At 37.9% G+C, this 134,809-nt stretch overlaps 1 protein-coding gene across 5 annotated transcripts; it reads left to right on the plus strand.

The window, feature by feature from the left end:
- The first annotated feature begins 446 nt into the window (after nucleotides 1–446).
- On the plus strand, nucleotides 447–104,938 carry FAT1 (FAT atypical cadherin 1). 5 transcript variants are annotated; one of them, XM_088163473.1, is made up of 30 exons: nucleotides 447–894; nucleotides 8,701–11,989; nucleotides 37,231–37,545; nucleotides 54,841–54,902; nucleotides 57,709–58,038; nucleotides 58,548–58,758; nucleotides 60,766–60,834; nucleotides 62,802–62,941; nucleotides 70,413–70,688; nucleotides 70,863–71,073; nucleotides 73,507–77,574; nucleotides 78,185–78,381; nucleotides 79,714–79,867; nucleotides 81,281–81,514; nucleotides 82,773–83,162; nucleotides 84,389–84,603; nucleotides 85,005–85,142; nucleotides 85,444–85,587; nucleotides 87,835–88,032; nucleotides 92,040–92,841; nucleotides 93,769–93,900; nucleotides 94,009–94,172; nucleotides 94,718–95,180; nucleotides 95,733–95,886; nucleotides 96,118–96,228; nucleotides 96,424–97,055; nucleotides 97,304–97,441; nucleotides 99,495–99,554; nucleotides 102,288–102,323; nucleotides 103,219–104,938. In XM_088163473.1, exons 1-30 carry the CDS (start codon nucleotides 865–867, stop codon nucleotides 103,842–103,844), a joined length of 13,989 nt encoding a protein of 4,662 aa, XP_088019599.1. In that variant the 5' UTR covers nucleotides 447–864; the 3' UTR covers nucleotides 103,845–104,938. The 5 variants fall into 5 exon arrangements, with proteins under 5 accessions (XP_088019599.1, XP_088019600.1, XP_014728993.2 ...); XM_088163474.1 differs by lacking the exon at nucleotides 447–894 and adding an exon at nucleotides 2,663–2,782; XM_014873504.2 differs by lacking the exons at nucleotides 447–894; nucleotides 60,766–60,834 and adding an exon at nucleotides 3,265–3,332.
- The last annotated feature ends 29,871 nt before the right edge of the window (nucleotides 104,939–134,809 follow it).

Below are 134,809 nucleotides of genomic sequence, written 5' to 3' on the forward strand. Positions count from 1 at the left end.
GCTGTGCCCCGCCGAGAAGGAGCCGCGGGCGCTGCGGCGGAGGCAGCGCCGTCCCGCCGAGTCCAGCGGCGTTGCGGCGGCGGAGCCAGCCGGGCCCCAAGCTCCGAGCGGCGGCGGCCGCGGAGAGTTGCGGCGGCGGGAGGGAGGCCGGGGCGGCGGGGCCGTGCCGGGCACGGCGCCTCACCTGCGGGAGAGAAGGAGCGGGGGACGGAAGGAGGTTTGCCGAGGCCCCGGTGCCGTGCCGGAGCGCAAGGCTGCGCGCTGCTCCCTCCCGCCGCCGCGCTCGACTGCAGCGGCGAGGGCAGGGAGGGGGTGGTGCTGCCGTGAGCAGGGTCCGAGGGGGACGGACAGAGTGCGAAAGAAGACGGAGGGAGAGGGAGGGAAGAAGGGAGGGAGGGAGGCGGAGGAAGGAGAGAGGGAGGGAAGGAGTCGGCGATCCGGCGCAGCGTCCCCACTCTCACTCTCTCCGCTGCTGTAACTCTTCAACTCTGCCCGTTCTTTGCCTGGACATGTCTTAAGAAAGTTGGATCTCTCTCTCCTTCTCGCCTTTCTTCTTCTTCTTCTTTTTTTCTTCTTTTTTCTTTTTTTTTTCTACTTCTTCTCCCACTCCCCGTCTATTTTTCTTTCCCCCCTGGCTCAAGTTTCAAGCAGCGGATGGGTCGGAGCCGACATGCCGCGCTGTGGCGGTGGGGCCGGGCGCCGCGCTGGCTGCGCGCCGGGGCCGCGCTGAGCGCCAGGGCCACCGCGGGGTTCACGCTCTAGAGGCGTGTGGGCACCGGAGCATTGCTCGCGCTTTCTCCAGAGGACAAAAAAGAAAGCGGGGGGAGGAAGCGTGCGGAGATGAACTGAGCTGGAGCGGACTTTATGAGAAGAGTGCCGAGTCCAGCTGGTCTGGTGAGTTCTTTGTTTAATGAGTTTATTATCAGCAGGGTGCTGAGAGGGATGATTCCCTCGAGAGTTACAGTGTTCTAATTTGTTGCGTTCCTGAAAACAGTAGGGTCTTCGATTTAACCCGTGTTTTTTAAATGTGTAGAGTGTGTATGTTTATGTATATATCAATACATGTATATATACCCGCACAACGGCTCTATGCAAACCTATGTGTACCGGGAGCTGAAGGTACCCCAATCTTTACCGCACCCTTCACGGAGAGAGCGAGGCTCAAGTTTCCCGACCAGAAGCCCTGCACCCGGAGCCGGGCTGGTCGCCGCGGGGCTAGCGGCTGGGTTGCGCTCCCTTCGGAAGAGCCGGGGCCGGGAGCAGCGCCCGCCGCCCGTGCGCTGTGGCGCGGCGCCCCCTGCCCGCCCGCCGCGGAACTGCGGCGCCGCCGCTACCGCGGGGCAGCCGGTGCCCGGGCCGGGGGCTGCAGGGCCGGCCCCGCCGAGGGGGCGCGGGCGCTGCGGGGCGGAGCCGTCCGCCTGCGGGTTGGTGACCCTGAGAGCCAGCGCTTTCAGACGGGCTTGGTTCCTTTTGACCTGCAGCCCTCGGCGCGTGAGACTGTGGTTGAAGAGGGGCTCCCTCCGCCGCTGGCTGTATTTATTTATGTGGCTAATAAAAGATGTGGCGGGGCTAATGCGTAGTAAATGCGCCCCCGCTGGCGGCTCCTGCCTGCAACCCGGCTTGATCGTGAGTCCGCCGGGACAGGATTCCCCAGGCAAACGTTTAATCGTTATTAAATGTGATCACTTATTAATGAGCGGGGAATCCTTCGAGGACTGTTTCGGAGTATTAATCTTTAACGGAGGGCTTACAGACTGCCAGATACCCCTTCAGCATGAAGCCGGCGGGGCGCTTTTCCGTTTGAGGGTACGGAGAGGTAGCCCATACCCTCTCCGCGGGCCGCAGGGTGGTCGCCGCTGCGCTCCCCCGGCTCTGTACCCGGCTCCGCACTTGCTTTCACTGCCGCTGCTTTTCCCGACGCCGGAGCAGGGCGCCGTTCCTTGCAGCGGTGCCGGGGAACCGCGGGAGACGCCGGTCGCTTTTGGCTTCTGCTGAGACCTCCCTCCTCTGCCTGGCCGTTGAGCGGCGGCTCGCCCAGCCCAGCCCAGCCCAGCCCAGTCCAGCCGGGAAGGCGTGAGCCCAAGCCCGCCGGCGCGGTCCGGGGGCGGCAGCCCGGCCGCCTGTGGGAAGGGGAGCGGTGGCCGAGGCGCTGCGGTTGCCGCTGGGCGCTCCGGGGTACCACCGGTGCGGGCGGGCACCGCGGGACTTGTCCCGGCTACTCGCTGCCTTGGACGGCAGAGGACCGCGTGTTCCCGCGGGCTCTGACGGTCTCCCTTGCCACCCCCGTAAGGCAGCCCCGGCAGTAGCTTTCAGAAGTTTCTGAGTAGCCTTTCTAGGGGAGAACTTCGCCATACGCGAAGTCGCCTGCGTCCCTGGACCGGCACCCGATTCCCTGCCGCTCCCGTCGTGCAGGAGCGGGGCGAGCGCGGCGGAGGTGAGAGCTCCCCCCAGCCTCGGGCCACCGGGAGGAACAGCTTGTGGTTGTGATTCACCCTTCCCCCGCTGCTCTGTTCCGCCGTTCGTCCTTCCACGGCGGGGCCGGGCAGGGGTGCCGGGGCTGCCGCCGCTCCAGCCGAACGCCGCAGAAACGAGTTCCGGAGGGGCGGCCGTCCAGCGCCGCGGAGGAATCCGGCGGCGGGGGGCGCCGCGGCCCGCAGGGGGCGGAGAGGCACCGGCGAGGCGCGCTGGTGGCCGGGGAAGAAAGGGGGAGCGGCGCGGCGGGCACCGTGCGGGGCTGGCCCCGGCCCGCGCCCTCGCCCCGCAGGCAGCGAGCCGCAGAGAGGTGAGCGCTGGGCCAGCCCAAAGTTGGCAGAACTTTTGGCGGCGGGGGAGGACGGGCGGCGCGGACCCCTTGGGAAGTTGAGTCTCCGAGGCGAGGCCGGGACGGGGACGAGGCCACCCGGAGGCGCTGGGCGAGCGGCCGCCTCGTGCTGCGGGCCCCGGCGGGGCGGGCTGCGAGCGGCGCCGGCCCCCTGCCCCGCCGCCCCCCGCGCCGGGGTGGCCCCCGCGCGTCGCGGGCCCTGGCGCCCCGTTCCCCCCGAGGCTGGCGGCGGCCGGGCGGGCTGCAGCCGGGCCGCGCTCCCCGGAGAGCCGGCTGGACTCTAGCGGGCAGGTTCCGCCTAAGTTGGGCAGAGGAAAAGAGCTGGCGGTGCTGCTTTTCCCTGAGGCAAGGTGTCTGAGTGCGTCTGATGGGCCATTGCAAACTTCATTCCCGGGCGAGCCGGCAGGGGCGGTTCGCGGCGGGTGAGAAGTACCTTAGGATGAATTTCTTCCTTTGTTCGCACTTCCACACTGCCTCCCTCGTTGCGTTCCTCGCCGGATTGTTCCGAAAGGTAAAGGGCAGTGCCCTCCGGGACCCGACGTTTGGCCGCGGCTCCCCGGAAGAGCCCGGCTGGATTAATCAGTCGGCTTCTTCTGCTTCTTTTATTCTTCTTTGGGGTAGTTGAAGCAGAACAAAGTTATGTTTGAAAGATGCACTTTTTAATCTGGCTTGTCAGTAAGTGACGCCGTGTTTTACCGCTGATCGTATCCCTCTGTTGTAAACTTTTTTTTTTTTTCCGGAAAGACATTAATAAGTTAAAGGAATGCTGCCTTCTAGCAGCAGGTTTTCCTGCGGTTTAAATACTTGCATACAAGTAGTTTTTAGGGAGTGGCATCGGAAATACTACTTGTATTCTGTTACCTGCTGTCTCTCTGTAAAAGGAAAGAACGTTGTATAATAGATGTGGATTTCCCATTTGCTTTTCTAACCGTGTGGAAATAATTCAGCTGTTTAGTGAGTAAATACCTTCTTGCATGCTGTAAATTATTTTAAAAGTTTTTATTTCATTCACTGTGAAATCCTAAAATCTTTTTTAGGAGACTGAAAGGCAAGCTTTAGTAGTCACTCCAGGAGAAGGATAGTCTGTTTTTTTAAATGAAGCATGCTAGAGAACTTTGTATGGCTAAGTTAACTCTGCTATCAGTTCAAGTAAACAAGTGTAAAATGGCTTTAAACTCTCTAAGATTTCATGTTTGATTTTGGGTTTTTTTGTTTTTGTTTTTTTTTAAAGTTTAAAACTGAATTCAAAATCAGAAGTATATTTTTAGAATAGTAGAACTGTTTTTGTTATCACAAATTTTAGGGTGCCGTGGTAAATTTCAATCAAACTCTTTATGCACAGAGATTGGAGGTCTGCTCTTCCTTGCATAGCTGATGAGTTCATATTAGACGCACTAATAAGTAACTGCCTACAGATAAACAGTCAGAATTCTCCATGTGAATCTTTGTTTCATTCTGGCTTCAGAATCTTTGCCTGCTGTTGGAATATAGCTGCTGCATTTTCCTTTTAACAGCTAATACCTTGAAAGTATAAATCAAAGTATCTCATGAGATTAATTTATGATGTGGGGAATACAAACATGAAACTAACTGGACTTTAGTCACAAGTTGAAACTGTTATGTTAATCTCTGCGACAATGTACATTTTTTGAATAACTTACCAGCTTTACTAAAGTAACACTACCATACACTCTCAATCATGTGTTAATTTTCTCAACATCAAAACAGACACTTTCCATCTGAAAAGTAAAAGACACTGTTAATTTGTTTGATTGTAAAGTTAATCGTGTTGAAACAGCTCAACCCAGTATTTCTTTTTTTTCCATCAGACTACATAAATAATTGCTTTTAAGCAATTGAAGGGGTAGGTGTAACCACAATTAGTACAGCTTGCAAAGTCACACGATTTCTCATAGACTGCTACACTAGAAATCCTGTCATGACTGTTTAGTTTCACAGTGCATTTCTGTCAGACAGCATGAGTTAAGTGTGCTGATCAAAACTGACCTTTAAGGTAAATAGTTAATGTTTTACTTGGTAGGTAGGTTATTCTGGACTTAACTGGTAGAGCTTGCATGTAGAAAAAGAATAGCAATGAGACTAAGACTAACGAAAAGGAATTAAATCAGGCCATATACCCAAGCTAACTTGGGTATATGGCATGATTTAGTTCCTTTTTCTACCTGTGACTTCTGTTGGTGGAGGAGTAAATATCTCAGTGTGTGTTCCCCATAGATATATGGTAAGCTTGGTTCAATGTATCTATGATAAGCAAGATCAGTTTGGTTTGATCTTTTTTTTTTTTTTTCTTTTTTGCTTGCTTGGCGTTGAAATTGCTGTTTACTAAATTCTGTATTTCATGCTTAAAACTTTCAAATCTCGAACTATAAACTTTGAAATCTACATAGTGTAAACTTCCTGCTCGGAGAAACAGTCTTTTGTGTGACTGCTATCTTATCCAGTCATCTTAATTTGTATGTTAGCAATCTGAGCTCTGCTAGCTCCAAAATTATACTTAGATCTTAAGTATATATCTTGCGTTAATATATTTTTTTAATATTATGTTCATGTTTTGATGTGTTAATAGTTTTGGTAATGTTGTAACTAAGTAGTAAAACTGTGTTACATATCCCAGTGCCAAATTTGCATATAAATAAAAATGACCTGGATATACATATAAATAAAAATTGTCTTAATGATACTTTTCAGATAGGAAATCAAAGTTTGTTTGAAAGTAGCTTTTCAGAATAATATGGTGTGCACTTCTTAGGCATCCAGGGCTATGATGTTCTGTTAAGCAAATGATTGCCTTATGTATTGAACAGGGATACAGAAAATCCTAACTGGTCATATTCCAAAGATAATAAAAATTTAGGAGTTCAAAGTGTAGCCTTTGGCTAAAATGTTTCTGAAATTTTGGCACACTGTAATGAGCCATCTGAGTTTATATCTAACACATTATCACTTTATCTTAATGCTTTCATACTTTCTCTTAGTTGTTAATGGTCTTTATAACTGGAATTGCTTAATACTTCAGATATTTTCCAAGAATATACTGTGTTGATTTCTGGATAATCCCAGTCAACGTTTTTTAGTTTTTAGTAGCTATGTAAATTATGACAAGATGAAAATGGTGTAATGTAAAAGAAATTCCTAACTTGTTTTTATCTGACATGGTTAACTGTTCAGTTGAGAGATACTTTTACGTTCTTGATTGTGACTCAGCAAGTCATAGGGGTTACTGCTCAGGAGTGGATTCTCTTACTGGTGGTGGTTTTATTGTTTGTATTGGGCTGCCTGTTGCTGGCTCTGAGCAGACTTGAAGTTGTTACAGAAGAGCAGCAAAAAGTGCTCAAAGTATTATGGCACAGAAAAATACTTGCAGTAATAGTAAAAGCTACACATTATTAAGTTTTGGATATTAATGAGAAGTTTGGATATCCTAATGCAGTTTAATGTATCTTAGTGTGGTACCTGTCCCATCAAATGTGCCTGAGATGTGAGAAGCAAATTATAAAAGATACAAACAGATACGGTGTTTTACATTATAAATCCACCAATTCAAATAGCCAGTTGCCAAACATTAAGCATAGGCAGTGAGTTAGCACGTTCTACAGCATCAGAAGTAAAGCTGAGTTTTGGACTTAAGTATAAATTAAAAATAATAATAATTAAAAATTGTAGTGTAACTGAGGGAGAAAAGAGGGAAGTATCTGATCAGTTCAACATAAAATTTGAGCATTGAGTAATAAGTCATTGGTAATAGATAGCTTCCAAAATTCCAGCAAGATGGAGGAAAAGCTGGGTTTGTTGTTATCTTAAAAATGATGTTTTAAGCAATCTTCTTAATATTGCCTTTTAGGCCAGTCTGGTGGCATCTTAAAATTTTCGGAGTTTTGGAGTTAGTGATATCAGTTATTTATTGCAAATATTTGGTTGCGTGTAAGAGTTAGTTTTGTTTGTTTGTTTCTTTGGTTTTAAGCAAGTATTTGTTAACTTGGCAGTATGCTGGGACATAAAGCCCTGGAGACCCAAGTGTGTCTGTATTCCCAGGACATATCATAGCCTGGGAAAGAAAGTAGATAGGGGAGGAATAATATTGCTAAGCCATTGAAATGGTGACTGTTCCAACCTCACTTCTTTGCCCTCCCAACCTTTTTTCATTCAATGTTAAGACCTTGTTCCAGCTAGTTACTTACTTGAAAGAGCTTTAATGCTTTTTATTATTTGCTTATTCACTTTTTGTTTGCTATGTTTATAGTTTTAATTGTGCAACTTAAGTGCTAGGTTTGGAAGACAGACATACTTTTTTTATCTCTTTCCAAAAGAATATTCCTTTTCATTATTCCTCTGCAATACTTCCTATAGTTTGTGTGAATCTGAGTCTTAAGTTCCTGTCAAAATCATTGACTTAGTAATATCTGTGACTGAATTCCTTCTGAGGTTTTGAAGTGAATTGTTGACACAAGTAGATTAATTTGCTCTGATGTTTGCTAGTGGGGAGAGTCAGTCCATGGAATGTCAGCCAGTGTGATCTTTCATGTATCTACCTGAGCAGGTAGGAGGTAGGGAAGAGAGAAATTACTGTGTGAGAAAATGCGAATGGAGGAAGGAGACAACATGTTATCACATTTTATTTTAGCAGTGATGAGCAGAACTAGCATGAAAATAAGCACTTAGGAGCGATTGACATCCAAAGAATAGCGTAAGGGCAAACTAGGGCTAAAATGTGGGGAGAAAAAGTCAGGAATAGTAAAAGAATGACACAGTGAATAATTAGTTTGATTTGTATAGCAGATTGGCCAGGGAAGAGAACTCAGAAGGAGAGGCAAGGAGAAAATTTGAGGATAAATAGGCAAAGGAGAAAGAAATGAATGTGTACTGCTTAATCAAAGTAATCAAGACAATGCTAGATTGCCTTCTACTTGTTGGAACAAAGTTTTGCCCCCAAGATCTTGTTGAAAGCTTGGGCTTGTTGAGGGAGCCTTCTGAAGCTTTGATTTGTTATACTGTGAGACTTGAAGTCAAAACGGTTGCTGTAAATCCAGATCAAGAAGGTGGTCTCAGATGTCTTGTTCATGAGGTTTCTGCCTTTCTTCCTACTGCAGTCTTGCCTAGATTTAGGTAGCAAAAATGTTATACTGACTTCAAATGGCAAATCCAGTGAAGTGTGTTTCTATGACTGTCTTGCTGCTCCAAACTCTTTCTCTGTCATTTCAGGAGTGTGTTGGAGTTAGTATTAATAATTAATAAGGAGTAAGTATTCTTTATGAGCTTTACACCTTAGTGGTGCTTGGTACTTGTATTTTTTTTATAATAAGGACTACTCTTAGAAGGGTAATCAGAGCTGGAGGGAATACAATACAGAATTATTCTCTGTTTATAATATTTATAATTCTTGGAACAGGTGCAGTTTACTTCCACATAATTGGACATCAGCCATTTTGCAATATAAATGAAATGAGGGAGGAGAATTTTCTGCTAGACATCATTGTCATGTATGAATTAGAGAACTGGAGTGAATGTTCGCTACTCCAGATTAGTTCAGACCTAGTTTGTTTGCTCATAGCAGACAGCATTGACCTATTTCTTCTAGCATGTTGCTTCATGGGAATGTTCATTTGAACTGAACTCTGTGTTCCTCTTGTGTTGTTTTAGTATTTCCTAGACTTTTGATGTAATGGATTCTTGGCTTTTTTTTGGAGTTTTTAATTTATCTGTACTGCAAATAATTTTGACACTTTCTGGAAGAAAAGGATATAATCTAAATGTGTAACTTACAGTTTTCTTTCAAGTATGAATTCTGAACTAAGCATCAATGTTTATTTGATAAACGTTTGAACAATCATAAGTCTTACTGCATCTCTTTCTTGTTTCAGGGTTTCTTTATAATTGCTGCCATGGGAAGATACTTGACTATGCTGTTGCTGCTGATGCTGCTGGTGCAGCATTTTGGAAACTGTGAAGGAAATCAAAGGCCACATCATGCTCCACCAATGCAATTTACACAAGTACAGTATAATGCCACTGTGTATGAGAATTCTGCAGCCAAGACTTATGTCGGGCATCCAGTGAAAATGGGCATTTACCTTACAGATCCATTGTGGGACTTAAGATACAAAATTATTTCTGGTGACAGTGAGAACTTGTTCAAAGCTGAAGAGTATGTTCTTGGAAACTTTTGCTTTTTGAGAATACGGACCAAGGGAGGAAACACAGCTATCCTTAACAGAGAGGTGAAAGACCATTATATGCTGACTGTTAAAGCAGTTGAAAAAAATACAAATGCAGAAACGCGCACGAAGGTCAGGATACAGGTACTGGATACAAATGACTTGAGGCCTCTGTTTTCTCCAACATCTTACAGTGTTTCTTTGCCTGAAAACACAGCAATAAGGACCAGCATCGCAAGAGTCAGTGCAACAGATGCAGATATAGGAACAAATGGAGAGTTCTACTATAGCTTTAAAGAAAGAACAGATGTGTTTGCTATACATCCAACTAGTGGAGTGGTAGTTCTAACTGGTAGACTTGACTACTCGGACACTAAGCTTTATGAGATGGAAATTCTTGCAGTGGACCGTGGGCTGAAGCTATATGGCAGCAGTGGCATAAGCAGTATGGCAAAACTAACTGTTCATGTAGAGCAAGCAAATGAACATGCCCCTGTTATTACAGCTGTTCCATTGACTCCATCAGAATCAGACACAGATCCAACGTATGCAATTGTAACCGTGGAGGACAATGACCAGGGTTCAAATGGGGAAATAGCATCATTAAATATTGTTGCAGGAGATGCGCTTCAGCAGTTCAAAACAGTGAGGTCTGTTCCAGGCGGCAAAGAATACAGAATAAAAGCCCTGGGTCCCGTTGACTGGGAGAGTCACCCTTTTGGATACAACCTTACCCTTCAGGCTAAAGATAAGGGGAATCCCCCACAGTTTTCTTCTGTGAAAGTTGTTCATGTGACATCACCACAATTTAAGTCTGGTCCTGTCAGATTTGAAAAAGAGATATATAGAGCTGAAATAAGTGAATTTGCTCCTCCAAACACACCTGTGATAATGGTGAAAGCTGTGCCTAGTTACCCACATTTAAAATATGTATTTAAAAACACACCAGGAAAAGTAAAATTTAATTTAAACACTCACACTGGTCTCATTACCACGTTAGAACCCATAAAAGCACAATACGCATCACATTTTGAACTTGAAGTTGTGACAAGTGACAGAAGAGCCTCTGCAAAAGTATTAATTAAGGTACTAGGCATGAATAGCAATCCTCCCGAATTTACTCAGACATCCTATAAAGCCTCCTTCGATGAAAATGTGCCAATAGGTACAAGTGTCATGAGAGTAACTGCAAAAGACCCTGATGAAGGGGAAAATGGTTATGTGACCTATAGCATTGCAAACCTAAATCCCTTGCCATTTGTCATTAACCATTTCAGTGGGATTATTAGTACCTCAGAAGACTTGGATTATGAATTGATGCCAAGGGTTTACAATTTAAGGATTCGAGCCTCTGATTGGGGTGTGCCATATCGTCGAGAAGTTGAAGTTCCTGTTACTATTATTTTAAATAACTTGAATGACAATATACCTCTGTTTGAGAAAATAAATTGTGAGGGAGTAATCCCCAGGGATCTTGGTGTGGGAGAACAAATAACAACTGTATCTGCTATTGATGCTGATGAACTCCAGTTGGTGAGATACCAAATTGAATCTGGAAATGAACTGGATTTATTTAGCCTAAACCCAAATTCTGGAGTACTTTCTCTCAAACAGTCACTAATGGATGGCCTGGGTGCTAAAATGTCTTTTTACAGTTTGAAAATTACAGCTACAGATGGAGAGAACTTTGCAAAACCATTGTATATCAACATAACTGTAGCTAGTAGTCGCAAACCAGTCAACTTGCAATGCGAAGAAACTGGTGTTGCCAAAATGCTTGCAGAAAAGCTCTTACAAGCAAATAAGTTGCACAGTCGTGGAGAAGTTGAGGATGTTTTCTTTGATACTCACTCTGTGAATCTGCATGCACCTCAGTTTAGAAGTACTCTCCCCAGTAGCATTGAGATAAAAGAAGACCAACCTGTGGGCTCCAGCATAATATCCATGAATGCTACTGATCTTGATACTGGCTTCAATGGGAAGCTAGTGTATGTTATTTCTGCAGGTAATGAAGACAGTAGTTTCATTGTTGATATGGAAAGAGGAGTGCTGAAAATTCTATCTCCCCTTGACCGAGAACTAAAAGATAAATATACCCTCAATATTACTGTCTATGATCTTGGAATACCACAGAAGTCTGCCTGGACCCTTTTAGATATAAAAATTTTGGATGCTAATGACAACCCACCAGAGTTCCTCCAAGACAGCTATTTTGTTGAAATAAGTGAAAACAAAGAGCCCAACAGTGAAATAATTCAAATTGGAGCTACTGATAAAGATTTGGGGCCTAATGGAGAAGTGAAATATTCTCTTCTTACAGATACAGACAAGTTTACTATTAACTCTGTGACAGGAGTTGTGAAAGTTGTAGGGGTCCTGGATCGGGAGGAACAGCACATTTATTTGTTGAAAATTGAGGCTAGGGACCAATCTACTGAAGAACCTCAATTATTTTCAACAGTTATTTTGAAAGTGTCTGTAGAAGATGTTAATGACAATCCTCCCAAATTTATTCCTTCAAATTACCATGTGAAAATTCGAGAAGATCTTCCTGAGGGAACTATTATTACCTGGCTAGAAGCCTATGACCCTGATTTAGGCCAGTCAAGTCAAGTAAGGTACAGTCTTTTGGACAGTGGGGACGGCACCTTTGACGTTGACAAAGTAAGTGGAGCAATACGCATTGTACAAAGACTGGATTATGAAAAGAAACAACTTTATAACTTGACCGTGCGGGCCAAGGACAAAGGAAAACCCATTTCACTGTCCTCTACGTGTTACGTTGAGGTTGAGATAGTTGATGTGAATGAAAACTTGCACCCCCCACGGTTCTCCATATTTGCAGACAAAGGCTTTATAAAGGAAGATGCTCCTGTTGGCTCCTCAGTAATGACAGTATCTGCTTATGATGAAGATGCAGGACGAGATGGGGAGATCAGATATTCCATCAGAGATGGATCGGGTATAGGAGTTTTTCGAATAGACGAAGAAAAAGGTAAGGTGGCTTTCTGTTATTTTTATATACTAAATAAAATCAAATGCCAGGGAAGAGAGAAGAGAAGCAGCATTGTCACAGTTGGTGTAGGTGTTCTGGAGTGACAAAAAAATGTCACCAACAATGTGTATAGTTGTGTCTGCTACTTAAGTGTAATAATTTTAATATATTCGATAAGTGATTTTTCTCTAATATTCCCACTTCCATCCAGTCTACCTAAAGCCATACTTAAGTTTAAAATGTATACAACCCAGAAAAAGTAAGAATGCTCTTGATGTAAAATGGAGGTCTGCCTCATTTGAGCACACATGCACTCTGTCTTGTGGACAGTGGGTCGGTCATACTTTTCAGTCTTAAATGACATTATCTTTCGCTCCTTTTACTGGAGGTATGCATGGGTGTGATATTGCCATATGTGCTGCTTTTGTTAGTTACTTTCAGAGTTTACAGGTGCCCATCTAGAATTCAGTAAGCAGTGCTTTCTTCATCAGAAGGGTTCTGCCAAAGAAAGCCTTGATGTAGCCTTAGAAAAACCTCGTGAATCAAGCAGACTGAACTGTTGACTTATTTCATAAATAATGCATACATTGATGAGCAGTGTGAGAATTTTTCCAGTGTCATGTGTTCAGAAGAAATATAGTTTTACTTTCAGTAAAATTCTAGTGCTGGCTTTTAACATTTTGGTTGGATGTCTATGTAGCTATCTATTCATTTATGTCTTTGATAACAAGAGAGCATTGATATTTTGCAATTATCTAAGCATCTTGAAATAAATTGAGGAGGAATCCGGTGCAAAATTTGTCTACAATTACATTTAGTTAAATGATGACATAGGTGATCAATGTCTTAAAGAAAAAAAGTTGTAACTGAGAATAAAAGGTGGGAATTATGTCTGATTCATCCAGTAGTCATTCTGTGTGGTCTCTGTGCTTCCCACAGTTGTGAATCTGGGTAATAGAGATTCATGAAGCCACTTTATTCTTTAGGGTTTGGGTGAACAAACTGTTTCTGATTATATTTTCTTCTCTAGAAAGTCAGTTATTAAAGTATGTGGTTTGTGGCTAAAGAACCATCTCTACAGCTCTACAATGTTTCCCTTAGCTTTACTTTTAACAAAGCACATAGTTAAGACAGTGAAACAGATTTTCTAAAAGTGAAGAATTGAATATTTTCTTTCCAAGACCTTGTAGTTTAACTTTTGGCCATCTGGTATGTGTGCAGAATATTAGTTTATTTATTGTTATGCATTTCTTTTGACATAATTATATTAAAGTTCACTGTGCGTTATGGTATTTTAGAAACATCTCTAGTTGTCCTATATAATGAGTTTGGGAGTTTATTATCTGAGTGATAGGTAGCAGTAAGTGAGAATAAACCTGTTTATGGATATATGAATTTTGTACTACCATGGCAGAATTAGTTGTCTGCATGTCTTGCCTCTCTACTCTTTTGGCACAAAGCTAGTTTACCTGACTAACGAATTGGTGTGAGTTTAAGTAAGTTGCTTTTTATCAGCTGGGTTTACAAACTTGGCGGAGCTTGGGGCAAAAGCCAGCTTCTATTTAGAAATGTTGTCCAGAACAGTGGCTCTGTATTTTCAAGGCAGGGGAGAGGCATTGTCTGTATTCATATCTGGTATCTAGTGTTTGCAGTTCTTCAGGGATGAAAGTAGAGTGATTTGGTGGGAATGAGGTGGTGGTAGAGAGGGGTTGCTAGTTTTTAATCTTTTTGAGCACATTCCATTTTGACACTAGCTGGTGTGGGGAAGAAAGTGTTTATTTCAGTTTCCTTGATATGTTTTTTCCATTAAGTGGTGATCTAAAGGAAAAGACATTGAGTGTGTACAAGCTTGACAATGTAGCTTAAATTTTGGCTTGGCACCTTATTTTGGTAAAAAGACATCAGAACTGTTCTTGAAGGCACTCTTTACACTGCAGTGTCTGAATATTTGTCATATTTTTCAAAATGGACTGGCCTTGAATAAGGAACAGACTGATTATCAAGCCAACAAAGGATATTGAAGAATTTGTGAAAGAAGGGATTTGTTAAGCAGCTTGCTGAAAGGTTCTTCTGACTTTACCCCTGAGCTACATATCCTTCTGTCTTTGAAGAGCATCATAATACACTGTCAGTTCAAAGATGGATAAATCAAATTTAAGAACTTATTTCAAATCAACACTTAACCATTCAGTAGCTCAAAGTGGCTCTTTTTGTCTGTTGCTTATAAGAAAGTAAGGACAACAATCATATTTGCAGGTAGACTAGATAATGATAGAGCCATTGAATAGCTAGTTCCGTGCATTGATTTTTGTTGACTTTCAGGTTGTCTTTCCCATGTTAAGTTTGTTTTAATTTTACAGTTCAAAAGGTAGGAAATGGTATTAGTGTTTGATATTTGTACCTGTAATTCTGGTATTTTCACAAGGGAATTTAGTATATATTTGCTGGGACGTCTTGAGTTCTGTTTCCAAGACTAACCTTTATTTTCAGTCAGCAGGTTTTTATAGGTTCTGTTTTCTGCAATTGTGCCCAAACCATTAGCAGTGAATCTCTTAACAGGAAGCACTAAACACCAATATTTCCAAACTCGGGAGCTGCTTTGATTACTTAGTTCCCTGACTGCTCTGGTGCTTTTCAAGTAGACACAGAAAAAAGATATGTTAGGAGTAAATTTGGTAGTCAGTCATATTTCAGCTTTCTTAGTATTCTCAAGCCTGAAAAGGCAATAACGGTCAGAAGAGGAGGAGAACAAGATGATAAAAGTCTAGGAAATTGCTATAGTTTCTGTAGCACCTATATCACTGTCTCTTTTTTGTAATGCAAGAAATAGGGCACACACACAGTTAATAGGTTCCAAAGTATTTTTGCTTTCCTAAGCTAAAAGGAAGTGTTTTTCACATAAAGTGTAATACAGTAATGAAACCCATTTCCTCAGGAAGTTATAGAGATTGAAAGTATGCCTAAAGAAAATAAACGATACTAATGAGATTATTTTGAGGTTCAGCCTCATTCTATCTTCAGCTCATAAACTGTTAACTGGAAGCTGAGTGGGTAAGGAAGAGAGATCAGAGGTCATTGCTCAATATATGATTCAGAAGTAAAACAGTGCACTGTGCCTGATATTGTACAGAAGTAGAAGTATAATAGAAGTATAAATTTCATAATAAATGAAGACTGTGATATTGTATGAGAGGAAAAATGTTAAAATGTCATCTTTGTGCTGTGAATTTATATAACAAAGCAATTTGTTTATCCTTTAGGTATGTGTTCAGGTGAACTTGGAATTTAAGATAGCTTTTTATTTGTGAACAGAACTGAAGGCTGTAAATTGAGATGATCAATTGGCTATATAAACTGCCTGCTAAAGCAGCAGTAAAATATTTTCTCAAAGAATTTGATAAGAAGTAGAGCACATCGTGTGTGTTAATAATAGGAGTCATTGTGTTGATGCAGATCTCAGTATGCCACAAGGAAAACCCATGCACCATCTAAATCCCATTAGCACAGAACAGTAAAAGTGAGATAAATCATGTCAATACCATGCTGCTACTTGATTGAGAAAAATTCTAAAGAGTTACAGAAGCAATTGCTGGAGCAGAACCTAAAGCAGCAGCTCTGTGGGACCAAGGCAATACTGAAACTTGTTTGTCCTAGTTTTTATTCCAGTGGCAAGAAGGAAAAAAGGTCTTCCTGTTTACTTTTTGGTTTTCAGATACAAGGATGGAGCATTTCCATTGAGTATTTGCACCCCTCAAAGGCTAACTGAAAGATGGAAGCTCTAGTTTGTAAAAACAGTGTTGGGAAGAGCTCGTAGTACTTCTACCAGTTGTATGGGCAGGTGAACAGTGTCACTCACTGTTAGATGGATGAGACACATGGGAGCACCATGTGGTGAGCAAGTGTCCACACTGATTTTCAGCTGTAAAATGAGACTAAGAAAAACTTGTAGTAGTTATCTGGCCTTCTCCAAATAATTTTTTACTAACTAGATTGCTCTTTTCCTTGAGTTATCAGGGATTCAAGCTTACTACTGAGAGCTGTTCTTACCACGTTTCAAGGTTGTTTTCTTATGGTTTTGCTTTTCTTTCTAGTGCTCAAAATTTTGATAGCTAGAGGAGCCAGCAGACTCTGGATATGTAGATGCCATGGGTCATTTAGTCTAAGAAAGGTCTCATTGAAATATTTAGGGAAAATGGAAGCCCATCCTGGAAACTGATGTTCGGAAGGGAAGGAAGGTTTAACTAAAGAATTCCATGGAGTCTGTTATAACTAACCAGTTGAGTGGTTGCATTTACAATCCTTATACATGCAGATGCTTGGTATTATTACATGTAGGCCCTGCACGATAAGATTTCAAGCTAGAGGGAGTTTTATAAACTGATTATCAGAAACTTAGCAATTAGTTCAGCTTGCAAGGCTACCAGCAGGTGTTTCCTAAACTTCTGCAATTGAGGATATTTCACAGTACGTCACCTAGTTCCAGAATGGGGTAAAGGATGATGTGACAGTCTGAATCTCATACATGATAACCTTATTACACACTGTAAACACAAGTAGTTATTTGTTACCAGGAATCTAACTGCTCTCTCATTAACCTGAATTTGAGTGATGAGGCCATGAGTGTTATAGAATAACAGTAATTCTGCTTTAATGATACGGACAAAGTTTAAGGTGATTAAATTATTTTGCTGACTTAAAAAGATGCATGACTGTGGTTTATTAAAACAAAGATCTGTCTAGCCTGAAATGCTGTCTCCACTAGCATAGGCAGGGCACAGAGATGATACTATCTTCTAATACTTTCCCAGTCTCTGGTTATTTTGTATTTGGGGAGTTTTCAAGTCACACAGTTTGTAACATTCACATGCTTATCTTTCTTGTGTAGTCTTCCCTTGGAACCATGTAACTTTCAAGTGTAACCTTGCTACTGTGATAAGGAAAAAGGAATTGTTTAAGTAAAGAATATTGAAGGGGCAAGTTAAAAAAACCCAGCAGGCACATATGGAAGATAATTAATTTTTTTGCACTATCTCTATATGCATAAAATAGTGTCAATGAAGCTTAATGGCTATAGCAGTTTAACAGTACACAAATTCAAATGCTTGGGAATGTTTTCTGTCTGTTGTAAAGATAGAGTCATAAAATACTTGGAGATAGGGTAGGCATTTTTAATCAAAACTGAGATTAGTATGATTTGGTTTTAAGTTAATTGTAGTGAAGCAACCTTACCTGTACAGGACTTTCTTCACACTCTTTCATTGAATGCTTCATCTTAAAGTTGTTCCTTCTTGTATAAGTCATGGATATAAACATCAGGATATGGAAAAGCTTAGTTTCTCTCAGTTTAAATTAAAAATAAAAGAAAAAAAAAAAAAAGGAAAAAAGATACCGAGAAGTTCTTAATAATTTCCATTCTTTTACTGTACAAATTCCGTGTTATGTGTTGGCTTAGTGTTTATTCTGAGTGTTTGAAGATCTGTCAGATTGTAGTCACTGAAAACTATGAACAGAAAAATATGTTGAGCAAATCTTTTTGTAAGAAAGCTATGAAACATTAAATTAAAAATTGTAAGTGATCAGGTGGTGTTGACATGAAGGAAATAATGTTCTAGGTGGGTTTAATATGATTGACTAATTCTTAGAGTATCTTCACATCATAGACTAAGTTGGTTTACAAACATTGTGACAATGGCATTTCCTGCTTGGCTTCTCTCCACAGACGCAGTCTCATTGGCACGTAGGTTTTGCAGATAAAATTCTTTATGTGTGTATTTTGGCCAGTTAAAAGTGAGAAGTAACTAGGAAGAAGACTCTCATAGAATGATGTCTTCTGATAGCATTTTATTCCTGCAAAGCACGGTAGTTCTTCCCACTGTGTTTGAAGAGAGAGAAGGGCTAAGAGATTCTGTATTTCTGCAAAATACTAAGTGGCTGCAGCTTTTTGCACAGTAAAGTTTTACCCTAGCTAGCTCAGGTACAGTCATGAGTGAAGCTCAGAGCAGACTAATCTTCCAGGTATCTAATTAGCTTTTCGGGCAATTTTTTTTCATCCTACACTGCATTCCGTATAGCTGCATTAAATTGTACTGAAGTTAATGATTTGCCCACGTAGCTATAGCAGTTAAATTTCTTCAGTAGCTGAGGCATACGTGTCCTAGAGTAAGAATTTAGATTATTCTGATGCAATTTGAAGAAAACCCACAAAACCAACCTAAACTAAAAAAAAAACTCAAGAAACCAAACCCCAAACCTAAAACAACAACAAAAAATAACCTGAACAATCCTCAACATGCAAAAGAGCCAAAAAAAAAGCTAACCCAGAATGATTACTAGGTTCTGTAAACTCCAAGTTACAGTTAAATACTTAAGCTTATAAATGTTAATTTGGAAGGTTAATCGTTTAAATGAGGGGTGGCATCAGCACTTCAGTTTGCAATTAAGAGAAAACCTAATTCTAATGTATGCTAGAGTTTTGAATGACATTCTAGTCAGCAGAAGGGAGTTCTATCTTAATCAAAGGACTTATGCAGATTATTTTTGGATTCTGGAGTTGACTGGTTAGTTGTCATACTGACATCTGGAACAGAATTTCAAGTCAACACCTGGAATTCGAACACAAACTGTTAAACTTATTTCTTTGGAAAACATTATAAGGGCAAAGATCTATTTGTTTGAATACTGTGTAATTAAAGCTCTTGAAATAATTAAAGTAACACTTTCTAGGTTTATGATATGTATTTTTGTGTGTGTCTCTGTAAAGATGTATGTTGGGTTGGGGGTTTTTTTGTGTTTTGAAACATTTTTGGGAACATATTTGTTCATGAAGTTTTAGTTTATCTGTGCTAAATAATAAAAAATACAACTGTTCTGGAAGCATGAAGTAGTTTAGGTCAGAGATGCAGAAGTAGTAATTTCCATAGCCTTCTCTGTGAGGATAGTTTTGTAAGAATAACAAGGGGGCAGGGCAAGTAAGGATTACTTTGGCAGTTAACTGCTCTGGAAAGATCTTTTAATGCTGATACATATTAAGGATTTTTTTCTAGTGGTATATTTTGTTCTTTGGGCATTTTCTTCCTTTGGTGTTGAATTGAGAAAGATGAGCAGCATGAGAGCATCATCACTGCCTCTAGACCAGGTCTGCACATTTAAACTCTCCTGCTGACACCCTTGTGAAGCTTTTGCAGGAGAATCCTTATCAAGCTTCTCCAGAACCATCAGAAAACAAGGTTTTGTTGCGACAATAAATATTAAAGCCACTTATGATACTGTGCCCACCCAAACACTATGACCTGTTTTTTAAGCATTTATCCCATATTTTTATGACCTCTGTTTTCTACCGTAATTTTCAGTGGTAGTCAAGCATGCTATATATGGAACACAGCTGAAATTCTAGCTTAGTCTGCAAGATGGGACAGACAACCGTATCTGTGTGGGACACTTAAATTGAGGAGGCATATTTGTGGTTGTTAATTACAGATGCTAAAAACCTCGGGTAGACTATTTCTAAAATGGGGTATTATTTTCTGCTTTCTAATTAAGGATTACCCAGTGGGTTTGCGTGTGTTCAGTTTGATGTTGAAAAGAGAGTGAGGCTGATGTAGAAGATGAACTTTCATTTTAGTTTTATGATTTTTTTCTTCAGTAGCATTAGCACAAACTCGTGCCATTGTGCAAGAAAAAAGTAGTTATGTTTAAAAGAAAAGTAACTGTTCTTAAATTGAGTAGTGTTTTGAGTTTAAAAAACATTTGCTTAAAATTTCATGCAACTAACATGTATTTTTCGCCAATTTGTTATGGTTTTAAAAATGAGCCATTTGGCACATAGATTCCTTTTATGAGATAGTACAAATAGTTGTAACACCAGCTTACTAAGAATTATTTTTTGTACTTTCTAGGAGAAATCTAAAAACTTGTCTTTTAAGAGTATAAACCCAATTTAACACAATTTGTGTCTGATCAAAGAGCCAGGGACCCACTGTCTGTCAGACTGAGAACAAGGCCTGAACTTGATGCTATCCATGGAAAGCAATACAGAAAGTATTTTACTAGGAGATGACTAAATTCAGATGTCAAGCAGCCATGGTACCAGCAAGCAAGCAGAGTATCTCACACCTAGAAGTTAGTTAAGTGCATGTTAGTACTCCAGTTCAGGAGAGGTTACCTGGTTAACCTGTCAGGAACCGTCTGCTTTTGACTGCAGTCTGCAGCTTTGTACTACTGTACTGAGGGTGTGATTATGTTCATTCTAAGGTTTAGAACTAATGGTGCCACTGGGTTAAACTGGGATATGATGCTGTTGCATTTGTGTTTCTTTTTAGGTGCATCAAAGTAAGGCTGGCATGGAACTAATGTTGCCTTTCAGTTTGGCAGAGGCTAAGGAGGCCTGGGTTTGGACCAAGGTCCTGAGCAGCCTGGAGCTAGGGAATTACTTTTCTTTCTTAGGCTTGAAGAAAACCATGTAATTTGCATTTGTGATGGTGGCAACTCCCAAAGTGCTATTAGGTTGTTAATGCAGCTTTTAGAATGTGTCTTTGGAAGAAGCTGAATTAGTTTTAGACAACCATATTCATCTTATGTTTTCTGTTGGCCGGGCATCTTCCAAAGTAGTTTGAGTTTTCTTAGGTATCCTACTGAGTAAAACATCACCTTAGCTGCCAAATAGGGATCCCATACAAAAGCTGAGGCTCCCTTCCTCTACTGCAGGCATGCTCAAAGTAAGGGATTGTTCTGTTGTGAAAGGTGTTGATTGGGTTACAGCTTGTTTTGATGAAAACAGAGCTGCCTGGGGGCTGTGTCTCTGTAGGAGATGAACTGGGGCTGAGCCACATGTGGTCCCAAAGATTACCTTATAAACAGCAATCAGTTCAGGGAGCAGAATAGATATTAAGGGCCTATTAACTTGCTTGAGTCTCTCTTTGACTTGAAAAGTACTTGTGAGCAGAAGAATAATAAAAGGGAAGGTTTGCCAAAAGCTATGGAAGGTGCATCTTGCTATATCACTGTTGGGACATCTGTTGAATTGGGGATTTATTTCCTACTAAGCATCTGCTGAGCTTTTGAAGTACATACTAAGGTCAAAGGAGGGGAGCTTGAAATGATTGCATAATGTTTATTCTTTTCTTTGAAGATTTTAGACTTTAATCATGCAGCATTTGGACATATTTAACAAAGGACAAACCTACATGAGCATTTGGCAAACTTCCAGAACTTATTACATGCAGTAGTTGCAGCTTTAGAACTTGGATTTAAAAATACTTTGGACTTTGCTGAAACAAGGTTTTGCAGGTCCGTTTTTTAATCTGTATATCATTCTTACTGCATCTGTGACTTTATTACACTGGACATCTGAATGTGACCAAAAAAGAATTTTCAATTCATCACTCTCCATGTGGCTCAAGAAAAGAAAATCTCTAGCATTCCAGTGCCATCAGAGAGGGATTTTTGGAAAAACGGAAGTGTCCAAAGAATCTAGCAACAGGAGTGCATCAAATAATTTCTGTGTTCAGAAATGAGGTTTCCCCAAGCTCCTCATATTCTATCCATGATTCTAATTTCTGCTGCTTCTTAATTTAAAATTATTTGTGAACAAGGATAATCAATATGTTCATGGTTCTTATGAGTAGTTGCATAGTTTGGATTGGCATTAGGGTTAAAGAGCAAACTGCTAAGTTAGTGGATATAAATTGACTTGACCAACTAGTAGTGGTGATCATTAATAGTTCATTTGGCTCAGAATTTAGTCTTTGCAGACTTCTCAGTGTGATATTGCTGCTAACAGAACTGAATATCTGCCTGTATGTTGGGAAAGTTACATGTAGCAAATACAGTGATCCCATTGCTTTGTTGACTAATCTTCTACCTAGAATAATCCTCTCTGACATTAATAATTTCCAAAAACTGCATGTATCTTAAATCAATAATTGTGGGTATTTATAAAAAAGACGATCTTTTATTTTGCTGATGCAAAAAGCCTGATACCACCTCTATACACCAGAAAGTGAAAATTACTGAATTTTGGTTTTGAAGTTGCTGATCATAGAGTGGTTGTTTATATTTTATGTAGGATTTAAGGATTAAAGATTATTATACTGCAAATTTCAAAATACAAGAAGCGTAATTATGGAATAGCCTTCTGATTTTAGTGTTACTGGTAATGTACATGAGCATTACAGAATTGATCCAGTCATATGGATAAAAAAAATGAAGGTACTGGTAACATAATATGCTGAAAGTGAGTAAAGTGAATGAATAATATGCTAGAAATGAATACAGACTTTCTGTATGTGTTGCCTGTAGTCCTGGTTGTATTAATGAGAGAGAGAGAGAGAGGGAGTTTGGCACTTCAGCTTGAAAGACTTCCAGTGCAAAGAAGTTTATGATGGAATTATGAAGTTTATGATGTGATCTTTAATGTTGGTATGTTGTCCCCTCCATTTCTCCAAAGCTGGGAGAATGACAGCTCTTTCACCGGGAATACATCTCCATTCTACAGGGAGTTTATTATTTATTTTTTTTTAATCCTCCTCCCCACTTTGGCTGTAGATTTGCCATGACAGGGTATATCCTGTCTCTATGAAAATTAGAGATTGCTGTGTAATGATAAGGGTTTAATCTGCAACGAATCAGACATGTGGAAACTTCTGTCTGTGGAATTTTCTGTTTGATCTGAGAGGAATGCCCTTGCTGTGCCCTTCCTGTAATGAAAGCAAGGTAGAGTGAATTAAAGTGATTCTAGATAAGATTGGAATGTGTGCATTGGTTATGCCTCCATTATATTTGGTGTTGCAATTCTGGCCATATGTATTATTTTATTATTTGAGATATTAGCAGCATAGTTAATCTTCTTAAAAGATATCTCTTTGTGCTTTAGCTAAAAGTGCTATTTTTTACTGATGAAATTTGAGTTAATTACTTAGGTTTGAACACAGAAAGTCTTGCTCACAACAACTAATATTGTCAACAAGATATTGAGTGAGCTATAATAATATAGCATCTTTTTCTTACTGTAAATAGTTTTACAGTACTCACTTCATCTTCTGTTTTAAAGATTTTGTTGGTGTACCATTGTGAGAAATAGCTAACAGTTTCTCTCCATCATTATTTCAAAACCAGTTAATGATTAACAAATGTGCAGCTGCCTGTGAAAGGAATGCTACTTACTTTGGGAGGGGGGAAGGAAAAATGATTATTTCTTCACATAAGCATATAAGTGATAGTTCACTTTGAAGGTAATTTAAATACTGTAGGATCAATTTCAGCAGATGAATCAGAAATGGAAAATGACCTGTGCCTTTCTTTGATATTTGGTTATATCTATGTGCTTTCTACCTGTCCTATCAGTTAGTATATTAATATTTTGGGTTGCCTTGTTAGTCCAGACAGTAGTTTTAAAGTAAAAAAATATGTAAGAAGATATGCCAATTTGTTAATAAGTGAATTACTTATGTATGGATATAGGCCAAACATGACTCAAAAAAAAAGGGATAAAATCTAAGCAGTTCATAGTCCAAACTATTTTACACCACTCGTAATCAGATTTCTGGATGAGGCCTTGTCTGTTAAGTACAGAAACCAGCAGATCAGGATCTGTGCTTGTAAATATAAAAAACCAAAACTATCATAGCACTTGGGCTTTTCAGTTAGCTTTTTACTTGCTTCAGAATGTTCGTACTGAATGGTGAAATTTCTTATGGAAATTTTGGACTGACTTGAATCTTGACAGTTAAGGTAGAGGAGGAAATTGTGAGAAGGTTGAAAAATGGTTAGTGGAAAATGAGTTGTCAAATTGTCATCGACTCAAATGACACATCAGTTTTAATATGCGTTGTTTAATAAGAAGTTAAGGGAGTGATGATTACAGTGAGAGTAAGATCACTGCTGATTATTGGAGTAAATGTTTGAGTAAATATTGATCCAGTGTGTGATGTTGGGAGGAAATGGAATAAGAAATACATGCCATTCTATGTCTGTAATTCCAGGGAAGATTAAAAAAAAATACTTTGGAAACTGAGTCATTCAGTCTAGTCAAACACAAGAATGGCCAACATCTGAGGTTTTTTTTGACAACAGATATGCACAGTTAACAGAGATTTGAAAAGGTCTCTTGCTGCAACTCCATCCAGTTGCTGTGTATTCTGTGAATTTCTTAAACAAGGTAGAAAATCCTCAGTGGTTAGGAGCAGAATGCATTTTGTGCCTAAATGGTCTCCTACTTACCTACAATATCATATTGTTCTTTCATTTGCAGAATATTCTGGTGTTGACAGAGTTGAGGTACTTCTGTTATGGCTTTATGACAAATTGTTGTTTTATAAAGCGTTATTCATAACACTCATTTTCTTTGGTTTTGTTATGAAGGGTGCAGTTATCTTCAGCAAAAAAATGTTTCTGTGGAGAATAATTAAGAGCTTTTTCAATGGAAATTCTGTCAGACAAACTCTGTGATCTCTGTTCATCCAAATGCTTGCAGGTTCAGCTAGTGGGCAGGAAAGTGAATTAAATTCATGGGGTTTTTTATACCTTTTAACTGCAACTTGCATTCATTTCTACTACCGTTAGTAATTTTTTATTCTGGAGAGTGTTGATTAAAACTGTACGTGCAGTTATCCATTATTTATGTGAGACTGAAACCATTTCCCAACAAGCATCCAGAGTCCCCACAAATAATTATAGTTGACATCTGCTAAGTAATCTCTTGTTTTCTAGTTGAAAGTCTTCATTTTAGATGTTAGGTATTGATTCTCCATTGTGCTCTAAGAATTTGCTTACAAATGGAGGATTTCTTATTTGCTTAATACAGTAATCATAATCAAATAGAATAAACATAATTTTATGGTACCAAAACACTTTGCCTTCATGATTCCCCTAGCTTTAAATTTCTACTCAAAACCAGATGAGTTCAGAAATGGCCTTGTGTCTAATTTGATTCACACATAAAGGCAAATAAGGCTAATAAAAAAATTAGTTTAACAGATATTGATCAAGGTAGAATCCCCTTTGGAAACATGAGCAGAAATGAACTCTGAATAAATAAGAGGATACTTTGTAAATTAATAAATCTGACTTTGTCAGAACAAGGATGAAAATGTCTTTTGATGTCATTGGATCCCAGATGCTTTAATTTCATGACTTTGTCAGTTTGCTTTGTTCTCCTAGCATTAGCATGCCCAGAGGTATATCAGATCTTCTTTGTACACAGAAATCAGCTTGGGAGCAGCATTTCTGTTGGCAGTAATTAAGTGCTATTGTGTATATAGCTACCTGATGCAGTAACATGAACAGCAGTAAGGGCCTGATTTCCAGTATTCCTCAACATGCTATCTGCCTTTTGAATAGATATCAGTATCTTTTCTTGTTCAGAGCTGGTCTGGAAACTGTCATTGCTAACCAGCAGTTTCTGCAACTGAAAATATTTTGGAGACTGAAAGCTTGAAACAAAATTGCAGTAGTCCAAACCACAGCCATACATAAATAACACACACATGTGCTAAACAACAATTTTTTGTCGCCGGCTCGTCGTGAGCCAGAGTTGCTGTGGAATGCAGCTGTAACTGCTTCTTGCTGAAGGATAGGATTGCTCTGTTGCTGGGCCTTCAGTGTTTTGCAGAAGTAATAAGAGGTAAACTTCAGTTTCAAATTGCCACCAAAAAGAGAATCTGAGAGAAATGCAGCCTGTGCAGGAAAAGTATCCTTGGGATACATGGAACAATTTTCCTTATTTAAGGTGGTCGTTAAACCCTGAGATTTACAGACAAAACCTGTAATCTGTAAAGTTTAATAGTTTCAAAGTATACTTGTTGCAGAACTGCCCAGGTTTTAATAGTTTGCAGAGGTCTAAACAGCTAGATCCTTCTGGATCAACAAACCAGTTTCTGAACAATTAAATGTGTTGCTCTTGTGCATAATTGGCTTCCCATGCGTCTCATTATTTTCCTTGTAGACTCTTCTTCTGCCTAAGGGGGGCCCAGGTTAATCTGTCAACTCCAGTTAGTTTTGAAATTCCTGGGGCCGTTTGCAGAGGAATTTCCCCTTCAGAGACTCCGCGTTTCCCAGCTAAATTATTAGACTTACCACACTCATTGTCAACAATTCCTTAGTAGTAAGAAGACTGATATAGAAGTTCAGAGTGATTTTGCAGTCACTGGTGAAGCCAGAGTTCTAAAGAGCATATATTTGTTCATTTGTATATTTAAGAAGTTCTTAAAACTTTAACAAAGAATATAGAAATTCATCCTTTGCGTTTCTCATGCAGGGGCAATTCTTTATAAAACTTTGATTAAGTAATTCCCTTCTTTGTCTTCGATGTTCATAAGTAAACAAGCAGTGGACCTGTAAAAGCCTTTGCTTGTTTGTGAATAACCTACATTTCAGTAGAGATTTTCTGGTCATGAGGGTAACTTAGCTTAATATACCTCAACAATATTATCCCAAAGTGTTTTGCTTAAATGTGGTTTCTTATTCTAATTTTATAATATTATGTAACTGAGTTTCTTGGGACAGAGAAACTGGTTGTATCTTTATCTGAAGACAAAAAACTGTCCCGCCTAAGGGATGGGTTGCCAGAGCAATGACTTGCCTCTGATCCTACAAACCTTGCTCGAGTAATGCAGTAAGAGAAGCTGCTTTTGCGGGTACCAAAATCCCATGTGCTTCACCCAGAACCTGCTGGCAGTTTGTTCTGCCTTCTCTAGTACTTTATAAACCTGTTGTAATGTTGATGTTGTAGTGTAGTCACGTTTTTTTCAGCAAGCTTTCTCTCAATTCGTGAATGACTGCTCATGTTAACAGCAAAGCTTACTTTACTTGCTCTCTCTTCAAGGAAAATAGCTCCTGTGTGATTGTATTACATTAATTTTTGCTATTGACGTAGGAGTTAACATTACATTTCCCTAATGTGGACTCATCAGGGGGTTTTTATGTCTCTCCATATCGAGCTTTAGCAACATGGTACTGTTCCTCTGTATAGCAATTATATTGCCTGTCCAAAAGCTTGACATACAAGCTGCCTAGCTGACAGAAATAAGCTGGAACTATTAAAATAACCATAAATGAGGCTGACAATGGGAGCTGTCTGCCATTGTCCCAAAAGATTTTTTGAACTGGAAGTAATCAGTTGAGTTCTAAGGCAGCGCCATCACAGATCTTCTAATTGCAAAATTTCCCCCTCGCCAACCCCCCAACTTCCTGAAAGGAAGTTCACAATCTTTGTGGACCTTAGGAGGTTTATTGCTCCTAGCCCAGACTACCTAGTAGTCACAATTTTTGGACGTAATGTTTTATGTAAACAGTTTTAGGAACATACGGAAAAACTTTTTTTTCTTTTATAAATAGTCTGAACACTGTGTTTTCTGTTAATTTGACTTGTTTTTTATAGAAATGTGCAGAAGATAAAGTGGTAGGAGCTAGTTAAAATGTTACTGCATCTAATTATTTACAATTTTCTTTTTGCCCCATTTTGTATTCTACTTTACCCATTTAACTGCTATGTGAAAAATCTGTTTTTTCAATGTTTTAAAATGCAGTCTGTTTTTGGCATAGAGCTGTAACTATAAGCGTCTATACTTCTAGGTCTTTGTGCTATCTCTAAATGCTTATTTAAGGGATAGCTGTTCTTAAATGTTGAACATTGAGTATTTCTTCAAATCTCTCTACCCACCTGGTTTATAAGCTGTACTTAGCAGAGGACAGTAGTGACCCTTTCTCTCCTTCCACTTGAACACAGTTCAAGTTACTGCTGGTCATTGTCGTTCATAGCACAGAATTGATGCATAAACTCTTCTGTGTTTTATATCAAGGTTTGGATTTGACCACATGCTGAGGCTTTTTGGGTGCCAAGTTTTCGTCCCTAAAAAATACTTTAGAAGGACAGCCTTGATAACTTCTATGAGCTTGGGAAAGTGAGACAGCTTTATTCACTGGCCACTGATAGTGTCTCATTGTTTCACTGACTATGCTGCTTGTTGTTCCTTTAGTGTAACAGAAATTCTTTAATTTTAAATGCAGTAGTTTTTTTAATGAAACCTGGGGAGTTTGAGAGCTTGTATTAATATCACATTTACTTATGATACTACACCAAACTGGATTTGACTATATATTTTACTGCATCTAGTTAGTTCAGTGAAGTTGAATTTGAGATACAAAACATCATTTTATTATGATTGAGGTTTTCCTTTGTTCCATTTGGTTTGGGTTTTTTTGTTAAAATTTTAACTCTGCTCCACTAGTGATGGTTCCTCTACTCTGTTTAAGGGTGGGTTCTATGTGCCTTGGAGTGATATTCTTCCCCTTCCATCTCCCTGAAATTGGAATAACTAGTCCCTGGAAAGAAAGAAAACGGTGGTGGACTGCACATGTTTAAGTTCTTGTTACTACTGTAGTTCCATCAACTTACTGATATTGATAATGAAACTTTCACTATATAGATATTTGAAACTTTCCAGGCCTTGATTTGCTAGAAAATGAACAATTCGTCCTTGAAACAGCAACAGGAGTTGCTTTCCATTTAAGAGCTCTAGCTGAGCATGATTTCTCATCTGGTAGTACACAAGGCACAACCTGAAATGTGTGTAGCTTTCTATGTGAAAGAGCTATAAACAAAATTTAATTACATTTTCTGGAATCTGCCCTTATACATGCTGACAAAAGACTTGTAGTTCTAGTATGATACTTTCACCTTATTTTAAGTACTTTTTTTGTAGCTTTTCCTGAGAGAGATTTTTCTGTGCTCTCTCTGAAGCTGAAATACTGAAGTTTAAGTTTTTTCCTTGCCCTTCTTACAATGAAGAAATTTCTTCATTATAAATAAGAAATGTTATATGTGAATATAATGTTATAAAAGTGAATTTCAACCACTTAATAGTAACTTATTGAATATTTAAAGAAATAAATGTGCAAAATCTATAAAATATATGTGACAGGCATTGATTTTTAGAGTGAATGTTTATATTGATTATATTGTTTGTATTGTAAGTTAGACAATATTATTTTGGAGTACATGAGAAAACCTTTGGTTGGTTGGTGGGTTTTTGGTTGACTTTTTTTTCCCCTAACATTAAAATGTAATTAATCAGAATGCATGTAAAAGTTAAAGCACCGAACTAATAAAAAAGTAAATCAGAATGTGTTAATTTGCATTTCAGCTTAGGTAAAACAGAAGAATTTCTGAGTGGTTGAAAAGAAAAAAATGAACTGTTTTAAACTAGACTGAATCATTAGTTTTGCATATTCATATGCTTTAGACATGTTTGCAGACAAGTCACCTCTCTTTGAGGTATGGAAAACACAGTATTGATGGTTTGCTGCCAGGTTAAAGTCTTTCTGTCTTTGCCTAATTAATGCTTCTGGAGAAGAGGCAAAAGAGAAAATCAGCGAGCATCTCTTGTTCATGTGTGATTCAAAGGCAAGCAATAGTTGCTAAAACTTTTTGCTCTTCTTCAGTGCTGCAAGCAAGGATTATTTATATTCTGAAACAGTACAGTTTAGTCTGCGTCAGTCTTCAAATGCAAGAACTCTGATATGAGTAGCTTGCATTGTCAGTGATAAGCCTAAAATTGCTATGGACATGAAGCAAATCATATTTCTTTGGTTGGCTTTTGCACTTTGTTCCATAGGGGCATAATCATGTAATGCTTCCTGTTCAGAGTGCACACGCAATAAAAGTAAGGAACTTTTCCAGCTCAGCTTATTTGTCGAAAATAATACTTTTCTTAAAATAAGAGATTGTATATACTTTTAGAAAGTTCCCACTGCCTGCCACAGGTCTTTAATATTTCAAGAGTTAGAGTGCAGTGCCTGTCTTGGCATTCTTCTGTATTTATAGAGTGGATGAACTGACATTTCACTTTTGCAAAAGAAATCTCATTCCATTCCTTCTTTAGAAGGAGATTGTTTCATGGAGTTACTAGGATGGAGATTTTGGTCTTTTCAGCTGATGTTTTTATGTACTGAATAGTTTGTTGTCTCTGTGGCAGGACATACATAAAATTTTCAATGCTTAAAGATAGTTGGTTTGTATAAAATTAGGGCTGATGTGATACTGTGCTGTTTTGGTTTTACTAAGTGGTTATTTATTACACTTGAGCGATCAAATACTATTAAATTTTGTTGACATTAGCATTGGATGCTATTTTAGAAGCATGGTGGGCTTAAGATTTAGTTGTCTCTTACACACTGGTGCTTGGTAGAGGCCTGAGTTACAGTAGCACAGTGGCCTCAGGGAAAGAAAATTTTTTTTTTCTTCAGAGTTCAATAGGTTACATGTTTCGAAACCTTCAAATTATAAAACACTTTATGGTATGTAGGGTTGTGACTGCTGCTTCAAGGCATTTCCCAATGTCAGATTATAGTCGTGACCAGAAGTTTCAGAAGTTATCAGAAGCAAGTTGAGAAGTTAACAGAAACACAGATAGAGGGTTTTTTTAATTGCTGAAAAAGTTGAAAGAATCTGAGCTATGACAGTGGCCACAATTAGTATTACAGATGGGTGTAGCACTTGTAAATAGTGCAATCTAGTCTGTTGTAGTCTGTTTGATCTTGCATGGGTAGATACTATAACTATTAATAAATGCACTCTTTTCTCCAAGTCACCTTCCTTCTTCTTAGCATTTCTGACAGGGATCATGAAGTGGAGGGGAAGAAAAATAAAAAGCTGCTATGTGTGACACGCAGGAGCACACAGGGTTGCACTTGCCAACTGTCCTGATTTGACAGTGCCTCTAGAAGTTACTCAAGGGGAAAAGGAGGGTAAAAGAGAGTGGACGTGTTCCTCTTTAAGGCCTCTGGGGTCTGCTAAGAAGCAGACAAGCACTGCATCTTTTCCTATGCAGATGCTCTTTCCTGGTTTCTTTTGGGGGCGGATTTTTGAGGGGTGGGGGACTATTTGTTTTTTGGTTCTGTTTTTTTTTTTAATCCTGTCTTCTCTGCTATAGCCTCTGTATTTATACAGCCCAGGAAAATGCTAATCATGTCATGGTAGATAATAATGTAAGAAAAAAAATCTAGGAAAAATAGAGCATATAAGAAGAGATGAATAGGAAGTAATTTGTGTTCGTCTGTGTTTGATCTGGATATGTTTGAAAAACTGCACTGTCGTTAACAAAGTATGGGTTAGAATAGATGCTATTTTAAATAAAATGAGCTGCACAAAAAATGAAGAATTAAAAACACCAGCTTTATAAAATGTTTTTCTGGCCTATTCTGGCCGTGCAGTTATGAAAGTTTTAGTAACAACCTCAAAACTCTCTGTTCTGAATTGTATAACATTAGAAGCCAAAGTATGATAGTGTTATATTAAACAAGACTTTACTTTGGAAGGTAGCCAAACCACTAACAAATGAGACTGATGTGACTCTTTCTTTGTTTTAACAACAGCTTAAGCAAAGTTTCACAAAATACAAAACAGAAATTTTAGAGAAACTGGCCAGTAGACTTTTGAGAGCTGGGATCCTTTGGACCCTTGTTCACATAATAATTTCTGGAAAATCTGTACATTGCCTATCTTGAGGTAGCAGAGATTCACGTAGTAAACTGCAGTATGTGCTGAGCAATTTTCTCTCTAATTTAAAAGAGTGTGCAGGCCGTAGTGATAGCTTACCCTGCAGTGACTTGCTGTTTGTTTAGAATTCAGGACAGTGGCTGTCTGGGTTAGTGTGCTGGCAGTCGGGTGCCATTGAGAACAGCATGTCTCTGTGTTTATAACAGGTTTAATCCACTGGCTTTTAAAACTTTGATTTGAATTTGTTGGTTGTTGAAGGTCATATTTGATCAAAACTCTTGTTTGTGAAATTCATAAAGTATTGCTTTCCCCCTAGCCCCCGAATGGCTTTTAAAGCAGCTGAAGAAGCTTTTTGATTTACCCAACTTATTACAAGTTAGATTAATTGAGTTTGTAATCAGATTTCAAGCATCATGTTCCAGGCCAGGGATTTCTTAGTTTGTTTCAAATGTCATTCCCGGGGCAAATTCTGCTAAACTGCATTTTCATGCTTTGCTGAGAAATGATTGCAGGTTTTGATTTCCATTATGGAATCATTAATATTGTTAATTAGAGTTCTTATGGATAAGCACACTTAAGGAGGATCATCCCTGGGAATTGAGAGTATTATAGTTTGAGTATTTGTTAATTAGATAAAATTGGCATATGTAAGAGTGTCAGATTTGAGGTGTATTTTATGCTTATTTTTGTTTTTAAGAGTGACTTCGGTTGTAGTGATTTGTGCTGTGGGATTTAAACTGGGGGAGAAGTGTTGGTTCTTGTTGAGAGTGGATTTACTGTTTTGACTTTTTCCTCAGTGGCTGTATTCATAAACCATCCTGTTCCTCCACATTAAATTCTGTCCAAATAATATTCTACAGTAGCCACTTAGGACTTCTGCCTTCCTTTAATAAAATTGATAGAAAAGTCCTACTGCATTGAGTGGGAACAATATCTAGTTTAAAATTTCAGACATATGAATATTGTAAAATCAGTTCTGATGTCCTCTTGCAGATGACAGAAACATTTCATCAGAGCTCTTTTGTGCTCCCCTCTGGTGGTTAGTGACTGAGTTTAAATTTCTTTTTATCCTGACTACCTGAAAGGCTTCAAGACTGCACAGCCAGTCAAGTGAAAAATGCTTTTAAAATCCTCATTTCACCTTATATTTTGAATAACAATGTTTGCAAGTCTTTGGGATTATCTATCATACAGGCAAAAGATGCGTTAGTAGACTTCTCAACTTGTTTTGCTGCATAAAAATCAAATGGTTTGAAAGTTAAAATTAGCCAACAGCCTCAGCATAGAGTATGGATGGGAAATCTGCTGATTAAAGATATTCCGTGAATGGGAGAAGAGTTAGAGCAGAGATGGAGCTTTTACAGCATTGACAATACTGTAGAGGTACTTAAGGTGTATTCCTTAAATGCGCCTTGCATCATTTGAAAAAAAAGGAAAAAATCTTTCTAGGAGCCAAAACATGCTGTTGAAACTGATGATATGATCAACACCTTTGTGATGCTTAATGGATCTAGAAGTTTGCAAGATTAAAACAAATTAACTCTTACTAGATTGGAACTCCTATATCAAACAGAAATAATAAAACAATCAGTTTTTTCTGTTACCTTGAGAGCACTGGAACTAGAAATCAGTGAATTTAAAAACTCCACAAGTGCTGAGTGGTGGCTTTCAGGCAGCATACAATCTTATGCTGCCCTAGTATGTTAAATAGGCTACTGTAGTCAACATTTGCAAGGGCAGAAAACTGGGACAAGGACCAATGGAACTTTAAAGGATTGGTTCTAGACCTGTGATTTGGTAGGAGAATGATTATTATCATTGTTAAAAAAAGTAATCAGTCGAATCCTTTGAGCTTTTGTTCCTTAGAAGGTATAGTAGGATGCTGAAGTTTTCATGCAATTTTATTCATTATTGTTGCATAGAAATTAGAAATTAATCTATTAGTGTTCTCATAGGCAAAATCAGGAAAGATTTTGTGTTAAACTTGCAGGAGCAATTTCAACTAGATTAATGACAATAGGATGGTGTTTTGTAATTACTGATGTAAGATCATATTGTTGAGGGGGCAGAGAAAAAGCTGAAGTAATTCATACAGGTATGTGTGTTTAGTTTTGATTTTGTGACATAAAAGCTGATATAGAACCAGAAGAAATTCAAATTTTGATTGTCTGAGCCTACCCCCACTCCTAGATGTGTGCTGGATTAGTACAACTGTTCAGTTTTATTGCTGGGTTCGAACATCAGGAAGAAAGCTGAGTCATTGATAGACCAGTCATCCCTTCCCTTGCTGTTGCCTGCAGCTTTGAGTGATGAGGAGAGATGGGTGTGGTGGCCTCTCCTCCATAGCCCTCAATATGTGAGGGGTGAATGGAAAATCTAGTTCCCTCTTTTCCTGTTGCCTTTTGCATAGCTTTTATGGAGGAATGTTATTTTGAGTCTTCATTTTTGATATTGTCAAAGTAATCCACTTACCTGTGATGCCTGTCTCTAGTAATCATGGAATTGTAGAATAGGTTGAGTTGGAAAGAGCCCTAAAGTTCATCTAGTTCCAGCTCTGTGCCCATGGGCAGAGACACTTTTCACTAGACCAGGGTATTTAAAGACCTATCCAAGCTGGCCTTGAACACTTCCAGGGGTGGGACATTCACAAATACAAATAAAAGTTTCCCAGTTTGCTTACTCATACCTCTCTATAGCATCTATTTTAAACTGGGTTCTTTATGCCTTAAAAAAAAAAAAATCAGAAATTAACCTATTGATTAGCGTTAAAAAGTTAGGTAGATATTTTTGCATAGCTGACTGATCATAAAATTGTTTTCCTGGATACTTTTCATTTCAGATTGGAATTATAAAGGCCACATAAACAAAAAGTGTTCACCCTAAAATTCAGGATCGGTTGAGTGAGAAACATAAGAAAAATGGAAAAGCAATGACCTGTTACTTTGACTTTGGCATGCTTAGAGTGTGAGTGCCCATGTGGGAAAATCAGGACATTCTGAAAGCCAGAGGTATCCTATTGGGGAATCTGTGTTACATGATGCATCCAGTGGTCAGATCATCAGACAGATCTAAACCTTTTATTGAACACTCTGCATAGTCTATATAAGTTTTCCCGTGTATTTCTTTCTGAGATACTATTTTTTGGGTGTTGTACTTTTTTTTTTCCTCTTCATCCTGTGTGATGGATATGACTTAAGGGAATGGACATTTGAGACTGATACACTAAAAAGCAAAATAGGTTCAGTCATCCTTTTACTTGAGGAGGGCTTTGATAACTAGAGAGGTAGAATTTGTTAGGTGAGCAGATTTCAGGAAGTGAGCTTCATTTCCAGAAGAATCTCTTTTTATCTTTCTTTAGAATCAGCCAAGGCTATGTTAAAATTGATCTGCCACTTCTGATGCAGCTACTGTTTAGAAAGTGGGAGGTGTAAAATGAAAACAGTTGCTCTTTTCAGCATGAATCACAAGCAATAAAGCAGCATTGCTGGAACCCTTGCTAGGAGGGAATTAATACAATCCAGTCTTCTCTTTGGTAGGACAAGAAGGGTTTACAGAATTTTCCAAGGCATACATAGAGTCTATCCCAGATTAAATGCTTGTATGCTACATCCAGCATTTAGATTTAGGAGTGAGGCCACAGTAAGTAACAAATTTGTTTACTCTCAAGCAAGTCTCCTGGCTGAGGTTGAGTCATGCAAAAAATGTACCATGAGTTACAAAGTAGAATCTGCGTAACTGAGAGCTCAAGGCTGTGTCCATTATTAAGACCAAATTTATGCAGAAACCAGTGCACAAATCTAGTGACTTCTGGATAGTATTATCTTTCTGTATTAATAGTAAAACTGTCATCAAACAAAATATAAATACTGAGGCAGAGAGACTGGAAATGGAAAATATCTGTATTAATTAACACCTGAACTTAGTTGTTGATGATATTCTGCAAAAACATAAAAAAAGGAAATTATGAATCCAGTAGTTTATTTTCAGGAAAACTTTCATAGACTGCATGTAATGCATGTATATTTTGAAATTGCAGTGCTCCTCCTTTTTATCCCAGTTCTGTAGCCTTTGACACTGTATTAAACCAATTTCCACACTGACATCTGGTGGTAGTTCTGAAACGCTATGTTGCTTGGAATGCTATATATGGGAATTTGCAGGTCTAAGCATGAGTTTTAATCCCCTTCAGCCCTTCTGAAGTGATCTTATTGACATCTTGAAATTTTAAATTGTCATGGTCAGACTTTATGCAGCTTCTCACAAGGCAAAGAAAGTAATGAATAAATAAGTAAATGCTTCATATTTTGCTCAGTCAGTGTAATGTATTTTAAAAAACGTCTGTAGTGTGTGAAGGGCACAATACTTGTAGTTAATTCCTTTCCCAAAGTACTCCTGTGAAAATGGAGACGTATTTTTATTGATGGTGTGTATATCTAAGTATATCCACATATATGTATCTGTGTGAAGTAAATGAGCTCAGTAGAAGTGCCACATCATGCATACTCACATGATATGGCTTTATCTTGAGTCCAAAACTTGCTGTCATGGTGATAGTTTGACTCATCTTGGCTCCACTCCCAATTAGTCCTGGTGTCTGAGTTTGTAACAAATAGTAAGAGCCATGACAAAGCCCTTCAAAATTTCCTCTGAAATGGCTGCAAGGGCTTACTCTCTTCCTCATCCTGGCATGTATCAGGTTGATTTTACGTTCTATTACGAAAATATCTCAAATCAGACACCCTGTAGGAGTGATTGGATCAGGAAATGGAAAGTGGGGAAGTTTTACTGTGCCATGGCTCCATGACTCTATTTAATAGTCATCCCCTATCTTATGGGTTATGCCATACCCCTCATACCCTTTTGGCATGTGCATAATGTGACTGTACCTATAGAGTAAGCTGCTTATAAAAATGAAGTTGTATTTCTTCATGCTGTATAAATTCTTTAGTCAGTTCTGGCTTAGATAATCTCTGTAGGCTGAGCAGACAGCTCTTTATTAAGTTTGTGAATTGTATAGTAGTTCCTTATTTGGTAATTCATTTTATGTTTGTAAGATTGAGCAGATTTTTGCCCCTGCTTTTGCTGCCTTCCATTTCAAGAGTAATGGCAACCATTGGTTTGTCCTAATGTGGCAAAAGTTAACTTTGGCATAACTTTTGTTTTCTCTTCTGTGACATGTCTTTGTGAACATAAATCAGCACATTAAGAAAGATCAGTCAAATAATTCATTTGGGTACAGAGATAAAAATATTTCACATTTAATAGTTGCTGATTAATATGAATAATAGTAAAGAGGTCAAGAGTTTGGCATCTAAACTGGATAGTTTAATATGGTACAAAATTTACTGTAATGAATAAAGAGGGTTGCTCAAGTCCCCAAAGATTGTGAATTACATATTTGATTTAATCTTTCAGGCAAAACTGGTTTTATGAATAGTGCTAACTGGTCTGATGTATTTCAAAATATGTTTGAAAGGAAATCAATTAATACATTGTTTTAATATGGATGCATAATTGCTGAAAACTGTTATAGTAGTTTTATTTTTTGTAATTTTATTTTTGGACTTTGGATTGGCCTTAATATATTTGTGTGTGTTTATTAGCCCGCACTGTAGAATCAAAATTAGTTATTTTTAACTTGTATTCATTTTGATTTATTAATTTATTTAAACTTATTGCTTACTGTATTTTTACACTTTTCTGCATACTTACTGAGCATTTTCTACTTATCTTTCTTCCTATTAAACAGGTATTATTGAGACTGCAGATCACCTGGATCGTGAGACCACTTCGCATTACTGGCTTACTGTTTATGCAACAGACCAAGGCGTTGTGCCTTTATCATCTTTCATTGAAATCTACATAGAAGTTGGGGATGTTAATGATAATGCTCCTCAGACCACAGAACCAGTTTATTACCCAGAGGTCATGGAAAACTCACCTAAAGATGTATCTGTCATTCAGATTGAGGCATTTGATCCAGATTCCAGCTCAAATGAAAAATTAACCTACAAGATTACAAGTGGAAATCCCCAGGGATTCTTCTCAATAAACCCCAAAACTGGTAAGTGCAATACAGTGTTTTATTTTATGTATTAATAAATTAATGTATTTGCATAAACCAGGTGAAATCAAAATCTTTGGTTTAACATTGAAAATATGCTCTCACAATAGCTGGAGTTAAGCAGGTGTCTTGGGCTGTGTCAATATTAGTAAGTAATACACACATGTAGGAAAGGATATGAGTGAAGCACTTGGTTCAAAGTACTTGACATCCACATCAGGCATGTTTTGTGAAAGCTTACTTCTTAGTAGCTCCACTCCAGACTGGTCAACGTCCATGCATTTTTATAGTGCAGTAAGTATACAGTAAAACCCCTTATTTTAGTTTAGTTCCATCCAAGTTGTTTTTAGTTGTCTTCAGAGTTTCGTGCATAGTTGGTTTTTTTTGCCGGGCCTTTTAAATTTTTTTTTTTGGGGGGGTGGGCAGGGAGGGGTGTTGTATTAGTCTAAGCAAAATAAGCCATTTATTACTTGCAGACTCACTTGTCCCACAGTCAGAAGGTACTTTCTTTGTAATGAACTATTGCTGCTGCTAGAAATACATAATTGGGAGGATTATTTTCAGGTATGGTTTTTATGCAATGAAAAGAAAGAGTCTGAGTTCACTGGCTATTTAGAACGTTTCAGATTTCAGAAAAAAAACACCAAGTTTTAGCAGGGGAGTACAAACACAAGAACCAGGTAACCTTTTAGTAACTGAATTGCAGATACATATGAAAGGTATGTAGGACAGACGGATAGGAAGTAAAATAATCAGTCTTAACTGAAGCTACCCACTAATTTTGAAAATATTTTAAGCATTGCTTATCATCACTTCCTTCTGAATGTGGAGAAAATAATACATATGCTGGATGTTTTTCCCACATTATTAGAGAAGAGCTTGGGGTTTTTTGCCAGGTTGTGCCCAACTTAGCTTTTCATATGTTGTCTTTAGGTATTATTTCACAGTGAAAATTATGAGATGCTTCTGATTCACTCAACCAGATGATTTTTCTCAGAATTCAGAGAGTTTTAGATTAGAGGTCCTGCAGAGGTGTAGTGAGTGATTTTAATCTATTACAAACTCAGTATGTAGAAGAGAGCAATAGAAGCTTTATTAATTTAGCTCTTGCCCATTCATGGATGCAATTTCAGGGGACTTAAAGGAGCAAAAATAGAGTGAAAAATATACATTTTGAAGGCTGTGGCCTTCATTTTGGTTTGTTGTTATTTCAGCTCAAGTTATGAAAGACTTGTTTGCTTTATCAATTGCAATTGCTGTGTCAGCAAAGCTCTTAGTGCAGACACAGGTATGTTATTTGGGTTATTTCTGCCATTAATTTCTTTGCCAGCATGTGCTGTATCTGTGAAAACACTGCTAAGAGGGATATATGAAATAACTACAGCAACAGAAGACATTTAGTATAATTAAAGCCTTCATCTAAACACTATATTTACAAAATGTTGGTTTTAGGGAAAATGTAGCCTAAGTAAAACAAGAAAAATCCAACCACAGTCTTGTAGAGTAAATGCAGGAAGTGTTTGTATACTGTATTTCTATTTGGTTTACTCTGTGTCTCTGTTTTCTCTCATTTTACATGATGTAAAGGAAAAGAATCTGCTTTTTTATCTACTTCCTTGCCCTTTCTGATTTTGAAAAGTCCTATTGTCTGCCACTTTGATATTTTTTGTTGTCTCAATATAATGCTGATAAAATAGGAATAAAATTGCCTGTGGGTTGGCTGGAGAAAAATGAGTGACTGCAGTATTCAAATTGCAAAGGAACATAAATGCTACCTCCGTTAATTTAATCATCAATTCATATAATTGGCCAGTTATTTTTGGTTATTGTTTCCAAAAATATTCCTGCAGGTCATTTTCTCTTCCTCCTTCATCTGTTCTTTTCCTCCCCTTTCTGCCCCCTGTATCATCAGGTGGCATTTTCAAAGTGTGATTTGAAAAAAGACACTTCTGTACCTCTGTTGCCAAAGTTTTGACATAAAGAAATGTCTTTATTCCTATTTAATGGGTAGAAGAATTAGGACACTGGGAGATTGTGACTTGTCTTCAGCCAGAGTTTGCAGTTTTCCATGTCAGTAGCTTACTATGATCTCATTTATGTTGGAAAGGGACCTGGAGAGACATCTCAACATACTAGATGGTGAAGGGATAAGGAACACTTAATAGAAAAGGAATAAAGATTTTCTGTCAAGAGAGTTTCATACCTGCCTTTATTGTAGCATGCGTACAGTAGAAGCAAGCAGTGAGATTCGCAGTCCTTCTCAGCTTGGTGTTAAAGCAAAATAAAAAGGGCAACTGGAAATAATTTAAATAATTATATTTTAGAACACAAGCACTGGGAATAAAAGAATCTCTCTCTGATTTACATTCAGCAGAAGAAAATTATTTTTGCCCTCAATATAGTTAGGTATTCACTTACTGTGTGCCATTCATACCACCCTTCATCGGTGCCTATTACTGTTAAAATTGTGATGCTAGGTAGACATGCTTCTAGACAGACATCTTAAACATAGTGGTAGGAAAAAGGTGGGCAGAGGAGAGAAGGGAAACTTATTCCTAGAGTGCACTCAGATAATTCAATGGATATTAAAAAGCTAAATCATATATATATTGTCTCCCTATTCAGTAGGATCCTGAATTGCATCTGCTCTAAAGGGCCATACTATATATGTACAATATACATATTCTGTACAATGACCAGTTTGAAACTGTTAGTTTGCAGGGGGCAATAACACAGTAGTCGAGTTTTGACTGAAGTTACCAGGTTCATAAATTCTCAAGTCTCTCTTCCATCTATTAGATATTGAATATATTTAATCTGAATAGATCTTATTTGGTGTGAAAGTGTTTTCAATAGAATTAACATGTTAAGGAGTTGAAAAAAACACTTTAAAATACACTGGTTATTGTTCTAGTTATAACACAGTGCATTTTATCTTCCCTGATCAAGTAGAAGAGGGCTCAGCTGAAGAGTACATTTGACTAGAATTGGAGTAATCGAGTCCTGTCTTTTTTGCTTATGTGTGTATATTATCGTTGTTATACACTGTGAAGTTATGACACTATAAGGTATTTGTCCAAGGAAGAGAAACTTTCCTCAGAGCCCCAAGTTTCCCTTCCAGCCACAGGGGAGATAAGGCTGGAATATGAATCAAGTCCTTTTAACTGTATCCTGTTGTAACATCAAAAGTGACAGTATGAGTTAAGTAGGTGCTGTTGTGCATCCCCAAAGATGGATTGAGGGCTCTAATGGCATTCAGTTCAAGTCAACTAAAAGCTAGTGTTGGGATTCTTAAAGTAAGTGTTAAAAATACTTTTCAATTGGTAATGTTATTATCTCTTTTCCTGGTCAAGGACCCATTGTTTCCTTTCTCTTTATAAAATTTAATGCTATGGTATTGTTGTCCATGGCTAGAATTCCCACACATAGTAGTAGTATGGATTATAAATAGAAACAACCTACATGTAACCTGTATCAAGTGAAACAGTGCATTCTGTTTTCCTGAGGTAGCTGATGCATTTCTAGAATTTTATGGACTTCAGACTAAGATGTCTGTGTCTTAATGCAATAATCCTGAATTTTTAGAAATTGAAAATTTAGCTATTCACTGACATGCATCTTTGTAGGATATATATCATCTTTCATAAAAAGATTTCTTTTCATTACAAGAGCTACTGACTGACTGATCTGTTTCTTCGAAATGCTACTGGCTTAAGAAGTATCTGCATGCTTCTTACTGCAATCTGTTTCCAAGTATCCCCTTCAGTAAGTTTTCACTGACACTTAAAAATGTCTTATATTTCAAATAATTCTAAAATAACTTAAGGAAGCACTGCTAAGTTTTTCTTTGCGTGCTATTTCACTTCTTGGAACAGGATATATAACAGGACATTTTGTAATCTTTTCACATATAATTGGTCTTTCATGAAAGTAAATGAAATAACATTTTATTTGTCTTTAGAGTTTCCATGTAATGAAAAGAAAGTGCTGTACATTTGAGATGTCCAGGTAGAATAAAAATAGCTATCATAATATTATTTGCCAGAAAGAATGAGAGCAAAGATTTAATTCCACAACTTTTCATGCTCAATCTGTAGACAAACATGCAAATTATAATAACTACTTTATATCGCTTAACTTCTTGTGACATAGCTTGTAATTTAATACAGAAGTAATTGACAAAGTGGAAGCGTTGCAACTCATGTTAATACGTTTAGGTGGAAAGAGTTGAAGTTGCACTATTTGATAGCTGTTCTGAACACATGTCCTGGGACTCTGTGGTTAATCTCAGCACTTAACACTAGAGCTATTGCACTGAGGCTCAGAAAAGATTTGCACATTTAGCAGCACTCATGTACAGCAAAGGATTATATAGCAGTAAACAAGTTCTGGGATTTGTGCTTTGGAGTTCAAAATACATGTACAATGCTTTTATAGGCACATGTAATACATATGGTATATATAATAGTGGTTTAGTACTAATGCTGTTTCTTGCAGGTGTGGTTTATTTGCTTGTGAGCTATTTGGTTACATGTAGAACTGATAAGTTTTACATATGATAGATGTAAACTCCATGGCTGTATTTACAAAATACAATTGATTATTTCACTGTTAGAAGAGAAACATTGAGTTGTTTATTCCAATGTCAACACAGTCATAAATTTTTCTACTCAATATTTTCCCTCATCTTTGCACCTTTCATATGACGATATCTTAATTTGCTTTTTTGCTTTTGAAAAGTGTCGGAAGGATGACACTTGATAGCAGAATTGCTTTCTTAGAGAAAGTAGAACAGGTAATTAGTATGGCATCTACAAGTAATAGCTGATGATACCATTGTATGTAAGTGTGAATTTATGAGTTAATGAATTATGATTTTATAATTTCTAATCTATTTGAATTTAGAAATGGATCTGTTAGTGCCTATTCAAGAGTTATTGTATTCATTTTACTAAAAGCTTTCAATCAAACTATGTAATTTCTTTCTGAGGAGGATAAGGCTTGCATGAAATATGAGCTTTTTGTTGCACCCAGTAAGAATTGTAAGGGTGGTTTGCAAACTAGCTCCCCAATTGAAAATGTGTGCTTACAGTTCCCCAGAATGACATTATCAACCAAATTATTTTCCTATCATTGTTTCCTGTTTTGTATTTTTCTTCTAGCTTTACTTTTTAAATTGGGGGATGACAAACATCATGTGAAATTAGAACAAAGGTATTAACTTTTAAATGACTAACAATAACTCAGCAAGTGATATGTAAAACATGGAAATTGAAGAGCTAGGGAAAACTTCCTTAATTGCTGCAGAACTAGACATTAGACTTAACTCTCTCTAAACCAAAAAGCTTACTGAATTCCCTGAACTCTGTATCAGTTTATTTGGATGAAATAGTTTTGCTGTGCCATGTTTTTTTTAAATATGGCTGCTTCTCAGTGTTACAGGCTCTATATTATGAATACCTCAAAGATTGTGGAGTTAAGGTGCCTGAAAGAAAGTTACACTGCTTTGTAAGTAGCAGCATGCACACTAGAACAGCAAAATCTGCATATGCATAGTAAAAGGAGTTCCAGCTCTCCTTAGTATTACTGAGCAAACAAATGGAATCCTAACCAGGTATCCATATGGGGTCCTTATACTCTTTTATTATTACCGTGCACATATTTTCAGGCTAGAAATAATTTCTGATCTTTAGCCCATTTGGTATGCTTCTTTCCTCTTCCCTAGGCCTTCTGCCACGTTTGTTGTGCCAACCAGATTTGGCTTGGGGAGGGAATCAGGGCTGGGTAGCAAAAACCACTTTCTTGAGAAGTCATGCCTTACCTCAGAAATTTAAAGCAATAATAACAAAGGAGGAAGAGAGGTGCCGAATATTGCACTGTACAGTTTTGTTTCAGATTGGCAGAAATGCTGATCACAAAAGTATAGCTTTCTATATTTTTAATAAAACTTGGTATGAAAGTGATGCATACTTCTGAAAACTAGACTTGGGTTCACAACCTGGACAGGAGAATGCCAAAATAAATCTTGAATTGTAAATTTTCCCATACTTAGGTTTTGCAGGTGTAAATTGCATGACCTAATTACTTGGGAGTGCTGTAAATATATATTAATTTATATATGAAGTGCTTTGGTATTATTATGAGACTATTGTGGACATACCTTTGAGGAATTTAGTAATCCTATGGTGTAGGAGATACTCCATTTAGATAAGGATATTAGTTTGGGAATTCAGCAGAAGCTTTCAGTAACTCCTGTTTCAGAACATAACTGTATCCTGTTCATTTTACACAGTAAGCCTTAAAGCTCTGTGTGTGTGTGTGTGTGTGTGTCTGTCTGATTTGGAGACTGAAGTGAAATGGGAAATGGGTACAGCTGCAAACAACTTCCATGGGTTTCCGATAACACTGGAGAAATACTTAGTGAGGAAATGAAGGGTCAGTGACCACAGAGTAGTATTGGCTTCACTTTAACAAAGGAAATCTTTGTTGCTTAACTACTTGTGGGTTTTAATCCCAATTGACGTAATACTTTGGAATTGGATAAAACCAGTGTTAGTATATTGCACGCTTACATGATTTAAAATCAAATAAAGATCAAAATGCTGAATTTTTTGTGTAACTTCTGTAGCTGGCAAGCAGTGCCAGGCTCAATTATTGTTCACTTATGTCACACAGCTCGAAGTGTGTGTAGCAGCCTCCATGTGCTCAAGTGTTTACCTGTGGCATGCAGAGAAAGTAAAGTTTGATTATACGGTCTCTAGAACAGATTTTTTTCTTTACTGAAAATGTGACCTGAATCAGCCCAAATGTTTGTAAAAATAGTTTAATTCTGCAAAACGCTACTTTGATTTTCCTTTTTAGAAGGACTTGAAATGCTAGGTCTTTTTTGTAACTGGGAAAACAAGTTCATACCTGAAATTTCTAATAATATTTTCATATCCACTGACTCTACACTATTTCGAGATTTAACATTTGCAGTTATAGAAATTTTGCTATAATACAGGCAGCTATTTTAAAAATTACTTGAAAGCATTTATGTAGAGAGCGCTTCTTTTAAATCTTAAGTTGTGGTTTTGGGGCTTTCTTTATTGCTTTTATTTGTTCTCTTACATCCCTTTAGAAAAAGAAAAGTTTTGGGAAAATAGATGGGAAGCACAGCAGTTCTTTCCTTTTCCTTTATTTGTCCCTGGAACTACATAAAAACTTCAGGTCATACTCTGCATGATCTGTGTTGTAAACCAAGGGTAAAAGAGAGTGAAATTCTCCTTCCATTTCCCCATATTCTGATGCAGCAGTCATGGAAACATAGGCTTGGGTTGAAAGAGACCTTAAACCTCATCTGCTTCCAACACCTCTGCCCTGGGCAGGAATATCACCCACTACATCAGATTGCTGAGGGACACATTCAGTGTGGTCTTAAGCACTTCCAGGAATGGGGCATCCACAACTTCTCTGAGCAACCTGTTTCTGTTCTTCACCGCCCTCTGAGTAAAGAACTTCTTCATAACATCTAATCTAAATCTTCCCTCATCCTTTCTCCCTTGTCCCATCACTATCTGCCCATGTGAAAAGTTGCTCTCATCTTTCAGAAGCCCCCTATAGGTACTGGAAATCTTCTATAAGGTCTTCCTAGAGCATTCTCTTCTTTATGCCAAGCAATCCAAACTCTCTGTCTGTGTTCATCAAGAGATGCTTCAGCTCCCTGGTCATTTTTGTGCCCTTCTCTGGACCTGCTCTAACAGGTCCATGTATTTCTTGTGCTGAGGATCAGCCCCAGACCTGTAATGCAGCATTCCGGGTGGGGTTTCACCACAGCAGTGCAGAGAGGCAGAACCTCTGTCCTCAGCCTGCTGGCCATGCTGCTTTGGATGCAGCTCAGGCTGTGGGTGGCCTTTCAGGCTGCAAGTGCATAGGGCAGCTTTTCATCCACAAGAACGCCCAAGTCCTTCCCTGCAGGGCTGCTCTCAGGTTATCTCCCAGGCTGGACTCATATCTGGGGTTGCCCTGGCCCAGCACCTTGCACTTGCTGAACTTCATGAGGTTCTTGTTAGCCTGCCTCTCAAGTTTGTCTACATCCCTCTGGATGCCATCCAGTCCTTCTGTTGTGTCATCTGTGCCACTCAGCTTTGTCATATGCAAACTTGCCAAGGGTATATTTGAAACGGTAATGGAGCCAGACTCTCCCTATATCATATGTTCTTTTGAGCTGGAGTATATAATATGCAAAGTAATAATTCTAGTCAAGGAAGAGGCAGTGATCAGATACCATTGTGAGCCACTTGCAAAGTCCTACATTCACATGTGCCTTCAAGGGTAACAGGCTTTGCTTGGTACAATCTCTGAGTAGTGCAACTTGAAGTTGTGTATATAACAACACTATAACATTAGTATTAATTTCATAATAAGAAAAGATTTCTCAGAATTAGTGCCCTGATTCGTATCAGCTTGGCTTGATTTTTTTTTTTTTTTTTAATCAATGGAAATAGATCAAGCTGAGAAAAAATGAGGTAATACAATTTTTCTCTCTGAAAAATTCACAGCGGAGTCACAGTTCAAGGACTAACTAGAAGTGAGCTATAAAATTGTTCCTCCGTTTTGCTGAGAGCCAAGGCTAACTCTTTGTTAGTTTACCTGATCATCTCTCTTACGAGCATTGCGTAAAGTTATGTATATGGTTCAGTTACAACAGCAGTTCCTTTTAAATCAGTAGATAAGACTGCAGCGCACTTATTCTAGTACATTTTAAATGTAGGAAATAATACAATTAAAAACAAAAGAAGAGGGAAAGAGGCAGCAGCATTTTATACATCTCCACATTCTCACTTAGAAATTAATATTTTAGAGTTTAAATGCATAAGGAGTTCAGAGCACTATAGATGAAGCAGGATTATGTCAGGTTTATAAAGATCTTTCAAGATGATATGTAATTTCTTTGTAATAATTCTGTATTTAGTTATTGAAGATGGCATATCTCAAAATAAAATAAAAATATGAGTGATGGACATAAGGTAACTTAGAGTTAATTACTGAAGGCATTTGAGCTTTGAGTTGGTGTGGCTTTTAAAGGCAAGAGTATTTTCACAAAGCAAAGAGGTAAAAATTTATAGTGTTCTGTTGATAGCAAGATCAAAGTTCATTCTAGAGGAAATGAATGATCATTTACTCGTTTCCTTAAAATAACCATTCATGAGTTTTGTTGTTTAATCTTTCATTCAAAGTTACTATAGCTATTTGTTATTATTTATTAAATACCATTTTTTGGGATTTTCTCTTATACTGCTTTTGACTTACAGTTCTGGGTTTTATCTTTAGTATGACAGAAACTAGCGAAAGAATATGAATAATGGTAAAACTGGACTTACCCTAAATGCTTTCAAGAACTGAGAATGCAGGATCATAGACATTTTAATGTAGCTATTTGGGTGTTTGTTGTTATTTATATAGTTCTTCTCATTATCTCCCAAATAATTTTACTGCTAAAATAGAAGCAGAAGAAGCTTCTTCTACTGTAGAAGAAGCTAATACCACTGTCTTAGTAAATCCAGACTGAAAATAATGTAGTCAGTGGTTAATTAGAGTATGCAAAACTACATGGCTTACTTTTAGTTAGATATGTCTGTGAAATTTTCTAGAATTATATGATCAATAAACACAGATTTTTACACTTTATTTGAAATCTAGTTGAAATTGAAGCTCTACAGTCATATTGGATGGCTTAGGTGTTTATGTAAATTAATTTTTCTTCCTTATGCTGTACATAAATAATCTTTGGTGGGTTGCTTGTCTTTGCTTCATGCTCAGATCACAAATATGATTAATGAGTATTCTGCTGAGCAAATTTCAGGATGTTGTTAAAATAGTTCAGGTAAGTGACTCAGCTTCAGATGTGCACCTTGCACTTATACTTTATAGCAGTAGGAGTAAGTAGTTAAATTGCCTGGTTACAGATAAACATGGTGCCTGGTGGTATCAAATATTAGCCATAGGATGAAGTAACCTACTTTTTGATCCTATATAAAAAGCTTACAATCTGTCTTGGTAACAAGCAACAAGCTAATAAACACTGAACTGGACTTGATGATCCTTGCGTGTCCCTTCCAACTCAGCATATTCTGTGATATTACTGTACTTCAATAAATGTGCTGGACAAATACACCCTTATGGACAGGATGTTACCCCTTGTTTGATGTAGTCCTGACTTGGGTAGGACTAAGATCTCATTTATTGCTTGACTTTTCATAGAGTCATTCAAAGGGCAAGAAGTATTCATCTGGGACAAATGTACTAACAGTGTTTTTTGTGGATGAAATCCGGAGCATGTGCACTAGCATTTGAAACAGGAATAAGGAAATACCTAAGTAAAAAGAAAAGGTGATCTGAAGAGCAAATAGAATGTGTAGTTCTTAGTGTGTTTTGGACTTTTTAGTCTGGCGTTTACTTAGGTATCTGTACACTAAGCATCCAGTGGGAGTGTCCTGTTGGCTTTTGCTTGAATGGCTATACAGGGGAATTGAAGGGGACAAGGCACCAAAACTGTGAAAGATTGTACTAGTTAAGTGCATATACTATACTTAATGGGAGTAGTGACTTCAACAGAGTGTACTGCACTGGGTTTCCATTTTAATTTTTCTAAAGCTAGGATATTATAACTTTAGTGTAATTACCCTCATCGGGAAGCTTATATATGAAGTAGAAAATAAGTCCTTTAGCCCCAGAAGTGCATTTAGACTTTCCAGAAAAGTCTCCTAGCCACAGGCTGTGAGGTCTGCTTGGTAGAATGAATCTTTGTTCTACCTAAACAACTGCATAGCAAAAAAAGGTAAAATTCAAGAGGCCAGAGAGAACAAGTGAGCAGCAGCAGAACTAATGGAGAGAGTATATGGCTGGGACAATTGAAAGAGGAACCTGGGCTCTCAATTCTTTCTGAAAAGTGGTACCATTTTTGAGGCCTTTATTGAAATACTTTAAGTGCTGTACTTGAGCAGAAGAGGCATTTGCAGCCATTTAAGGTGCTTGTAACTGATCATATTCCTAGTTTCTCTTGGGACTGTATATTTACAATCATATTTCAGCCTTAGAAAATTACTGGTGACAATTCTGTTGCTGGTTTCGATGAGAATTATTAAGGTGCTTAGAACAAGGAAGAGTTTAGGAATGAAAAACAAGTGAAACTGCCAAGGAATTATCTTTAAGACCATGTAAACCAAAGTTCAGTTCCTTTATGATGTACTTGCTCCAGTATGATAGCTTGTTAGCACTATCTTGTTTCTTTTTTAACTCAGCAGTCTGCCTTCATGGTGATGTATGGCAGTGGTGATATATTAGACTTTGTAGCTTATAATAGCCATCATCAGTTGTTCCATGGCTAGTAAGAGTTTATTTTTTGCCAGCTGCAAAGCTGGAATCTCTTCTTGAATCCCTCTTCTATTAATTTGTATTAACCTGCTTTTATTAACCTGTTCATTTGGTTCGGTTTTGAATACATTTTTGGCTTACGTAGAAAACAAGGTTTGACTACAGTCTTGCCAAAAAGCTTATCTGAACATTTTATAAAAAAAAAGTGGTACTTTTCTGGTGGTCACTGATTGTACTGTAAAGTTAGGTGTAAAACACAGTTAACTTGAAATTAGTTGAAAGAAGACTGTCAATGTGAAATAATCATGGATTATTGTTTTATCAGTCATTTTGTTCATATTTTGGAAAGTGCTGAGATTTTGGAAGAAGTTTAAAATGATGTCATAAGATCTTTCAGACATGAGACTTGACACTCACTGTATTATGAGAGATGTCTAAGACATGACTTGATCACACCTAGTACTTCTGGGAGGAGGAAACTGCTGATTCCTGTGAACTTCTTAGTCTGTCATACAGAAGAAAGATATATTCCTCAGTCTGGAAGGGAAAGTTGTCTTGAATTGGATATAATACACTACTTCTTAAATGAGGAAGATTAGTGGGAAACCCTGCCTTGAAGTGAGACATAATTGGTCTTTGACTTACAGAATATTTGCTGTAATTTGCTTAGTGCTTTCGGGCTGTGTTATGCAGTAGTTAACATGATTACCATTACAGCCATATGTGAGTTTAAAATCCATACTTCCTTCAAATCTTAGACTGATTTACATATTAAGACTTTGTAAACAGATCTGAGGGTATAACAATATGTTAAAAATGAAAAAACCCTTTATCATTCACTAGTAATTGGTTGTTTTGGGGGTTGAAGTGAGGGAGCGAGAGCTAAAATAATAATTGACTAAGTTGCAGTAATCATGACTAAGAATTTAAGTGATAACTGACTGATGCAGTCCAGAGAAACCATTTTTGCTGGTTACTTATGGTTTGCATTTAACCCAGAGGACAAAAACGACATGGACCAAATATGGCCTCCCTCATATTTAGTTTATGACTTGTATCTGTTGAAGTTAGTGATAAAAAATTTTGTAGCTGCTTCCTTAATTCTTCAGTGCCAATTCAAAGATCAGAGAAACTGTATTTCTTTTCGTATGCTGCAGTTAGTGTTATACTAATTCAAATCAAGCCTATCAGTTCAAGCTCATTGGAGGCAGCATAGTAGACTTGGCATCTGCTTTAGTCTTTTGGTTCATTGTGGGAGTTAGCCATGTCTAATAGGCAACTCCCTCCCAGCACCAGAATCTCCATCATCTCAAGCTGATTGTGCAGTTGGAAAGTCTGCAGATATTTGTGAAAGCACAAATGCATGGGGATGCATGATGTGTGAGCAGCAAGACAGAAACTCGGAGCCTTCTTCCTCCCCTTTTTCTGATGCCACTTCTTTCATCACTGGGATCATTCATGCCATAAAGATAGCTAATGGATAACTCTTAACACAGTGCCCACCTCATACTCTATGTTTTTTTAAAGATGTTGCCATTTCAGCATTAAATGAAAATTGTTGTTGATGTGCTAGTCTTCAGAAACAGAGAGAATATGATGTAGATGGGAACCTGCTAATATCTGATTGCTGGTGCTAATTTCTGTTCCAAATGTAGCAGTTTTATTTACATTTACATAATTGTATGCTCTAGTTGCATTTTTGTATGTTTGTTTTGCTATTATTTAAAATAGAAACCTGAAGAAAGTTTTATCCAAATGCAGTTGTGATTCTCTTAGTTTTTGGGTAGACCTCAAACAGACAGCAGGTATCCCCTGAATGAAAACTCAAATAAGGAATGAAGGGAGAATACAGTTGTATTTGCTACTAGTGCAGGGTTTTTTTGTTTTGTTTTGTTACACATGTTTACAGTTAGTTTCAGTTGATTCTAGTAGCTCTCCAGCTAGTGAGGTAGAAAAGCTATGATTTATCCAAAGACTCTGTAAGTTATTAAGCTGCTATTGGGAAAATGTTTCTTATGAGGCAAGCTTTTAAATATTACTAAATACATAAATTGCACCAATTCACTAGAGATACCATTTCCTCATCATTATCTTAGAAACGTGTTTTATAAACTTATATTTCTCAAGAATTCTTGACCCATCTTGCCATAGTTACATTGATTTCAGGTGAAATAATAGTCAGTGATGTAACTTGCTGGAGCTTACTGTTCCTATTAGTTTTGGGAGGGGGGTCTGATAAGAGGAAGCAGAATACAAGAATATGACTAGAAAACAATGCTCTGAGTCAGTTTTGCTTTGACATAGAATGGTTTGTCACAGTGACCTGTTTCTCAAACATGCTGTTATTTCATTCAGCAATAAACACATTCTCCCCACCTCATAACAAGGATTTGAAAACTGAATTTTTACAGACTTCTTCAGAGCTTAATTGAAGTCTTTTACTTGCCACTCCTTTGGGGATGTGGTGTGTGCAAATGTGTGGTCATGCATTTATTTTTGTAGTGGGAGGGGCAATGCTATATACAAAGTGTTACAGAAAAGAGAAGGAGCTCAATCTGAAAAAACTTTAGAACAGAGCAGAGTGGTGACTTTTGTTGCAGGGAGGTGACTTACATTAGGTCCAAAGATTCTCCCCAACCCTCTTAACAGGCAGTTACAGTGAATAGGAGCACTTGACCTTATTATCATAGCCATAGTTCAGGAAAGCTCTTCAACAATGGACGAGATCTGTTGGTGCAGCATTAAACATTCTGTAATTTAGAAAAACCTGAAAGAAATAGAAAAGTATAGTGATTGCAGTAATCAAACCTTTCACAGTCTTAAGTTGAAGTGAAACACTTCACTGAAGCTAAATTTGCACTTAGGAAAGTGTCTAGCAGTAAAGAGTTAAATAAAAAGAATGTCATGCATGTGTATGTGATTCTAAATCCAGAAGTGTTACATTTCCTTTGTTGGCATTAGTGATTCTAAATCCAGAAGTGTTACATTTCCTTTGTTGGCATTAGTTTCTGCTGAATATACAGGATATATATGGTGAAGACTAAGCCCTTCTGTTATTGGTCTGAAGTGTTTTAACACTTCAGTTAACAGTGAGGTGTGGCATGCTTGGCTGAAATGACTGGAGGTTTTAGCAGATCAAAGCATGTATATTCGGTTCTTACTGGATATTTTTCTGCTTACCCATTTGAGTTGTATTGATCAACTTCATTAAAAGGCATTTTATCTGGAACAAGACTTCCTTTAGGAATCAGTAGTATGTAAAGTAGTGGTACATGGAAAATTTTGTTTTGAGTGCTTAAAGCAAAAGCTTTTGAATGGTTTTTTGATTGTTTTTTTTTTTTTTTTTTCCCTCCAAGTATTAATTGCCATTGTCTTCATGGCTCTTGATGAAAAATAAAATGGATAGGAAGCTATTGAAAGTGCCATTTTTCTGATGTCATATAATTCTTTACTTGGTGCAGCTGTGAGAGATGGAGTCATACTATTGTCAGAGGATGTAGACTAACTGTTGAATATTCAGGGAAATGCAAGCTTCATGGGGTATTTCTGCTAGGATTGCTTTATTTTTTCCTGTGTTTTTTGAGATTTTCCCCATCTTCAACCCAGCTGTTCAACAGTCAACTTCTTTAGTTGCTGTGCTGCAATCTACCCTTTTCTCTGGTAACTGTGGTGAGCCTTGAGATTAATGCTTCATGGAAGGGCTTGTGCTGGCTTTTTACAGAGGTACTCAGTAGAAAGAGGTTGTAGGAGAACTTGTGTTTTCTGAAGTAACCTGCAAGCCCCTTTGCTGGGAGGAAGCAGAGGAAGCGATGGCTGTGCCACTTGTGCACTTTGATTTAACAGTCCTATTCTGTTTCCCATAGAGCCTGTAAAAAGAAAATGTGTTGCCCCGACTTAGACAGGAAAGTAAAGCTTTTTAGAATATATAACAATAAATATTTTCAGTTGTCATTGTTCACAGCTCTGTAATATCCATGTGAAAATACTACCTCAAGAAGGTTAAAAGACAACTGTCACATCATTTTCTCTTCCCCTGCCCCTTCCTAAATTCACAGTAAAAATGCAACTTTTTTTTGTTTGTTTGTTTGGTTTGTTTTGGGGTTTCGTATGTTTTCATTTTCATCTCCCCTTTCTTTGTAACTAAGGACAATTACTTCGTTATACCAAAAGATATATCCTAACAATAACAAACATATCTTCTATGTATTGTAAAAGCATAAAAATGTAAAGCAGGAGAAGATGACATATCGTTGTCTAGAATACTAGATAAATAATGGATTTGATATGATGGCAAGCAAACTTGCTGGAAAAACGAGGGTAGATTTGACCATAATTGAAACAGCTGTTATTTGCACTATCTGTGTTTTGGGGAATAGTTGTTTGAACATTTGACAGCTGTAATATCACCTTATATAGATTTTGTCCGTATTATTTAGTACAAGCTATCTGTTTTGCTGGCATAAGCAGACTACAGCTGTTTTTGTCAGAAGCACTGAGTAGCTATGCACCTTTGGTATACAATCCTGTTTCTCGGTCTTCTCTTGTAAGTGAAATTGAAGTCTTTATTGTCTTTCTTACATACTCTGCTTTTTACCAGCTGAGAGACAAAATTGAAGGCTTTTTTATTGTAGCAGCTTTGAAAATTTCATAAGTGGATTTTAATTTTACTTGTATAAGATTGTATTAATAAAAAATAATCTTTAGTTAGAAAATGGAACATGAAGTAGGCTGTCTGTATTTTGATCTCTATTTCATCCTTCATTGGCTAATTGCTTCCCTGTTTGCCAGTTTGGCAATTAAGGATCAAGATAGCAATGGTTTCCTTTAACTAGCAAAAGCTGGTATCGTTGGATAAAATGTCGTCTGACGTTGCAGTATCCTTTGTGTTGCTGCTTTGGAGAATATGGGATGCTTAGATCAGTAGTTGCTTAAGCTGGGCAAATCCAAACCTTGGTGTTTGCTTCTTGAAGGGCCAGCAAGGTTTACTAGCACAGGACTGAGCCTGCTCAGTCCCATGTGAACACAGCAATGGTATTTGTGGGGCCAGCTTGTACCTGCAAAAGGGTTAATGGCTTTTGTGTAGCAAATAAACTGAATTCTCTTGTGGCTGCATCTGTGGCACAGTTAACTCACAGAACAGCCAATCATTTTGCTATAATTGAGAGTTGACCAAGTTTACTTTCCATGAAACTCAGTAGTTAAAATATTAAACTGTTACAGAGAATTAATTCAAATAAGATCCTTCTGTATTAGATTTCACTGTCTTTTTGTTGCCTCTTACTCTTTGACTTCCTTCATTTAAAGCAAAACCATCATGCTTTCCTAATCTTGCACCAAGAGTATATCAAAGTCTTGTGATAAAATATAACATCATGCATCAAAAACTTGTGGTTCTTCTCTGCTATTGTCAACAGCACTGTTTGACTGATTGTCATTGTGAAATTAAGCCAACACAGACAAATGACTCTGTTTTTTCCACTATTATTGCATCTCTTCAGGTTATCCTTCTTTTGCTTTTACCACTAAAATTACAAATAGGTGTTTCTCCAGAAGAGATTGGTAATTAATTCACGTAATGTCTGTCAGCACCCTTTGAAAAAGGCATATGAATGCCTTTTGAAAGCAAGATTTCATGTGGGAGAACTGCATTCATTACTCTGTTAAAAACATAACATGCACAGATGTGTTGGAACACTGAACTGTGTTTGTCTTAAGTGTTTCAACAGCTTAGTTTTCAGATTGCAAAGAATATTTTCACAGCTTTTCAGGATTGGAAACCCCTCACCCTTTCCCTTAATGAAAGCATAAATTCTACAAAAATTGAAGTGGCCACCTAAGAAGAAATTGATATTGAGGATATCAGTAACTGCTGATTTAACCTAACCTTCATTCAGATTATTTTCTTGAAGGATCTGATTAATTATTCTCTTATGTTTACAGGGCTAATTACAACCACATCCAGAAAACTAGATCGAGAGCAGCAGGGAGAGCACATACTGGAGGTAAATAATTTATTTAGATTGCTGGAAAACAGTGACTGTGCGTTCATTGCTCTTTTACAGAGAATTAAGTTTGCCAGGCTTGATTACTATATGAAGAATTTAAAAATCTGGATTTTGGAAGTAATGTCCTTCTGTGTTCATTATGTTGCAATGCAGATAACCACCTATCTTATAAAAAGTGTGTTGAGGCTTTTTTGCTAAAAAAGAGTACAGGTACAGATTGAATGCAATTTTTTTTTCTGTATCTCAAAACAAAGATTTACATTCAAATGGCACAAAGGCATGACTGCTAAAAGAAGTGTGATTCCTCTTTTTATCTTCCTATGTAATTATTGGAATAGCTATTTCAGACTAACTTGCTGAGCACAGGCTTCTGAAAAAAGCACAGAATGTTTTTATCATATAGAGAATACAAAAGGATGGTATGTGAGTAGCCATATGTTCTGCATAACATGTTTACCAATCACATCAGTTGCAAGACATGCATTATAGACCCTGAGTCCAAGAGCATGAAACTTGTGATATAATGCTTTTATTTAACTACATTTAATTAACTGCCTGGAGTTTAAGAGCTTTGAAGAAAGGAAAACACATAGAGCACTTTAAGTCAGTTTCACAGTGTTGTTGAGCAGGGTAATGGCATGGTACTTCCTCTGTACTGAAGACTTAATATTCACAGTGATCCTTATGTCCTAAGATTTATTTGGAATGTTTATTGTGCCTCTTGTCCTGGATGACAGATAAAAGGCTGCAATGGGAGTTCTCCAAATTAATGTTAAAGACAGAGAAGCAACTCTGGACTTACTCAAAACCTGTGAAATCCTTAGAAAGGTGTTCAGTAGAAGTGCAATGTCTGCAGAGACATGGAGATGAATATATTTATTCCATGATAGCACAAACTATCCTTTTGTGTAATTGCAGTATATGAACAGTCTTCCTGGGCCTTTTGTATCCCTTTGATGCATTGTGAGGTGGATTAATGCAGCTGTTGGAACAATTTTTTTACCATTATTTTAATTTCTGCATCAGCTTTGTAAAGAATGCTTTGTACCTAAGTAGCAATGGGGCAGAATTTCCTCTGCAGTGTGTTTCTAGAATTAATAGTAACAAAATTAATTAAATGGCAAATCTAACTTAGCACTAGACATAGTATTCCTGTAAATTTTAAAGTAATTATATAATTCTCTTTTGAAATTGCCTCCTCAAATCTGGTTGTCTCAGTTTCCCAAAGCACTTAATGTCCATTGTATCTTATGTCTTGACCACTGCTATGTATATTGGTTGTAAAATTGGTAAATCATGAATTTTACTTCTCTATATATTATACTGGGGTTTTTTATTACATTTATACAGTAAATAAAATGAGCTGTGGATTGTTTTCTGATCCTGAGGCAACATGGCCCATATGGCTTTGATTGCTTATGCCTTATCCTTGGAACAGGGTAGCCACATCCAAGTTGCCTGTTGAGAATTGTGTCTGAATTGTGTGAATTCTCAGGCTGCAGCTAAGCAGTGTGTGTGTGTGTGTGTTTGTGCTACTTGTTCTGGGCCGAAACTTATGCCAGAGGTCACACTTATAATGTGCAATGTTAGGGCCAGTTGTCTGATAGCAGTCATGCTAATTTAAACTTAGCTTTGTAACCTTAAGGTAACATGTACAGAACTCAGAATGTTTATTTTTAGGATTAAGATGTCACATAATGGTACATAAATCCTCCTGCTTTCATCATTCTGTATAAAATAGCAGTTAAGGCTCATTGCTCTTTAGTTAGGAACATTATTTATTGCCTGTTGGTGTAATTTTATAATTTTTCATTCTTTGTTCTTTTTGAATCCCAACATTAAAGTTTTAACTAAAAGTCTGTGAAGAATCCAACAGGAGAATGCTCTTTACTACAGAGCGATACTGACAGACAGCTGGCCTAAAGTACCAGTATTCCCATGTGTTAGTTTTATGTTTACAACTCTGATAAGAGGTTGCAAAGAAAGCAAGAAATGCATAGAATGGTGGACAGTATTATGAGCCAAGTGCTGAACATCTGGCTAATTAATTGAGCATTGAAATGTTGATCAGATAGGTTGGTGGGTTTATTCCATTTTGCTATAAAATTTGATCTTTGATTGCACTTCTGCTTACATAATAGTAATGCCCCATTTTTTTATTGTCAATTTGTGTTTTCTGAGTTCCAGTTCACACTTTCTTATGCAGTTATTTTAGATTAGCTTCATGTTATTCTCTCATATCTTAGTATACTCTTGGTTATGTCAGTATAGTCTTCAAAACTGATACTGCATTCAAATCAAATAGTTGTTTCTCAAATTTGCCTTTGTTATTTGCTTGGTTCAGAACAATGCTAATTTTATGTTAATGGACATGTTATCCCATACTGCTTGTAATTTCCTCATTTGGGATATGCTTTGGTTTTCTTATTGGTTGTGGTTGGGGTTTTTTTTGTGAACTGAAAGGTATGTGGTGGTGGTCCATTACTAGTGCTAAAGGGAACACTGTTGGGGGTTTTCAAACCAGGACAGAACAGATATTCATATATGTGGAAATTATATCATCTGTTAGAGATGAGCATAAATATTTGCATTTCATGTATCAAAATATTAAGATAATAGCTGAATATTCTTTTGAGTGCCTTTTGTAAATACTCATTTAATAACTTTAGGCAAGTGCTTTAACTGAAGTTGGGGGATAACTGAGCAGTTGTTCAGGCAATTGTAGGAGAATATCGTTTAGGGAAGAGCATTGTTGGAAGGACCATGTCTGATCTCTAACTTTTACCCTTCTTAATAAAAACAGGTAACAGTAACAGACAACGGTACTCCTGCAAAATCAACAATTGCACGGGTGATTGTGAAGGTCTTAGATGAAAATGACAACAAGCCTCAATTCTTGCAAAAATTCTACAAAATTCGGCTTCCAGAGCGTGGTAAGCCCGAGCGAGAGAGAACTGCTAAGAGAGAGCCGATCTACCGAGTTATTGCTGCAGATAAAGATGAAGGCCCCAATGCAGAGATCTCCTACAGCATTGAAGATGGTGATGAACATGGCAAATTCTTTATTGAACCGAAAACTGGAGTGGTTTCATCAAAGAAATTTTCTGCAGCAAGGGACTACGATATCCTTTCAGTGAGTGAAAATCTTGTATATCATGAATATGTAAAGTGTTCTTTTATCTGTTCATTTCTTATTCAGTAGCTGGCAGGTGAGTGACTGCAGTATCTGAAGGAAGAAAGCTTCAACAAATCCAGAAGTGTTGTTTTGTGTGTTTGCTTGGTTTTTATTAAAGGATGATTTGAGATGTTTGTATTGTGTATTAAGAACTGCTGTTCTTTCCCAGAACTTGACAGATAATTTATGTGATGAGGGAACATAAACAATCAGTTTGACTCACCTTCAGGAAGAAAGCAAAATAAAAGTGAATTTATGGTAACAGTTTGTACTGCTATCAGGTGCTGCATACTTTTTCTCCATTTGCTGCCCAGATAATGAAGGGCAAGTGGCACTTTGAGAGACACTTAACCTTTTTGGAAATATCTCACACAAGCAAACATGCTTAGAGCTTATTACTGCTTTGTATTTATGTGACATAATGATTTATGTGATCCTCTAGCCTAAAAGATGTGTCTGTTTCACAGATTAAAGCTGTAGATAATGGTCGTCCACAAAAATCTTCGACTACCCGGCTTCACATAGAATGGATTCCAAAGCCCGTCCCACCCACAGAGCCTATTTATTTTGAGGAATCATTTTTTTCTTTTACGGTGATGGAAAGTGACCCAGTTGCTCACATGATTGGTGTAATAGCTGTTGAACCTCTTGGAACACCACTTTGGTTTGACATAACGGGTAAGGATGCCTTAAGGGCCTTTATTATTAGAAACAAATGTATGGAGTCTGAGATACTGGAGGGCTCATTGCAGCTTGGTTTTAATCACTTTTATAAATAATGCAAGGCTTTGACATTCTTTAAATGCAGATGCAGATTTTATAAGTCAAATTTATTTAATTTTTATCAATGCCACTATCAAAGATTAAAATTAAATTGCAAAATATCTGCTGTGTTGCAGTTTTTAAATTGACTTATGAATTTTGTGTCACTGAAATGAAGTCAATCTCATAGACTCCATGATAGGCAAGGAAATAAGATGCTAGTTTTCTGCAAATCAGGATAGTATGCTCAAAAAGAGATTTTACTGTTCACACGGATTTCTTCTCCTCTGGGCTGCTTCTCAGTTTGCTGTCCTTTGATTCAGTACTAAAAGGAAAGCTTGCAATGTTCCTAACCCCAGCAATCTTCTTCCTGTATATATTCTTTCTACTAAATCATATCTTAACCTCTACCATTGAAAGGGAATTTCTAACCAGAATATGATTATATATTGATGTCATGGTAACAAAATTATTAGTAGTTTTTTGAAGTTTAGACTTTGTCACTAGACATGAGCCCCAGTAATACACAGAGTGTTCACTGTAATAGCTGATAGTAAAAGCAAATTCTGTTGTGTGTTGTGTGTGTTAGAATCAAGGAGAATGGCATGGTTTTGTTTCAGGAGAGGTGCCTTGTAGTGAACTACTTCTAGTCTTAAGTAAAGTCTCTCTGTCAGTCTATCAGATTTTTGATATACTTGTGTTTTGATAGATTTGTGATTTTTCTGCTACATTCACAAGAAAAGCAACAGTTAAAGTTTATGAAACTGACATAAGTAGCAGGAATATATAAATGCCAAATACTTGAGTGTGTTTTCAAAAAATTTTTAAGCATTTGCAAACAGATACAATTCTTCCCTAAAATCATGCTTCATGCATGAACAACCTGTGATGATAGTGATAATCATTCCTAATGCATTAAATACTTACATAAAATTTTTAAATTATTCTTTCTAATGCATTCTTGAAAAAAAAGTTTCTGTCCAAATAGATTATAATTGAAAAAGAAAATGTTGGCATTTAGATAAATCTAGTCATTACAGATCTGTACAAATCTCTAGAGGGACTAAAACGTTGAGGATGCTTTCTTGCATTCTCATAGGAGCAAAGTTTTGCATTACAGGTATTTTGGAACCGAGGCTGCTCTTTCACTGTTCTCCTCAACACACTAAAACACACATAGATATGGGAGTAGAAAGCAGAAAGTATAAAAATGAGCAGGAAAAATGAGAAGGTGTCATATACTCCAATTCAAATTAGGGTTATCCAGTCAACAGCAAACACATATCTGTAGACTGAAATGAGTCCATTAAAAGAAAGGTTAAGAACATGACATTGCCAGAAGAAGAGGAGCATTTCATGGAGATGAAAGAGAGTACATAGAAGAGGCCTCAGGTTTTTGGAGTCTGAACACAGCACAGCAGTGATGTCTTCTGGGGCCTTTTATTAGCAAAATTTGTTAATTAGATTGGGGATGTACTTTCTTATAGTTCTCAGTGTGCTTCAACTACTATGCACTCTGAATAGTGTGTACATATGAATTCTGATTGATAGTATTATTTTGATCTGCTCCTTTTAAGTATTCTGCACAGTTTGGACATTTACATATTTTTATTGTTTGCCTAATGCAGAAAATGAATGATCTTTTCCTGCTCTTTTTAGAAAGACATATACAGAAAACTCCATGGGGAAAGAGCATAACTTGTCCAAACATTGTAAAATAAACCACTTTACTCTGACAGTTTTCTTAGTAAAAGTGTTTTGGAAAATTTAATATGTGATCATGTTGTGAAGTTATGGGCTACTCTTACAGGTGGTCTACCACCCTCTTTTACTGTTTCTAATAGCATGAATGAATTTGATTGACAGCTTTCCTTTGTGTTCTGTGCTTGCTTTCCATGCTTTCTTTCTTTTTGGCTGAGCCAGGAGACAAGCTTGCTAGTGAAGTATTTTACATCTTACAGATGGCTTGTGACCTGAACTGTACAGCAGAAGGTATCTGCTGAGATCACATAATTTATTACCAGATTATGAGATCTGAAATGAAAGCGTACATTTATAAACTATTTATTTTATTAACCCTTCGGAAATCAAAGTGCTCACGGTTGCATTTGTGACAGGTTCGTTTTTGTTTTGTTTTGTCATCATTACATTTATACAGCATCAATTCTGAGCATCCAGTTTTGGTTTTGGCCAAAACTGTTGCTGTTACACTTTCAGTGTACTAGATGCAGAAGTTTGGGTTGAGTTCTGCTTCAGTGGATCACCAGATATTACTATTACTACAAATACAGGCAAGGCCCTGGTGATTTTCTTGATAAGAAAAGGGAAAAGTGTTGGTTAGAGAGCTTGTGTCAGGAAAACTGATTGTACCAATTCATGCTCATTCACTTTACTCTTCCCTTAAAATGTGGAGAACTTCTTTGAGATATCTGAGAAAATGGTTTTGCCTGCCAGCTAAAGAAGGAAAAACTAGATTCACCTTCTAAAACTGACATACTACACAAAGCCCATTTAAAAAAGTAATGTACATCTGTTAAGAAAAGAAAAAAACTGCTGCCTTTCATGATGTCCAGTTTCTATCCATTTGAGTGATTCAGAAACTGCTGCTGGGCCAGTAAGAGGAGTGGCTTTCAGTTGAACTAGAAAAATTATGCAATGTTGGTCATTAACAAATATCTCAAATCCAGTGAAGCAGAACCCAGCCCATCTTTCCTAAACTGATATGTTTGTTGTGCAGTGGAACCTTCTAAAGGCAAAATCCTTTTTACATGTGAATGGGGGCTCATTTCAGTATTTACTGTTTTTTTCTTGGACTAAGTTAAAATTTGCAACCTTTGGAACTTCACCCTCTCACTTCTAACCGTGACTTTTCATAAAAGGCATTTAGTGATTTGCAAAGCTTAGCATGTATAATCTTGTTAAAGGGAAAAAAAAGCACTCAGATGATATCTGAATGCTATCTGCTATCCTTGTAAAATATAATTAGAAAAGCACATGGCCATAATTAGGAGAAATTGGTTTGCCATATCTAGCACTGGCTTGACCAAAATAAAAATTGATTCTTCCATTTTAGGCAGTTTATTGAGAGGTCTAAAGCAATTGTAGTTAAATGGTGGTATTCATCATCACTAATAGTATTTGGACTTAATGGGCATTGCATTCTCAGGAAAGTCTGCTCCGGGTGGCAGAATGATGATCAATTAAATGTTTAAGCAACTGAGTGTAGCTATTGATCTACACAGTTATTTAACTATATTTTAAAGAGTAAATTTGAATGTTTCACAAGGGAAATTAAGATAATTTGCTTCAGAAAAGGAACTTGGCCATATTTAAACACTGGGAATTTAAACATTTAGCACTATTCTGAATCCTGCCTATCTTAGTGAGAGTGAGATAGTGAATTCTGTAGATACTCAACATTACGACGATAATCCTTTGGAGGTTCTGCAGCTTTTTCAGCCTTATCTATAGTCATATATGAATATAATAATATGTACTCTGCTCCAAAAGACAAAAATTTGACTGTATGTCTGATTCAGGATTTTAATGTATTTTGATAAAAAAGTATGTTTTTCACTCATTAGCTGAAAATCTGCCCAAAATAAGCTATTGCATTTGATGCAGTAATTCTCAATGTCCTGCTCTATGGAATCATTCAATTCCATGGATTTTTTTTTTTTAAGTAGAGAATCTTGCTAATAAAAATGTTCCTGCTGACTTTCCATGAGCCAGACAAGTCAGCTTTGTCCAAAACTACTCAGTTTTAAGTATCTATTAGCAGCATATCATGTTACCAGGAAAAAAACCTAAAGTATTTAAACTAAATGTATGTGTAAATATATGTGTATATATAGTTCCACCTTCATTAAGCATTGGAAGACAGAACATGATCATACATGAAAACAATGAAGCAATAATGCGTTTTATTAACTTCTCCCTCTCACAATTTCCTGAACAAGGTGGCAACTATGACAGTCGATTTGATGTGGACAAGGGCACAGGAACTATCATTGTTGCAAGACCTCTTGATGCAGAACAGAAATCAAATTACAACTTGACAGTAGAAGCAACAGACGGAACCAGATCCATCAGCACTCAGGTAATGAGCTTTCTGATGAAGCACTTACAAAAAGAGTATGTAGCTGGAGGGTGGGGAAGGTGTTGGGTTTTCTTCTTACCATTTTTTTAATCCTAGACAATGCATATGGTTTATTTAAATTATGGACTTTGTCTAAAATATAAGTGAATTCTGATATTCACAGAGCCATATTGTTTAGTGGCTTAGGTGTAAGGTAGTGTGTTACTATGCTGTAGTCTGAACACCTTTTAAGTTATAACATATTCCTACAGCTAAAAAATGAAAACAGAAATTAAGCCCCTGCATGCATGACTTTCTTACAAGAAAAGGATTAATACTACTCATCTGAATTACTCCTCTTTACAAGCTCCCCCAAAATCACTAAATAAATTGATTACTTTACTTGAAATTTAAAGACAACCATTGTAAAAATCTTGTGGTTCCCCTCCCCCTGCAAGATCTGTGGATGACCAGTTATACAATATCCAAGTAATGTTTTATATGAAACTGAGCTGCTTCTTCTGCATAGTGTACATATAGAAACAAGGTTTAGATTATAACATCTCTTTGTATTGTCCCAAATACTTTATTTTAGTTTTGGTATAAGTAGAGATTATTTAGCAATCTCCAAAAAGCAGCAACCTCAGACAAACCAATGTTTTAAAATTACTGTTTTCTAAGGCTCTGTGATGGTGGCAATTCTTTGCAGTTGAGCTAGTAAGTTCACTTAAGTGAAGTCTTTTGTGACAGTACTGGAAATAATTAATAGTAAAGTAGTTTATGATGTGTATCCTGCCTGTTTTTCCCATCTAGTTTCTCTCCCCAGCCCAGAACCTGAATATATTTGAAAGTACAGTTTAGCTGAGGTTGGTGTGAATAGAGGATCATAGAGGGGCTTCTCTTTTCTTCCAAATAGAAAGAAAAGCCTTTATTTACCAATTAAAGACTGTTGGACTTGGACAGTGATGTGTCTGTATTACCTACCCCTATCATTGACCTACCCCTCAGGCACTCAAAGAGCAATAAGTGGGTTGCTGCTGTCTTTTCTGTACAGAGATCTGTGCTACAAATGCAATTTCTTCTTGTTCTGTGAAGTGCATATGTTTTTCTGTTATCTTTTGTAATGTCTTATATGTTGTCCTCTGCTTTTGGCCAGAGGAAAAGATGTTTCTTGTCAATGTTCAGGATTTTAAACAGAATCGTTATTGAGCTGACAACATGTCTGGAGGCTTGATAGGTCAAATAGAGTAAATTTGATAGTAGAAGGTGACCAAGATTAGCAGCTTCCTTTGAGAAATGAGAAATGCCTTTTCCTTTAAAGGTGACAATTGTGAGTGATTTTTCTAGACTGTGCATCTTCAAAGACATCAACATATTTCCCAGTAGGAACTTGCTGCAGTCATTGCCTCTGGTTCTGATAACCACCATAAAAGGTTTGGAGAATCCTGCTGTAAATTATTAAATTTGGCTACTTGTAGTAAAAATATTGAGCAGATTCACTTCTAGCAATAACAGAATGCTGGATAGAAGGCAGGAATTACTTAGGACAAAAAATAGAAGAAACTCAAATTCAACTAAAATTCAAAAAGATGGCCACAGGCTTTTCCATAAACACTTCCCCCCTGCCAAAATGCATTCAAAAATGCCATCATACAGTGTGTTGGAGTAGCCTGGGGACTAGAAAAGGCTTAATACAGGGCCTTGGTGAATGCAGATAGCCTATCCTGTGCTGCTGCTTGCATAGCTGAATTTATGCAAATGTCCTGAGCTGTCACAGTTTAACCATAATCTGCTTTGTCTTTCAGAAGTATCAAGAATTCAAGGTCAAAAAATTACTTTAACCCTCACTCTTCCTCTGAGTTATGTGATTAATTTAGTTCTTCTTGGGAATTCACAGTGTACCTTTTGTTCAAGTTCTTTAAATGAATTTGTTATTTTAACGTTTTGTAAAGCTAAGTGAACATCATAAACATTTACCCCACAGCACTCTTCTCCAGAAGAATTGGACTAGTAGTCTGAAGTTTGTCATTTCTGTGATTGCTTTTCTATGACTGTTTTCATATCTTTCCCTTCCTCTCTCAGTTAGGCTTGGCAGGATCAGGGGTTGTGGTTTCTGTTACAAAACAAGCACAAAGACTTGCTTTGCTTTGTCCTTCTTTGCCCTGCTTGTGGGATAAGCACAAGTTTCCTTGTTGCTGTTGGAGTCTCACTGTGTATTAGATCAAGAAGTGTGGACTAGTTCAAACTCTGCAGCTGTTGGTGCATCATCTTGATTTTAATTGATGATCTTATCTCCTCCATAACTCCTGGTTCACCCAAACGCACTGATCTGTTAAAATAACCCTCAGGACTATTCCTCAAAGGATGCATTTCAGATCAGACTTAAATTTAGGGGATAAAAACGTTGGTACAATATCAAAACTGAAGATGTGATTTATGGCTGCCAGTATGCAAACTCCATTATTCACTGCTGAAATACTCATGATTAACGTTTAAATGCTCATGTGGCATTGGATTCTTCCAAGAGATGATAGACAGTTAAAATGGAGTGACAGGCAAAAGAAATTCTGAATTCTGAGTGCATACATGAGGAACAACAATATGACATACAGAGCTTTTCGCTTACAAAGTAATTGCTATAAACACTGGATATACAGTAAACAGTTTAACAGTTCTTGATTAACAGCAGAGTAAGTAATTTTACATTTAATTTGAAAAAGGAAATGGCATTTGCAAGAAATTGAGGAGGGGCCCAAGAAATGAAAATCTTACTGTGTAAAAGCAGTGTATTGAATCTGACTTTAAACTGGAAGGCATTTGTTGGCCTTGGGCCATTAACATCTGTAGAGCATTTGACTCTTTCAGGACTTCAGTTAAATAGCTTTTTTGAAAAATAAAGCAGTAGTAGGCGTGGAGGCTATTAGAATTTTGCATGCATCTAAATGCCAAACGTATGAGGCAAAGCAAGGACAAACAAATTCCAGGCCTACAGTAGTGGTGTTTGACATGATATTAGAAACTACTAGTGTCACACTTGGAAGGATTATGATTATAAATAAAATAAAATTACAGAAACTAAATAACTAAGTCCCACAAGTCAGTGCGCCTATGTACGAAATAGAAAAGGTTATTCACAGGCTGTAAGTAGTGATAAATGAACTATCAAATTGATTTTTAGGGGAAAACAAAAAGAAATAGTCCTGTTTCTAGCTACAGCCACTTGTAGTCATTGCTATGTATATCAATTTTTTTCATTGAAAGTAATATTTCAGATGGTTTACCACTAATTGTAGCATTTTACCTATTGCTTTGCTATTGCAGAATATTTAATCTTGCTTTATGCAAAATTTATATGGATATGATACTTTGGGAATGACGTATAGAATAATCTTCATTTACTACATTTTTGCATGCATTTTTACTTGCTTGAGATTACACTGCTCTACAGAGACATTTAGAACTGGAATGGAGTTATATTATCTCTGGATAATTCAACTTTTTATTTATGAAAATTGTTATAAACATGTCAATGTAACTATAATGTAATTACGGGACAAGACTAGATTTTGAACTCCACATAGAATCAGTAACTGAAAAATGATATTAAAGCAATCTAAAGGAACATTATGTGTAAATATTGCACATTGAGTATGTTTTGTCAATGGCACACATCTCCTCTTAGTAGCAATCATTACATCCCTATGCAAATTTAGGTTTCACCTGCCAGATTATTAATAGATTTGAAGTCCTTCCTCACAGTAATCCTAGGCTGCTTTGTTCTCTATATAACCAGTGTGCATCGCTCTCAGTGGGATATGTGGGCAGAAGGCAGCTGTGCAACACAACCCTTGCATATTTTTGCAAAATGAGTGAAGTTTCTTTTGTTCCAGAGCATTTTGTTTGAAGGATCATGTTATGGTCTGCTCAAGGTTTTCTAGATTGTGCCTCTTTCTTAAGAGATAATATATAGCATATTTCATTTGAATTGAATCTTATAGTTTCATTGAGAAATGTTCACTAGCTAATTATATTTTATGCTACACGTTATGTTAGAATTAACACAAGTCTTCATGCATTTTGTTCTCAGACACACTAAACCTTCTTTTTCTGTATAGGTCTTTAAAACTGCACTCAATTATTTCTGCAAGTGCTTTCCATTTAACTTCAAGGTCTTAACAGTTTACATGACAATTTGGTCCTCTTAACCTTTAAAAGGTAATTGCACATCTAGCACCTGTCACTTAGCCTCAGTAAGAATTCCTGAATTGAAAATGAAGTTTCCTTAGTACATTTATTTAATATTTATTTAACAGTTTAGATTGGAAAGAGCCCCTGGAACTCTAGTTAAAACTCCTGGTCAAAACAGAGCAAACTGCCATAGTTGATCAAGTTTTTCAGTGATTGGTCAGGTTCTAACTGCCTGGGATGACTAGCACACCACTTGTTCCTTGGACTTGCTCCTATCCTCACGTTTAACAACTCTCCTTGAGAGATTTTTTTTCTTATGTCTGGTTATATTTTCTCTTATTGGGGTTGTAAGTGTCACCTCCTGTCCTTTCACTGCGTATCTCTGAGAAGAGTCTGGCTCTTTCCTGCACCCCTCCCATGGACAGATTGCTTTTCAATCCCCAGTAATTTCAATGACCTTTCATTGGATTTGTTTCATTTTTGTCAAGGTCTCTCCTGTACTACAGGACTTAAAAATGTAGTGAATCTACATTCCCACCAGTGAGTGTCAAACAGAAGGGGGTAATTCCTTCCCCCTGATCTTATAAAAGCAGCCCAGTGTGCAGAGTTCAACAAGTTACCAAAAGGGAACCCATCAGGTCACGTTATGCTTGTCCACCAGAATTTGTGCAGGGGCATAAAGTCATAACATCACTGAGAGAAAAATGAATCTTAGAGTATGCAGATAAAACACTTTTCTCTTGAATTTAAGATAAACTTTGAATTTTGCATACATTTAAAATGATTGCACTAATACATGAAGTTGTGTATTTGTAGTTGTGTTTAGCAGTGTGGAGAAAATCTGCAGCCTGAGCAACTAATGTGACAAGTAATGGAATACCTGAGCTAACCATTTATAGTGACTGAGTCACTATGTTTATTTCTTAGCAATATTTTTTAGTAATTCATATTTAATAATGCTGTACATCTTGAGGAGCTAACTCCTTATCTGCTTAGTCCAACAGTACTTTTTGGAGGATTTCTCCTTATATGTCATTTAAATTGCTTTGCTAGCTAATACCAGAACTGATGGTAAATCCTGATGCTATATCAACTACTCACTTTTCAGTTAAGCTGGTTCATTTGATATACGGTTAGTCCTGCAGGTACTGATGTTGGTTTTACAGTCACTACATTCCTGGCATTAAACTTAGTAGTCTGCATGGGATTCTTTGTGGTGCTCCATTCTAGAAATGCTGTTTTTCTTTATTTGTTTTGTGTGCTACAAGCAGCATAGGTGGCCCTGTCTTCTAAACCAAAGATTCACTTAACAGAATTACTCTGTAGTTGCATACCCTCTCACTTTTAACCAATTTTAACCTAAGTTTCTGTATTTCCTCATTTGGGAGTGGAAATAAACATGAACTTAAGTAGCAATTTTAATTTAAATTCATTGCATTTGACACCTTGAATTTTCGCTTTGTTTTTTTCCCTGAGTCTGACCTTAATAATTTCTTGGGTGTGATAATGTAATAAAGAATTGGTAATGAGTTAATTTTGAAAACATAGTATCCATTAATGAAGTGTTATAATTGTATATAGCCTTTAAAACTTTAATTTATGCAAAAATGTTTTTATAGTTTGGTTTTTATTGAGTGTTGGGGTTTTATGCTTTTATTTTTAATTGTTTGTTCATCTTCATTTGGTATAATTTTTAATTTTCCTGAGCACCATTATTCAGTGAGCAGCTGTTTTTACTCAGATGCTTTGTGAGTGTATTAGACCCTTCTGTCTTATTTCTTCCAAGAGGCATGAAAATCTATTTTATTTATACAATATTTTAAAAGAAACTAACAACTGTGCTTGTGTTGCTTTATTGCATCCTGTCTAATTATGACAATATAAAATGACCACATTTTTAAGCATAATACTTATTCTTGCTTTTCATCTTCTAATTGAATTTGTTAGTTAATGTATTTAAAAACTTGTCCTAATATCCTGGTACCTGGGTCACGTACCATTAATATTTCTCCCCACTGAAAGTCAATATTTATTCTAACTCTTTGTTTCTTTTCTTTAATCTGTTTCTAATCTGTGACAAAACCAAACTCCTTAGTCTCCATAGCAACATCTTGCAAGGGATTTTATCAGTATGCCAACTGATTCAGTTTTAGAGTAAGATGCTAGTTTTGCAAGGTTGACGTTTCCTCTTCCTGTAGCAAGAGGTATGGCATTTCTTAATTATTTGCCACCATCGGGATTCATCTAATTTAGTTTGTGCTGCATGCAGTTTGGTACCTTGTCTGAATTATATCTGTAGACTCCATCAGTTACCAATGTTAAGCATTGTCTTCAAAGAGCAATTTAACCCACTTACAATATTGTTAATACACATTTTAAAAACCTGTTTATATACAGCCCTTAACAAATTTATACAAAGCACCTAATCATTGGATGATAAAAGCATGACTGTACGTGCAGCATAAAGAACTTGAATTTAGCTGTGTGTTGCTGGAGCTTTGCTGTCTACTTGCCAAGTCCTTTGCATTACAGTTTCTTGTCTGATGTTATCGTTGTTGAAGGAAAAGGGATGGTGGCTGTCTCTCTTACCCTTTTTACAAAACTTTGGTGCTGCAAAAAGCAAGTGGGGGTGCAGGGATCTTGTGTGGTTCCAGTGAGCAGTATTATACAAGGACACAATTTAAGCATCTGATTTAATTTAACTGTAACTTCAGAGAAATTGTGTTGGTGACCAGTGAGCTATGCTGAAATTGTGCTACATTACTGGAGAATAGTAAACAATACCACCTGCAGTTCTTCGAAATAATGCACTTTTGTGGCAGTTCCACCACTTTTCTGTTCTTGCCTAGGCTTGCAGATCTGAGGGACTGAAAGAGAGCTGGTTTTATGTGAGGGCAAGTAAGAGTATTATACATGCACTGCCTTGAAAAAACATTGCTTAAAATTGTAAATTTGTACCCCAAAACAGGAACTTTACTCGCTCTAGGATCCATATTGTATGTTTTTAATTTTTAATTCCAAAATTAATGAGGAATTTTTTTCTTTGCTCTTGCTTTGGACAAAAGTCATTCTCTTTAACATTTCTTATCTAAGATGTTTCTGGTTGTACAGATTTCTGGTTTGACTTTGGGCAAGGTGAGGCAGATTTGACTTTAGTGACATTCTTCTTCCTACAGCTCTTGGATCTCTCTGTCTTGAGGTGGTATTACTTCAGTATTATGGTCGGATTTTTAATGAAATATCCTCCTTTCATCTCTTTTTTTACCAAATATCATGTTTTCCCCTTCCCGTTGTATCATTTCAGGTGTACATCAAAGTTATAGACACAAATAATCACAGGCCTCAGTTTTCTGCTTCAAAATATGAAGTTGTTATACCTGAGGATACCTTACCAGACACAGAAATTCTGCAAGTCAGTGCCACAGACAGGGATGAGAAGAATAAACTGATTTATACGCTGCAGGGCAGCACTGATCCCATCAGTCTTAAAAAATTCCGTCTGGACCCTGCAACTGGCTCCCTTTATACCTCAGAAAAATTGGATCATGAGACCATGAACCAGCATATTCTCACAGTAATGGTAAGTATGCGTGAGATTTCTTCTGTTGTGAATGACAGTATAGATCCAGATACTTTTAAATGTCATTTTAGTTTGTCTCCGTAATTCATTTATTTGCACCTTGAGTTATTACTAATATGTGGTGAACCAGTGACACGGCAGTGCTGATTACTGGTGATGTGCTGACTGTTGCAGGTTCGAGATCAAGATGTTCCTGTGAAGCGCAACTACGCCAGAGTCGTCATCAATGTCAGCGACACGAACGACCACGCCCCGTGGTTCACCAGCCCTGCCTACGAAGGGCGAGTGTACGAGTCAGCAGCCCTTGGATCAGCAGTACTCCAGGTTACAGCTCTGGATAAGGACAAAGGAAAAAATGCAGAAATTGTGTACTCTATTGAATCAGGTATATTCACTTTTTCTTGCATTTTCAGCCTGTTGAACTCGCTGACACCTTTTCAACTGTAGAAGTATAAAAACGTATCTAAAAAGAGGGAGGCAGTGCAGGTTTATATGCCATATTCTCAGAGATGTATTGAAGATGCAGGCTCAGAGTATTGAAAAGAAAACTACCACTATTCATCTATATACTTCTAGCTATTTATATTATCTTCTAGATACATTTGGCATATTTTAGTAGTAGAGGAAGAAAAAGCCATCTTTAAACGTTCGAAAAGAGTAATTTCTTTAGAAATTGCAGCATCATTCCATTCAGGTCTAAAAAATGCATTTAATTTTAATATTGTAAGTCTTATTTCTTGTGGCGTAGGCAAAGCAAGGATTTGATGAATAGAGTAAGAGCCTGAGACAAGTGCTTTCGTGTTTAATATAATGGAGAAGTAAGGAGCTCAAAAATAACTTAAATATGCATGTACCAAACCCTTAAATAATCCCAGCTTTTAAGGTACATTTTCTGATAGATGCAGCAAAGAAGGGGTTGCTTTCCATACTTCTCTCTGGCTGATTTTAGTAGTGGGACTACTATTCTGCCTTAATAAAATATTTGAGAAGTTCCTTAAGATTGGTCAATTTGGCATTAAGACTCCTTCCAGATTGCAGGCCAGGGAAGAACTGCTCCTTATTTTTAACCTCAGAGTATCTTTCTGAACTTGCTGACAACAGTGTGATTCAAATCAATTTTTAATATTAAAAATCAAGATGATTTTGATTGAGTTCACTTAACAGACAGAAGTGGGTTTTGGTTCAGTCCATTAAATCTGAATTAATACAAGTTTGCCATCATCAAGGTCCTGTGCATTGTAGACACCATGACTAGGAAAAAAAACTTATTTAAATTTCATTCCTTATGTGAAGTACTACTTTCAAGGTAAAAAAAAATTGAAATAAAAATCCCAGTAACAAGCATAAGAGACTGTATATTAATGAGAACAACAGGGAAAAAGTTACTCAATTACTGTTGCATGCAAAGGGGATATGTGCAGATGCTTTTTTTTTTATTTTACATAAATTGCTCTGTAAAAGATAGAAATTATTTATTACAGGTTTTTTTTTCTTCCCCAAAGTGGTGTTTTCATATAAAAGCATATTTTTACACTGTATTAAAACAAAGCTGTGATTATGATATTCTGACAAGAATGAATGTTTTTGAGTGTCTCATAAGTTTCTTAAACTACATGAGATTTTTCTATCGTTTCTAGAAATATGACATTTACTAAGCAGACTCCAGAGTCCATGAAATTTTTCTCTTGCCTTTCCCATTTTGTTAGTGCTTGTTTTATGAATGCCAAACAATGGCAGGAAAAAATGTGTGTACTTGCAGTCTAGAATGAAGTAACACGCTGTTCTGTTCTTTTATTCTAGCTTTTTGTAGGAGTGAATATAAGACCTGTAAGATTATATTATAGGATTGTGATCTACTGGGAGGTTAAAGCATTATAATTGATATTCTAAGCAAATGGAAGGAACATTCCTTAAATGCTTGTAATGGCTGCTTGGATTTGTAATGGGATATTCTAAGAATGCCACTGTGTTTAGAGTCTCCTCTAAAAAGCCCAAAAATATCCAACCAAAAAAAACCAAACAGTAAAAAACCCCAAACAAAACACAAAACCTCCTTCTTGCCTACTTGTGTGCAAAAACTCAGAGGTTTTTAATGATTTTTTTTCCATGCTGAGATCATGGCTTTAGTAATATAATTTTTTAGGTAAGTAAAATGTTAAATCTTAGGATACTTAATACATGAGCAGAGTCTTGTATGCAGTGTACTTCATCTGTATGTTTCAAAATTTGAAGCAAACAAGTGTTTATATTTAATGGCAGCTGGTTCTCAGCAGACATTATTTTTCTTCTAATACTATCACAGGGAATAACTTGTCTGTGTATCAGTGGAAGTTGAGAGAGGTTAACTATTTGTCCAATTCAAAAAGTTTGTTTTTGAAGCAATGATTTAAACAATACTTGTATAAACAATTAACATTCACAAAGGTTTGTTACAACCCTTTTTTTTCTTGTCTGAAACATTCCAGTTGTTTTAGATTATAAAATGTAACTTTTTTTCCACTAATGTTAACTTCTGAATACAGGTTGCTTTCAGCTACAGTCAATATTTGTTTCCTAAAAGAAATTTTTTCATTTATTTTCAAGACTTGGATGGCTTTGCTAACTATATTTCATGCAGTATTTCCAAACGTAAAGTTAGAATTACTGCCAACTCTTGATTACTGAAAACTTTCCAGCTAACAAATTTTTATCAAGCAAAACTAAGAAACTTTCATAGTCTCTGTGTTCCATCTATGCCTTTTTAAATATAGAGCTAAATAAGCAGTCATCTCTTAAATTCTGTATACCTCTTTCTTAATTGCTTTTTCTTTCTTCACAGGGAATATTGGAAATTCCTTCCTTATTGATCCCATTTTGGGTATGATTAAAATTGCAAAGGAATTAGATCGTAATAACCAGGAAGAATACAACCTGATGGTAAAAGCTACAGATAAAGGACATCCTCCAATGAGTGAAGTGACCTCTGTGCACATATTTGTTACCGTTTCTGATAATGCCTCACCAAAATTCACAGCCAAAGAATATTCCACAGAAATAAGTGAAAGTGCCAACATTGGCAGTTTTGTTGGAATGGTTGCAGCATACAGTCAGTCTTCTGTAGTTTATGAAATAAAAGATGGTAATACAGATGATGTCTTTGCTATCAACCCCAACTCAGGTGTCATCGTTACTCAGAAGATACTTGATTTTGAAACTTTGCCTTTTTATGCTCTAATTGTGCAAGGAACAAACATGGCTGGCTTGTCCAGTAATACAACAGTTTTGGTACATCTTCGGGATGAGAATGACAATGCACCAATTTTTATGCAGGCTGAATATACAGGACTCATCAGTGAATCAGCTTCAATTAACAGTGTGGTTCTGACTGACAAGAATATCCCATTAGTAATTCGAGCTACAGATGCTGATAAAGAATCTAATGCTTTGCTTGTTTATCAAATTGTTGAACCATCTGTCCGCCAGTATTTTGCCATTGATTCTAGCACTGGTGCCATTCGGACAGTAATGAGTCTGGACTACGAGGAGACAAATATTTTCCACTTTTCAGTGCAAGTACATGATACAGGGACACCGCGTCTATATGCGGAATATGCAGCTAATGTTACTATTTATGTGATTGACATCAATGATTGCCCTCCCGTGTTTTCAAAAGAGCTATATGAGACATCCATTCTGGTTCCAACTTACAAAGGCGTGAAAGTCATCAGCGTAAATGCCACTGATGCAGATTCAGGCGTTTTTTCCCAATTAATTTATTCCATTATTGAAGGCAACATTGGAGAAAAATTTTCAATAAACCCGAAGACTGGAGATATAACAGTACAAAACACAACTCAGTTAAGAAGCAGATATGAATTAACAGTGAGAGCATCCGATGGCAGATTTGCAAGCACTGCATCTGTAAAAATTAATGTGAAAGAAAGCAAAGCCAGCCAGCTGAAGTTCACACAGAGTTCTTACTCTGCAACAGTGCAGGAGAATTCCACAGAGGCAAAAACAATAGCTGTTGTTACTGCTATAGGAAATCAAATAAATAAGCCTTTGTTTTACCATATTCTAAATCCAGACAGCAGATTTAAAATAAGCCAAACTTCAGGAGTCCTTTCAACAACGGGAATACCATTTGATCGTGAACAGCAAGAATCTTTTGATGTGGTCGTGGAAGTGACAGAGGAAAATAAACCATCAGTTGTTGCACACATTGTAGTTAAAGTCACAGTAGAAGATGTAAATGATAATGCTCCATTTTTTGTCAATCTTCCATATTATGCTGTTGTTAAAGTAGATTCAGAAGCAGGCCATGTTATTCAGCGTGTGACAGCAGTAGATAAAGATACAGGCAAAAATGGAGAGGTGCATTACTATCTCAAAGAACATCATGAACATTTCCAAATTGATCCCACTGGTGAAATCTCCCTGAAGAAGAAGTTTGAACCAGACACACTAAATAAGGAGTATCTGGTCACAGCAGTGGCAAAAGATGGAGGAGACCCTGCATTTTCAGCTGAAGTTACAGTCCCAATTACAGTTATGAGTAAAACTATGCCAGTGTTTGAAAAGCCTTTCTACAGTGCAGAGATCCCAGAAAACATTCAGCTCCATAGTCCTGTGGTACATGTACAAGCAAACAGCCCTGAAGGACTCAAGGTGTTTTACAGCATCACAGGAGGAGATCCTTTCAATCAGTTCACTATCAACTTCAATACTGGAGTTATAAATGTTGTTGCCCCTCTTGACTTTGAGTCTCATCCAGCCTATAAACTGAGTGTCCGAGCAACTGACTCCCTAAATGGGGCACATGCTGATGTGTTTGTAGACATAATAGTGGAAGACATCAATGATAATCCTCCTGTGTTTACAGAGCAGTCTTACATTGCAACACTTTCTGAAGCTTCTGTCCTTGGAACATCTGTTGCACAAGTGAGCGCTACAGATGCTGATTCTGGAACCAACAGGGGAATTTCCTATCACTTGGTTGAGGATAATAGTGAAAGTCATGACTACTTTCACATAGATAGCAGCACTGGACTCATTTCTACAGCAAGAACTTTGGACTATGAACAAATTAAGCAACACAAGTTGCTAATAAGGGCTATAGATGGTGGCATGCTGCCCTTGAGCAGTGATACTATTGTAACTGTGGATGTAACTGATCTCAATGATAACCCCCCTCTTTTTAGCCAGTTGCTTTATGAAGCCAAAATTAGTGAACTGGCTCCTCGAGGACATTTTGTGACATGTGTGCAAGCCTCAGATGCAGACAGTTCAGATGTTGACAAGCTGGAGTACTCCATTCTGACAGGCAATGATCAGAAGAATTTTGTGATTAATAGTAAAACTGGCATTATCACCATCTCGAATCTACGCAGACAGACACTGAAGTCACATTATAATCTTAATGTGTCGGTTTCTGATGGTGTCTTCAGAAGCTCAGCCCAAGTCCATATAGCTGTAATCAGTGCCAACATGCACAGTCCTATTTTCAGTCAGAATGAGTATGAGGTTGAACTAGCTGAAAATGCTCCATTGCATACTTTGGTTACTGAAGTCAAAGCAACAGATGAAGACTCTGGCACACATGGCCACATCACTTACCACATTGTAAATGACTTTGCCAAAGACAGATTTTATACAAATGAGAGAGGGCAGATATTTACCTCCGAAAAGCTTGACCGTGAAACACAAGCAGAAAAAGTAATTGCCATTAGTTTAATGGCCAGAGATTCAGGAGGGAAAGTTGCTTTCTGTACTGTTAATGTAATACTTACAGATGACAATGACAATGCTCCTCAATTCCGAGCAACAGAGTATGAAGTAAATATTGGGTCTGATGTTCCACGGGGTACTTCGGTCATTAAAGTCTGGGCATCTGATGCTGATGAAGGTACAAATGCAGACATCACATATTCTATTGAAGCAGAGTCTGAAAATGTAGAAGAAAACTTAGAAATTGATTCATTGTCTGGTATAATTACTACAAAAGAAAGCTTAATTGGTTTGGAAAATGAGTTTCTTACTTTCCTTGTTAGAGCAACTGATGGTGGATCCCCCCAAAAAGAGTCAGTTGTTCCTGTCTATGCTAGAATACTCCCACCAGAAGTGCCTCCTCCAAAATTTTCAGAGCCATTTTATTCTTACACTGTTTCTGAGGACATTCCAGTTGGAACTGTGATAGATGTTATCAAAGCAGAGCACAATCAGACTTTAGTATATAGTCTGATTAAAGGGAACACTCCTGAAAGCAACAGAGATGACTTTTTTGTGATTGACCGACAGACTGGAGAGTTAAAACTTGAGAAGAATCTTGATCATGAAACAACTAAGTGGTACCAGTTCTCAGTTCAAGCACAGTATGCAAATGAAGATTATAATGTTGTTTCCTCAGTAGAGGTGAGCATTCAAGTAAAAGATGCAAATGATAACAAACCCATCTTGGAGTCCAATCCATATGAAGCATTCATTGTAGAAAACACACCAGCTGGGACAAGAGTCATACAGGTTAAAGGAACTGACTTAGATTCAGGACTCAATGGGCAGGTTACTTACAGCTTGGATCCTTCTCAAGAGCTAGACATTATAGAGTCTTTTGCCATAAACATGGAAACTGGCTGGATTACCACTCTGAAAGAACTCGATCACAAGAAACGAGACAAATATGAAATCACAGTGGTTGCATCTGACCGGGGTGAAAAAATTCAACTGTCTTCTATGGCTGTGGTTGAAGTTACTGTCACAGACGTGAACGACAATCCTCCACGGTTTACTGCAGAGATATATAAAGGAACAGTCAGTGAGGATGACCCTCCTGGTGGGGTAATTGCCATCCTGAGTACAACAGATGCTGATACAGAAGAAGCCAATAGACAAGTCTTTTATTACATCACAGGTAAATCTTTTTGGGTAATATCAGAATAATTTGAACGGTGCTGGAATGATGGGAGATACAATTTAATCTTTGAAGAGATTGACGAGTGTTTGAAACCATAGAGCTGCAGAGAGAGAATGTGTGTGTCTTAATATGAATATTAAAAACTTCAGTGGAAAAACAAGTTTTAGTTGGCTTTGTTTCATGTGTGCCTTGCTTAAAATGCCTTTCTCCGTATTTTATTTATATATCGAATTTAATTTTAAAAATTATACTTAGATTAGTGATGTAGTTAAAGAACTAATGAAAGAAATTTCATCAAATAGGCTGTTAATTTCCAGTGAAGTATTTTATTATTTTTATTTAGCATATGTCATGATATGGTGTGTTCTATAATACTTTATGAATTTCTAAATTAATTTTTATGGATTCTGTTGGCCACAGTTCAGGTTTTTTTGTGAGCATCTACTGACAATTTCTACCTGGGAAATGAAGCAATGAAGCTGTTTTGCCATAAAGCCACAGAGTGCCTGCTAGTTTGCTTTTTTTCTTTCCCTAGCTATAGTTTAATTTTTATAGAGTATTAGTAGAAACCTCCATCTTTAAATAAATATTTCTTTTCATATTTCAGGAGGTGATCCTTTGGGACAGTTTGCTATTGAAAATATACAGAATGAATGGAAGGTCTATGTCAAAAAGCCTCTGGACAGGGAAGAAAAGGATAATTATCTTCTAAATATTACAGCTACTGATGGGACCTTTGCAGCTAAAGCTGTGGTGGAGGTTAAAGTCCTTGATGCTAATGATAATAGCCCTGTTTGTGAAAAGGTAGGCAGAGTCTTGTGTCTTCCATTACCCACTGCTTTCATATATACAATTTACATTTTCTCTGAAATTGCTTCTCAGGAGACTGACAAATAGCTATTCCTTTTAAATCAGTAAAAAAATGTGGACTATTAAGATAGAATGTTGTCAAATAAAAGATACTTCACAGATTTTTTAAAAATCTAAAGACAATTCATTGACACTCAGTGGATATTTGAGAGATATAAGGAGAATTGTAATACATTTCTCCTATGTTAATTCTTAAAAAAAAAATATTTTAAGCTGCAGCCATCATAGTTTATATACTCTATTTGATGAAAGAAGAAAAGTTTTAAAGAAAGCTAAATCCCATTGCTTAGTTGAAATATGTGTGTATTTCCTGTGATAAAAGAGTTGAAAAGAGTGGAACATTACCCTGAAATTGCAGTCAACAGCACCAAAAATCTGTAAGCCATAAATGTTTTCTTGTTACAAGGCTGTCTACTTTACCAGAATTTATAGTCTGCAAAAATGGACATGAAAAACAAGGAATGGAAAAAACTCAGAAAGATAGCCTCTGAAAGATGTGTTATTACCTCCTTTGGACTTTTCATAGTTGAGCACAGACTTGATATTGCTAGGTTGAAATCCTCCCTTGTACTTGGAAGGACAAGTATGCAGTGAACATAGGATTCTTTTTCTTTGATGATGTTTATGGTGGTTACTTCTGTGTAAATGCTTGCAGTTATACACAGACTGGCAGGTCAGCATTTTTAGCTTTTTTTCCCTTTTATTTTCCTCTTTGTTAATATTGGTGTTACAAGTCTTCATGCTTCTACTGTAATGCACATTCCTGACATGGTTGAGCTGTAAGAGTGCTTAGTACCATTAAATTCTGAATCCTTCTTTATTTTTAATTTGATCTAGAAACTTTTTTGTCATTAAAAGGGCAAATAGCAATTTCTTGTAGGTTGAGACAGACCTAGAAAAGATGATCCATCAAAAGAAATAAAAGTTAAATTAGCAAAAATTTGTAACTCCTATTTTGGGAACACATTCCATTATCAGTAAATGAGTTAGAAGTGTTTCGAGTTCTGAGCAATGCAGTGATGTTCAAAAGTCCCTATAGTTGCCATATTAAATACCTGTCTGAATAATCTAATAGATGTGAAGTAATTAATTAGAAAATCAAAAATTCTTTTAATTTTCAGTAATTTCATCTGCTGGTTCACATCATATGTTACCAAACATTCAAACAGAATATTATTTCCTCTGTCGTTCCTTCTTCCCCTCCCCTTTCCAAGCTCTGCTTACTTTGTATGTTTAGTTTTTCAATGTAACTTTGAAATCTTGCAGACTTCATATGCTGATTCAGTTCCTGAAGATGCCCTTCCTGGCAAACTGATAATGCAGGTGTCTGCTACAGATGCAGATATTCGTTCCAATGCAGAAATTACTTACACACTGCATGGCACAGGAGCAGAAAAATTCAGACTCACTCCAGACACAGGTAATAGTACTTAATACATTATACAAGATTGTAGTCACCTAATTTTATAAAATGTTTTGCTATTATATTAAGACATAAATGTCAGTCATTAAACTTTTCACTCACGGTTGGTTTATTGTACAATAGTTTAAAATGTGACTTTCTACTACACAGATATTAATAATATATTGAATAAAGTCAGGCAAATGGCAGGTATTTTAATATATGAGGAACTAAAGCGTAAACAGGGTAATTGCCCTGAAGCCAGAAACTTCTATGCCAAAGTGACTAGAATAAAAGTATGCCAAAAATTTTGCTTTTTTTTATATTCCCTGTAGTAGTAGTAGCAATAATGGTTTGTCACTGAAAACATGTCCCTTCAGATTGTCTTTACCATCTTTTCTTTTGGAAAATTGAATGAGATGAGGTTAGATGGAGCAACAAATTTCTTATCCATAGCAAACACCAGAAGTGCCCCAGTTTTATTGGAATGAGATTAACTTTTAACTTGCTTCACTTTGGTCTTCATGGCATTTTGTGTGTTTTGTATTAGAGTATAGGTCACAGCTATTGCCAAAATCCTACACTGTGCAGGCTGCAGTAGACATTACAGTAAGAAGGTGAACAGTGTAGAAAAAAATGGAATAAGATGAATACAAAAATGTAATGCAAGAAGAAGAGATTAGAAAGCTTCAGTGACAAAATAAAGGAGAAGGACCTTACTTCATGGGTTTGCAGGGTTTTTTCATCTTTGAATGTCACCTGTGTGATGTGCTACTGTGTTGTTACATAAATTGAGAATTGGTAGGGCTAGAATACTCACAAAAAGTGTTCCATAATATTTTTTTGAACTGTTTATAAAGAGACAATGACTATACATACTAGTAGCCTCTCATGTTCTCTGTCACTTTACAAAGAAATTATGTGTTAGAATTCTAGAGGCTTTTCTGTAGTAGCAGTTAAGACCACATGGTGAATAGCTGTGTTTATTCATGGAATGTTAGAGGAGGAAATACCAACGGCTATGGAAGGAATACAACTAAATAGCCCAGAAAAAACAGACATGGATTTAACCTTGCATTTTTTTAAAGCCTGAGTTCTAATATTTTAATTTTCTTTGCACAAACACACATGGATTTTTGCATGTATATACATTCTCTCTCTGAACTATCCGAGAGTTTAGCTAATTTCTGTTTCAAGAGCATTAGAAAAAAAATAAAGGGCTCTAGTTCTTAACCTTTTCAAGCTGAAAAGGCAGGTCACTTACATGCTTTACCCAAAGTGGAGTTCATTAATACAGTACAGCTGTTGACTTAGCCACTGATGAAATAAATTATTGTAAACAAGAAAACTCTTGTTTAGCTTTTCTGAAAACATGTTAGGAGTACTTAAGCCTTGCAACTTGCATCAACTTATGTGTTATGCTATTTGTAGGTGAACTGAAAACATTAATGGCACTTGATCGGGAGCAGCAAGCAGTTTATCATCTTCTAGTGAAAGCCACAGATGGAGGAGGAAGATTCTGCCAAGCTAACGTTATCCTAACTCTGGAAGATGTGAATGATAATGCCCCAGAGTTTACAACTGATACTTACTCCATTACAGTATTTGAAAACACAGAGCCTAAAACCCTTTTGACAAGAGTGCAGGCAACAGATGCAGATGCAGGTATGCATTCTTTGACTGATACTTTTGTCATGTTCTCAGACTTACAGTATTATATCTTTAGTTTTATCTTCAGAGGTGTGAAGTGTTTCAGTAGAGCTGACAGATGTTCAATACCCTTCAGGATTAGACTCCTGAAAGATATATTTTGGTTTACTAAATCATTTAACACCTGACTTCCATGTGTAAGTAGCTTGGAAGACATCCCTATAGTGTCTTTGGAAAAAAGAGGAGAGGAGGGAGAGACAAAATGTAGGATATTTGTAGTATCATAAGATATTAATGTTATGATTGATTAGGTTCATCCTTTTACTTCTGATGTAAGTAACAGGACTATCAAGCCATGCCTGTTCATGTAAATGGGTATTCATGGATTTTTGAATATATACTTCTCAGGCCAGCCATCAATGATCATACCATCAAGAGAACCCTGTTCAGCTGTAGCTTTCTGTATATGCTGTTAAGGTTTTCACTGTCTCATTGTCTTCATTATTCAGTTACAAAGATTTAAGTGAATGTGAATTGAAAATTACATTAGAGTTTGTTCATAGGCTTTCTTGTAAGGAACACAACAGCGTAAAGTATTTTAAAAGTGTATGATTTCCACATCTCATCAATTTCTTAATCAAGTAGTATTAATGAATAGTTGCCTCAGTTCTCCTAAAACAACTGAGCTGCTTTGTGCTATGATCAATCTAGGTTGCTCATTTGTAAGGTAACAGACAGATGTTTTCATACTTCACTAGTCTTTGAGGCTCAGGTGGACCAAAATACTTGCCCCTGAAGTTTGTAAGGTTTTTGTTTATTTTATAAAGAAATGTTGCTAGAAATTATGCTTCTGTTAATTTTGGGGCATGATTCTTAAATAAACATACTGGTTTTGAGTCTAGTTAGTTGATACAACCAAACTCTCCCTTATCCACCTCAGTTATTATAAGCTTGCTAAGCAGACTCTGTTGTTCTGAAGCTATAATTACATTTATATTAACAATTGTTTCATATTAACTAGTGCTGTAACTGAAGCAGAACTGTGATTTGTGTTTTCTCTATGACTAAACATCATGCAGTGAAGTGTTACCTTATTTTTTTTGGAAGTAATTCTGCCCTTCACAAGTGACTTTAACTCCTTTTGAAATTTACTTCTAATGTGAATGATAATATTTAGCATGCATGTCTTATTTCCATAGCTATTAGATGGAGTATTCTGTTATTATGTATTTTAATGGCTGCTTCATACTTGAAAATTGTTTTCACAATGCAGGGTTGAACCGTAAAATCCATTACTCACTGGTGAACTCTGCAGAGGGGCAGTTCTCTATTGATGAATTCTCTGGAATCGTTCGTTTGGAGAAGCCTTTGGATCGGGAATTACAAGCAGTGTACACATTAACTTTGAAGGCTACAGATGAAGGCTTACCTAGAAGACTGTCTTCAACAAGTAGTCTTATAGTTTCTGTTTTGGATATTAATGATAATCCACCCGTGTTTGAGCATAGGGAGTATAGTGCAAGTGTATCAGAGGACGTTTTGGTTGGAACTGAAGTTCTCCAGATCTATGCTGCAAGCAGAGACATTGAAGCCAATGCTGAAATCACATACTCAATAGTCAGTGGGAACGAGCATGGAAAATTCAGCATCGATTCAACAACAGGTAACGGGTTACAACTGTAAATATTACTTTAGGCCAAGCAAGCATGATGCCGTACTGACTTCCTCCATAGTTCATCCAGGTTATGTACAATCTGTGCACATCATCCTGGCTGTAAAATTGCTGCTTCTGTCTTTTCACCCATTTTGCCAGCATGCTTTCTAGAGGAGTGCAGTAAAATGTAGAATATGAACTTTATTTGTTGCTTCTATTTATTGGATTATTACTTGGATTAGATTCATTTAGCTGGCGAGACTAAGGGTTTCCCAAGTGGAAATTCCCCACTCTGGAGGCAGGCAGGGAGAAAGATATAGATTTGTAATGAGAAACATTTCCACAAAAGGGATATAATCAGAAGGAACGGCCAGGCTTGGCAAAAGAAGGATTAGAAATAAAGTTGGTTGGGAAGACTAGTCATTGGTCCACAAAGGCAGTAATCCTAGAGAAGTTTGATATGGCATTAAAGGGAGCTTGGAATAGGAATATTATGTTCAACCATATGTCCAGCATAACAGTGGAGATTTTAGGCTTGTATGATAGTCAGATTTAGTCTTGGGGACTGTTTAGGTTACGTTGAGAATTTTTCCCTGTTAATGACAATTCTTTGTTAAAAATCAATAAACATCTCAATTTTAGTTTTGTTTACTTATATGGTAATTTTCTAGAGATAATTTCTGGTAAAGTTGTTTGGGTTTTGGGGGTTTCGTTTTTAATAAGATTTCTACCCAAAAGTTATTTCTAACTGACTTTTACTAGTTAGTTAAATAGTTTATTTATAGTAGTGTAGTAGTTAATTGTACTAGTGCAGTGGAAGTTACAGTTCTGCTTTTGCCAGTGGACATGCTGGTACTAAGGTATAGAAGTACTTTGCCAGATAAACTTTTCATATATTTGAAGGGAGTAAAAGGGTTCCAGAAAAACTCATCCAGCAAATCAATATTTATGCTAGGGATTGCAATATCTTAACTAGTCAGTTAAAAACTCACATTACAAAATGTAAGCCAGGTTGTTTTAAACTGTGAATCTCTTGTGGTAATGGCAGGAACTTTGCATCTTTTTACTTACATGTGTAAGGCATAATCATTTCATTGGGTAGCTCTAGCTTTACAGTGACAAATCAAGCCCTGAAGAAGCTGAGTATTTGTCAGGTCAAAATAAAAAGTTACAATACATAATACTACAGCAGTAGCAGAGTTTGTGTGAGGCTTAATTTTTTTTTTCTTCCCTAGGAGCCATTTTTGTCATTGAGAGTTTGGATTATGAAAATTCCCATGAGTACTACTTGACAGTGGAAGCCACAGATGGAGGCACACCTTCATTAAGTGATGTTGTAACAGTGAATATTAATGTCACAGATATCAATGACAATTCTCCAGTGTTTAGCCAAGACACTTACACTGCAGTAATCAGTGAAGATGCTATGCTTGAACAATCCGTTATTACAGTACGTATTGGTTTTTTACCTTGCAATACTGTGTCGTGATGATCATGCTTTCAGTCTGGAAGGAGTAAGTATTATTTGAAGGTGAACATCAATTAATAGATGTTTGCCACTGAGTGAACTGAAAATGTACTTTGAAAAGGTTTCAGAAGTAGGGACTTCAGATGCTGTGGGAAAGTAGATAATATTTTGTGCTATGTCTGTGTTCTCCTCATGAGACTATGACCTAACTTTCAGAAGAAATTCAGGAAATTAAGTGATGTTGATATATTCTATTGAGATAGCATTTCTCCTCTGAACTGTGAAATTTGTTAGACCGAATTAGCTCATCTTCAGGATGAGTTTATCTGAAAGGTAAACTCTCTATTTCAACCTGTTTTAAATGAGACTGTAATGTCCCTTAGGTTATGGCAGATGATGCTGATGGACCTTCCAACAACCGCATTCACTATGCAATTATTGATGGCAATCAAGGAAATCCTTTTACAATTGACCCTACCAGGGGTGAAATAAAAGTGACTAAGCTTCTAGACAGAGAAAAGGTGAGTGTTTTGTGTTTTTAGGGCAGCTGGGGTTAATTTACCTATACATAATTGATAACCACCATTTTCTTACTCTATTTGGAAAATGCCATTTCATGTTCCAAAATTAATATATCTATATTATAAAGTGCAAGCATCTGTTTACGTCAGTACTTTTGGGAGGAAGAGAAAGGATTAAATATATGAAGGAAAGCTTTACTGGGGGTTGTGCTAAAATAATTCTTCCATGAAACAAAATCTGAATTTGTTACTTTTTTTCCTCTTCAGTACATGTTTTGATGTTTTTTTATTAACTTTTTAGATTTCAGGATATACCCTGACAGTTCAAGCTTCAGATAATGGAAGCCCACCTAAGCTTAACACAACTACAGTTAACATTGATGTTTCTGATGTAAATGATAATCCTCCAGTGTTCTCAAAAGGAAACTATAGTGTTATCATCCAGGTAAATACAAGTACTGAAGTAGTTAAATCAATAATGTTATTGGACTGCAGATTTGTGACTTGAATTTTTCTGTAATTTTAAATATTTAAGGTCACCACCAAGACTGCTTATCAAATAAGTTTTGAGTGTTATAAAATTCCTGTTTGCATGTTATGTAGAAACTTACATTGCAAGTTGTCAGAAACACAGAATGGCTCAGGTTGGAAGGGACCACAGTGAATCATCTGGTCCAACCCTGCTAAAGCAGGCTCATCCTAGAGCACATGGCACAGAATTAGGTCCAGACAGTTCTTGAATATTTACAGTGAGGGAAACTGCATAACCTCTCTGGGGTCTTTTTCAGATTCCTTGTGTGTGTAGATATTATGCATAGAACAATCTTAGAATCAGACAGGGATGTTAAAATACATAATAATTTGGCTATTTAAGTCTTAGAAGTTCCTGCTTAGAAAAAGATCCTTTAGGTATCTGTTACTGTGAAGCTAGTGTTCTGCACCATGGCACATAGGTTAAGCCTTAATTCCCATTGGCCTCCTCTGGGATCAGCAACAGAACATAGAGCAAGAGTGGAATTTCATTTGGCTGCATAGCAATCCTTTGACTAATTTTACACTGTAGGATGGTAGCAGTAGGCCACATTCTCAAGTGTCTGGCATGTGCTTGCCTGATTCAGAAAACTGCTAAAGCAAAGACAGCAGAGTCAGCTTCTATACTTCTTGTCTTCCTAAATCCAATAGGAAATAAATGGAAATCAACAAAGGAATGGCATTAAGGCCTTTGTAGAGTAGTAATGTAAATGAGCTCAATCCCTTGTGTCCTTCTCTGTTTCCTGGCCTGGTGCAGTAGATCAGTGAGGATCAGACAATGTTAGCTGATGCACTGTGCCATCCTAACATACCACTTGTGTTTGAGACTAGTGTGCATCATTCATAAAGGCATCATTCTGAAATAGAATATGGCAAAATGAATATACACAATATACACACAGTATGCATGTAAGATGTCCTGGATCTTGCTTGAAAAGAAATCAACCGACCAAATAACAAAAACAAACAAAAAAATCCAAAAACAAATCAACAGATTCATGTTTGTATGCTGTCAAATGCATCTTCTTTTCCCCAATTATAATCTTTCTGGAAATAAATGTTAATTAAAGTCTTTTAAGCTGCAGACTGTGTAGCCAATGTCTGTACTATTTTGTCTGTACTATTTCCCTTACTCAATTAAAAAGGAAAACTTCATGTTTTATAGTTCACTCATATGGGCCTGCCCTAGTTGAAAGTAGCAGAGAAAATGCTGGAGGAGTTGCCCAAGAATGCTGGTGTGCATTTCCTCATGTACTGGAGATGGACATATTTCGACACAGTAGAAAATGTGCTTAGCTCTTAGGAAAGTTAAATTACTTTGGATTTCAGACTGTGAATATTTGTATTTTAAAGCAATGGTCTTTGTTTTCCCTGAAAGGGAAGAAGCTTCAGATTTTTGTGGTATCTGATAACTAAATTGACTCATTCTCTCAGAAACAGAGATAGCATTTTGTTATCGTACTTCAAAATAACATTTCTACTTCTTTTGCTTTTCAAATAAGTATGTATATAGAAAAATCTGGCTGATACAGTAGAGCACAAGTACTCTGGGAGAGGAATACAAGTGTCAGATAAGGTTATATGTGTATGCAAGATATATGATAAGCCAACATATGTGAAGTGTCTGTGAAACCTCGGACATCCACATGATGCAAACTTGAAAGGATTTTTTGATGCAAATTTTTAAATCTGGATTTCGTATTTTAGCTGGATGGTGGCTGTAGCAGTCACAGCTGTACTCAGAGCTCTAATTAGGGACACAAGGGATCGGATGGAGGAGTGTATTTTTCTAGTCCTCCCAACAAAGGCATTAGATTATTCTTAACAGGTGTTTTCTTTAAATTCTAAATCTTTGATGACTTGGTAATTAGGCTACAGTAATATTAATTCAGACTAGAAGTGGAATATATAAAGTGTCAAGGCTGAATGACCTTCAAAAATACAGTACAAAGTTTAAAGAACTGCCTTTCTCCTTTTATTGATTCTGAGTCATATTCTCTGAGGGAAGTAGTTTCCCTGAAACAGTATTGTCATTCTGATTTCTCTTGTACTGATTAACTGGTTTGACAGTAATTTTTTGGGGTTTCTGTTGCAAGGAAGAAATCAGCATCAGACCATCTCCTCAATTATAACAAAACCAATGTGTATTATATATCTATAGGAAAATAAGCCTGTTGGATTCAGTGTGCTGCAGCTAGTGGTGACAGACAGGGATTCTTCTCACAACGGCCCTCCTTTTCTCTTCACCATCCTGACTGGAAACGAAGAGAGAACTTTTGAGATTACCCAGCAGGGAGTTCTGACCACAAGTGCTGCACTGAATCGCAAAGTGAGAGATCACTATTTGCTTCATGTTAAGGTAGGATGTTTTTGTCTTGTTCCTCTTACTGTTTTGCATTTTAAGTATTTAATTAACTTTTCCCACTCGTGTTCACTCCACCACTTGTCTTTCTGTTAGGAGATCATGACATGCCAAGTAGTCATTTGAGGCATGTCCCATGAGGTGACATCTTCATAGACAAAATCTGTTGGTTTAAATGCTAATCTACACAAGTGCAATGGGAAGTTCAGATAAACTCAGAGTTAGAAGGAAGGTGTAAGTGAAATGTTAACTGGGTGAGTTGTCTTGATAGGCCCTTTGCCTTCTGGTTGGAATGTTGAAAAACCCAGCAGGGGACAGGTCCCTTGTGCCACTCACTATTGACTGCAGAATTCCTCTTTCCAATGTCGTTCTGACTCTCAAAGCTGTGTGCTGTACTAAACTCACATGATCAAAGTAGGGATTGTGCAACACAGCAGTAATTAAAAATTTTTCTGTAGTGCCACATTCTTTTTTCAATAGCAATTGAAAACATCTTTTTTGTTTTTTGGACCTGTTTCCATTGTATTTTCAGTAGACCTTTTTCATAGCATCGAAACAGCATAAAACTCAAAAAATGACCCTGAAGTGCAATAATACATGCTACGTTTGCTATTGTTGTCTAAGACCAGACCATGTCCAAGGTTACATAAACCTAGCTAAGTTCTCTCAAATACTTTTTGTAACCTGGTGTGAGAGAAGTTCAAACCAATTGATGTAATCTTATCTAGTCCTTTTAAGTTCAGTTATAAATTAAGCAGCTAGGAACAGAGGACTTAAAATCGGTAGGCTAAAAGTGGATGACTTTAATTCTTAAATTTCATTTCCAGATTCAGGTTTTAAGAAAAATTCTTACTTACATTTTCACACGAGGAATTTCTTTCAATCTCCAAAGTATTCTTACACATGCTATTGCAGATAATTTACAAGAAACATACACCTGCAGAATTTTAGAGTTACACTGCTTATAACAGTGTATGCTGAATTCTGTCCACATTGGGATAATTATGACATATTTACACAAAGTCTATTTTCTTTGGGAAAAGAAGAAAAAATTCACACAGATACTGTAATTTGCTGTTTGAGTCACTGAAATGTTAGTAACCAGGAGCCATCAGTATAAGTACGGATATAGTTTCATATAAGTGTAGTTTAGTTTAGAGTTTAAGAATTGGGATGAAAATGGTTGCAGTCATATCATTCCTCTGTTAACCATTTTTCCCTCAATAATGATATGCCAGTTCCCCCAAAGTCACGTTTTTGTTTATGGATGTTTTTTCTCTATGTGGAATCAGTGTAGTGCAAGATTCATATGTTTTACTTTAAATCTTCTCTAAGCAATAACTAATTTCTATTTATTTTGTTTTTAAAATGTATTCTTGTAAATGCATGTGCAGGCAGTTATGTTTGTTCTGTATAGGCTGTTGCACTGACTTTGTCACATTTCATGCTTTAGCTGCACCTTTGGCCCTTGCTTATGTGCCTGGCTTTTCTTAAGTGTGAGACGCCTGTCTAACATCTTGCAATTCTTTCATTTCTAAGCCACTTTCTGGTCTCTTGTCTGCTTGTAAACAGCTTATCAGTACTTCATCTATCTCGTCTTTTAGCACAGCAGCTAAAAATTGCCTTTTTATTAGGGAATGAATATGGGCTATTTTAATGGCATCCAGTAGCTAAACAAGTGTCTTAAAACAAATGTACACATGTAGAACAAAGACTTCTCAGAGACTGTAAATTGTTAAAGCAGACTGTACTAATGTGCTTCTTTTTGTGTGCTCTACTACTCAATCTCAGTATTTTGGACCTGTCTAATCTGTTGATTTCCAAATTTCTCGACTGGATTCTTGAAATATATCACTATCTTTTAATTGCCATTTGTCATTTTACACTTTGCTAGCTTTTTTTCAATAGACATACTGCAATTATTTGCTATTATCTTATAATCCATGGGTATGAAGGGCATGCAAGACTAAAACTAGCATTTCCTTATCACAAGACTCCAGTTCCAATGATACACACAAAATTACAGGCATGTCTGTTGAGGTAAAATATTCTTCCTCTGTTCATTCAAAATAATATTTTTTAAAGTCTATAGGAAGGCATTTTCTCACGTTTGCATTATGTTTAATTTCTGTGTTTTGATCTTGCAAATCACAGGTTAATGGCTGTGTATGATCTCTTGATACCAATTTTCAGTTTTTAACTGACTTTTACTGGTGTGCTTTTCAGTATTAACAGCTTTCACCTTAGTTGCTTTCTGAATGGATTGCTGAGTGAGGTAGTGATGTTTTTCATTTACAGGCATACTGTCATTTGAAAAAACTCATAACCAAAAAAAACCCACTAAAGCCATACAAACTTTCCCCATATGCACTCTACACACCCACTACCTCCAAAATACTTTGCTTTTTGTCATTTTAATAGAAATAAGGAGATTTTTTTTTTTTTCCCAGTGGTCACCTTATATGGGCATGTCACTCATATTTGCTTATCCTCTCTCCAAAGGAAATAGATTATCCATTAACAAATGTCTCACGGCATTCGTGTGCAAAATCTTCAGCTATGAGTCATGCAGTCCTTGTGCCACACTCTGAAGTCTTCAGTTTAAAACCATAGCACATTTTTAAATATCTGCACTATTGAAAAACCGTTTCTCCTGGGACTCTTCTTTCCTACTTTCCTACATTTGTTATAATTTTGTTTGTGTTTGTTTTGAGCCTTTTCTGGTTTCCCTTGGGCATTTCTTCTGTAGCTAAACTGCCTGCCTTGTCTTGTTCCCAGGCAGAGATCTAGGCAAAACAAAACTTTGCCAACTTGAGCTCAAGCTCTTGTTATTTATTTGGGTAACTGAAGGACAAGTCTCTAGCCATGCCTGTCTTTTGGAGTTACCAGAAACAAATGAAGACATGCATTACCTTTTAAAAATGCCACGTTTTTGTGCCCATCCACAGATAATCTTGTGCCTACTCCTCTTTTGGTTAAGTTTGTACAAAAAATCAAAAGCAGCATCTCTGTGCAGATCTTCAAAGTGTACTCTATAAAATTATTGCAAAATCTTTTAAACAATGCAGAATATCTTCTACTCTCTGAGCCCTGTATATCCCCTCTGTACATTCACATGTCTCCAATTCTTCTTTAACTATTTCATCAGTGTCACTTTCAGTAACTGGGAGAGAGTTCTGGAAAAAGGTAGATGGTAAACAAGAGGTGAGAAATAGAAGGGGAAAAGTAAACCCAAGGGAATGCTCTTCACTCACTTTTCCACTCTTTTTTTTTTTTTTTACTGTCTTCATACAACAACAGTGTATGTCTTTGTCCAAACAGGGTGCCAGAATAGGCTGTTCAAAAAAGCTTTAAAATTTAATTAGGCTGATACAGTTAAAGGTAGTTGACTGTCTGAAGCAAATAGCACTATAGTTACCCACCTCTTTTTTTCGTCTCTGTGACCAAAAATCATGAAAGGCAATTGTAATTAATTGTAATTTTATGCATGCATTTTTTTTCCTTTTGAAGTACTGTTTGGCACAGTGCATTTAGTTTATCTTCCAGACCACCTCCTAACTGTAGTGAAGCATGTTGTACATTTCTAGTGCATGATTCATTTCAAGTTTGTAATGGGTTTCCATGCTTGATATAAAAAAGCTTCAAGCACCATCTGCTGTCTGAAATCAGCTACTGTGCATTTCCTCTGTATTTGCTATCAGTGTTAGTAGCTTCCTGGCATTTTCAGCACTGTAGGCTTTTAATCTATTTGTGTGTGCCTGCTTATATAAGCTTTTTAAATCTTCAGTTTTAACTTTTATGTCAGGAATTGTGTTATGTTTATGGAATTTATGTAAAGCATTTTCCTATAGGACTTTTTGGTGGTTCTTTTTTGGTACAAAAATACAACTCTACTGTATACAGTTGTGATGGGTTGACTAATTAAACCAAGACAACAGTATAAATATCTACAGTAGAATTTTAAATAAAACAAAAATGTAAATCTGTCCTCATCTTTCCTTTAGGTTGCAGATAATGGAAAACCACCGTTGTCATCTTTGACTTACATTGATATTAGAGTTATTGAGGAAAGCATTTATTCTCCAGCAATACTGCCTCTGGAAATCTTTATCACAGCCTTTGGGGAAGAATATTCAGGTGGTGTCATTGGAAAAATTCACGCAACCGATCAAGATGTTTATGATACCTTGACATACAGTCTGGACCCCAAAATGGAATCCATGTTCTCTGTTTCCAGTACTGGTGGCAAACTAATAGCACATAAAAGGTTAGATGTAGGACAGTACCTCCTAAATGTCACTGTCACAGATGGAAAATTTACAACTGCAGCTGATATTACTGTACACATCAGACAAATCACACAAGACATATTAAATCACAGTATCGCCATACGCTTTGCAAACCTGTCCCCTGAAGAATTCATTGGTGATTACTGGCGCAATTTCCAGAGAGCATTAAGAAACATCTTGGGTGTGAGGAGAAATGACATCCAGATTGTTAGTTTGCAGCCTTCTGATCCTCCTTCTAATCTGGATGTCCTCCTGAATATTGAAAAGTCTGGTAGCTCTCACCACCCAATGAGAATTTTGCTCCACAAGATAAATTCTTCTGTGCCTGACCTAGAGGAGATTTTAGGTGTCCGGATAATTGATGTGTTTCATAAGCTCTGCACAGGCCTAGATTGCCCTTTGAAATTTTGTGAAGAAAAGGTAACAGTGGATGAGAACATCATGTCAACCCACAGCACAGCCAGGCTGAGTTTTGTCACTCCTCGTCATCACAGAACAGCAGTTTGTCTTTGTAAAGGTAAGAAACATAGGAAAACTGTATCCTTGAAAAGATTGTTCTGGTTTTAAAAAGCAGTAATCCACAGTTGGAAATTTACGTTACAGGACAAGATTAGGAATGTTCTGCAATTCTCTCCATAATATTTGCCTAATCTTATTCATAGTAAAGAGTAATTCTTTCTTATCTCAATACCTCATTTGAAGAGTTTACATAATACAAGCTTATGGGAGCAGATAGGGTTTTTTATAGCTACACCTTCATTTTCCATTTTATGAAAGAAGTTAATTTTTTTATTGTAACTTATTCTATATTGATGGTCAATTTCAGTCTTGTGTGCACAAAAGTAAGTTCCTGCAAAGTACCTGAATACTTCCTGGTTTCTACTTAGAGGAGTAGCCCACACAGTTTCCTAACTTGTTTGGGATTGAGAGGGTAATGTAGGAAATAAATACTCATTAAAATATATGTAAGTATAAAGATTTCTGACAGAAGATTAGTTTTTCTTTATCTTTGAGGAAAACACCATTGTTTTTTAAAATCAGGACTTAACTTTGCTGGGTGAATTTGCACATATGAAGTAAATATTTAAAGCCTGTTTCTTTTCTGTCTCAAATACAAACATGCTTTTCTCTGTTCTCCCCAATCTACTCTGTCCATGTTTAATATCTAAATGTTGGCTTTTGTGGTGAATGATTCTATGGTAAGCCTTTAACCACAACACTAGTTTCCCAATTTTACCAAGTGAATTGAGTAATCAAGATAAGGATGAGCATCAGCCACTCTATATGCTGTTTGTCTAGTCTGTGCCCCATAACTCTTACTCACTTCCTTGTCTGATAGTTAGGGATATCATTTGGGGTACTTTCAGCTACTATACTTAAGAGGCCCTTTTCACAAAATACCATCATCACCAACAGAAAAGAAATAATGGATTTGGTTTTACAGAAGGGAAATGCCCCCTGGTGAACAGTGTGTGTGAAGGAAACCCGTGTCCTGAAGGTACTGAATGCTTAGGAGATCCAAAGGAAGGAAAATACACCTGTGTTTGCCAAGACAGCAAAGCTGGACAATGTCCCGGTAAGGAATTAACTCTAAAAAACTCTGTGTAAAACTATATTACTTTCCAAATATAAATTTGATTCCAGTCCTGTGCTAATACTTTTTATGCTTTTCTGTATTCCTAAGCATCAGCTGGTTCTGCTGTGACATTTACTGGGAGCAGCTATGTGAAATATCGTCTCATGGAAAATGAGAACAAAGAGGAAATGAAGCTGACAATGAGACTTAGAACTTACTCTGCTCATGCAGTTGTTATGTATGCTCGAGGAACAGACTACAGCATACTAGAGGTATATTAAAATCTCCTAGTGCATATCTCCTCTTTTCTTCCTACCATCTTCTTACTATTTTTGTGTCAAACTAAAAGATTGAGTCATTACATCTCTGTAGAATTGTTATAATTGAAAATTGCCTTAAAGGTAGAGTGTGTTAACACATCCAGGTGAAAAACTTCTACAGAATTTTAAAAATGTGTAAACAAAGCTTCCTGAATCGTATATTTTAAACAACTTTAAATTTATTTGCTTATAATGCTGAAGTCAATACAGGAAAAGTTACTTAAAGCAGAAGATGAAAGATATTGAATTATTGTAATATTTTGATTATGATCTGTGACTGCATTACTAGAGGAACAAAATGTACAAATGTTTCAATTAAAAGAACCATATAGAATAAATCACAGTTGCTGCGACTGGAAAATGTTGTTATTAAACTGCTTTTTATGAACACCACCACCATCCTGTCTCTCCAGCAAACATAAACTTCTGTAGGCATCAATATTTTATACTCTTTAAGTGTGAAGACTATTTATTGATGTTGTGGCTTTCTTCTGTAGATCCATCATGGAAGACTGCAATATAAATTTGATTGTGGCAGTGGACCTGGGATTGTCTCTGTTCAGAGCACTCAGATAAACGATGGCCAGTGGCATTCTGTATCTCTTGAAGTGGATGGAAACTATGCACGACTTGTTCTGGACAGGGTGCATACTGCATCTGGTACTGCTCCTGGTACACTTAGAACACTAAACCTAGACAATCACGTGTTTTTTGGTGGTCATATTCGTCAGCAAGGTACAAGACATGGTAGAAGTCCTCAGGTTAGCAACGGTTTCAGAGGCTGTATGGATTCCATTGTACTAAATGGACAAGAGCTGCCCCTAAACAGCAAGCCACGAAACTATGCACACATGGAAGAATCTGTGGATGTCACTCCTGGATGCTTACTGACTGCCACAGATGGCTGTTCAAGCAGCCCCTGTCAGAATGGAGGCATCTGCAACGCATTGTCAAATGGAGGTAAGCTGCTCTTTATTCTTCTGCTTTTAGTTTTCAAAACTGCTTTTCAGCTTCTCTGCTTCGAAGGACAAAACAATTCTGTGCATAATTCTTGGTTTCCCAGAAGGTCAGTAGTTGTAGAAGGTCAGTTGTTGAGTAGGTAGGTGGGTAGGAAGGCTGTGTGTGCCTTCTAGATTCAAGTCCTTTGGGTATGAATTAGACAAAGTTCATCTGGCAAAGTGGTGATTTAATCTTCATTGCTGACATCTGAGGTCCATCCTCTTAACTGCCTACTTTGGAGTCTTTCTTTAAAAATTCTGAAATCCTTGGGAAAACTTGTGTGTTGTGAGAGAAATGGAAAATTATCCTTCAGTCATGTTTAAGAAAACTTACTGTTACACTTTGCCTCATCGTTCAATAAAAGCATTTCTATTTTTTCCTATCCTTTCTCTTTTGTAACAGGTTGGTGGGTAGGGAGGAATTTATCTGAAATCTGTAGGTGGGCAGGGAGGATTTTATCTCAAATCCAGTAAAGCTATGTGCATCTTTCAAAAAGACTGTATTTGCTTTCAGGTTACTACTGCAAGTGTGCACCTTTGTTTATGGGAACTCACTGCGATGTAAGCGTCAACCCATGTGCTTCCAACCCCTGCCTTTATGGTGGGACTTGCATCCCAGTCAGTGATGATTTTATCTGCCAGTGCCGAGGACAATACACAGGTCAAAGGTATGTTTGTATGGGTCATTGTATCAATGAACCCCTTAGAAAACAGGAGATTAATGTAACACTTTTTCTGTTTCCTTTTTTATCTGTTTCCTACTTAAAGCTCAGACTTTGAGACACACTGGAGCTGACTGAAGTTAATAATAGCCCCTATGGTACAGCTCTGAATTCCACATTTTAAACTCGCTTGCAGTAAGGTAATTTCAGCTGTTTTTGTTTGGTTTGCCATTGCAGATGCCAGCTGGGTCCATATTGCAAAGACAATCCTTGCAAAAACAGTGGCAAGTGTATTGACAGTTTGGATGGACCTGTTTGTGAGTGTGAAGCAGGCTTTCGTGGAGAAAGGTAGGTAGTGTTCCACACATAGTGAATTTTAGTATTAATTAACAGTTCAAACTGGCTGAAATCTGGGATGTTGATAAAATAGCAAAATGCATGTTAGTACCTTATAATAAATATATCTAAAATTGTTGAGAACAAGATTACAACAAAGACTACTGATGCAAACTAAACATCACTTCTGTGCTCTGTTTCTGATAGGTGCCTGACTGATGTCGATGAATGTGTAGAAAACCCATGTCTCAATGGTGCCCTTTGTGAGAATACTTATGGTTCATATCACTGCAACTGTAGTCGTGGATTTGGAGGCAAACACTGCACAGACATTGTTCTTAATAAATATGTTTCAACATCTTGGAACATTAGCTTAGCTGAAGTGATCGGGATTATTGTTTTCATCGCAGGAATCTTCTTGTTAGTTGTGATTTTTGTTGTTTGCCGCAAAGTGGTTGGTAGAAAGAAGAAGCACCAGCCAGAACCTGAAGACAAGCAACTGGGAGCTACGACAGCCTTCTTGCAAAGACCATGTTTTGATGCAAAATTGAACAAGAACATCTATTCTGACATCCCACCACAGGTTCCTGTTCGTCCCATTTCATACACTCCAAGCATTCCAAGTGACTCCAGGAACAATCTTGACAGGAATTCTTTTGAAGGATCTGCTATCCCTGAGCACCCTGAGTTTAGTACTTTTAACCCAGATTCTGTGCACGGTCACCGGAAAGCTGTAGCTGTTTGCAGTGTTGCACCAAATTTGCCACCTCCACCTCCCTCCAACTCACCTTCGGACAGTGATTCAATACAGAAACCCAGCTGGGATTTTGACTATGACAGTAAGAGATGTTCTTACTTTTTTGCTTTCCTGTTAAATGTGCGTGCTGGTAACTATTTAATATGAGTACAAAATCTCTGTTTATACCTCATAGAGTACAAAAGGCATTATGACTTTACTGGGTTTTGTTTCTGATCAGCCTTCATGCTCTACTAAGTTTTGTAAAAATGTTCAGATCTCAGCTTTAAATTGTATTGATTCTTTAATCTAGAATCTATTCATTGCCTCATTTGAAACTTTTTCTTTCAGCTAAAGTAGTAGATCTTGACCCCTGCCTTTCTAAGAAGCCTCTGGATGAAAAGAACTCCCATCCTTACAGTGCTAGAGAAAGCATGTCTGAGGTCCAGTCACTCAGCTCCTTCCAGTCTGAATCGTGTGATGACAATGGTATGTAAAATGCAATCATTCTGTACCACTACTGATGTTCATTTGTTCTGTCTTTGCATCTCTCTTAGTTACAATAGGATTTACATATATTGAATATATATTAAATAGTAGCTTATTTAATATATATTTACTTATATTTATTTATATTTATGTATTTACTTACGTTAATACCCAGATCTGTTAATTATTTAAAAATATTTTACCTATCTATAGACCAACTGTTAATTACTTTACCTTAAAATTATATGTAATCATTCTGCTGTTAGAATATTACAGTGAAAATGCAGCTCAAGTTGCTCAGAGCCTTGTGTTTGTTTAGAACATATTAGAATTTGGTAAACTCTTCTAGTTTATCCTTAGTTATCACCTTTTGCAAGAATACATTGAATTTTAAAAATGGCCTCTGCACAAATATAACTTTCACTTTGCTGTTCAGCTCTCAGTAAAAAGCTTTTTGGTGTTACAGTTTCATTTGTTTCCTTCTCTTTTTCTTGCTGCGACCTCAGCTCCCATATGGATCAAATCAGTTCTGAGTGAGAGCAGAGTTTAAGGGACTGCTTGTAAGTTTGATTACTTTAGTAATGAAGGAAACTGCACAAAAAGGAATTTTGTTATAATAGAACATATTTTAGTATATTTGGCTTTCACCATGATTGAAATGAATTCATAAAAACATTTCATACATTGAAAAAAGCCAATATAAAAATATAAATATTTTGATCGCACCTCAAATCCATCAAAATATAATCAATGGATGTCTTTTCCATTGTGATGACAGATGCTTTTATAGTTGATATGAATGCATATTCAGAAACATGTTGTACTGATTGGACAAAGCCACAGTTGTCTCCTAACTTAATTTGCTAAGTTAAGGTGTGCTTTGACTCTTTATTCCATTTTCTGCTTTTGTGTCTGCCTGGTGAAAAAGAACTTGAAATTCCTTTAGCTTAGGAATAAAGAACATTCTGCTTCTTAATGAAGTAGAGTGATTTGTTATTAACAGCATGCAAAAAACCTATCTGGTTTAATGATTGGTGAAAGTAAAATGCTATGCTTACAGTCCTCATAATTTTATCAGTAGACCTGATACCAACTTCCAGCTTTTTTCCTGTGGTTTTAAGTGTTGTGTTGTACGTTGTTCTCCCCCCTCACCGTCTCGTATGTTTAGTATATTATTTTTCTATTTCCTGTCATGTATTGATTACTCATTAATACATCATTTTAAGAGAAATAGCTGTAGCATCTGTAGATACTGTTCCTTCCTTCCATTTTGGTAGATTCAGAATTTATTAGCTTGATATTTAATCCCTGAGCTGTGCAAACAAATTGCATGTGCTTACTTCATTTTACCCTATAAGAATAAATCTTTCTCCATTCCAAAACTATCTTGAGGGAAAGGGAAGACATAAAAAATACATTCATTTAAGTTTGATTTTTTTTTTTTTTAATTAGCATGTAACAGCGTGAATTTGGTATTCCTACTGTGATATTTCTACTTCATGCAAAACTTAAAGCGATCAGTAACAGAAATTTTCAGTAGGTGTTTTTCATATTTTATCCTTTTAATTAATTTCAGGGAAAATTTCTTTCCCATATCTCATTGGTAGGGAGGTAACATAGTTTACATTTTTAAAGAAGAGTCTAATGCAATAATCCTTAATTCAGCTAACACAAGCCTTTAGAAAAGTCTAGTTTGTTGCTGTGTAGATAAAATATTATGCAAATTAGTATATTTAGGCAACGTTTCAGAAATTCTGTACACAACTTAAGCAGCCTCATGCTCATGCAAAATGTACTTCACTAGTAGTTACAAGTACTTTTCTATGTTTAACAAGAATAAGAATTGAGTTTTGGATATGTGTTTTATGTATTACGTGCGACTACTCTCTAGACTGAGAGTAAATGTGTATGTACACCAATACTCTTGCTCTATAAAATAGTAACAAAGTGAAATTTCAGTGTGGATGGGGGGTTTTATGTGTATCTGTCTGCTGTTTAAAGTGATACTAACTATAGGTTTGTTTTAATTTGCTCCTTTTATACCTTTTACAAGCTTCCATAGAGACTGTAATACACCTTGTCAATGCTGTTGTTGACTCGGTGGGAAAAGAAGGTATATACATGTTTTCATATTTATTTACTGCTTTGGCAGCATAATGCACGTTTGTCTTCTTACATTGTCTTCTAGTAACGTAGTCCTAGCCAGATGCAAGTTATAAAATATTTATTTAGACTTTCTGATAAGTTACAGTAAAAAATATATTTATATATTGTATATCTGTTAATATTTTCTTGCGTATGCTGTAGATACCTTGTGAACAGGTTTCAAAGTGTGTTTTCTTGGGAAAAAAGGGATTGGCATAAAAAGATCTGGGTGCTTACTCTCTTCTGAGAATATTCATACTAAAGCTGGCAGCAGAATTGAGACAACATCAAAGCCAAATACATGCAGCACTGTAGATGAAACAGCAGCAGCCTCCACTTCCTTTTCTTCTCCCACCCACACCTGTTGATACCTTGTCCAGCTGACCAGAATCAAAATGGTCTGATATCAGTACTCGCTTCCTTGGTCTTCAGATCAATCTGTCTGAAAAAATTATTTTTGTCTGCAGCTGAGATATTGCCATACACATCCTCCTCAGTTTAAGCAGTTTGTTACTATGCAGCCTTACAACAATACCTAAAATGTACGTTTGGGTATATGTACACACACATATATGTGCGTGTGTGTGTAGTATGTATTTGGGAGTTAGAAAGAAGCAAGGTAGGCATTTTCAATGGTATTTTATTTCATTTTTGCTAACGTTTAAGAACTAACCACTCTGGGAAACACAAACACTTTACAAAATAACAGTAGTAATAAAAGTGCCAGTGAGTCTATACAAATGCTAACTATTGTTTTAATTGACTAAATAGTACTTTAAGTTCCAGTAGAGGGCAAATGATTCACTCTGACCATGAGTTTGCAGAGGTTTTTCTGAAATAACTTCCAGCCTATGCTTCCTATTTCTAGACACAGCCTAGGAAACATAATGCTTTTTACTAAGCCCTACTTAAAATGAAGCCATTGTAAGAACATAAAATCGATTATAGTAGATAAAGTTTCACTTTGGTTTGTTATCTGAAGTACCCTTTTTAATTTACACAGACACAAAAGAAAGTAGACAAATGCAAGAACTTCCAATTACTTGAGAATGTTTCATTAATGAGGGTGCCATTTCATTAATGTGTACCTACAGACAGTCCTCAGTGCAGAAAAACTGCAATGCACAGTACTTGGGAATGGGAGAATTACAGGAGTAAAAGAGGCCAGATCTACCAGAGGACATATATTTAATAACTGATTCAGATTTTCTCTAAGATTTTAATTAGTGGAATCTAAAAATTTTAGATGTAGTTCTCAAGTCAATGATAAAACTATGGCTTGGTGTTTTAGTATCACCATAAGATAAATACAAACATTGTATGCATTGCAGTTGTAGAGAAATTAAATATGTCCTTCTCAGCTGCTTCTTAAGATCTGAAAGTTTCTGCTCTTAATAAGCATTTCTTCTTTCAAAGCATCTGAGGTAAAGAGTTCTGCTTTTGAGCACCCTCAGGAGGGTGTCAGTTCAAGCAGCAGAGATCCTTCCTCCTGCAGGATCTGCAGCAAGGTCGTGTTCTGGGACAGATGGTGCTTACCTTTAGTCTCTCCAAGTGTTTCTGTCCAACAGGCATCCTGGAAACATGAACTGTAGCTAATCTCATCGTAGGACAGCTTTAGGCCTGTATTCTCTGCACTGCTTCTCAGGCTTGGTGCAAATCAGCGATGTGGAGTGCAAGAGAAAATACAGCTTCAGTCTAGCAGATTGTCACATAAAGATGGGCACATCCAGTTCTAGTTTGTGTTCCTGTCATTTATGTTAAAGGGTCTTTGCCTCAGAAGAAGAGGAAAACCAAGATCTCTCCATTCCTTGGTAAAAGTGCTCTAAATCCTAAAGCCTGTTGGCTTTAGTTTTGAACCCGATTTCCCAGGAAAAATAAAGAATGTAGTGATCAGAACCTTCTCCTGGAGTTGAGGCCAGAGATGTTTTAAGAGTCTCAGAGCTCAGACTGACATCTCCATTAGTCTGAATAGTATGTTTCTTATCTGGGTAGGCAAGCTTAAAAAAATAAGAACTTCTCTCCAAAGAGTCAACCTCTGTCCCTTCAGTCTTCCAGCAGATGAAAGTGTGAATTCTTAGGAGAAGATTCTGCTATTAGGATAGGCATCGCTCATCCTTAGAGACTTTAATAGGGAATACAGATTCCTGAAAAGAGAGAGGTTTAATATCTGTCAGATAATACAGGGCAGTTCTCTGCTGAGTGTGAGTTGTTGGAATTGCTGTACAAAGGGAGGCAGGTTTCCCGGTGCTTTATGTAAGGAAGCAAGACTAAAGGAAGAGTTACCTTGATACTCAAGATATACTTCAAAGTGTAAGTGCCAATGGATGGAGCCCTGTATCAAAACACAAGGGTAGATACAAGGAAAGAAAAACATCAGATCAAGTCCTGTTACCCTGTGTAGCAGAAGTCCTGAATATAGTCACACAAGGATTTCAGTAAACTCCAGATTGCAGATTTTACCACAAGACAGCTATATGCCAGATGGGCTGTACATTAATTCAGTAGCTGTCCTACCAAGTTTTGACAAATAAGGAGCTCAGAAGAAAAAAATTTTTAAAGACAGCTTTAGTATTGCTAATTAAACTGGACAAAAACAGCGTGAATGTCATAGTGACTAGTCATTTTTTGTCTTCATATTGGTTCTGCTATTTGGTTCCTAACTACAGATGTTTTCTCCTTTTTCTTATTCTGCCACCTAAAGAATCTTTTGCTGTTCCTGACCTCAGCAATTCAAGAGGTGACTTCTGCATGCAGTTCATTGATGTTCACACAAAATATTTCTGTTAATATTTGGTTTTAACACACACTTACTGTCAGTTGCTTGCTGTGCATTTGTCTGCAGTGATTTCTCTTTACTAGAGTTGCACTATATTACAACAGTGTATTTTTTTAATTGGCATTCAGATGAGAAAAATTATTGGTTTTTAGTTTTTAGGCTTCCATCTAGTTTCCAGCAGACAAACTTACTCAAAAGGAGTTTGCAAGAGAGGATCAAGTCCAGTCATTTTTGCATGATTATGCTTGGTTTTCCTGTTTTGTTCTTGTAACTGAATGTGGAATGTATTTACTAATAACGAAAGATTTTTATCAGAGGTGTTCCTATAGAGCTAACAGCATTTTGTGAAACTAACTCTTTAATTTGCTTGAGCAGCAAAGTCACTTTAAATGGTCTGAATAGTTTACCAAATAGAAATTGCTTCTTTTATGTAAGAAGGTTATATATGGTAAATATATTCTTAAGAAAAATAGGCCGTTGTTATCACCCAAACTTAATTACTCAGCAACAATTAAGTATTTAGCTGCACCAGGTAGGGTGTTGATTCTTTGCTATCCAGTGAACAGCTATGTATTGTGACAGCACATTCCATAGGTGGCTACAGCTCTTCCCACGTTAGGTGTGGTGTCTGCGAAAATGTAAAAGTTCAAGTGTGAATGATGCACTATCTCATGCATGGCATAAAGTAAAGTTGTGTTGAATGTCCTTTGTGCAACCAGGGCAAACTGCTGATTAACAAGTAGTGTCCTAATCACAGTGATTGCATTGTCTTAATACATGTGTTGATTTCTCAGTTCAGACTGACTTGAATACCAGATAGTAATACTACCTTTTTTTTTTTTTTTTAACTTTTTAGGTTATCACTGGGATACATCAGATTGGATGCCAAGTGTTCAGTTGCCAGGTATCCAAGAGTATCCAAATTACGAAGTGGTTGAGGAGTCAGCTCCCCTCTACACAGATCCAAATGCCATCGATACAGACTATTACCCTGGCGGTTATGACATAGAAAGTGATTTTCCACCTCCACCTGATGACTTCCCTGCACCTGATGAGCTTCCACCGTTACCACCCGAATACAGCGACCAGTTTGAGTCAATACAGCCACCCAGAGACATGCCAGCCGTAGGTAGCTTGGGTTCTTCTACGAGGAGCAGGCAGAGATTTAACCTGAACCAGTACCTTCCCCACCACTACCCTGCAGACATGTCAGAACCTCAGACTACACCCAGTGGCGGCGGCGGCAGCTACAGGGAACCGTACGCTCCGTACTCACTGGGGTTCAGCCAAGACTTTGAAGCACCCACTGTAGACAACATGTCCATGTCTGTGTACGCTTCCACAGCCTCCTGCTCGGATGTGTCAGCATGCTGTGAAATGGAGTCTGAAGTCATGATGAGTGACTATGAGAGTGGGGACGATGGTCACTTCGAAGATGTGAAAATTCCTCCACTTGATTCCCAGCAACATACAGAAGTCTGACACACTCAACAAAAGTGCCTGGACTCTAAGAAACTTTATCAAATCTAGAACAATTTTCATTTTTTCTCTTTCTTCTTCTTTTTTTTTTTTTCCAACCACGGTAAATGCTTTTGTTTCAGTGAGCTAAACTGGCATGGCAGCATTGGATCATGCAATTCATTTCACTAAATGAACCTCTTTCCATTTCCTGACCTACTGTTTTTGGAAAGTTCCAAGATTTCCATTGGCTGTGCCATTTCTGAACATCCTTTATGTACTTACATTGTTCTATGTTTAAAAAAAATCACATACCACTTTTCCATGTTAGCATGATGCATATATTTATATAGTTCTAATGCAATTAATTTTCTCCTACTTTTTGTAAATTTTATGTACAGTTTTGATTTTAATAGTTTTAACTAGATTTTGTAGATATTTTGTGAATTTGTTTTCCACTGAAACTAGTGGTGTTAGTGTGCCATTAAAAATGAGCACCCTGACTTATTATAATCAGGGCATCACTGTATGTATTCCCCTGAAAACTTAAGGTTTGACATTTCATTGTAAAACATTCAACATAATCACACAATTTCAATTGTACATACATTAGGTCTGATATTTTTCTGGGTCAGCTATATGGAAATGTCTTAAATGGGTTGCTGTATTTTAGAACTGTAAACATTTTTTTCCCTTCTTGGAAAGTGTGTTGGGGACCCTCTGCATACCAGTTTAGAACCAAAACCACCATGACACAGTTTTTATAGTGTCTGTATATTTGTGATCCAATGGTCTTGTAAAGGTTTTTACTGAAAATTACCATTAGCCAGTCTTTCTTACTGACAATAAATTATTAATAAAATACTTTTAGCTTTGCTCTGTGTATCTCTATTATATAATATACCATTGACAAAGCATTCAGTGCAGCATTTTTTAAGTCTGTATATGTTTTGTACTGTATTAAGTTACTTGCTCCAAGCAACTCGTTTTCCTCTCTTCCGAAATCAGCCTGCAGCTGTGTTAGAGATGCTCACAAGATGGCAGTGTGTGTCTGCTTAATGGTGTTTTTAAAAGTAATCGGGCCAGTCTGAATAAAGATTGATGGGTATCAAACTGCAGTAGCCTTTTCGGTAGTTTGCATTTTTCTTTAAACCTGCAATATCAGCTATGTAAACGGGTGAATACTTTTTTCTCAAGTCACAAAAATATGTATCCCCAGGATCCTTTAAAGCAGATTCTCCCCTCCTTTATCACCTGAATACTTACTTTTATGACTAGTTACCCCTTGATTGTGCACCTGCATGCTGAAATGGCTGTGCCTTTGTCTTTATACTAAATAGTTGGTGGTTTCCTGCAATTATATTTCAATTGCAATTTCTTACATTAAGTTCGCACTAGAAGTTTGCTTTGAAGAAGTAAAGGTGGAATACAGTTTTCCTGTGTATTATCCAGCTGCTTTTCTGACTAGAAAAGAACAAAGCCTTTACCAGAGTTCTCTGGCATAAATTTGGCCTGATGGTAAGCTAAAGGAATAATGTAACTGTCTTCTGCCTCTTGCTTGAGGGATGCTTTTTAAGTTCAGAACAGATTTCCTGGCACATTAGTGAATTTTTAATATAGCCTGGAATCCTTTCAGCTCCGCCTCCATTTTGTTCCTACTGTCATAAAGTTCTGTAGCCTAGAAATATACAATATTAGATTCTCTCTGTCATGAGAGCTAAGCCTACCATCTAGGGGAACAGGGTACTGTATTTGGAGTGCTATTTATGTACAAAATGGAACAAGTCCCAGCTTGGCAGCTGCATAATGGAAATTGGGTGGATTACAGGACACAGCCAGGCACTGACATTCCTGTGTTAACTTGCCCATATGCAGGTTAAGAATCTCATTACTTAAGTGAAAAGACTAAAACATCAATAGGTTTAAACCCACAGTCTGGCTGTGCATCCTTTTGTACATCAGACTGTTAGAATTTTCTTAATTAGTAGCTTTAGAAGAATCTTACAGAACTGAGCGGAGGGTATCACACACTGTAGTTGTCCACATCACTGCTTAAGGCCCATCTTGAGTGAGGAAGATTAAGCTTAGTGGAAGTTCTGTTCAAGATTCCTTAATATCTGCTACTCAGTAGGAATGAGTCTCAGGAGTCAGCAAGAGGAAGATGCTGCACAGATTTGCATTGATAAGTTGATAAGGATTCCCAGAAAAGATGGAAACCTGCCCTGCAAGTACATTTTCTAAAGTTACTCATTTACAGAAGACAGGCCCGAAGACAGACTTTTAAAATTGAGAGGTGTAAAGGACAGGAATATCAACACTTAAGTATAATTTTATTTGTAGTACTGTGAACTGAAGGCTAACATAGAACATCAAATGGAAAAGAAATAATGTCTCATTATTCTGTGATGAAATCCCACGTAGGTGTAAGAGAATGCTTTGTTGAAAGTATCAGAATACATATATATATGTATATGTATTTTTATTCTTCACAAGAACTATGCTGCTAGGCAACATGCAACACCAAGGTTATACTTCACAGCAGAAAACAAGGCTGCATCATAACACTCACTTATGAAAATAGCAGCCATTTTCAACTCCACGGCTTTCAACAGCTTTGCTGTTGGTGTGCAAAGCAAGGACATGTTGAACAAATGCTCCCTTTGTGGGGAACTCTTATTGCCTAATTCAGGTCCAGTAAGTGCAATCAAATCTATTTTCCCACACAGAGCTACAGCAATACACGAGATGAAGCTGGTGACATTTAAACCCAATTTAAACTGATACAGCAGAGCATCGCTGTTCCACTCAACAGTAGTCCAGCACATTCAAAAGCACTGGCCATGTGATTTATTTTACAAGCTAAACACTTTAAAATAAGGAATTTCAATGAAGTCACACATTCACTATTCCAGTGTTCATCTGTGCTCATGTTGTCACAGCAAGAGGTTTATGTTGAGATATAGTTTCATGTGTTTCAATTTATGCCCATTCCTTCTTACTGTGCCAAAAGGCACCACTGAGACAAGCCTGTCTCTGTCTTTACAGCTTCACATCAGGTATTTATAAATATCATTAAGTTCCCCACTGAGCCTTCTTTTTTCCCCAGATTGATCAACCTCAGTTCTCTCAGACTCTCATATGAAAGCAGCTCCAGTCTCTTAATCATCTTACTGGCTCTTTGCTGAACTGTAGTTAAGTCCCCCATGGAAGGTTTTTTTGGTTTGCTTTTGGGGTCTTTTCTCTATTTTAAAATACTTATGAGCTAGTAGAATTTAAAGTTTTAATGAGCAGATTTGAGTCGAGCTCATTGCTGCTTTGTCCATTATATGTTTTGAATGAATGAAATGTCACTTAGCCTTGAAGCAGAAAACAAACTGCAGTTCTACCTGATTAGGAGTAATTGAGGCAGAAAGAACAACAGATAATCCTATGAAACTTCTTTCATTCAATCTTTAACACACCTGGTCTGAGAACTCCAGGATGCAGGCATATATGCTTAGTAGACCAGAGTACCAGATTTGGGCCCCTTTTCTAAGGATATTTACTCAGATTGTTTTTCCACTGTTCCCTATTCTACCCATGGCCTCCATGAAACAAGTACTGTCCCAAGAAACCACATCTGAGGAGACTTCTTGCACTGCCTAAGGGGTACCAGTCTGAATCCATTCAAGCCAAAGAAGGTATGAAATCTGTCTCTAACTGCAAGCTCCATTTTGGAGTAGAGGGGTAAGAAGAAATGCTCCACTTCCACCTTGAAAGGTTTACTTCCACCTGTAAAGCCCTTGAAGGAAGACAGCTGCAGGAATTAGTCCTGAATTAGTGTTGTATGAAGGGGTCATGACTGACCCCTGTCTGCAGACAGACCAGTGCTGAATAAATGCAGTTCACAAAGTGCCTTGCATGACTCCTGGCTCAACTTTTCCCCTGGAGAAGCCATGCTGATTGCCTTGAATCACCTCCCTGTGCCTTTAGCACGGCTTCTAGGATGATCTCTTCCATGACCTTTCCAGACACAGAGGTGATTCTGACAGGTTGGTATTTCCCAGGGTTCTTCTTTCTACCCTTTCTAAAGATGGGCACTGTTGTTTCCTTTTTTCCAGTCTCCTGGGACTTCACCTGACTGCCACGACTTTTAAAGTATCATGGAGTGTGCCTTGGCAACTACATCAGCCAATTCCCTCAGGACTCTGGGATATTCCTTATTGGGTCCCACAGGCCTATGTACATTCAGGCTCCTAAGAAGGTCATGACCTTGGTCTATACTTACAGCTGGAGGAGCTTTCCTCCTCCAGTCCCCATCCTTCCATCCATCCTCTTGAGAGGTGTAGGAAAAGAGGTTTCCATTAAAGACTGAGGCAAAAAAGCTCTTGTGTAATTCAGCCTTTTCTTCATCCTTCTCTGCTGGAGTGACTATATCAATGGACAAGGCAAGAGCTACAGATATCATTTATGTGGACTTCTGTAAAGCCTTTGACAGGGTCCCCCAAAAAATCTTTCTCTGCATTGGAGAGATGGATTTGATGGGTAGGCTGTTAGGTGGATAAGGAATTGGTTGGATGGTCGCATCCAGAGGGTAATGGTCAACACCTCAGAGTCATGATGGTCATCAGAAGTGTCCTTCAGGACCAGTGCTATTTAATATTTATGTAATAAATAATAATGGAATACTTAACATTTAATAATACTTAATATTTAAATAATTACAAAAGTATTTTAAAATATTATTAATTTAATATCTTCATGAAATGAATGAAGGGAACAAGTGCACTCTCAGCAAATCTGCAGATGACACCAAACTGAGTGGTGCTGTTGACATATCTGAAGGATGGGATGCTATCCAGAAGGACGTGGACAAGCTCCAGAAGTGGGGCCATGGGAATTTCATGAGGTTTAACAAGACCAAGGGCAAGGTGCTGCACTTGGGTTGGGGCAATCCCCAGTCTGAACACAGGCTGGGTGGGGATGAACAGATTGAGAGCAGCCCTGCCAAGAAGGACTTGGGAGTGCTGGTGGATGAGAAGCTGGATGTAGCCATCCTTGTAGGCGCTTGCAGCCCAGGAAGCTAAACAGGTCCTGGGCTGCATCCAAAGCAGCATGAGCAGCAGGGCTGAAGGGGATTCTGGCCTTCTGCTCTGCTCTGGTGAGACCCTCCCCGTGTCCAGCTCTGGGGTCCAAAACACAGGAAGGACACTGACCTGTTGGAGCAGGTCCAGAGGAAGCCACCAAGTTGACCAGAGGGATAGAACATCTCTTCCATTACAAAAGGCTGAGAGAATTGGGTATATTTAACATGTAAAGAGATGGCTTTGGGGTGACCTAATTGTGGTCTTCCAGTACCTGAAGGGTACCTACAAGAAAGATGGAGAGAGACTTTTTACAAAAGCCTATAGTGACAGGACAAGAGGGAATGGCTTCAAACTGAAATAGAGTAGGTTTAGATGAGTTATTAGAAAACTTTTTTTCCTACTGTGAGGATGATAACAGACTGGAAGGGGTTGCCCAGAGAAGTTGTGGATGCCCCATGTCTGGATGTGTTCAAAGCCAGACTGGATGGGGCTCTGAGTAACCTGGTCTAGTGGAAGGTGTCCCAGCCCATGGCAAGGGCTTGTAACTAGATGATCTTTTAGGTGTCTTCCAACTTAAACAATTCTGTGATTCACAAGCACTGTCTGGATGACAGGTCTGCACACATCAGCTGTGAACATCCACACCAAGGAACCTGCAGGCTCCACACAAGGAGTCTGCATGTTCCACTGAAAGCTCTGCACACACTCCACACATGTCAGACAACCAAGAGGTGGGTGCCTCGGTTTCTTTTCATAGCTCTTGCCAATTCTTAGCATTAAATGGCCCTCAAACCCACACAAACCTTCATAAAAATAGTAAATAGATGAAGCCCCCATTAAACCAAGCATGCTGTAGCAGACATAAATTTTGGCAGCATTACTCATTCTTCCACAGCTGCACTAGGGGAGAATAAAAATCAGAGAAGCATAGTGAAATATCCAGTGAAGTCATAAAACAGGAAAATGAGATCTTTGCTTTGATCTTAGAGAAAAAAAGTTTAAGAGAAAGATAATTACAATTATTTCCCATCACGTAAGGAGGAAACTTGCTGATAATCAAAAGCTCATTAATTACCAATGCCCAATGTCCATTGCTAAACCTGGTAACACACATCTAAAACTTTACACACAAACAAGTTAGGCATTGGAAGCAGTGACCCAGGAGTCAAGGGTATCAGTAAGAACATGACCTTAGAACAAGAGCAAATACTCTCATTTAGCATTATTAAAGCTGAACCATATGCCTTTCTAGACTTTTTGCTGCAGATGGTCATTTCTCAGTTTCTTATATTCTTATATGCTTTGAGTTGAAACCTTCAATATGAGGAAAAGCACTGAGAAGCCCAATTATGTGAATGAGTCATTCTATCCTTAATCCCCAGGGTCCCAATTGGAAAACATGCTAAGCAAGATGAATTGCTTTCAGAGCTTGAATTTAACTTTGAAGAAATACATAGGGAAAGATTATGCTGCTGCATCAAAAAGTTCATTTTGTAATTTCGTCTTTTTCTAAAGAAGTTGAAGCACCAACAGTAATTTATAGCATGAAAGTTCAAGGGCCTCCTGTTTAAACAACTAATACCTCATGATGGCCATTTAGGTAACAGAAACTTCTGCTTTGACTTTCACTGGGGAAAAAATACCTAAATTCGAAAAGAAAATGTCTAAAAAATATAATTAGCCTGACAGCTGGAGCCTGATTGTATGCATTGAGCTTTTTTTTTTGGTTTAAAGCCAAAGACTGTTCAGTACCACTAAAATTTCACAGAACTCACCTCCAAAAACTTAGTGTAGCTGTTTAGAAACACCTAGAAAGTCAGAGAAGTTCACTTTGACTGAGTTGGATTAGACATCTAAAGTGTTAAATCCACATCTTTCACTGCCTGCCCACCTCAAGAACTGGAGGAGGCTGAGGAAGCCAGAAAGCCATTTAATCTGGGCAATAGAAAAGATAAAGACAAAAGATGCACTTGATGTCCCAAGAAAACAAAACAAAAAAAGCAACAAAACAATTATAGAAAAAGAAACCACTAACACCGAAATCATGCAAACATACAGCCAACAAAAACAGGAACTTACCACCTCAGAGTCAGGTATGCACAGAAGCAAAACGTGAGGAATTTTGAAAATCAGATCTACTAAAAGCAGAGAGCAGCTGAGGCAGACAGAGGTTTTGCTTTTAAGTGCAAGAAAGTGTATCCTAATAACGGTTTGAATGTCTTTTAGTAGGTGATGTCTTAAGTATTTCAGACACTTAAATTCATAGCCTAGAGGCTTCCTCTGATTCAGTGTAGGCTAATTCTTGCTCAGTGTGGAAGTTTTTCCAAGGGCTAGATGTGAAGCTGTGTTCCTCAAGCTGAAGTCCCAGCTTATCTGGAAGACAGCAAACCTTTCTAAGCTGTCCTCAACAGCCTTGCTAAAAGGAAAATATTTTCCTTCTTAAAAGGGCTAGTAGAACCCATATGCATCACTATGGCTGCCATGATTTTTCTACTGGCCACCCTAAAAATCCCACAACTGACATTTAACACTATGAGGAAGTGAGGCAGACTCAAGCCTCCTCAGCCCCACGGGGACAGCAGCTCATTTCTCCTCCACTTCTTCAGCTCTAGTTGAAGTTAATAAATTCTGTTGCCAAAGCCCTGCTAAACAGCCTACAGCCATTTTCCCCACAGCACAAGCACACAGGAGGGAGGGCTGGACTGATATCTCCAGAAGGCAATGGTATTCACACTTATTGCTGGAACAAGTGGAGAACAGGTCTTGCATTAAGGGGCTGACATTCAGCTCCAGCTGTATCTGAATTCAGATATTACTGAGTCAAACACGGAAAATATACAGTTGTGCTGTATTTTAAATGCTAGAGATTATTTCCCTGTATCTGGACTGAAGCATAATATTTTAAGCAGCCTTGAGGTTTAGAGTGTTTGTTTGGGGCTCTTTGTTGGGGGGGGGGGTTTGGCTATAATTTGTCAATTTTCTTAGGAAAAGGTAGAAATATCTTCCCCCATATTCATACTTGCTTTAACCACTCTGCCAATTTTTTTAATTCAATCAATTTTAGACTGTACAGAAAAGAATGATCCTCAGGTAAAAAACTCAGGAGTATCTAATTTGGCCAACCTCTCACAAGAGGGTCAAAGTTTAAAAGAAAGCTTGCAACAAACAAGTTTTGTCTATTTCTTTGCAGACTTTAAGAGCAAAAGATGCTCTAAGTATGAAGGGTACATTGAACAGTTCCATCCAGGAACTGGATGCAAAACGTTGAAAAATATTTCATTCCTACACTGTGTTTAAGCAGCTTTGCAGCTGAGATGGCTAGATTTGTTGATGTCCATTAACAGACACACATACAGATTCTCAAAGAAGACAACAAAATTTAAGAAGGAATCCTCTGAACAGAACTTTTCAGGACAACTCCAAATTGATGGTTTTATTTCTCCATATTTCCCTTGTACTGTTCATTTCCCACAAGCTTAACTCTACAGTATCTTCCCTCAGGATCAGCAGGGTCCCTATGGTGTCCCCTGTTCCCACCTGTGTGGGTATTTCACTCCCACCCACACGATGTACCAAACCTTTCAGCCCTGGCAGTGGCTCCTTCACTGCAGAAAACAAGCCCTGAGCCCCTAAGAGCCAAATCAGTTTTTTGACTTGTGCCTTGCTGTTCACAGTACCCAATGAGTACTGACACTGCCAAAGAAATGGTATTTAACAAAAGAGTTTAAAAATAAAGCTTTGAAGGAGCATCAAAAGCCAAGACTTGTAACTGCCATGATCAAAACCATCTAAACAACACAGAAGTGAACAAACTTTTTAAAGAGAGCCAAGAGAGGCAACTAAAAAGGCAATTCTTAGAATGGAGCACAGAGTGCACAAAGATGTCATATTAGCAAGCTTGTACCATTTATTTCAGCGGGAGTTGAAAGACAAAAAGGAGAATGGCACAGAACAACAGGAAAGCAAGGAAGGCTATCAACTCCAGAAGGAGGAAATCGTACAAAAAATGAGGAAAAGAGGGAGCAAACTCTGGTAAGTAAGATAATCCAAAAGTGTTTGAGGACCAATTTACAGACATCAAAAATTAAAGTTTATTATAAAATACATTAAAAGCAGAAAGTTCTGCCAGAAAAACTATAAATATGAACTAGTGGAAGATCAAGGTGTAACAGGAACCTTGGAGAATTCAAGACTAGCAGATATCTTCCCCACTGGATCTGTGTCCACTGTGGGAAAAGCTGAGATGTTTCACTGCTTTCCAAATGGCTTGACTTGTAAATCACACAATAGAAAGATATTAGTAAATGGGAATAAACAGTATCAAAGTCAATATGGCACTGGCACAACAATTCTAAATCACTTAAGGATCACAGACCCAGGTCTTCAGAGTCACAGCCAACTAAAACCTCTCCAGGACCACATGACTAAAAGCTGGCAAAAACAGGATACCAAGCAAGATGAACCAAGCAGCAGCTTCTCACAGATGCATATTATTTTAAGAAAGAACGAAAACACTAATAGCAGAAGCAGCAGCAAGCAATTGAGACAACTGAGACTGCTAAACTGAGATTGCCAAACCATCAATGTGGTCCACTGCTTGTAAAATGAGAACTGAATCATATCACATGGCACCAGTTTGGGCATTTGCACATTCTCTGTACAATCTTTTCATGTTTTCTTTGTTCCTAAACGTAAGAGACAAAAGAGCACCTGCCAACATGACCATTATCAAAAATATTCATCCAAACAGCTTGGTCATATCTAACAAAAGAGCAGATCTCCCATGGGCACTGTGACATTAGGAGTATAATCAACATCAGGGACAAAAGCCACTCATTTCTACTGTCAATCAGACAGTTATGGAACAGGGACAGAAATTCAGGTTCAGGTAGAAATAGTAGATTAGAATTACGGTCTAAACATAACCAAATTAGTATTTCCTGAATGACGGGTTTACACAGCAGCCACTTCTAGACAAAAAAAAAGGAAAGGGGGGGGAAAAAGTGTCCTTTATGCAAAACAAGGTTTTTACCAAGATTTTCCACAAAAAGGAAAACCATTTTAGCAATTTGGAGCAGTCATTAAAGGTGCAGAGGAGTTGTACTAGTGCCTTCTCCCAATTTTTATGAATTATTTTAGTTCTGGTCCTTCCCTGTTTTGTTAAATAAATGAAACAATATATTTTCAATATGGACTAAAAATTCACTTGACCAAAGGGTGTTTTGGGTTGGCTTTTTCCAGTGTTCATTTCAGCAAGATAAAGGAGTTTCATATATCTGTACTGAAGGAAGTTTTCAGTTTGGTGTCTGATCGAGGGAGAAGTTATTTTTACTTCCCTGTTTCTGAAACTGCTCTTCATCTCTGTTTCTATATGGCAGTGCTGTCAGCTGTGTCCTACAACGAAGTTCCTTCTATGCTTTTTAAGGCAACCCGACACTGAAGAAATGTTATTTCCTCCAGCAGAAATCACTGCTGCTGGAGCACTCTGGCATAGTTTCCTCTATGTGTTAATTTGCAGTGTCAAATCTTAAAAGAAAGTCATGGGCAGCAAAGTACTGTTTGTAATTGGAAACCTCTGTTAGTACTTCAGGGCTCTAATCACCCCTTCTGCTATTCCTCCTTTCTTTAATTTTAAGTATAAACATTACATGGACAAAAAACTCAGGTGAAGCTGATATCAAACTACAGCCTGAAGTTAGTAATGCAGTCTCTCAAAAGCCTATGGACTATGAGAATGCATAAAATAAAACTGAATTATGTTTGCTTCTCCTTTCAGTGAACATCATAGGTGAAAGGAAGAGTTTTCTTCCTCCTAATGATACCTCTAAGTTTTAAGTTTTCTGTTCTGTTCTGCTTGGATGTGCTTTTCCATTGTGCTTGGGTGATGAAGACAAAACAGTCCAATTCCACCCAGGGACTCCAGGACAGTATCTTTAAACTACAAGCCCTAAGCATAAACAATGTGAAAAGAGGAGGGTGGACACACAGGCAAGCAGGAGGATGAAACTTCCCTATTTGAGACTATTAATTGGACAGTTGACTCCTGCATGCAAATGGACTGAAACCTATAAAGGTGTGAGAACTCGTGACCAACTCTTCCTTTGCTTCCATCTTGGAGCCATCCAGGCAAGGGCCACGACTGTGGCACTTTTAGTGCTGGGGTGTGGCTTTTGTAGGCCTTTCGTGGGCCTCACAATAAATACCCATTTTATTCTCCTCAACACTGTGTGTAGCCTCTGTTCCAGCTCCTCAAGGCATCACTAATATTCCTTCTAAGTATTTCTATTTCTACACAGTAGGAATTAATCCAAACTCAGTGAAGTGTCTTTTCACTGGGATTTACAAAAAGTCAAATATACCTTCTATTCTATACTAACAATAAATAACTACTATGCCAGATACACTTATGACTCAACAAGATCTTATCCATCAATATCTTTGTATTTCAGCTCCACTTTCATTCAAAGGAATGATGTGACAGATGCAGATCAACACACAACAGCCACACAGGGCAGTGGAGCAGCACTAACAGCACAGGTTTGGAAATCACTAATACTGGTACTCAAGCCCAAAGACCTTCCTACCTTTTCAAATTCCAGCTCTTTTGTGATCGATTGCTACTGCTCCTTCTGAGTATTTCAGAAGCATCTCACACAGCACAAAACACAAAATATGTGGAAAAATATTTATTGCACTTGTAAGGTGGAACATTTCTTCAACATCTTCCTTTGATACAGAAGCGCTACAAAGTTCATTACTGGGCCAGCAAACCCAGCAACAAAAGAGCCCGACAGGAATCCTGGAGATTTTCCAAGGGTTCAGTTCTAGGTGTGACAGTAACTGTGCATGCTCCTGGAGGGGCCAGGACCCCAAAGTAGCCCTTGCTGCTGGCCAGTCACTGCTTTCCAAAACATTTCTCTTTGTGACACTAGATAATCCATAGGAGGAAGTAAGCCTGAAGGAGGATAGATTTACACTGAATATTAGTAAGAGATTTACTATGAGGGTGGTGGTACACTGGAACAGGTTGCCCAGAGAGGTTGGAAGTGTTTAAGAACAGGCTGGATGGTGCTCTGTGTAACCTAGTCTAGTGGACGATTTTCTGCTCGTGGAAGGGAGGTTAGAACTAGATGATCTTTAAGCTCCCTTCAAAACCAAACCATTCTATGACACTTCTGCTCACATTTCTCCCTTCCAGAAGTCCAGATCTGTCTCTCCTTTAGGTATTTCACTTCCCTAACTCTACCTCTAGGCTCTTTTCCAGAGCAGATCAGCATGTGGGGAACAGCTAGTGGTCTGGCATTGACATAATCCCTTCCCTTTCCCTTTTCTCTCTGACCCATACTACTGCCCCTAACTCAGCTGTGGGTCTTGCAAACATCCTGCTTTCCATCCAGCAGCAGCTTGGGATCCTGATTAACCAGCGCTGCTCATACGGAGACCCCGAGTGCCAAAAACTCTTCTGGCGGTCACAAGGGGCCGCTGTTAGCTGCTATAATCCAGAGGGTTTGGGAAGCCTTCCGGACATCAGCACCACGCAAAATTCTCAGAGCAATGAAACTGAGTGCTCAAAAACACAGGAACAGCTCCTGAACTAGAAGACATATAGGTTTCTTCCAGGGGAGAAATATATTTTTTTCTTTTTTGGTACAGGATTTAGATTGCTACTACTTTTATCCGGGAATGGAACCAGCACACACCACTATGCTGCTTAATAAGAAGCCACAGAATCACAATGCTGGAACTGACCTTTAGATAGTGCAGATTCAGCCAGCCTGAGTTAGTGAAACTGGATATTGTCATGGTTGCCCGGTATACAAATTATTGAGGAAAACTATTCCCTGTGGAAAACAAGCACGTAAAGACTTTAAAGTAATGTGCCTGTAAGCTTCAGTCATAGCCAAAATAAAGGATATGATACTGAATGACACTGGACAGATGAAATAAACCCAAGGGACCAGTGTATTTGAGATCTTAAAATGGCATAAAACTGTACAGCTGAGAAATCACCACCCAGTCTGACACACCTAGAACAAAACTGCCCTTATGATTATTTGTATTGCTAAAGCAGCAAGACAGTAAGAGAACCTCAGTCTGAACCTGATTCATAATTATTCTCTGAAGCATCTAAAAAAATTATTTATTCCTAGCTCGAATTAAAATATAAATGGATTTTAAAATGACTGCAATTTCTCTTCAGCTTGTGATCACAATACCAGCCTGGCTTCTCATGCTTCAATGATCTGTTCAAAGATGTCTCTGCTATTCTGGTTATACTATTAACTTCAGAACTTGCCCAAATGAATTGTCAGCCTCTCAGGCTGAAGGAGTCTGCACCCAGCCTTTTGGACTACATTTCTGGTTGTGCTCACTGTTACTTGGGTAAGAGAAATACCCAAGACAGCACCCACAAGAAGTAGAATTACAGAACATTGTTTGGTTTGAACTTCAGTGCATGTTACTGTACACATACCAGTAAACTTCTGGTTTAAGCTGCAGAGAGGGGTCCCTCCTCCCATTTTAGAGAACCAGGCATCAGTCAGGGTGAAACAAGTGATCACATTATTCTTCCGAGTTAACAAAGATAAACTGAAAAGCAAATTAGTAAAGACTTGTCTTACATAAAATTTCCACAGAGTGCTGACTGCTGTACAAACTGACTGGAGGTGGGCATTAGAAGGAGGACTAGTCAATCCAGAATCTGCATTAGTAATCAGCATCAAAAAATGTGGTGAATTTTCTTCTCCAGGACAATAATAAAACCAATACAAGGAAATCACAATGAGACCTGGACTAATATCTGTTCTTTCATAATGCTTATATACATTTTCTCCACCTCCTTTTTAAGAAACTGGATTAGAATATAGAGATTTTTATCCCTTGGTCAGTCTGGCCTCTCATACAGGCTCGTATCCCTTCAAGTCAGCCCCCAAAACAGCTCAGCTCTTTGCAGGATTCCCACTTCCCATACAGTTCCAGCCAGACAAGCAGCCCTTTTGCAGCTCACCTCTGCTGGAGGCATTACCCCCAAAAAAACTTCTCCTCTCTGCCTGTTCCCAATTGAAGTCTGTGCCAACCTTCCCACATTTTCGCCTCGATCCTGCCCAACCCTCAGGTGCAATGCAGGACACTGAGGACAGACACTCTTATTAACCCCTTCATATCAACATGCAGCACTTAATGCAAAGCTGCACAGGAGTAAATTTTCAGCAGGGATCTGAAGAAAATTCACATGACAATCTGGATGGGGGCAGGAAAGGCAAACAAGGATTTCAGGAGTTTGTGGCTTCAATTACAAAGGGAAGAAATAACAGGTCTTTTACAATTAGGATTGTGCACAAGCAGCTCAGAAACAACTGTAAGACAAAAGTGTAGCCCTTTGCTTTATTAGTCATCTAAACAGACAAAAGCTGATGTCAGAATTAGACAGATTAAGTCCCTTCCAAATATATGCAATGCAGCTTGCCTAAAGCCTCTATGCATTCCCTTCAACCATGACCCCACTGTTCAAATTCCCACTCTGGCTAATTTCCAGCTTGAACACATCCTTCTTGCCACTGTGTATTTGCAGTCTTCATAGACCAATAAGCAACATCACATTATCCTTGAAGATTTACCCCCTGGTAAATCCCCTTGTTAGACTCATCCAGCTTGTTAAAGAAATTCTCTTCCTACATTAACTGCAGATAAATTTGGGTCAGAAAAACCAGTATTTTTAAAATATACATATTTGTTTGCTTAGAATTTCCTTTCTTAAATTTACATTTGTTCATCTTTGCCATTGTTTACTCATCACCACATATACTGACTCTTACAATGAGGTTGAAGGTTCACAGTTTTCCAGTTCTGTCAGCCAGCAAATAAACCTCAAAAATCTTAACACCAATTCTCTTGTGACTGATTCAGCTTCCAAGACATACAGTTCATTGGTTTTAACAGTACATTTTCTTTCACACCAGATATGCTGTACAGTTGCACGACACTAAATGCAGAACAGTTTTCCTGAAATAGCAAAATAATAGTTGTAAACAACATAGTATTTGTATAGTGTGTGCTCTGATGCTGTTGCTTTATTTAGAAGACAAAAAATACACAAAATCTTTCTGGAGGTCATTTCTTGCCCGTGCATATTTTTGTGTGTGTGTATATGAAGGCATTTCTTTGGTTTGTAAATAGTTAGTTTGTCCATATAATTTTTTAAACATGCTGCATTGCTGAGTGAGAGGCACTTCAGGGTTTCATCAGCTCTTTGCTGTAATTGCTGTAATTGCAGTAATTGCTAATACTCTGTTCCACCATGAAGGATATCTGTTTACTGTGTTGTAAGAGCATCCTTAAGGGTGCACAGTGAACACATATTTAGAGAGAAAGAAAATTACCTTGAAAAGCAAATACAAAAATGGAGGTGGACAAAAGGCCACAGTAATAAGACAGTCCATTAAATTCACAGTTAAATCAATAGAAAAAGACAGAAAAATGGGATAAGTTTCTAGAGCACCCACCAACACTTAATGTGGTTGCAAGGGACAACTACATCAACTAGGGAAAAACATTCTTTTTTTAAGCTTTTTGCTATTATGTAACTTCTTTACAGTTAAGTTGTGCCCAAAGGGCTTTGCCTGTAAGAAAGGATACAAATCTAGGGGATGGTCTTGCAAGACACATGGATGCTACATTTTCAGGGATACCTCAAAGCCAATTAAAAATCCCATAACCAACAAAAAAGTCCCCAAAGAAACAAACCTACAAACAAAATAAACCAAAGAAAAAAAAAAATAACCACCCAAGCAATCAAAAAGCCAACCAAAAAAACCACCGAGCAACTAAATGATAAAAAACCCCCGAAACAAACAAAAAAATCACTGAACAAAACAAAACAAAAACACACAAAAACCCCAAAAAAAACCCTAAAACGAAAAACCAAACCCCTCCCCACCAAAAAAAAAAAAGTAAAAAAACCACAAACTCAAGAAACCCCAGTTCTGAATGTGTTCAGGCAATGAAATCAAGAAGAGCAGATATGTGCAGTGCACTATGCTGGAGTACCAACAGTCTGTCCTGGCCAGCACTGGCCAGCTCCACTTGCCCTCTCCCTCACCCTCCCCTGAGAAATCCAGCTCCCACCTCTCCACTGCCTTCTGCTTGCTCAGCCTTTAGGACCAGGAGCCCATGCAAGACAGCAGAACTTACAAGAAACAAGCACTTCAAGGGGCTGAACAACCGAGGGTGACTAGAGGGCAAAAAGTTAATTCCCATTTTTCTTGATGAAGAGGAATAATGTGTTTTTGGCACTCTCTAAAACAGTGAAACATTGCTATGATTCTACAAGCCACTGAGATTTTTGCCTTTCATAAATATTTGATCAGAAAAGACGCATTTTCCTCTCCACCCCACATCTACCTTGTTTCAAGCACTCATTCCTCCTTCTAAGTTGTAACCACTGAGAGGTCTTTATCACACTGTTCTGTGTGGAGGATGGTATCTTCTTCCTCCTTACACACAGCATCTGCAAATCAGTGGTTGCTTCGTCTCCCCAAGAGAAAGTGTGTCTTCTAGTACATGTCATTGTAGGCCCAAGGCTCAGTTTCTGAATTTTTCTTAAAAATTCTGTTGTGCGTATTGACCCAAGCTTTAAGGTTCATCTGGTGTACTTTAAATTTTTTCCTTAGCCCTGGAGAAAAATGCAAAGCTAACAACATCATGGGTAATAAGAGATGGAAAATGCCTTCTTCATGATTAAATATACATTCATACTAGAGTTTATGTCCCTAATTCAGCTGTTTTCTTGGTTTAATCAGGAAGTTATTTTCCTTGATTTGTCTATCTTTTTCTTTTGTTTTTTTGTCTTTTTTTTTCTTTCTCCAGGACTTAAGAACTTAAGAAATGCATAAATATAATAGTTGTTCAGAGTGAGATGCATAAATGCCTCTGGTATTTAAACTGCCTCTCACACAGCATAGGATATTCTTTGCCAACTCAGCTATCTACTTCTTTGTTTTTCAGTTCCCAAAGAGCAAGAGGGGCCTTAGAGGAGAGGATTACAAGATCCATGTTCCAAGTGTATCCAAATGCCACTTTAATCCAAATTCCATTTTAAAAATCTTTCATTCTAGTCAAAACCAGAACACAACTAGCTTACTAAGGAAGAGCCATAAAAAGGCTTTCACAATGGTAACAAGAACATTTTGTTGCTATTAAAGCCATAAATCATCACACAGAAGATGAATTTCATGATGATTACTTCACTTGCTTTTACCTAAAGTAACAGGATAGGTATTAGGAATAATATAACAGAAAAGGCAGAAAGATGAAAGAGGATGTGACATCTATACAGGGCTTCTCCTTCCTCTTCTACCTCACTGGCTGATTTCCCTTGTAATACTGACATCAGGACAAATGACTCCCTGATGGAGCTGTTCCAGGGTCTCCAACACTACTCCTGCCCAAGCAGATCCTACTCCTTGAAGCATGACAGGAATTGCACATTTCGACAGTAGATCTGCCTCCCTTCCTTCTAGAGTAGATTCTCCCAGTAGCAGTGTCTACAGAAAAGTCATCTTAAGGTCCAGACACCTAAACCATATTACTTTCTCTTTTTATTCTTTTGTTTTGTTTTGTTTTTGTATCTGCTTCTACTGAGCATAGCTTTACACTCATTCAAACATAACAGGAACATATAGCACAGCTGGCAATTTTGAAGAGGCTACAGTAATCAGAAAGGAGTAAAAGAAGAAAGAAAGAAAGAGCTGGATCTTGTCTAGCCAAAGAAAAATAAGGTTTTGTTATGTTATTAAGCACCCTCTTTTTCATACCCATTTGGAAAGTGTATTTGTCTCCCAAAAGAAAATGATTGTATGTCAGAGTGATTTCCAATGGAAACATAAGGCATATGACAGAGGGACAAAGGGCTCATGCGAGAAGAAACCTTTCCCAGATTTTTTAACCTGCCTCTCCTGACAGACTTCAAAAAGCAGAAAGGATCGTAAAAAGAGAATTTACCTTGATTTGGCTCTTTCTCATGTCCATCAACTCCATACATGAAATGAGAAGACTCCAGCAAAACTTCCAGGCTCTGGCATCTAGGTGTAGAACAGACCTTGCCTAGAAGCACAAGAAAAGCATCTGGAAATACAGGTTCTCTACTTTCACAAAAAAATTTCATTTAAGAAAAAAACACTCGTCAAGAAATCTTGACAAAACTCAGATATCCTTTCCTAGAATGGGAACACCAGACATTGCTTCAATGTGAGCTGAGTCACTTCTCACAGGAAGGATATGGTTGTGGAGTTCAGGAGCTCGCATGCAATCCTGGGGCTCCCCTATGAAGGTCCATAAACATAAACACTATTTTGCTCATTAACACGGGAAGGCACCAGGCTAAAGCCTGGCAGTGCAGGGTCTCAGGGCTGTCTGTGCCTTGACCCTGGCTGTATCTGCAGGGGACAGTAACTCCTCCTACCCCAGCCTGCTATCAACACTGGGCTCCACACCCTGTTCTGCATAACCCCGAGGATCCCTTCTGATTGCTGGTCTACAGATCTGTCCAAAGCCCGGTTACTCATTGTGTTCTTAATGTCTAAATTCAGAATGGAATTTGTAGAAAACAAACATACACAAAACCATAACAAGCCCTTCCTCCCCCAGCAGGAATTCTCCACTGCAGACAGCATGTATGCTTCCTTGGTTTTTCAGCAGATTGGGAACCCGTGCTATCATCTTCATTATAAATTTTAATTCCACTACACTGAAGTTCACCTTTCACTTTAATGACAACATACTTTCTGGGTTATGTCCTCCAGCTTTGCTCTGAAATAAGCCAGCGTCATGTAACTCCAGGTCACAATGCATGTTCATTAAAGGCAGTGCCACCCCTGTCACGGCCATGCAAATGCAGGCTAACCTGAGGAGTCACACAGAAAAGAGACATTAAACAGCTCGTGACTCAATGAAATAAATTAAAAAAAAAAAAAAAAAAAGTCACAACTTATTTTCAAGTCTGGAGTTTGATCACACATTGGAACATGTCTTCCAATACTGGGAATATATACACACGATTTTACTAGACAGTCCTCTAAATCTAGATTGTGTCTCAAACACACAGGATAAAATAAGGCACAGATTGTCTCTGGGCTCATCAGTAGCATGTAGGCCTGTGAGGAACGCCTAACAATTTAATTTTGCCCTCTTTTCTCAAGCCTTTTCCATTTCCTGTTTCTGTGCTGCATGGTAGAAGAGTACCTTAAATTCAGTGATTGCCATTGCTGCAAAAAACATATGGGGAAGAACATAGTAAGGGAAAATGGCTCTGTCCTCATCCTTAAGGGCCACCCATATTTAAGCCCCACTTCTGGGATGCAGCGATCAATTCCATCAGATTTATTGGCATTTTTTTATGTGGACTTCACAGATTACATTTAAGCGTTCAGATTAAAAAATATTTAAATAAAAATGTTCTCCTTCTGCTACTGCCCATATTTTTATTTGCTTTTAAGAAAATGCATGACAATGGAACACACCTGAAAACAATTCTAGTGATCACTGAAAGGGTGACAGCAAAATTTGGAATTTTCCTTTGAAAAAAATCACATTATAGATGACAAAACCCACTGAAACAAGAAAAAGCACTGTGAAATCAAATGCATTTCGTTTTCTTTTACTCTCAACATGCCTACACGCAACAGGCATCCAACAATGAAGTAAAAAAATCCACAACTGTGCCTAGGATTTAATGTAATTTAAATTTCATTTAAATTACAGGTCTGTTTCCACTGTTTCTTTGGTTTACTCCTCAAAAATTTTTAAATATCAAAAGATCTGGTAGTCCCCTACAGTAAGATAGCTCAGCACTACGTGGTGAATTTTCCTAGTGATTCTTGAAAAAATTTACTAACAGTGCATAAGACAAATACACCATAAACAAAGTCTGACACCTGTTTTACTTGGAGACCACAGAGCTATATCAAATTAAGGTAAATTGATAAATAATAGGAAAATTTCAGCTCATAACTTCGTGAACGCTGTTGTTCTTAATAAGAATACACATGGAAAAAAGAGTACCTTCAACCTGTTATATAAATTACATTTTATTTCAGCAGGTTAATCAGTAAGAGAAAAAAACACCATCATTTTACTAATGATGGATCTTCTCTCTATACTGACAGTTACAGGTAGTTATAACAGATGATATTTTTTTGTTCATTTTCTTATCTGGGATACTTTGTTGCAGGCAAACAAAAATCATCATAGAGCACATGCTTATCCCAAGAAATACCACTGAGACCACGGCCTAAATGTCTGGTGAGAATCAAAGCAAGATATACAAATAAATCCTCTTGTATGATAGGAGACACACAGTTCTTCATAACTAACAATCCACATGACAGGCAAAATGACAGATATATTTCTGTATGATAGGGCAACCTGGCAATCCGTTTTCTCATATAAGGAAAAACCCTACAGAACCTGGAAAATGATAGAAAAAAAGAAAAGAGATAGTTAATAGCAGTGAAAGAAGCTCATAGATATTATATACAAAGATAGGTGAACACATCATGAAAGACTTTAAAATTTTGATTTAAAAAAATAACCTTTTGCAAACTTCTCTCAGAAAATGAAAAAAAGAAAAAGAAAAAAAACCCACACAAATCTTCATACTTGTACTGGAACATTTTGCACTGTTTATTTTGTTTATTTTACTTTATCCAGCAGACAGCTTTTTTGCTGCTTTGTATTTTGGGTCATTTCCTCCAGATACATATTAAAAAATGTACTCAAATTGAACAAAACCAGTCAATCATGCTACATAAATTTTGCTAATAAAAGTAGTTTTGTGTTCAAATTATCCCACATCTCTTGTGAAGTAAAAAGCTCAGGAGTTGACTTTTCGATAACTTCTTCCCCATAAAATCACAAGAGTTTTGAGTTATAATGATATAGCTGCAAGTTCAGCCATCTCAATTAAAACACTTTAAGTATTATATCTAGATTCTCCATTAGTCAGACAATTGTTCACCGAAGATAATTTAAAGTGGAGTCAGTCTGCAAATAAATTGTTGGGTCACTAGGTATAGAATAGAAAATTTCTCAACAGACTTATTAAAAATATTAATAACTACCACTCTATCTGTAACCTTGAGTTATACTCACAGATAAAAGAGCAAGTCATTTTCCACCTCCATTGCTTTCTTATTGTGTCAGCTGAATTTGCTACAAAATGCTAATAAAAGGAGTTTTTATTCTTTGAACATTGCTTTGATCCATTAACTAGATGAAAAGCACTAGTTTATTTCATATAAAACACTGACTTGAAAACATTATCAAATAAGCCAGATAGAATAAAGATAAGGAAAAAAAGTCTTTTTAGGGAATGATATGTTTTAGGGGAATATCACAGGAATCCAAGTCAAAACGTTGGTCACCCATTTTCAGCAATGAAATTACACACTTGTTCCAAAACAAATCCAAAGGATATGTGCAACTGTCTAAGAAATCACAATGATATAAATATAGCTAAAATCTGCTATGAAATTCTAAATCAAAAATCTTCTCTGAAACGGATCGCTATACCAATTTCAGTAATAATTCATATAAATTCAACAAAGTCAATGCACAGTATCAAAGTGACAGCCTTTATCCTGTGTCCCAGATCATATAAAAACTATATGACAACTTTATATGATGTTTTACTATATTTGGATTTTAAAACAAGCCTAAAAGGAGTATGTCTTTTCATAATGGAGATCAAAGTTATATGAAAAGTTCTAGAGATTTTATCGATAGCAGGAAATTCAAACTTTAGAGACAACATACCTTCAGCAGACCTTGTAGCAAAACACTACTGAAATTAATCACTCATGTCAACAAAGTAGATGTGGATCTAATCAACATAATTGAAGTTGATGGTACTAAAAATTGCTGGGTAATATATAACTTTACCAGGCATAGATGACTTTTTAACACAATGTCTGCACTTTCATATGTAGGTTATTGCTACAGAATTTTTCATAGTTGAAGTCCCAGAAAGTAAAAAATTTAGATAAGGTGAAATTGGCAACAGAAAAGTGATCAAACACTTCACCCAGTACATCACAGAATCATTGGGGTTGGCAAGGGCCTTAAAGATCATCCAGTTCCAATGCCCCAACATGGGCAGGGAGCCTTCCACTAGACCAGGTTGCTCAAAAGCCCCATCCAACCTGGCCTTGAGCACTTCCAGGGATGGGGTATCCACAACTCTCCTGGGCATCCTGTGCCAGTGCCTCACTGCCCTCATAGTGAAGAAAATTACTAAAGAAATCATCCATTTGCACTTCATTTACCTGCATGCTCTGAATTTAAGTAATTCCCTAAGTTTTTCCATAAATTTGAGGTTTTCTACCAAGAGTGGGGTAACTGTTCATGCCTGTTTTTCAAGAGCTGTAAAAAAACATCATTTGACCATGTCAGACTAATAGGTATTGCATCACAGGTTGCGTTACAAATATTATAAATTCTTGTTTTATGTAAAAGTTTAAAAGAACTTAGGCCAGAAGCCTGGTCCATATAAATAATTATACTCTTGTGAATGGTTTCTAGCATTTTCATGATTATAAGCTAATTGGGCATCTTTTTAAAAATAAACTAGTGAGAATAAGTACACTTTTTGGTAACCATCACAATTCTCAAGGAGTAAAGATTTTTATGTTACTTTTGACTCTTCCATAATGCATGCTGTCTTCTCATGCAGTTTTGATTTGTATTTTGTCACTTCTTCCATTTTGTTTTAGAATGCAAAACAATTTCAGCAAAATGAGAATTTTTACTTTCAAAAATTAATCATGGATTAACGATGTCAGATTTCTAAGCCAGTAGATTTAAATGGCATCCCCTTAGTGACTGTGTGTACTACAAGTGGTGCTTATTGACTGATTAATCACCAGGTTTCTTTTATACTGTTTTAATGTCTTCCCATTTTTCTTCATCTTTTTTAAGAGACCTGGGAAGTTTCTTGTTGAAAGAGGGGAGTAATTGCCAGGAAAGAGCATGCTCTGAAAAAGTAGAGAGCACAAAATAATAAATACCTCTGTCTTATTGTGCCAGGCTGAGGATTCAAGGACAGAAATGAAATTAAATCTGCAAGTGCAGAAATTAAATGTTAGGGTGAAACTGCCTCAGAACTGAGGAGAAATTCTGTAGCTGAGCTTGAGGATTGTGACTAGCTCAGACAAACAAACTGGATTTCCCAGCAAGTGGATGGGATGTGTAGAGGGAGATAAATACTAAAAAAAGCTGCAAGATTATTAAGAGTTAGATAAGCACAAGCCCACACAAATATCTTGACATGAGGATGCAAAACCAGCAGATGAAATGAATGCAATCAGCCCTGAATAGGACGTGTGAAGAATCACAAGGCACAGGTCATGTTACCTGGAACAAGCTGGACCAAGTGACAGAGTGATGTAGTGCTGACCAATGGTTTAAATAATATTTTACAGCCTCCCATCACCACTCCAGATTTTTCCTGAGCAGATACAGGAAACACTACATGTCTTACATGTTCTGAATAATATTCACTACCTCAATATAGCAGGTATCCTTGTTGCAGTTTCAAAAAAAAAAAACAAAAAAAACCAAACCAGCAAATTCTTCCTCTGAAGGCAGAATTGCCCTCTCACGCCTCATTGCCTCTGAAATATATATTCAGGTACAAGAGTAATAGAGACAGCATTTCTATTCCCTGGATGTATTGTATCTTTTCCACATGGAGGAAACATTTCTCAGAGCTGTTACTTGTCTCTTTGAAGAGCACTGTATTGAAAACAGAAAAGTGTTTTTTGATTACTGAGCAATACCAAATGTGTTCAATCCTTTCTAAAGAACCTCTGATGTGTCACTTGTTTAGTCTTTGAGGAAAACATCAAACTTTGAGATCCCTGAGAAGATTAAGTAACCTTTGTTGAACTCGTGGTTTATTTTGTGACTAGGTTTTATATTGACACAAGTCTTAACTACCTGAGGATTTACTAAAACTAATATGGATGAAATCTAGTGCACCACACTGAGAGAGAATTAAAAGGTTACAGCAGAAATTGTCACCAAATCCAATTTGTTTACTAGTGAAACAAAAAGAATAGAAAATAAATTAGAGTATGAAATGTATGTTGAAAGAAGTAAGGAAAATTAATATAAAGAGCTGCTGAGCAGTACACCATTGCCAGCTCAGAAAAATTACTTATTTGGCCTTTTAAGCCTCTATTTCATCATAAACATTCTCTCCTTCCAGAATTCAAGTTTAGAAACTGCTCACAGTGGCACGTCACTTGGATGATTTAGTGGAAGTTTTGTAATTTTCACAGGCAAATGGGGGAGGTAAATCACTGTAATGAACCCTATTATCATCTACAAACTGTATCCAAGCCTAGCCTGGGAGTACTGGGTGACATCTCTGTGTGTGTGTGTGCAAGGGGAGAAGGGTGTGTGTGCAAACACAAACAAACAAAAAGCCCCCAAACCTAGAAGTTGTTGTTTGTAGACTCAAGCCTGAAAAGGTTTCTGGAAACACTGCAGACAATGCAAACTGTTTAAAAATCTCTTCCTTGATTTGATGATACTCTAATTGAAGAAAATGCCTATATTTACTGAATAAAAAATTAAAAGTAACTATGTTGCTGATTCTTTCTTTTTTATTGTGAGATTGTATAGTAGCAAAACCATTCAATAGTTAGTATAGCATCTGAGGATTTCAATTCAGATTAAATCTTTGTGTTTTCCCATCAATTCTAATTGCAAATGATTCCACATTTTTAACGGGCCCATTGTGAAGTGCTCCTTAGCATTACATCATGGAATTGTGTCATTGCTATTTCAGTCAAGTTTTATTCCACTGATTTCAGTTCATTAATAACAGCCTAAAACTAGAATATTGACTACACACAATAATCCTATGCTTCTCCATTTTAAGCATTTTAACCTCTTCCAATCCCCCAAACTCAGCACCTCACCCTACCTCTTGGCTCATTCTCATCTAGATTCCTGTCAAAGACTACCAATTTCAAAACTACCAATTTCAATTTTTCCCATTAATTTCAACCATTTCCATTGTAATTTCTCCATGCATTCTCTGAGGCTGAATGCATTTTTCTGCTTTTCTACACTTGGTAAGAACTGCACTGACTGGATTTTAATACTTAAGCTTTACTACAGTCAATTCTTTTTGTAGTCCCTTTTCAGATCAGTGATTTCAATTCAAGACATGTTTTTTCTATTCCCCATATTTAAACAAAAGGACAGCATTCACTCAGACTGACAAAAGAGTCATATAAAAGAATACAAGAAGATATTGAAAGGTTTTAAAGTCGCTGCCAAGGAGGAAAAAAATAAACACACAATAGCAGAATATTCAAAGGTGACTATAAAAATATATAATAAGAAAGTGAATGTTATTTCTATTTTTAAACCATTCTGTATGCTCTGTTAAAGGAGTTTGCTATTTCCCTGACTGTAATAGATTCCTGTATAGAAGAAAAATGCAAATCAAATTTAAATGTTAAGTATACAGGCTGAATTTGGTCAGCATAGTAAGAACACCAAAGAAATGGGTGGGCCACAATCGGTGCAGATTTCTGAGTTTGCTTAATAAATAAGCATTGCAATGGCATATAAAAACAGGCTACAGCCTTAAAAAAAAGAATACCAGCTAACAATCTGAATGTGCAGATACATTATGGCTTTTGGCAGAGCTTTTATTTTATTTCAGGAGTATTTAAACCTCTATAGTTAAAGCAAGTAAATGGTATCTGCCAGGAACTGTAGAACAGTGCTCAGAGGGCAGGGCAGAAGAGTGGCATGTTGTCACGACACTATAAAATGCCAGTGCCATGGAAATCCTTATTCTTAACATTTTAAATGCAGACTTGAGGGAAGCAGAAAGCAACTACAAATAACAGTGGCAGTTCTGTTTCCTCAGTGCACACAGGTGTGGTAATCCAGAGTGCCCTCTCTCTAGCAGCCTTGCTTGTTCCTGCACTGCTCACACACTGGAACAATCTACATCAGTCAGCTCTCAATAGCAGTTTCTGGGGACCAGTATCCTGAAGAATCACAGGACAAAGAAATGGACACGGCAAACAAATAGACCAGAACAGTCTGAGATAAGCAACCTCGCTCTGTATGTAGCAAGCTAGGTCTCAGTATGATCTACACTAGATGCATTGATTTAGACGTCTTGGAGCCACTGAAGACAAAGGCCAGTACTAACTCTCCTGTCTCAGCAACAGTGGTGTGTGACTGTGGGCTTCAAAAAGTATCAGTTTCTGATCAGGATTTATAGCCCTGAACCTTAGCCATTCTCATCTCCCCAGCTTCAAAATTAGTTCCAAATTAATCTTTAAATTATGAGGTACCATGCTCAAAACAGTCAATTACAATATACAGCATTTCACTTTCCTACCCTAAAATATAGAGAAGTGGAAATTAGTTATCTTTTCTGCTTGCAAAGTTTCAAAGATAATTTTCTAATTACCCTGGAAAATGCTTTAACAATTATATAATATGCCATTCTACAGTGAGAAGCTACTATTTCTTCCTTTTGAGGCCATTTCATATTGGAGGAGAAGAGAGTATTAATGCAGAGAAGAGTCTTAGGGTGTAGTTTCATTTCTAAATGAAATTCCCTATCCCAGCCATGTGGTGAATGGCATCTCACCTTAGAAACCCTAAAGCCAGAAGCAAAAGCAGACTGTGTTGCCCAAGAGTTGTCATAACAGTGCTCTCTGAATACGAAAACTGTGCCCTAAGGCAGTGCTGAATGAAGAATTAAAGAGCTGGCACATTTCCCATCAATCTCTTACATCATCTGCCCAAACCCCATACTCATAGAGAGGATGCGATTTACAGAGTTGTTTTATGACTTATACCATGTAGGTAGGAGATGCCACAGATTGCCACATAACTAAAAAAAACCACTGAAATAAAAGACTTGTCAGGGGAAAAAAGCTGCACATAAAACATGGCAAAATTTCAGCACTCTGAATCACTCCTCTAAAAGATAGAAGGAACAACAAACATTTTTTTTTTTTTTTGTAGTTCAGCATTACAACCAAATGTGATGTAATGAAGAGTAGATACCTCTTGCCACAGGATGAGCTGCAACAAACCTGCTGCCACAGCAGTTTAACTGTGAGGAAGTGGAATTGCCCCATAGGTGTATCAGCAAGATTTGTGTACTGAACAAAAGCTGTCAAGGCAGGTTTATGGGGATAACTAAATAACTGTGTCAGTGTGCTGGGAGAACAGCCCAAGAGGCTGGCAAATGTGATGGTGAAAATGTCTCTGAGCACCACAGTGGAGAGGAGCTGTGGGTTTCCAGGGTTTCCATTCTTTCCTAGAGTGATCAAGAGCCATCAGCATCATAACTGTTCTTCAGCATAACAGGGGAATTATGAAGGTCTCAAAAGAGTAAGGAACAACACCAGACAGAATCTGCACCCACTTAATTTAATGCTAAGCATTCAAATGAGCAGCTGCTCCTACTCTCTGAACTACTGCTCACCACAAAAACACACTGCCAGTTGGCTTACCTCATTTTTTTTCCACCTCAGTTCTGAGACAGTTTCAGCTTTTCACTACAGAAATACCTATTGTGATTGAGCAGAATAGAGTCTGCACTTACATATTTCATGCAGCTTCTGGGCTTCTCTGAAGGAGAGAAGGGCACCAAAACATAAAGGATATCAGAAGCTGCTGCTTCTCCGCACCACAACTTACTTACCTCTCTGTTCCAGTACAGCCCTCCAAGGCCTTCCTCCCATATTTGTATTCAAGTCAGTCCCTTCCAAGATATATCTGCCATCAGCCTCCATAACCATTTCCTCTGATGGAAGAAAACCACACTGTACCATGGTGAAAATTTCTCCAGAAGGAGACAAATATACTATACTTCCATCTATCTTTTCAGATGGACAGTGCTCCCTCAACTCATCTAATGTCCTGTGTAGTTTTAAAGAGCTTCTCTACAGGAAAGGCAAACTAGGAGCCAAGGAAAACCTGAGCCCAGGCTGTGTCCACACCAACCAGACCACAGTCTCACAGGACCTAAAAGCAGCAGGCAGAGCCAGATGCTGACAACAGGTTCAACTGATAGCCCTAGACAGGACAAAAAGAGGACTCAGGCCTGGCACTCATCCAGAGAGGCCAGGTTGCATCAACAGGAGACAGGACCAAAACCTGGACTACAACATCAGTTCAAGATCAGCCAGGAATCTTGGCTGGAGACAGAATGAGCAACAGGCACATGCCAAACATAACTCAAGCAAAAGCAAATCAGGACTCCTTTATGACAGATCAGACAAGTTCTGTGTTTCTTCATATAATAAGATCTCTGCCAGCATCGGTCATTATAGTGAAGTCAACTCTGATTTAAATTATTATAATATGGAGTGGCTGGCCCAAGCGATTTGCTTGTTCTTGTGCCTTGATCTTATCTTATGCAGCTTTCATGTAAAGCATCATTTATCTTCACTCGGCTGTACTTTAAAAATGTGTACGTAGAAAAGTGTAGAAAATGTGAGGGCAGAGAGACCAGACTCAGAGGATGCAACAAACAATACCAAACTGCCTTTAAGATTGTCTGACTGACTCTGAATGCTGATCAGTGTGAAGGAGCCTGATGTTGTTAGATCTGCTCCTCTGCAGTTTTCACAGCTTGCTTGTTTTGGGAGGCATGTTAGAGTCTCTATCTCTTCAGGATGTGAGTAAACACATGCAAAACCTTAAAGAGCGGCATTTTCTAGTATGAGACGTCTCTGTCAAAGTGAGAGGGAGGAAAAAGAAAGCTGTCCCACTCCCTGGTGGCAATGGGAAGGCGGTTCTTGGTGGAGACTGACCCACATCCTGATGCCCATCTCCAACTCTGTAGGAAACAAATCCAACACACAAAGTAGCAGCACTAGTCTTCTCAATGTATCATGGCCCTTGGTGGTGCTTGGGTCACCCTTAGCTCTCATATAGGGTATTCTGGTAGGACATCTTCAGTCCCCTTCTCAAGAAGTGCTCCCTTCCCTAAGCATTGCTCTCACCACACAAGCAGCCTTGGTCCAGAGTACGCTCTTGCCTAAAATGGGATGGATGGAGTGATATCTCTGTTCCCCTGTGGGTCTAAATCGCAAATATGTCACTGAACATCCCGGGGATGAGAGAAGTAACAGTAGTTCCTGCATGGACCAGGTTCCCTTTCTTTGAAGCAAAATCCTGGGCTGATTCTCATCATCACTCTATCTTCTGGTTAAAAATACCTGACCTTGTGAAACTTCACAGCTCTCTCTGGGCAGCCAGCCCCTCCCTATCCAGTGAAACATCCGTGGAGGACCAGGCAGTTCTGCCTGTCTCCACGTGTGGCTGCCCTTGATCTGATATCCCCCTGATACTGGCTCCTCCTATTTTTAATCTTCTCCCACAGCTTGATAACCTACTTGTTATGCACCTACACGGACACATGCACTAAACTGCCGGGGAGATGGAGGGCGGGCGCTGGTGGTGGGTGGATGTGGATGGCAGGGTGTGCTCACCAGCACCCTCTGCTCAGGAGCTGCGGCGCCGCTCTGAGGGATTCCTCCTGCAACCTCCTCTTTTAGTGCGGGCTGCTGCTCCCCATCTCCAGTGATGGATGGGCTTTGCTCTCCTCGGGAAGCAGTTGGAAGGAATGCTCTGTAGCGCCGACACATCTCTCCCCGTCTGCTGTTTATCGGGGCGGCGGGAAAACACACTGCTGGAATATTGAGCATTTAATATGTCAGTAAGTGATCAAATAAATCAGCTCTTCCCTCACGAAACACAAGCGCTCTCATTCACCAGCGGGAGGCTGAGCGGCGGCGCTCCTCGCTCCGCTGCCCGCGCTGGTGTAAGAAAACCGTGGGTGTGTGGGAAGCTCGGGGTTTCCCTGGCTCACTCAGCCGTGCAGGCTGGGACTGCGGTGCCTGCCAGGGCGGGAGTGCCGCTGCTGCCGCTGCCGCCACCGCCCTGCCTGTCCGCGCCCCTCCGCGGCTGCGGGCCGGCCGCTCCCGCCGTGTCCTGTCACACCCGCCGCTTTACGTAACTGCTGGCCACAGCGGTGGCTTTGGTTGTCCCTCACCTCGGGCTGCCACTGGACACAGCACCGTGCGGCTGGGCGCTGGCTGCGCCGCATGAGCCCCTCCCGCCCCGCGCAGGACACCGGCTGCGCTCCGCAGCGCCCGGCGGAGGCTGCGCCGCGCCAGGAGCAGCCCCGTGCTCCCGCTGCGGACCCCCCGCTTGAGAGCTCTCCGCTTGAGGACCCCCCGCTTGCCCCCCCCGGCGCAGCCCCCCCATGAGCGCTCCGGGCGGGATGGCGGTGGGAGCGCGGGGCCGTCCCTGGCCGCCGGCACCGCGCCCAGCCCTGCGCTCAGCGGAGAACAGCGCGCACTGCCATCCGCACTCGCAGCCCGTTATCCTGAATGGGAGAGTGATTCCCATGCCCAGTTTGCTCAGAGATTTTCAACGGCTCTATACCATGCAAGCGAGAAGATTCAGTCAAAAGAAACTGCCTTTTTTTTTTTTTTTTTTTTTTTTTTTTAATTTATTTACGCGAGCGCCCACCGCACGAGAGGGTGAAGGGATCCCCTATTCGATCAACTGGGTCCTCCTCAGGGCTGGGCAATGGCTCCCTATTCCCTTCTTTCTTTGTAGGGAATGCTGCTTTTGGGGACCAGGTGAGCCAGACCTCACCGGGCTCGTAGGGGTGGCACAGGGCATCCCCGTACCTTTCCCTGTGTGTTTCCCGTGCAGATCGCCCCCGCTGCCCAGGGTGCGGGGGAGGATGAAGGGCTGCAGGAGAGACGGAGGGGGGGGCTGCCGAGGAGGTGCGGGTCCCCCCCGCCGCCCCCTCGCTGCGGCGGCACGTGGTGCTCCCGGGACGCGGGTCCTCAGACGCCC

The sequence above is a fragment of the Sturnus vulgaris genome, chromosome 4 (assembly GCF_052056855.1).
Source record: "Sturnus vulgaris isolate bStuVul1 chromosome 4, bStuVul1.hap1, whole genome shotgun sequence".
In the NCBI taxonomy this organism is placed as follows: domain Eukaryota; kingdom Metazoa; phylum Chordata; class Aves; order Passeriformes; family Sturnidae; genus Sturnus; species Sturnus vulgaris.

Excerpts from the sequence above, each read along its gene's own strand:
- FAT1 (XM_088163473.1), top strand. The coding sequence starts at position 865 with ATGAGAAGAGTGCCGAGTCCAGCTGGTCTG. Across the intron at positions 78,382-79,713 it reads ATAGCCCTGTTTGTGAAAAG|ACTTCATATGCTGATTCAGT; the intron begins GTAGGCAGAGTC and ends GAAATCTTGCAG. Across the intron at positions 92,842-93,768 it reads AGCAGTTTGTCTTTGTAAAG|AAGGGAAATGCCCCCTGGTG; the intron begins GTAAGAAACATA and ends TTGGTTTTACAG.